At 42.2% G+C, this 144179-nt stretch overlaps 5 protein-coding genes and 4 non-coding genes across 12 annotated transcripts in view; 5 read left to right on the plus strand and 4 right to left on the minus strand.

The window, feature by feature from the left end:
* Positions 1–23973: 23973 nt before the first annotated feature.
* On the minus strand, positions 23974–27126 carry LOC141766873 (uncharacterized). Its single transcript, XM_074634048.1, has 3 exons — positions 26762–27126; positions 26222–26545; positions 23974–24099 (listed from the first exon to the last, which is right to left on the minus strand). The coding sequence occupies exons 1-3, from the start codon at positions 27107–27109 to the stop codon at positions 23974–23976; spliced, it is 798 nt and encodes a 265-aa protein (XP_074490149.1). The 5' UTR covers positions 27110–27126.
* A 7088-nt stretch (positions 27127–34214) lies between these two features.
* Positions 34215–38152, plus strand: LOC141765545 (serine/threonine-protein kinase pim-1-like). Its single transcript, XM_074631598.1, has 8 exons — positions 34215–34354; positions 34932–35003; positions 35727–35821; positions 35929–35976; positions 36097–36315; positions 36528–36708; positions 36825–36998; positions 37114–38152. The coding sequence occupies exons 1-8, from the start codon at positions 34237–34239 to the stop codon at positions 37203–37205; spliced, it is 999 nt and encodes a 332-aa protein (XP_074487699.1). The 5' UTR covers positions 34215–34236; the 3' UTR covers positions 37206–38152.
* A 2307-nt stretch (positions 38153–40459) lies between these two features.
* Positions 40460–52756, minus strand: gal (galanin/GMAP prepropeptide). 2 transcript variants are annotated; one of them, XM_074631603.1, is made up of 7 exons: positions 52612–52756; positions 52361–52441; positions 51161–51215; positions 46875–46946; positions 42684–42770; positions 41339–41410; positions 40460–40806 (listed from the first exon to the last, which is right to left on the minus strand). In XM_074631603.1, the coding sequence occupies exons 2-7, from the start codon at positions 52439–52441 to the stop codon at positions 40745–40747; spliced, it is 429 nt and encodes a 142-aa protein (XP_074487704.1). In that variant the 5' UTR covers positions 52612–52756; the 3' UTR covers positions 40460–40744. The 2 variants fall into 2 exon arrangements, with proteins under 2 accessions (XP_074487704.1, XP_074487705.1); XM_074631604.1 differs by lacking the exon at positions 46875–46946 and having other exon boundaries at positions 52612–52747.
* Positions 52757–71537: 18781 nt separating this feature from the next.
* LOC141767130 (5S ribosomal RNA) lies at positions 71538–71656 on the minus strand. The gene has a single exon (XR_012593786.1). It is a non-coding gene; the product is annotated as a 5S ribosomal RNA (ribosomal RNA).
* Positions 71657–72249: 593 nt separating this feature from the next.
* On the plus strand, positions 72250–72368 carry LOC141767143 (5S ribosomal RNA). Its single transcript, XR_012593797.1, has one exon. It is a non-coding gene; the product is annotated as a 5S ribosomal RNA (ribosomal RNA).
* Positions 72369–73708: 1340 nt separating this feature from the next.
* Positions 73709–73827, minus strand: LOC141767162 (5S ribosomal RNA). The gene has a single exon (XR_012593815.1). It is a non-coding gene; the product is annotated as a 5S ribosomal RNA (ribosomal RNA).
* Positions 73828–74521: 694 nt separating this feature from the next.
* LOC141767155 (5S ribosomal RNA) lies at positions 74522–74640 on the plus strand. The gene has a single exon (XR_012593808.1). It is a non-coding gene; the product is annotated as a 5S ribosomal RNA (ribosomal RNA).
* A 3799-nt stretch (positions 74641–78439) lies between these two features.
* cfdp1 (craniofacial development protein 1) lies at positions 78440–101397 on the plus strand. 2 transcript variants are annotated; one of them, XM_074631600.1, is made up of 8 exons: positions 78440–78660; positions 78735–78825; positions 80732–80858; positions 82180–82408; positions 83602–83711; positions 88382–88513; positions 95096–95254; positions 98095–101397. In XM_074631600.1, exons 2-8 carry the CDS (start codon positions 78756–78758, stop codon positions 98183–98185), a joined length of 918 nt encoding a protein of 305 aa, XP_074487701.1. In that variant the 5' UTR covers positions 78440–78660; positions 78735–78755; the 3' UTR covers positions 98186–101397. The 2 variants fall into 2 exon arrangements, with proteins under 2 accessions (XP_074487701.1, XP_074487700.1); XM_074631599.1 differs by having other exon boundaries at positions 78440–78825.
* A 2351-nt stretch (positions 101398–103748) lies between these two features.
* bcar1 (BCAR1 scaffold protein, Cas family member) overlaps positions 103749–144179 on the plus strand; it is a 95460-nt gene continuing 55029 nt past the window's right edge. The window contains exon 1 of one of the 2 annotated variants that reach the window (XM_074631583.1): positions 103749–104248. In XM_074631583.1, coding sequence (XP_074487684.1) covers positions 104237–104248 — 12 coding nt within the window. In that variant the 5' untranslated portion in view covers positions 103749–104236. The remainder of the gene's footprint in view (positions 104249–144179) is intronic. The other variant, XM_074631585.1, reaches the window with a different exon arrangement.

A 144179-nucleotide genomic window follows, 5' to 3' on the forward strand; every position in this document is an offset into this window, starting at 1 on the left:
TTGTATTTTGTACTGCAACTACAATATGAACTATACTACAAGTGAACTTATAGGTATACTGTTAGTTATATACTTGTAGCCCACTTTTTAGTTTATGAAAGTACACTTTAAAGAATACTCTCAGTAAACTACTAGATTAGTAGTTTTTACTGCAGGTTCTTTAAGTAAACGTATAGTGCCAAGCCAATTATACTTAGACTTTTCTGTATACTTGCCAATGACACTTAGACTTCTCTGTATACTTTTCAGTATAAGCCAAGTATACTTGGACTTTTCTGTAAACTTGCCAAGTACACTTATATGTATATTTGTCGGTATAAGGCAAGTATACTTGGACTTTTCTGTATACTTGCCAAATACACTTAGACTTTTCTGTATACTTTTCAGTATAAGCCAAGTATATTTGGACTTTTCTGTATACTTTTCAGTATAAGCCAGGAATCCTTGGGCTTTTCTGTAAACCTGCCGAGTACATTTAGACTTTTCTGTGCACTTGTCGGTATAAGCAAAGTATACTGGGACTTTTCCGTATACTTTTCAGTATAAGCCAAGTATACTTGGACTTCTCTGTATGCTTGCCAAGTATACTTAGACTTTTCTGTATACTTGTTGGTATAAGTCAAGTATACTGAAGTATAATTCTGATAAGTACATAAAAAGTAATCTGAATGCATATTATGCATACATACGTTTTAAAAGAAGTATACTAATAGCATACTTGAATAAACTTCTTCTTTGTAAGGTAAAATCTGAGCCAGGACAGCAGCTCTCTGCTAAGCTTTAAGTCTGAAGGATGGTTGGTAAGACTGGAGGAGAACGTTACAGCTACTCTCCCATAGTTTCTACTTATTCTGCTCGACACTGTGTGCAGGACTCAGGAGCAACAACCAGATGGTGATGTTGTGCTCGTCTGCCTGAACTGAAATCTTACAGACTTGGTTTCACTGAAACTAAGCAGGCACTGACTCTTCTTCATTTGCTGTGCATCACTCATCTGCTGTGAGCTGCTCTCCAGAATCCCACCGATGGATTGGATTTCCTTTTAATTGTGGCTGCAGGCGCTCACTCTTTGTTGTATCAGACAGGCTAAACCGACTGTGGCAGTAAAACAGCCTTTTGTTTTCAATAAACCCATCAGACACGCCCCCCCCCCCCCCCCCCATTTTACTTTACTTTAATACAGACCACAATTACCATGCCCACCATGTTCTATCTAGAGACACCGACGAGCAGTTATCACCTCATTTCTCACCATTTGTTTTACCACTTTCATCTCCTTCGGATTTTAACAGACAAACCAGATTACAGGGAAAATGGAGGAGCATGGATGCCTTTAGTGACACCATTAGATAAAAGGTGTCTTATATCCATTGTATCTAAATGCAGTTAAACTGTACATGAAGAGTCTTATTAAACCTTATATGGCATTCAAGTCAGATGTTTTCCACAGACTCATGGGAAAGAACAGGAAAAAGCCGACATGGTCTCATTCACAGGGCGTTAAATACAACACAAGGCACGCTTTAGTTAATGTAACTACAATGTAAACCCATATGAGTCAATGTTAAACGCTCAGAGAAAGTGCTCCGGGAGTGTGTTGACATAGTTTAAAGACCGACAAAAAAATAAAGAAATATATATACGTATATACAGTATATAGTAGTGGCTAATGTAGCCTTGAGTTGCTAGACTTAAAGGGATAGTTTGAGTTTTTGTTTTGAAGTGGGGTTGAATGAGGTATTTTTCCATAGTAGGTGTATTACCTACAGTAGATGGTGGTCCACACCACTGTATTGCTTTGATCCGGTGTCGGTACTCCTGTCTGTTTCTCCAAGCTAAGGGCGTGTCGACCGTCATCTACTGTAGGTAATACACCTACTATGGATAAGCCCCCACTTCAAAACACTATCACAAGTATATCTTAGATGTGGAGCGGGCTACAGGTCTGGTAAACTCACTCCTCTCTAACTCCACACCTCCAGATTTTTTTCATTTTCAAACTTAGTGTTAGTTCGGGCTTAAAATAACTACAGTTATGGTTAAAAGAAATCAATGTAACCATCACCCTGTTACTTCCTGTATCCCTGCATATAGTCCCGGCCAGAAACTCCCTCTGGTCAGAGAGAAACTTCTGTCTCATCTGAACCAGCCACAGAATTGGACCTGACCTCAACGAGGTCCAACATTTGGCTCCGTGGCCTCCCAGCATGGCTCTTTAATCAGCTCATCAGCAGACCACACAAAGCAGCCAGCTACTGTATAGGATCAGCACTGTGCCCGTTAATTGCAGAATTAGTGTCTCGTTCCAAGAATATGCTGGTTAAGGGCAGTGACCTGTAAACTTTAGAAGCCACTGACATGCTCTCAGCTTGTTTACATCCCTTTGAGACGTGTAAACAGTTCACTGTAGGTTCAGTGTGGATACGATAACTGTCATGACAGATAACCATGGTGGCGTCAGGTTTTACATGCTGGGGACACACAATGAACCATCTCTTGTGGAGCATTACCCATCCGTGCATGATATTCTCTCTGTTTAGACCCCTATAGCGAGAGGAACATCTTCATTATTGATGACAGGATGCAGAATGTCAAGAATTCCTCATGGGCACCAAACTGGAACGTGACTGGAGCTGCCAGAGGAGGTATCAGCCTTGAACGCATGCACTCACACTCACCATCTCTATGCAGAAGATATGCTCTTTTTTTAGATTTAAAATACTAAAAGGGAATTGTTGAGGCTGTCTCTCTCTCTCTCTCTCTCTCTCTCTCTCTCTCTCTGAGCCAACTGAATTCAATCCCAGCATCCCTGTTGTCGTGGTGACAAAGTGTAGCATGTGCTTCAGTATTGTTCCAGAGACTAATTCTCCTCTTGGCAGCGGTGGAGGAAGTTAGTAATAACTTTATTGATACAGAACTTTTCGGCAGGACGACATCGTTTGTCAGTGACTTCCAAAACAAGTCACTGTTGGAAAATAAATGTGTTTAATGACAACACAGTCTCATGTCAGTTCATACCACAGTTATGAAATGTAATATATTTGATTCGTGAACATAGACACGAATTTCCCTTTTTTTCATGACGCTCAGCACGACTTTCAACAACGTATTTTTTGTGTGTTTTCCTACGAATGTCCAGCAACACATGATGCAATTTTAGCTCCAGTCTTTTTGAAATAAAACCACTTAGTTAGGTTTAGCTCATGCATTAGCCGAGGCCGCAATGACGGCAGTGGTTGTCCTTCCTTCATCCGTCAGCTTGGTTCTTGGGGTTCCCCACACAGAACAAAGTGTCAAAAGCTTTCACAGGGTCAGTTTCTGTAGTAGCAGACCATCACAAAGACGGTTTCCATTTGCAGTTCAGTCAGTCAACTCACTGGAATAGATTATTTATGTACAGCATTTATGGTTTGGTGTTCAGGTTCCCAACAGGGAAACATCAGGCTCAGCTCAGCTGGGAGCCACATTTTCTAACTCCCCCGCCCCTAGAAGGAAGCTAGACTGGGAGCCTACAGGTGGATGCTGGGTAGAGGGTGCTGACAGCAGCAGGCGGCAGCCAGCAGCAGCTTTCAGGAGGGATGGATGGGTAGATGGGTGGGTCAAACAAACACAGAACTTTCACCCAGGAGACCGCTGTTCATGTCCCGTGTGAAAGCAAAAGTCAACGTTGACTTATTTGACCTTACTTAAGTGGTGGGCACGCTACCAACGTCAGGAGCGCGTGGCGGCTGCGTCGCGTGGTGGCTGCGTGACGGCTGTGTTTCTGCTGCTGCTGTCAGCCCTTTCTTTCTGCATAGTTTGCCTTTTAATGGCCATTTAACTTCATGATAAATATAATTTATATTTATTTTAGACAGAGAAAGGTTCAGAAACGTGTGGTAATTAGTAAATAATAGTAATAATCCACAATTAAAACTCCGTACTATATTCATTCATTGAGCTCTCCAAGTCACTCTATGTTCTAGAACACTGTCCGGCACATATTTCAGAATAAAAGCCTTGTGTTAACAAATGAAGGAATTCTATACAAAGAAAAAACGCTTGAGGGCTTTTATTTCGAAATGAAAGCAGGAAGTGTTGATTTAAACCCCAAACCCCCAAACTTTATCAATTCATGAAGCTCTCAAAAATGCCTGAGGGCTTTTATTTTGAAATGAAAGCAGGAAGTGTTGATTTAAAAATAAGTCTTTACTTTTTTTCATCTCCGTAACATATTCTACAGATAGACATCAAAACTGTAGTAAAGTCTTGCTGGTATGAAGTTAATATACTGTCAATAGATCACCTTCTCTGTCTGTTGCAGCCGAGACGCGCGCGGCTCACGTGAAAAATAGGTGAGCCCTCTATCCTATAAAATAGACGCGCGTCTCATGCGGGCAGTGTGGCTGCTCTAACCTGTTAACATGGACGCCGAAATAAAAAACAACACGCCACGCAGCCGCCACGCGCTCCTGACGTTGGTAGTATGTCCACTACTTTATGGCTATATCTTACGAATGAGCATTCCGTAAGATATCATACGAACCCTTGTATGAGGCTACGTTGCACAGACAGAACTAATCTGGTCCATTAATACTCAATATGCCTCCCTTGAGAATAAACTAATTTTCAGTCATTTGTTGTATCGCTGATTGTGTTTATCTGCTGACGTCAAGCTGTGCACATTACTGTCATCGCTGGTTTCTCACAGCATGTTCCTCTTTATCAGAGTTTCTATGGGTTTTTCTGTAAATGGGTGACAAGGCGAGTTGAATTTTAATGGTTGACTGGGAGCATTGACTATATATCCTTCATGGTGTGTTGGTTCAAACCTGTTTTTATGTGCATGCAGGTCATGCATCTGCTGCTCTGGAAAGCACTTTGCGATGACCTCTTTTTTGAAAGTATTAATTAATGACAGAAAATACAAAAATTATACGGTCACAGCTGTAAATTAGAGCTAAAAATTGACCCATTTTCATTCTGAGTAGAGTCACGTCCAGAGTGACGCGTAGATGGTGGAACAGAAAACACAAAGGCACTTTCATAAACTTTATAGGGCACGTCTTTCCACAGAGAACAGAATATCTTGAGAGCTTCCAGCCAGGAAATACTAATTTGCTGTCAGGCAGCTGTGAGGGAGCATCATAATCGTAGAAAAAAAGATTATTTCATGTGTGACAGCGACAGTGAGTGGTGATGTTATCCTGAGGACGTCAGCTAGGCTTGAGTGTGTGTGTGTGTGTGTGTGTGTCATCTGAAGACATTTTGATTCTAACACGACATGACACAAGAATCCAGCCGCCCTGTTACAACATGGATTTCACATGTAGTGGTGAAATCCAGATAGTCGATTGAGTGTCGTCTGCCATACAGTTTTACACCCCCCTTCCGCAGTTAATATAGTCCTGTACACAGATCACTACACCAGTGGTTAAAGGAATAGTTTGAAATACAAAGCTAGCGGCTGCAGCTGTGTCAGAAGTTACTCCCTCGTGCACCCTATATACCACAAACTAACATGTTTACTGTATAAATAATAAGTGAATAAATAGTAAAATTGGATTTTGTCATTGCCAATTTAATGTTTGTATATAGTATTTCTGTCAATTGATTAAAAACGTTTTTTTTATCTGTTCGAAATGAACCTTAAAGGGAGATTTGTCAAGTATTTAATACTCTTATTAACATGGGAGTAGACAAATATGCTGCTTTATGCAAATGTATGTATATATTTATTATCTGATATCAATTAACAACACAAAACAATGACAAATATTGTCCAGAAACCCTCACAGGTACTGCATTTAGCATAAAACAATATGCTCAAATCATAACATGGCAAACTGCAGCCCAACAGGCAACAACAGCTGTCAGTGTGTCAGTGTGCTGACTTGACTATGACTTGCCCCAAACTGCATGTGATTATCATAAAGTGGGCATGTCTGTAAAGGGGAGACTCGTGGGTACCCATAGAACCCATTTACATTCACATATCTGGAGGTCAGAGGTCAAGGGACCCACTTGAAAATGTCCGTGCCAGTTTTTCCTTGCCAAAATTTAGCGAAAGCTAGTATGACATGGTTGGTACCAATGGATTCATTAGGTTTTCTAGTTGATATGATGCCTGTTTCTGCAATCTAGGCTTAAAACTGAGCCTACAGCCTAAAAATCACAATTAGTGGCGTTGAAAGGAATTTCCGTTAATGTGTTTAAGAAAATCTAAATATGAAATCAATAAGAATTGTTGACTTCTTAATCATTTTGTTGAAAAAGATTCATATACTCAAGTTTGTTTTTTTCTCTCTGTGATGTCAAATCCTTTGACACTATTTCAAAGTTCCACATGAAATATAATAATATTCAGAAATGCAAAGGTCTCCATGTAATTTTCAGTGCAGCTGAACCTTTCAACTTGATCATTTGAAATTCTGTTCAGGTTGCAAACGGCTGGCAGAGATCCTTGAAGAAAAGGACGTGTTGTGCTCATTTGTTGTCGAGTAAGAGCTCAACAAAAGCTCAGAAACAGGAAATCAATTTGAATTTCATTTGAATCGATGACGGTTCGGATGATTGACGGCGGCCCGATTGTTGCAGATTTACCACACATCTTGGCTTTTGTCGGCTGAGGCGGAGTGACAGCTCACCCTCCCGACGCCTCTGGTTGTTACCGTAATGCCGCGCTCCACCGATGACCCCTGAACCCCGGCGACGTCAAGCCTCCACCGACCACCACTCGCCCCACGCTGCGCTGTCAGTCTTATATCACCCGTTCCCCTCAGTTATACACACAAACACACGCCGTGGTGTCCCCTCACAGCTCTCTCAGACACAATCTCACCATATTCAAGTGACGGGTAGAGGACACATCAGAAAGAACAAATGAAGAAAAACAATCCGAGTGCTGTGCTCAAGGCTTGGACCCAAACACAGGTAAGGATGAGGCGACAGCCGGCAGAGTTCAATGATTTTATAACGAAAAACTTAGAATGCAGAACAAAAATGCAGCTGATCCGGCAGAAACGTCAGCAGAGTCAAACCAATTCATTAAAAGTTTGGTCACAAATGGATAAAATTAATAATCTTTATTGTCCACAAATGTGGAAATTAACCTTCGGCTTTACAGTTTGGTTAAAACACATCATAGTGAATCACAATAAATACAATAAATAGCAAGACATGCAAAGTGCTGACTACAATAATGTGTGAATGGTGTTTATGAATTTAGTAAAGTTATTGCATTTAGAAAGACTTTTTGTAAATGTTCTTGGTTGCTGCGGCGGATCTGTAGAGTCTTCCCGAGGGCAATTTTATAAACTCTTTAAAAAGAGGATGAACGGGATCAGACACAATTTGTCAGGCTTTTTGTCCCGCCTGTGTTTTATATCTACATCCCAGTTGTTTTTGTTCTTTCCCAATAATTTTACTGGCCATGTTTGTGATTCTGGATAGTCTAGTTTTGTTCTTAGCCCCCAGGTGCCCATACCATGTACACATATTAAAAGTTAAGACAATTTCAACAAGACTTTTGTAGACAGTCTCTAAAATGTTCTTGCTTATACAGAAAGAATAGACTTGAATGGGAGAAAAACTCAGACAAGAGTGAAAGACATGAGGAGAACGAACTCACACAGAGACAGGGAATCACACAGACTAAATATACTGAGGAGGTGAGGATAATTAGGACAGGTGAGGATAATTAGGGGCAGGTGAAACCAATCAGGGCGGAGTAGACAATCACAAAGGCGGGAAAATCCAAAGGCAGGAAGTAAAGCTAGACATGACACACATGGTGAGTATATAAAAATAAAACAGGAAACACTAAATGAAAGAAACAAGGGATATAACAGAAAACCCCAAAACCTACAAACCAAAATCCTCCGGACAAAATCAGAAGCCACAAAAAAGATAAACACAAGATAGTTTAAAGTCTTAAAGGTCCCATATTATGCTCATTTTCAGGTTCATACTTGTATTTTGTGTTTCTACTAGAACATGTTTACATGCTGTAATGTTCAAAAAAACTTTTATTTTCCTCATACTGTCTGCCTGAATATACTTGTATTCACCCTCTGTCTGAAACGCTCCGTTTTAGTGCATTTCACAGAATTGCAACGGAATTGCGTTGCTAGGCAACAGTTTGGGTTCATGTTTACTTCCTGTCAGCTGATGTTATTAACATACACTGCAACAGGAAACAAACTGGGACACATTTAGAACGTTTACATTTAAAATGTAAATTTACTTTCTCTCTGAACTTTGTCACAACACCTGCTTTTTTCCCGATCATTGAGGGCGCACCATCTGTACCAAGGCTGACAGCGCGGGATCAGTCCACTCCGACCCTGTCCAGGGCGCCGACGAGTGCGGTGAAAATATCAGCTGCTGTTGTGGTATCCGTCATTGGCACCAACTCCACGAACTCCTCGGTGACGGTCAAAGTGTCATCAACTCCGCGGATGAATATGGCCAGTTGCGCAACATCTGTAATGTCAGTGCTTTCGTCAATTGCAACTGAAAACGCAATAAATGACTTTACTTTGCGCTTCAATTGGCTGTCCAAATCCGCCGAAAGATCAGAAATCCTGTCTGCAACTGTGTTTCTTGTCAGGCTGATATTTGAAAAAGCCTGGCGCTTTTCAGGGCACACAATCTCTGCAGCCTTCAGCATGCATGTTTTCACAAATTCCCCCTCACTAAATGGCTTTGAAGCCACTGCAATTTCATTAGCAATAAGGTAGCTGGCTTTCACTGCAGCGTCACTGATTTCTCGGCTATGAGTAAACACAGACTGCTGTTTCTTCAGACCCGCCAACAATTCATTCACCTTCTCTCTTCTCTGTTGTCCTTGAAAGTTGTTGTATTTGTCGGCATGAAGAGTCTCATAGTGGCGACGAACGTTCTATTCTTTCAGCACTGAAACTTGCTGTAAACACAACAAACACACAGCTTTCCCATTCACTTCCGTGAAGAAATAGAAGGATGACCATTTTTCTTGGAACAGTCTGCACTCTGCGTCCACTTTTCTCTTTTTTGACAGAGACATTTTGGGGCAATGAGGGTGCCAAAGCACGTAATGTTCAAATTTGGGCAGGCAGAATGACAAGCTAGCTCCGGACTCGCTGTAGCCTACTTCCTTAGCCCCGGTATAAACAGTTTGCTTGCTTAACAGAATTGGGATAAAATTGGTTATTTGTCCCCCATAAAAAATTAACAAAAATCAAAATTAAAAGCTGTATTTATTCTTAATCAACTGAATTAAATCATAAAATGCATTTTTTTTAACTCTTTTTGAAATTAAATTCATCAATATATTCATCAACAAAATCGCTTATATTGGTTCCTCTACGCTTGGTCCATTTTTCAAGACATTCCATGTGCTTTCAATACTTTGTGTATGTACTTCTGGGTTGTTTGGATCTACAAAGTTTTTAGAGTGATTTATTGTCCTGTGTATGTACCCCATTTTTTTTAATATTGAAGTAAGATTTCCAGCAATCAGAAATGATTATTGAACCAGGAGCAATATGTTTCTCAATTAAATCCAACAAAGTTTGTTCTTTTCTATCAGGTACATGGACTAAAAATCTCTTTTTTGTTTCCCTGCAAACCCCACCAAACATCCACACTTTATCCTCTGTTATACTTTCTACGCGATATAACAGTTTCATCGATCTCGATCCTTGCTGCAGCGGCCCAGGGTTCGAATCCGACCTGTGGCCCTTTCTGCATTGTCATCCCCTCTATCCCCCCTTTCACCACTATCACTGTCAAAATGAAAAAGACCAAAAAAAATAATCTTAAAAAAAAAAAAATTTTTTTTTTTTTTTTTCCTTTTTATGCTTTGCAAAATCATCTCGCGGGCCGGATTAAACCCGTTCGCGGGCCTGATCCGGCCCGCGGGCCGTACGTTTGACACCCCTGATCTATACCCAAACAGATCATCAGGTACAAAGAGAGGTGGAGCAGAGAGGGAGGGAACTGATAACAGCAGTTTGAAGTTGGTACGGAAGTTTCTATTTGAAACAGTATGGTGGACCGCAATATTGACCACATGGTTTGAGGCAGACCAAGTCGTGGGCCTGTCATTTCAAACCCATACTAGCACTTTAATTTAAGTTCTAGTGACGAGTCAAAAGTTTCCAAAGATATAAAATATGCGAGGTTTATTTTTGGGACAGAATCTTAAAATTTAAAACAGAAACATCAATTTATGTTTCATATTTATATATTTAATAAATGCAAAAATAAATAAATACATTTCAAAGATAAAATAAAGCTATAAATAATGCTTTAAAGCTGCATTCACTTATTTTTTTTATAATATAAATATAAAACATAAATTGATGTTTCTGTTTTAAATTGCTTCTTTATTTATTTACTTTTGTAGTAATTCCCCTATATATACATAAGTAAATACATACAATTCAATTATGAATAAATACATTTAAAAATAAGATTTAAATAAATAAGAATAAATGCAAAAATAAGTAAATACATTTCAAAGTTAATATAAATAAATGTCAAAGTTAATATAAATGAATAAATAAAGGGGAAAATTAAATAGAAGAGAAGATAAATAGGGGAAGTAATACAAAGGTAAATAAATAAAGAAGCAAATTAAAACATAAATATCAATTTATGTCACATTTGATCAATTAATTAATGCCTACATTTATTTTTAATATTAATTTTTGTACATTTAATGGTGTATGTACTGTATATGTATTCATCTAGCAATTTACTTATATCTTTATTTGTTTATATTTTATTTTGGCAGGTCCCGTCCTCCATACTGTACATATGTTGTCAGATATTTTCAGAACAAATAAAATAGAGCTTCACTGCAGAAAATAACATTGTTGAAAATTATATACAAGGCAGGTTGAGGAAAAATGAATACATCAAAAAAACATACCATTTCTTGCAACACCTTTTCCGCATCCTTGATGTCTGCATTGACTGAGTTTTGCCCCAAAAGTCCCATTAGGCCGCCTTTGTGCCTCAGATGTGACGCTTTGAACAAAAAGTCTATGACACATAAGCTCTCACGCACACACACACACACACACACGGTGTATCAGTGTCGGTCCAGGTGGCACCAGGACCACATGGTTCGAGGCAGACAAAATAACAGAATTACTCATACGGACTATCTGTGTGTTTCACACAGCATGTCGGCCACATCAAAACGTTAACATTGGATGTAAATGTTTGAACTAAAACCTGGAGACACTGCCTTCAAAGGAGCGTCTTTAATGTCTTAACCCTTGTGTGGTGTTCGGGGTCAGTGGGACCCGTTTTCAATGTTTACTAAAAGAAAAATGATGTGATTCATTATTTTGTTCAACCTCAGACTCATTGGCCTTGGCTCATTTTCTATGAAGAACATTCAAAAGAACACATGTTTCAATGACTGCACACTGTACACCCCCCTACACAATTATATTACATATTTGATGTTCGGGTCCTCTGGACTCCCGAGGGAGATAAATGTGTGGAAATTGCAGGTGCTGTGTACAGTACAGTGTATGTGTGTGTGTGTGTGTGTGTGTGTGTGTGTGTGTGTGTGTGTGTGTGTGTGTGCGTGCGTGCGTGTGTTTGTGTGTGTGTTTGTTTCTATTTGTGTGTGAGTTTTGTCTTTCTGCTCCTGCTGTTCCCGCATGAGGTTGTTACATTTCAAGCACCGACACCTGTCTGCTCCCACTTTCCCGCACATTTTACCCTCTGTCTTACGGGAACTAGTCTATATTTTCTCACACTATATCCCAGCTGCGAATTGGCTGTGTGGCTCCTTATCACAATCGATCAAGATGGTGAAAAGACTCTCTGCTCAGAAGGCTTTAGACATGATTTTAGAAGAGAAAGAACTTTTGGAAGATGAAGAGGAAGAGTTTTCAGAATATTAGGATCACTTTTTTTTGTCAATTCAGAGTCTGACAATGAGTATGAAGAAGAGGATGAGACTGACCATCAGGCAGCTCCAAAAACGAGCCCCTCAGCAGCCAGCAAGTGGAGAAATATGGATGTCAAAAAATGCAACACACACACAGTAAAACTCTGCCCCTCATATATCGTATAAGCTGGCATGAATAGGCTATGTGTTCAATGGGGTTCGTGTTGTGTAGACCAGGGGTTCTCAACCTTTTGCAACTGAAGGCACACTTGTGATTGTCAAAACATTTCCGAGGCACACCTTTCGTGTTGACAGAGAGGGATATTGGTTCTCAACCAATGTTGAGAACCAGTGAATTTCTAATTAAGTTCAAAGAAATAAACATCAATAAAAACATTGTTTCATTTATATTTGTTCAAGATAAAGTTTTTTTTCACCCATATCTTCATTATAATTGATTTTTATTTTTTATTACATTTTATCACAAAAAACAAATAGCACTTTTGTTCATAAATAATATCCTACAGAAGTAAATGGCATATATTAACCATGTGCTGTCTATATTGCTTGTAATTGGGATAAAGTAAAGTAAACATCTGTTAAGTATTTTTACATAAATTGTTATGGCTGTATTGATTTGAAACCCCAATAATGGGGTGGGTCCAACCGACCGGCGGACATTGGCTGAGTAACAAAAACATGAACCCCACACAAGGGTTAATATTACCAGCCCATACCAGTACCCCACTGTTATATCTCTGCCTTACTCCTGAATTAAGCAGGGATATTCGAATTGAATCCAATAACAGGGACCACACGTCTGCTGCTTAGCGCGTTCTCTTTATTTTCCTTTCTTCTCCTCGTCTACCCATAATGCATTTCAACATTCTAACAGTGGCCTGTTAACCCTAGACATGACATCCCCCCTTTCCTTGGAATTAAACTCTTAGTTACAGAAAACAAAATCTAGGATTATATTAAGATCAATTTAGCTGCCACATCTTAAATCATATTTCAACAATATCCATTTTGCACTGTTCTGAAATTATCCCTTATAAAACATATTTTCCTTTTAAAGAAATCATTAATCACTACAGTATCTTCAAAAAACTTGAACTGTAACAAATTATTTTCTTTCTAGAAATTAAACAGTTCTATAACCTTCACTGGTTATAAACCACGAACAGTGTGAAATTCTTTTTTTTCTCTTTTCAGAATCAGGAACAATACGAAACTCTTTCTATTATGAAAACTCTTGAACAAGTTATTTACAACTTATTTACGAACATAATCAGACAATCTACTGGGTGTTCGCCTGACTCTTTGCGGCCTAGAGGGCATCTCGGTGTGCGCGTATGTGTCAGAGTCATTTTCTGCATTTGGAGTCTGAGCTACTGCAGTGTGTATATCTTCCTCTAACACTTTATCCATTTCTGTGTTCTCAGCCCCTTGTGTTTCCTCCTCTTCACGAAATGTCCCTTGTCCCAGTTCAACTCCTTTATATTTCTTAACAAAGGTAGTGTTTCTTGCATATCGTGCTCCTGTTGGTGATTCCACTACGACCTTGTTTCCTGTCCTGCTGATGATTTTGTGTGGAGTCGCATTAAACGTTGTGGAAAACTTGTCGGTTTTGTCTTGCCTCAAGAGTACAGTGTCACCGACACTGACTTCTGACTGCTGCGCTCCTCTGCGTGTGTCTGCATACAGTTTACTCTTAGCTTTTTGCTCTGTATCACGATCACACACTTCTTGATCAGTGTGCATCTCAATGAGTTCTGGCAACTTTCCTCTGATCTTTCTGTTGAACAGCAATTCAGCAGGGCTTTTACCTGTTGTTGCATGGTTGATGCTTCTGTATACAGTCACATATTTTCTCAGTTCTTTTTTCCAATCCAGTCCCTCTGACTGTGCAATCCTGATTCTCTTCGTCAGTGATGCATTCTGGCGCTCAACTTCTCCGTTGGCCTGAGCATATTTTGGTGTGGTTTTGATGTGAGTGATCCCACTGTCCTCACAGTATCGACTGAACTGTTCAGATCTGAACTGAGGTCCATTGTCAGACTTGCATGTGACTGGCAGTCCATGTCTGCTGAAGATTGACTCAAGACTGTCTATAATCTTGTCTGTCGTGGTGGTGGTGGTCATGATGTCATATTCATAGTACCGGCTGAAATAATCCACTACCACTAGAATGGAATGACCTGACGGGAGAGGTCCCAGTATGTCAACAGCTACATCCCGCCAGGGTCCATCAGGTAGCGGTGTGGGTCTCAGCGGCTCGGGTGGGTCAGGTCTAGCCACTATTTGACATCCGTGGCAAGCTTTACAATGTCTCTCAGCTGCACTGTCCATGCCAGGCCACCACACTTTTGTCCTGAGATGCTGCTTCGTTCCCACTATACCCAAGTGTCCCTCATGGGCTAGTGCAAGTGCCCGTGTTCGTAGGACCTGTGGCAACACTATGCGTGTACCTCTCAGAACAAGATATCCTATTGTGCATAGCTCATTTGCGATGATTGCATACTGTTTGCAATTCTCAAAATGTCCAGTTGCTATGGCTTTGCGTACCTCTCGCAGCTCTGGATCAGCTGCTGATGCTTCTTCCACTTCTCTGGTGGTGAGTGCTTTTGGCGTTGCATTCACTGCCACAAATCTCACATACTCATCAGCTCCATGCTTGTGTTCAACCTGTTTCACTGTGTTTGTCAGGAGTCGTGACAGTGGATCAGCAATGTTGTTCTTCCCCGCTATGTGGACTACTTTGTACTCATACGGCTGTAGCCGAAGAACCCACCGCTCTATCCGTGCGCATGGTTTAGAGCGGGGACCATAGATCACTTCCAATGGTTTATGATCTGTGACTAGGTCAAACTGTCTCCCATAAATGTATGGATGTAATCTCTCGCAGGCCCAAACTAGACCTAGAGCTTCTTTCTCTGTTTGAGAGTATTTACGCTCACAGTCGGTTAGGCTACGGCTCACATAGCATATCGGAACTTTAATACCTTTTTGGTTTTGCACTAGAACTGCGCCTAACCCCACAGGACTTGCATCCGCTATTACCTGTGTTGGCGCTTCTTTGTCAAAGTAGGCGAGGGTGGAAGCTCTAGCTAGCTCCGCCTTAAGGGCACTGAAAGCTTGTTTCTGTTCTGGCCCAAACCTGAAAGGCGTGTCCTTCCTTGTCAGGCTTCTCAGTGGTTCTGACAGGGTTGCAAACTGTGGGATAAATCTGCTGCTGTATCCAACCAGCCCAAGGAAACTCCGCACTTCTGTGTCGTTTTCTGGCTCCCTTGCTTCTGTCACAGCTCGCACTCTCTCCTCTGTCGGCCCGATACCTTTCTCCGACAGCAGAATCCCCATGAAAATCAGTTTATTCATGTTGAATTGGCACTTTTCTGGATTCAGTGTTAGTCCTGTCTCTCTGAGCCTGTCCATGACTGCGTGTAGCCGTCCGTCATGTGTCTGTTGGTCATGTGCGTGTATGATCACGTCATCAGAGATGTTCTCAACTCCTTCGATTCCAGCTAGGGCGTTGGCTATCTCGTGCTGATATTGTTCACTGGCCGATGATACACCAAAGAGCAGCCTCTTGTATCTGTACAATCCGTTGTGCACTGCAAATGTGGTGATCTCTCGTGAATCAGGGGTCAGCTCAAGCTGGTGATAGCCCCATTCCAGGTCTAACTTGCTGAATATGGTTGAGCCATTCATGCCCTGGAGCACCTCGTCCACAGTGGGGATTGGAAAGCGTTCCCTCACTATAGCCTCATTAGCACGTCTCATGTCCAGGCAAAGTCTAACATCACTTTTTGGTTTTGGGGCGACCACAACTGGATTCACCCACGGGGTCGGCCCATTTACAGGTTCAATAATGTCCAAGTCCATTAATTCCTTTATTCTGGATTCTACTGCCCCCCTGAGGTTGAATGGTATGCGCCTGATGGGCTGGGCTACTGGCCTCACCTCTGGGTTAATGTGCAGCTTTACCTGTCTTGTTTTCAGCTTTCCTACTCCGCTGAATACTTCTGGGTACTGCTGTTGGAGTGTTTGTTTAATGTCAGTTACAGCAGAAATGTTCTCACCTATTCTCAGAACCCCCAGTCATGTCGCTGTCTTTTTTCCCAGCAGTGGTTCGCCGTTTCCCTTGATAACAATGAACTCGGCATGTTCAGTTTTGTTTCCTATTAAAACGTCACATGTAAATGCACCCTTGACTGTTAATGGCTGGGTGGAGGAATATGCATACAGTTCCCTCTCAGTCTTAGGGATATATGAGTGACACTTTATGCGTTCTGATTTCAGTTTTTCCCATGCATTTTCTCCCATTACATTTCTTGTTGCACCAGAATCAATCAGCATTCTCATATTCACTCCCCCCACACAGAAGGTAAGTCTCTCTGGCATGTTGTCATCATTAATGGCAAAAGCAAAGTCATCATGTGTATCAACATTGTTTACTTTCTGTTTTGTTTTCGAACCTTTCGTGCGGCACATTTTTCCATAATGATCTTTTCCTTGGCACTTGTGACATGTCTGTCCGCGTGCTGGGCATTTCGGATCTCGGCCAAGATGATCAGTATTCCCACATCTGTAGCACTTTCCATCATTTTTATTTTCTCTGTTTGGTTTTCCTTTTGTATTCCAATTTCCGTACTTTCCCTTCATTTCTTTTTGAAGGACTCGATTCACTGTCTCTGTAGTCGCTTTCACAGATGTGCATGTCATGCTCTCCATTTGCTCCTCGATGCTCTCACAGCGCGAAGCTATCTCCAGTGCACGTGCTAGCGTCAGTCTGCGACCCTCTTCTAAAAGTTTTCTGCGTACATATTCAGATGTCCCTTTACTCAAAATGGCATCTCTGATCTGATTATCAGAATCTCCTCCATAATCACAGTCTCTTACAGCTTGTCGCAGGCGTGTTGCAAACTGCTGCACCGTCTCCTCTGGCTTCTGTTGCAACTTTAGAAATGCGTGCCTTGCTAATGCTGTGTTGACTTGAGGCACGAAGTAATCGTTCAGAGCGTCGACTGCCTCGTGGTAGTCCGTCGGCTCACCCGTGTCCGGTAATGTTGAGAAAACATCTTGTACGTCTGGTCCAGCTAGATGCAGTAGTAGTGCACGTCTCCTTTGCTTTGTAGCTGCTGTTGAATCTTCGGTTAGAATAAGTCCTTTACCGTCAGCATACAGCTCAAATGACGTTAGCCACCTCTTCCATCTGGAACCTAGCGTAGCCGGCTCGGCGTAGCATGCAAAGTTCTGAATTCCGGATTTCTCCATACTAACTAACTACCTAAACTTGTACGTTTAACTAGCTAAATAGCGTCCATCCTCGTCGCCAATGTTATATCTCTGCCTTACTCCTGAATTAAGCAGGGATATTCGAATTGAATCCAATAACAGGGACCACACGTCTGCTGCTTAGCGCGTTCTCTTTATTTTCCTTTCTTCTCCTCGTCTACCCATAATGCATTTCAACATTCTAACAGTGGCCTGTTAACCCTAGACATGACACCCACCTCCACCTTGCTGGCTTCTGATTCGAAGTGGAGCTCTGTGCCCGTTACTGATCAAGCCACGGGCCCATCGATCTGGTCCGTCAAGAGTCACTCTCATCTCATCAGTCCATACAACCTTTGAAAAATCTGTCTTCAGATATGTCTTGGCCCAGTCTTGACGTTTCAACTTATGTGTCTTGTTCAGTGGTGGTCGGGTTTCAGCCTTCCTTACCTTGGCCACATCTCTGAGCACTGAACACCTTGTACTTCTGGGCACTCCAGGTAGGTTGCAGTCCTGGAATATGACAGCACTGGAGGATAATGGGTTCCTGGTAGCTTCACGTTTGATTCTTCTCAAATCTTTGGCAGTTAATTTGCGTCTTTTTTTCTCAACATGTTTCTTGTGACCCTGTTGACTATTTGCAACAAAACGTTTGATGGTTCTGTGATCACGCCCCAATATCTTAGCAATTTCAAGATTGCTGCATCCCTCTGAACGACTTTTTACAATCTTTGACTTTTCAGAGTCAGTTAAATCTCTTTTTTGGCCCATTTTGCCTGAGGAAAAGAAGCTGCCTAATAATTATGCACACCTCGATATAGGGTGTTGATCTCCTTAGGCCACACCCTCCCTCATTACACAAATACACATCACCTGATATGCTTGAATCCAATAAGCATTCAAGTTAATACAGCTTGGAGTTGGAAAATATGCATAAAAATGATGATAGGGTCAAAATACTCACTTGCCTAATAATTGTGTACACAGTGTAATGAAATCATACAGTATGTAAAGTTACCACAACAGCCTGTTGTCCCTCCTGTCCTCTGGTAGGAGATACAGGACCCACAGGAGGACTCTCTCCAGCAGACTGAGGAACAGGTTTTCCCCCAGGCCATCAGACTTTTAAATAGATAATTCATACGACACCTTCTCACACAGATATATCTTATACTGTATTTACTGTATATGTTCTTAATATATATGTTCTTAATGTATATGTTCTTAATATGCCCTTGTACAAAGTATTACCTTTATACTTGTAGTGTAAATGTAACATAACTTATTATTTTAATGGAGCTTCCCAGCAAAAAGTATTTCACAGGATTGTACCTGTATAACTGGCGTGACAATAAACATCTTCAATCTTGAATCTAATAAATTATACTGTAATTTCAGATCCTCCAAATCCCTCATTGTTTAACTAATGTTAAGCATAATTAAAGCCACAATCCTACATCTTTATTTTCTCTAACACATATTGTGATTTTTCTCTTGAAGTGGCCGCTAACTATATCAGCTAACTAACTAGCTAGCATTTCGCTATTAGCCGACTATCTAGTTAACTAGTGTAATTAAGTTCACATTTAGGTTAGCTAACGTAAACTAAAGTATTAACGTGAGTCACATGTCTCAGCTGACACAGACTGGCTCATTGATGAATTACTGAATCAATTCAAACGTATTACCTGTAACTAAGAGACGGTCTCATTACGTCACCAGCAGTAACCGTTAACGGTAGCTAACGTTAGTTGATATAACGGTAGCTAACAGATGAGACGTTCTAATAACCGGTTAACAATAACTGCGGTTTCACCTTTTTCAGTTATGCCGCGCTCGCTTTGGTTCACATGTAAAATAAGAGGACGTAGCAGTGAGAAGTCCTTTCAGAAGTCTAATAAACTAAAACATTAACGTTTCACTAGCTAACCAGCTAACTGACCTGTGTGCACGTCACTGGTCTTGTCTCGCGCTGCTTGCCAGCGGTGAAGGACAGACGGACCAACGGACGGTGCCTTCATGGACTCATCAGAATTGTCGAAATTACCAGACCTACTTATTAGTGAAGCGAGAAGGTTAAAATAGGCATTGGCCTTGAAGTTTTATGTCTACAGGCTAGCAGTGTGGGTGAAATGGTGATGGCATTTATAGTGGTTTTGTGTGGCTGGTGTTTATTTATGTAACTAAGTAGCAAAGGCCTATATATTAGGCATTTGTGTCCATAGGTAATTACTGTATGTAAATATGCTGTATTTGCATGAAATAAAAGTTTTCAATTTGTAGGCATTTTATGTGGTTGTTGGTTGTCTGGTGGTGGTTCATTTTGAGTGTGTGTATATTTGGGAAGTTAAAGTGGCAGTAGGCAGTATATTTTTGGCATCATTGGGCTAAAATTCCATAATAACCTTTCAGCATATTGTAATTCAAGTGTTCTGAGAGAGAACTAGACTTCTGCTCCTCCTCATGGCTCTGTTTTCAGGCTTTAGAAAATCTAGCCTATGACGGGAGACTTTGACCAATCACAGGTCATTTCATTGAGAGAGTGTGTTCCTGTTGGCTGTGCTCCGGTCATGTGACCAGAACTTGGCATTCCTTCACCAGATTTCACAATGGCAGCGGCGTCACAAACTTTCTCATTTTACAGCTAAACCGTGCACTACAAGATGATTCTGAAAACATTTGAGGAGAGAAATAGGCAGTAACGTAACAGAATATTGATTCATATTTGATCAGCGTTTGATCCTCTTACTGCTTGTTTTCCTCCGGTCTGTGAAATCTTGCAGACGCCGTTAGGAGCACCGGAGGACACAGAGGCACATGATTTTTTTCAGGTTACCTGTTTCATGTACTACTGTCACCATATAGCGACTATTTTATAAAAACAACTTTTTTTAATCATATTTGCTCCAATCTCGCCTACTGATGCTTTAAGGGAGGGAAAATGATAGTTTTTGCACACTTAAAATATTGTAAATAAGAGATTGATTTCTTCCCAAAGCCAGCATCATATGTCCAGAACTCCTCAAACCTCAAACATGAGATTGTTTTTGTACATCTTCAGAAATTTCAGCAAATATACAGTAGCCTAGTGCTTTTGGCTGCAAGAGTCAGACAGTTGCACAGAAAACACAGCATACAAGCAGTCAGAAATTGTGACCACATCATGTATTTTTGCCTCCATGTATATTGAGTTAATACAACAGTCACTCTGTCAGTTTGGTACAACAGTCAGATGTGTCATGTTGGCTTTAATTTAGTTAGAAATGTAATCCATGGACCACGTTTATGAGCACCTACACACATTTTGCTAGTTCAAGTTGAATTTTTGAGTGTGTGATGCGTATGCATTAAGAACATTTGATGTTAGCTATAAAATCAAGAAGTATTTGGTTTGAATTTAGCAGTCATGACCATAATAAGCTTATCAATGTTTAAAAGTAACCTTATTCCATTGAGACCAGTGTTTAAAGATGACACATTTCATTAAAAAAAAACATTCAGAACACAACAAAAATGCAAGCAGGAAATATTATGATATGCATACCAAACGCTGTTGTGCAGACATAGCCAATGTGATTTTGTCAGGAGGATGATTAGCATTTTGGTCATTATGGATATTTTGAAACTGCAAGTATGTTTAAATAAAGGCTGATCCAAAATACAGGTCAGTAGAGAAGGAAGAAGTGAATAAAGTCTTGGTGCCTATTAAATAATGTGGATACCTATACAACATGAGGTATATTTGTATCTTTTAATTTAATATTTTCAACAATGTAATCATGCTTTTAAGACTTGTTTGATTATATGTAGTCTGCGATATCTTCTTGGTGTACATTTGTAAGCTTGAGTATTTGTAGTGTGTGTAATGTTGTTCCAAGGCCGAGGTTAGCTTTCTAGTTTTATTACGAGCCGCAACAGCGACGCTGGCATTGTTTTCACCTTGTGAGTCTGTGTGTGTGCGTTTATTTTGATCTTATTTTTTTACGTATTTGTTTTCACCTTGAGTGTTCATATTTCTGTCTGTGGACAGATTCAATGGATGGGCAGATCAGCAGGTAAAGCAATGTATGATGTTGGTTTTTCAGTGTATAGACTAAGCTGTGATATCAAGACAATCTCTCAGCTACAGGAACTCGGCTGGCTGTGAAGAACTCTGGCTCTTGACTCGCACTGCTGAAGCAGTATGTGGTCAGGAGGAACGGGAGCAGCAGCAGTCTGACGCCAACGCCTCCTCAGCTGCCGTCTCCATCCCTGCAGCCACATGGTTCCGGGGGGATCACAAGGACTCATCCCCTCGGACTATGGCTAGTTTTATGTCTCGTGATAGTTTCAGGCTCTATAGTATCAGTTAAGTAAAGCAACTTCAAAGAATGGACGACGGCGACAATAACAACAACAATAACAAAGCCCCCAGGATCAGTTACAACAGAGAGACTCTTCTGAACATCAGAGAGAGGAGCATTCACCACAGCCGGGACCTCCTCACTCCGGATCTAACTCTCTTTCCTGAACTGAGGAGGACAGACAGGCGAGCCGGGGTCCGACCGAAGTCCGGGTCCCAACAGAGAAGGAGAGGCCGGCGAGCCGGGGTCCTGGTTCGACTGAGACGGCGCGCTCATCGCCCCCCACTCCCCACCATGTTACTGGCAAATGTGCAGTCGCTCGACAACAAACTGTGCGAGCTGCGGGCGCGGATATGTTTCCAGCCGGACATCAGAAACTGTAACATTATCTGCCTCACGGAGACCTGGCTATCAGCTGAGGTACCGGACCACGCCATCGAGCCCCCGGGTTTCACCGTCCATCGGACGGACAGAGACCAGGAGCTCTCCGGGAAAACAAGGGGCGGAGGGGTATGTCTGATGGTTAACCGGACTTGGTGTGTCCAACAGAACATCAGGACCATCGGCACCTTCTGCTCCCCTGACTTGGAGTACCTCATGCTGCAGTGTCGGCCTTTTTGGCTCCCAAGGGAGTTTACATCGGTTACCATCGCCGGTGTTTATATCCCCCCCCAGGCCGACACGGACAGAGCGCTCCGGGAGTTACACAGGGCAGTTAACGTGCAGGAGACCGCGCACCCGAGGACCGCACTCATTGTTGCGGGGGACTTCAACCGGGCCAATCTGAAGAACATTTCCCCAAAACTGTACCAACACATTCACTTCAACACACGGGGGGACAACACACTGGACCACTGCTACACACCCTTCCGCAACGGCTATAAAGCCCTCCCGCGCCCACCTTTCGGCAAATCGGATCACTCCTCCTTCCTCCTTCTCCCCGCCTATAGGCAGAGACTGAAACGTGAAGCCCCCGCCTACAGGACCGTTCACTGTTGGTCAGACCAATCAGACGCCATCCTTCAGGATTGTTTTGATCACGTGGACTGGGAGATGTTCAGGACTGCAAACGACAGCATCAGTGGCTTCACAGACACAGTCACCAGCTTCATCAGGACATGCACGGAGGAAGTAGTCCCCACAAAAACCATAAAGACAAAGACAAATCAAAAGCCCTGGATAAACTGTGATGTCCGTGCAGCCCTCAATGCACGGAACACAGCCTTCACCTCAGGCTCACCAGACGACTACAAACATTCACGTTACTCTTTAAGGACAGTAATCAAACAGGCAAAGAGAGACTACAGACAACGGGTGGAGTCCAAACTCACTTCCAACAACCCAAGGCACTTGTGGCAAGCACTCCAAACCATGACAGACTTTAAAGGACCCACACAACAGATCACAGACACAGCACCCAACCTCCCAGACAAACTCAATCATTTTTATGCCAGGTTTGACTCCTCTGTCAGACCCTGTGTCATGTCCTGCCCACCCCCACCCCTGCAGACAATCAGAACCCCCCCTTACAACCACTACCATCCAACACTGACAACCCCCTTCCCTCTACCCCCACCTCAGCTGAAAACCTGGATTGCCCACCACCTCCACACCCCTCCCCCATGACTGTTGCAGAACAGGACCGTCCCCTCTCCATCACAGAGGCTGATGTTCGCCGGACCCTCCTGCGTATCAACCCACGCAAAGCGGCCGGCCCAGACGGCATTCCTGGACGCGTCCTGAAGTCCTGCGCACACCAGTTGGCGGGGGTTTTCACAACAATTTTCAACCTGTCACTATCTCTCCGGACTGTCCCCACCTGCTTCAAATCCACCACCATCATCCCCATCCCCAAACAACAAAAAGTAACCAGCTTAAACGACTGGCGCCCCATAGCCCTCACCCCCATAATCAGCAAGTGTTTTGAGAAACTGGTTAAATCCCTAATCTGCCCCATGCTTCCCCCCACACTCGACCCCCTACAATTTGCATACCGCCCAAACAGAGGCACAGAGGACGCCATCGCCCATGTACTACACACCGCCCTCTCCCACCTGGAAGGAAGGGACACCTATGTGAGGATGCTGTTCGTGGATTACAGCTCAGCGTTCAACACCATAGTGCCCTCCAGGCTCGTCAGTAAGCTCAAGGATCTGGGCCTGAACACACCACTATGAATTTTAAATCCCAGTTTGTGGTTTTACCTATGATACACTTTCTCTTTCTCTGAATCAATCATATCATTAAAATCGTTCTTTTTAAAATCTCACTTTCTTAATAATTTCATTTAGAATATATCTAAAGATATAGTCTGTATGAACTTGGATCCTGGACTTTCTGACGGGACGCCCCCAGGTGGTGAGAATCAACAACCTCACCTCGACTTCACTGACTCTAAGCACAGGAGCGCCTCAGGGCTGTGTTCTCAGCCCCCTCCTGTACTCCCTCTACACCCACGACTGTGTGGCAACAAGAGCTTCAAACACCATCGTGAAGTTTGCGGACGACACAGCAGTTGTGGGGTTGATCTCCCATGGCGACGAGATGGCTTACAGGGAGGAGGTGACCACCCTGGAACAGTGGTGTCAGAACAACCACCTCTCCCTGAACATCTCAAAGACCAAGGAGGTCATCGTGGATTACAGGAGGGGGGGTTGCACTCACCCCCCAGTCACCATCAACGGCACAGCGGTGGAGAGGGTGGACACCTTTAAATACCTGGGTGTCAACATCCATAAGGACTTGACATGGGCCACCCACACCACCGCTGTAGTCAGGAAGACCCAGCAGAGACTGTACGCTCTGAGGCGACTCAAGACTTTCAGACTGAAACCGCAAATCCTCAGGGACTTCTACCGGGGCACCATAGAGAGCCTCCTGACAGGCTGCTTCACCACCTGGTTCGGCAGCTGCACCAACGTGGACCGTAAGGCGCTGGAAAGGGTGGTGCGCTCGGCCCAACACATCACCGGGTGCGAGCTGCCCAGCCTGCAGGAGCTTTACACCCAGCGGTGCCTCAGGAAGTCCCTGAGGGTCATTAAGGACACGACACCCCCCCACAACAGCCTGTTCTCCCTCCTGCCCTCTGGTATGTCGTGTGGTGAGTTTTCTATATGACCCAAACGCAGAGTAACCAGCAGGAACGGAAGTTCTTTAAACAAAAGCGAGCTTTAATTCAGCTGACAAAATCCAGAAATCACAAAACGAGGAGGGGAACAAAGTACAAATGAAAACACACCAAAACCAAACTGAGAACAAAAACAAAACTACAAACCAGAGGGTGCGAGAGTCACGGGCAGGAGGAACACTAGGAACACTAGGAACACGGAGGACAAGGGACTGGGAAGACAAGTACGAACCAACAAGGACAGAGGGGAAACACACAGGCTTAAATAACAGACAAGATTACACACAGGTGAAACAAATCAGGGCGGGGCAGACAATCAACCAAAAGGCGGGAAAACAGACAAAGGAAGGAAGTAAACCCAGACAAGACACAGGAGGAGTGAATCACCAAAATAAAACAGGAAACACCAGAAATACATACAAATAAACCACATCCAAAACCACAACAGTTCACAACAACAAGCTGGCACAGCCAGAACACAACATAGCCCCCCCCTCAAGGGACGGATCCCAGACGTTCCACAACCAGAACCGGGTGGGCGGAGGGGGGCCCGGAGGAGGGACTCCAGGAACCCTGGGCACCGACCATCTCAGGCGGACGGCCCGAGGGCAAAACCGGGACAGAGCCTGGGAACTCGGGCGGACGGCCCGAGGGCAGGGCAGAGTCCGAACCGAGAAACTCCGGCAGACAACCCGGGGGCAAGGCAGAGTCAGATCCGGGAAACTCAGGCGGACGGCCCGGGGACAGAACCGGGACAGAGTCTGGGAACTCGGGCGGACGGCCCGGAGGCAGGGCAGAGTCCGAACCGAGAAACTCCGGCAGATGACCCGGGGGCAAGGCAGAGCCAGAGCCGGGAAACTCGGGCGGACGGCCCGGGGGCAAGGCAGAGCCAGAGCCGGGGAACCCGGGGTCCCGGAACCGCGGCCCAGCAGTCACAGGAACCAGGTTTTTGGGCTGAAACCCAGGCGAAACAGGAGGTGACGGTTGCGACCCAACCGGCGAACCAGACGGAACAGCAGGTGGCGGTTGCGGACCAACCGGCGAATCAGCCGGTGGCGGTTGCGGACCAACCGGCGAATCAGACGGTGGAGGTTGCGGCCCAACCGGAACAGCAGGTGACGGTTGCGGCCCAACCGGAACAGCAGGTGACGGTTGCGGCCCAACCGGAACAGCAGGTGGAGGTTGTGGCCCAACCGGAACAGCAGGTGGAGGTTGCGACCCAACCGGAAAAGCAAGTGGAGGTTGCGGCCCAACCGGAAAAACAGGTGAAGGTTGCGGCCCAACCGGAACAACAGGTGGCGGGTGCGACCCAACCGGAACCGCAGGTGGCGGTTGCGACCCAACCGGAACAGCAGGTGGCGGTTGAGACCCAACCGGAACAGCAGGTGGCGGTTGCGGCCCAACCGGAGCAGCAGGTGGCGGTTGCGGCCCAACCGAAACGGAGGTCGACCCGACCCCCGACAGGAGACGTGGAACGGAGGTCAGCCGGACCCCCGACAGGACACTTGGAACAGAAGTCGGCCGGACCACCGACAGAAGACGTGGAGCGGAGGTCGACCGGACCGCCGACAGGACACGTGGAACAGAAGTCGACCGGACCACCGACAGGACACGTGGAACAGGAGTCGGCCGGAACGCCGACAGGACACGTGGAACCGGAGTCAGCCGGACCGCCGACAGGACACGTGGAACAGGAGTCGACCGGACCGCCGACAGGACACGTGGAACAGGAGTCGACCGGACCGCCGACAGGACACGTGGAACAGGAGTCGACCGGACCGCCGACAGGACACGTGGAGCAGGAGTCGGCCGAACCGCCGACAGGACACGTGGAGCAGGAGTCGGCCGGACCGCCGACAGGACACGTGGAGCAGGAGTCGGCCGGACCTCCGACAGGACGCTTGGAGCAGAGGTCTGCCGGACCTCCGACAGGACGCTTGGAGCAGAGGTCGACCGGACCTCTGACAGGACGCGTGGAGCAGAGGTCGACCTGACCTCCGACAGGAAACTTGGAGCAGCGGTCGACCAGACCTCCGACAAGACGCTTGGAGCAGAGGTCTGCCGGACCTCCGACAGGACGCTTGGAGCAGAGGTCGACCTGACCTCCGACAGGAAACTTGGAGCAGAGGTCAGCCGGACCTCCGACACAGGAGTAGACTTGGATTTGGATGGAACACTGAGCAATTTAGGAGAACGCCGCCTCTGGGACCCACGCTTCCTTCTGTGAGATCCCACCCCTAGCATGACCTCTGGCTCGAAGCTAGTGTCCTGGATGCCAGCATGGCGAGGAGCAGACTGGAAACTCCGTGGGCCTCCCAGGGCAAGGCGGGTTCCCAAGAACCGATCCGGGGCTGATGCTAGCCTAGAGCTAGCTGACTGCTGGGGCATGGGCCGGAAGCTCAGGAAGCCAACAGGCCGGGGCTGAGGCTGATGCTCGGGCCGAATCCGGATGCCCAAATGGGCATAAAAGCTCTCTGCTGGGGTCATTATGGTAGGGTTGGTTGGTTCTGTCGTGTGGTGAGTTTTCTATATGACCCAAACGCAGAGTAACCAGCAGGAACGGAAGTTCTTTAAACAAAAGCGAGCTTTAATTCAGCTGACAAAATCCAGAAATCACAAAACGAGGAGGGGAACAAAGTACAAATGAAAACACACCAAAACCAAACTGAGAACAAAAACAAAACTACAAACCAGAGGGTGCGAGAGTCACGGGCAGGAGGAACACTAGGAACACTAGGAACACTAGGAACACTAGGAACACGGAGGACAAGGGACTGGGAAGACAAGTACGAACCAACAAGGACAGAGGGGAAACACACAGGCTTAAATAACAGACAAGATTACACACAGGTGAAACAAATCAGGGCGGGGCAGACAATCAACCAAAAGGCGGGAAAACAGACAAAGGAAGGAAGTAAACCCAGACAAGACACAGGAGGAGTGAATCACCAAAATAAAACAGGAAACACCAGAAATACATACAAATAAACCACATCCAAAACCACAACAGTTCACAACAACAAGCTGGCACAGCCAGAACACAACATGGTAGAAGATACAGGACCCCCAGGACTCTCACCAGCAGACTGAGGAACAGTTTTTTCCCCCAGGCCATCAGACTTTTAAATCTATAATTAATTTGACACATTCTTACACAAAAATATTTCTTATACTGTATATATTGTTAATACATATGTTCTTAATATGCCCTTGTATAAAGTATTTCCTTTTATAATTGTAATGTAAATGTAAATGTAATATAATTTATTATTTAATGGAGCTTCCTAGCGAAAAGTATTTCACACGTTTGTACCTGTACAACCGGCGTGACAATAAACATCTTGAATCTTGAATCTTGAATCTTGACTACATGGAAATCAGAGAGCTCTTTGAGCTAAATCAGAGGACCCTGTCCCAGTGGGAAGAGTTTAACATGAAGCTGTGCCAATGTGTTGTAATCTGTACTGTGATTTATCTTTTGATGAAAGCTCAAGAGCCTAAAAACAGCCTGCGTTTGTCTTCCAGGTTCTCTCAGCGTCAGAAAGAGGGGGCTGCTGCTGCAGGGAACTTGTGTTGTCCCTGCTCCAGCTGCTGTCCAGGCCCTCCTTCCAGCAAAAGGACTGTCCTCTGTACATTTGGGAAAATAAATTCTTTTGCATATATTGTTAAATAGGTGCACACTATGACTGGGGATGTGATCTAAAAGGGTTAAACAGGCATTTTTTTAAAAAACTTGACTTTAAAGGTCCCATACCATGCTCATTTTCAGGTTCATAGTAGTATTTTGTGTTTCTACTAAAAAAAGTTTTTAATTTGTATTTATTTGCACATATATAAAACTACACAAAATCCAATCAATGAAAAAAACACAAGAAATGTATCAAGAGAGGTCAAGAAGCCACATGCTTATACAAAGGACCTCCCCCCCAACCCCAGGAGAAAAAAAAACAATAACAAAAAAGCTGCATGCTGTAATGTAAAAAAAAACCTTTATTTTCCTCATACTGTCTGCTTGAATATACCTGTATTTACCCTCTGCCTGAAATGCTCCGTTTTAGTGCATTTCAACGGAATTGCAACAGAATTGCGTTGCCTGGCAACAGTTTGGGTCCATGTGTACTTCCTGTCAGCTGATGTCATTCACATACACTGCAACAGTAAATGAACTGGGACACATTTAGAATGTTATATATACATTCAAATATATACACATACACTATTTATTCTAAACACACTCATTTGCATATTCCGGAAAGAACTTGGCTGTGATGCCCTTATGACATCATGATGACATCATACCACCAAACCTCAGAAGTTTAGAACACACACACAGTGTTCAGATTCAGTCATATTGAGATTCAATCAATCAAAATCAGACTCAACATCTTGTTGCTCTGAAAGTGGTGTTAGAAACTTCTTAGAAATATTATCATTGACAAAGACTGCAGAGGACACTAACTCTCTCTCTTCTCCAGCTCTTGGAACAAGTTGAGGTACGTGAAAAATCCAGTCACTCATGTTAATATGACTTATTTAGGAGTAAGCAATAATTCAGAGTTAATACCTGGAAATACATTTTAAAAAATCACAATTTCAATTTGTTCCACAGTGTTTTTCTAATTTGTAGAGCTCCATAGCAGCACGTCAGAACTAAGTTCAGCGCCTGCAATGGATAGGACTAGGTCGACTAGGAGGCTTCAAAGGAGGACCTGTCCTTACACCTCTCAGGACGATGTCCGTGTGAGGCTATTGAAGAGGAGAGCCAGAGAAGACGAAGCAGCACTGTCCTCTTCAGTGGACGTTCACAGAGGTAAGTTGATCATGTGAAACTGCTGCTGGGAGTGTATACCATCATCATCTACTGAACACCAGGTTCAGACAGAGGTGGAAGTTGATAGATAGATAGATAGATAGATAGATAGATAGATAGATAGATAGAATATGTTAGAATACACTATAAATATGCCAGACTACTACAACTAGCTTAGAAAAAATTAAATACAAACATAGAATAATATCATACTATATACAATAGCAAAGTGTGAAAAGAAATGACGAGCTATTCCTTTAAAGGTCCCATATCGTGCTCATTTTCACGTTCATACTTTTGTGTTTCTACTAGAACATGTTTACATGCTGTAATGTTCAAAACACCCTTTATTTTCCTCATACTGTCGGCCTGAATATGCCTGTATTTACCCTCTGTCTGAAACGCTCCGTTTTAGTGCTTTTCAACAGAATTGCAACAGAATTGCGTTGCTAATCAACAGCTTGGGTCCATGTGTACTTCCTGCCAGCTGATGTCATTCACATACACTGTAACAGTAAATTAACTGGGACACATTTAGAATGGTTACTTTTAAAACCGTGAAATGGTCTAAATATTGTATATTTGTGACATCACAAATGGACAGAAATCCTAACGGCTTGTTTCAAACACAATTTCTGAATACGGGCTGTGTGTATTTTTTCGTATATTGAGCGTTTTGATAGTTTAACAGTATTTTATATAATACTTAAACCTACTTTATAATATAAAAGAAATGAAAATCACACTTTTTACAATATGGGACCTTTAACTAAGAGGCAGCAGAGCAGAAAAGACTTGTGTCATTTTGGAAGACTCCGAAAGACGGTCTGTGTTGTCATTTAGTTTGAAGGACTTATTTTCCACATTAGGTCCTGTGACTGTCAACAAGCTGATGTATCTCTGTTTTTTTTCTCATCTGTAGAAAACCTCATCTTATCTGCGGAGGATGAGAGCAAGAGAGGCGGTAAGAGAAAGAAGAAGAGGACGCCAGACCTGGACCTGACAGAGACCAAGGACGACAAACTGTGCACCCCACAAAATTTGCCCACACACGTTCAAAGAGGTCAGTAGATAGTGATACATGTCGGGTTTGGCTTTATGTTAAGTGTAAGCACTAATTCAGAGTTAATACCTTGAAATAAATAAAACAAAATTACAATTCAAATTTGTTCCACTGTGTTTTTCTAATTTGTAGAGCTCCATAGCAGCACGTCAGAACTAAGTTCAGCGCCTACAATGGATAGGACTAGGTCGACTAGGAGGCTTCAAAGGAGGACCTGTCCTTACACCTCTCAGGACGATGTCCGTGTGAGGCTATTGAAGAGGAGAGCCAGAGAAGACGAAGCAGCACTGTCCTCTTCAGTGGACGTTCACAGAGGTAAGTTGATCATGTGAAACTGCTGCTGGGAGTGTATACCATCATCATCTACTGAACACCAGGTTCAGACAGAGGTGGAAGTTGATAGATAGATAGATAGATAGATAGATAGAATATGTTAGAATACACTATAAATATGCCAGACTACTACAACTAGCTTAGAAAAAATTAAATACAAACATAGAATAACAATATCATACTATATACAATAGCAAAGTGTGAAAAGAAATGACGAGCTATTCCTTTAAAGGTCCCATATCGTGCTCATTTTCAGGTTCATACTTTTGTGTTTCTACTAGAACATGTTTACATGCTGTAATGTTCAAAACACCCTTTATTTTCCTCATACTGTCGGCCTGAATATGCCTGTATTTACCCTCTGTCTGAAACGCTCCGTTTTAGTGCTTTTCAACAGAATTGCAACAGAATTGCGTTGCTAGTCAACAGCTTGGGTCCATGTGTACTTCCTGCCAGCTGATGTCATTCACATACACTGCAACAGTAAATTAACTGGGACACATTTAGAATGGTTACTTTTAAAACCGTGAAATGGTCTAAATATTGTATATTTGTGACATCACAAATGGACAGAAATCCTAACGGCTTGTTTCAAACACACAATTTCTGAATACGGGCTGTGTGTATTTTTCCGTATATTGAGCGTTTTGATAGTTTAAAGGTCACCTATAATGCAAAATGCACTTTTCCATGTCTTTTAAACATCAATATCTGTCCCCAGTGTGTCTACAAGTCACCATAGTATCATAAAAGACCATCCTCTCTCTTTTTCTCCTGCTCCGTTTGTCCGGAAATGGGTGTCGAAACAACGCTGCGCAGCTTTTCTTTTCTTCTGACGTCGTTAGAGAATTAGCCATATAAGGGTTTCCTGGTCGAACCAGAGAGAACCTTCAGTAGCTGACCCCGCCCCACAGCGCGTCACTGTCTCTCCTCCTCAACCGAACTTGAGCAAAGTAGCTCCTACTGTTAGTCTGCAAGAACCAGCAGAACAGGCTTCATGTACTCCCATCATCTAAATATAACATGTTCTTTCACAAAGGCTTTATGTAATTACACTGTTTAAACAGATGATATTTATATATTATATATATTTGATGTCATGCATGTAGCAGATTACAGGTAGTAAATAGTGACTGTAAGCAACACAACACATTTCTGTTTCACAGTCAAACTTTATTTGAGTTGACAGATGACAATATTAATTATTCACAGCATTTGTAATCATCTCACCTGCAGTTATGTTAACATGGTACAGGAGAAAGTCTTCAGCTCTGGTAAACTATGGTAAGCTAAGCTCCGGTGGTCTGTAGTCATGGTAACACAGAGACAGCTACTACTGTAAATAATATACCATTACTCTGATCTTCCATACATTTATCTTTTAGCAGAAATAATGAACTGACTACTGTTTCACATTTTCTATTTTCCACCCTGATGGTCGCTGTGTTTACACACCGTGTCATAGCGGTAGCATGTAGCTAACCCGTTAGCATGTAGCTACATGCTAACGGGTTAGCTACATGCTACCGGGTTAGCTCTGTATCTCCATGTAAACAGAGCCATCTGCTCTCAGCTGTCTGCTCTCCTCTGGGATGATTCTGTCGGTCATTTCTCACAGATGGATCTGTAAAGACAGACGTAAAACAGAGTGTATGTTTACGGTTTACAGAGTTGATGCATGAGGTAAACACTGAGCTAACCAACAGAGATATAAACAGCATTATTTACCTGAGAGAAACCGTCAGGAAAACCTGGAGTCTGGACCGCAGATGTTCATCATGTGTCGCCGATTTCTGATCAGATTCCTCCGGTAACGTGCGCTGGGTGAAGTTTCTGGTTTATAAACTTTAAAGTGGTTTATAAACTTTATTCTAGCTGTATGATTGAATGTGTGTGTTATTAGAAATCCGTAAGTGTGGCAGCAAACGCTTCAGGGTGTCGGGTCAGGACACTATTTAGTGCTCAGGTGTGATTTCAGATGAATAAGAGATGCAGTCCAAGTGTATGGTAATGGCTGTTTATCAGCAGATAAAGTAAACAAAACAATGGTTTCTGTGTGGTACGAAAAAAGGAATGTCCAAAAGTCCAACTGTCCTCTCCTTAACTGTGTTTTACTCTGCCGTGCTGTATTGGGGAGCCTGTTCAGTGCAGGCACACTGGTGACACATGCCCAGCGCATGATCGGGCACAGGTGATTGGAGGAGGAGACATTCACACTGGTGACACTTGTACAGCGCATGCTCACGAACAGGAGATAGTGGGAGGAGGCATGCGCAGAGGCATGGCCTTTTTTACACTAGCTGCTATCTCTCCACTCGTCTCTCTCTCCAGAGCTTCTCCGGGAGGGAGGGGGAGATAGTGACGCTGTGTTGTTGAGGACGTTTGATTGACAGAAAACGCTGACCAATCAGAGCAGAGTGGGAGGAGACAGGCTGTGAATCAGGGGTTTTCAGACAGAGGCTGAATTAGGCTCTGAGGCAGGCAGACTCAGGCTGCAGTATGAGAAGAATAAAGGGTTTTTTGAACATTGCAGCATGTAAACATGTTCTAGTGCAACATTAAAATACATCTATGAACCTGGAAATGAGCATAATATGAGACCTACAGAGCTACAGACACAGAAATCAGCACTTTTGGAAATGGGCTGAAACAGAGGTTATAGAGACATGCTGGAATGCATGATCTGATTGTTTTTTTGAAAAAAAAACTTCAGAGACATGGTTTGGAGGTGTCTGAGACCTATAATAACTAGTTTAAATGGAGTATAATATGTGACCTTTAACAGTATTTTATATAATACTTAAACCTACTTTATAATATAAAAGAAATGAAAATCACACTTTTTACAATATGGGACCTTTAACTAAGAGGCAGCAGAGCAGAAAAGACTTGTGTCATTTTGGAAGACTCCGAATGACGGTCTGTGTTGTCATTTAGTTTGGAGGACTTATTTTCCACATTAGGTCCTATGACTGTCAACAAGCTGATGTATCTCTGTTTTTTTTCTCATCTGTAGAAAACCTCATCTTATCTGCGGAGGATGAGAGCAAGAGAGGCGGTAAGAGAGAGAAGAAGAGGAGGCCAGACCTGGACCTGACAGAGACCAAGGACGACAAACTGTGCACCCCACAAAATTTTCCCGCACACGTTCAAAGAGGTCAGTAGATAGTGATACATGTCGGGTTTGGCTTTATGTTAAGTGTAAGCACTAATTCAGAGTTAATACCTTGAAATAAATAAAACAAAATTACAATTCAAATTTGTTCCACTGTGTTTTTCTAATTCTTAGAGCTCCCTAGCACGTCTGAACTAAGTTCAGCGCCTACAATGGATAGGACTAGTTCGACTAGGAGGCTTAAAAGGAGGACCTGTCCTTGCAGCACAAAGACCGTCTTGCAGCACAGGACAATGGTCTCCGAAGGTGAACACTCAGACACCTCTGAAGAGGAGCTCCGTGTGAGACTGTTGAAGACGAAAGCCAGAGAAGACGGAGAAGGACCGTCCTCTTCAGTGGACGTTCACAGAGGTAAGCTGATCATGTGAAACTGCTGTTGGGAGTGTTTACCATCATCATTTACTGAACACCAGGTTCAGACAGAGGTGGAAGTTGTACTCAGATCTTTCACAGAAATACCCATCAATTGTGTTTTTGCTATATTGATCTAAATAGACTTCAGTTACAAAGAAAAACAAATCCTCACTTCCCTTTAGTGATTGATAGACAGATATACAGATAGATATACAGACAGATGGAAAGATAGATAAATGGATGGATGGATAGATAGATATAAAGAATATGTTGGAATACACTACAAATATGCCACACTACTACAACTAGCTTAGAAAATATTAAATATGAACATAGAAAAACAATATTTTACTATATACAATAGCAAAGTGTGAAAATAAATGATGAGTTATTCCTTTAACTGAGAGGCAGCATAGGCGAAATTGGAGCAGCAGAAAAGACTCATATGTGTCATTTTGGAAGTCACAGAGTGACGGTCTGTGTTGTCATTTAGTTTGGAGGACTTATTGTCCACGTTAGTGCCTGTGACTGTCAAAAAGCTGATGTTCCTCTGGGTTTTTTTTCTCATCTGTAGAAAACCTGACGGAGACCAAGGACAGGACCAAACTCTACTCTGCACAAAAGTTGCCCGTCCACATGCGAAGAGGTCAGTAGATAGTGATACATGTCGGGTTTGGCTTTATGTTAAGTGTAAAATTCATATCAGAGCTTAAGCATTGGCGGATTAAAGTGGTCAGCGGCCCCTGGGCTACTCTTTGTATGGGCCCCCGCAACCTTACTCATCATGCTTTAAACTTACCAAAAAAAAGTCATTTAGTGTCATGCATAAAAGCGTTCTAGGAATATTACACGTACACAGTCGGGGAACACTTACGTTTACAAACACATTGAGACAGCCTTTAATCTAAACCTTGAGATATCTAGTCAATTCAGGGGTTTTCTTTAGTAGATCCGGGTCACGGTGTTCTTTCAGACGTTGTGCTGTTCGTTTTTGTGGCTCCGTGATCATATTTTCTTTTTGACATTTTGCCACTATTCTGTCCAGTGAGTGACGTGTTACTTTAAAAAAAAAATTGACCTCATGAACCTGGTCACATCATCGGGCCAGGCTCATAAGGTCAGCTGATTGGGTAGATGTGTCCCTCTTCATTTTTTTTTATGTTTCTTGTGGGCCAACAGGGGTAACGTTTTTTTTTTCCCCTCTGAAGTACATTTAAGTAATTAAAGATAATCTGGCCAATATGGGGCCCCTGAAAATAGGCCGCAGCCTATAGGCCAGTCTGTGCATTAATCCACCCCAGAGCTTAAGTAAAATGTAATTAGTGCTCCTCACAACTGTATTAAATCTAAATGTTGTTTGTCTTTTTAGCTGCATTCGAGGCCAAATACAAACAACAGAAGAAGCTCGGCGAAGGAGGGTGTGGATCTGTGTTTGCTGGCTATCGCAAAGCAGATCATTTGCCTGTAAGTATTACACACACATTTTTGCACACACACATGCATACACACACACACGCATATACACACACACAGTACGGACAGGAAGTGCTAACAAAGTTTGTGTCTCGTAGGTTGCCATCAAACACGTTCCAAGCGAGACTCAGTTCATCAAACACGTGGTGAGTTAAGATCTGCTGTATTCAACACGGCACTCTCTTATTGGATGTATTATGGATGAATCCTGCTTCTCTTCTTTGGAGCTTCTCTCACTCATCCTCCACTTTGTTGTGATGTTTCAGTACAAGAACGGGAATACGGTCTCCGTGGAGGTCGCCGCCATGTTGAAACTCGCCGCCAATACAAGTGGCTCAGCGGCCTCCTCGGCACCTGTGTCCCTACTGGACTGGTATGATCTGGAACAGGAGCTGATCCTGGTGCTGGAGAGACCAGTCCCCTGCGTGGACTTGGCCACGTACATCTGCTCAAAGGGAGGCTCCTTAAAAGAGGAAGAGGCCAAGGTGAGCTACTGGAGGCTATTATTTTTTGCAATTTAGGGCTTATTTTGACCATCATTTCTATTCATTATTTTACATTGTACTCACCAAAGTAATTACACTTCCACGTTGGCGTCACTTCTCAGACCCGGAGGTAGCCCACTGAGTAACAGCCATGAAGAAATGTCAAAGCACCCTCCTCTCCGATCCCTCATCTCTCTCTTATTGTTTGTCAGATCATCCTGAAACAGCTGCTTGATGCAGCAATTGAGCTTCAGGATAAGGGCATCTTTCACCGGGACATCAAGGTGCAAAATATCTTGATCGAGACTGGCTCGGACGTCCCGCGAGTTCGCCTCATTGACTTTGGTCTGAGCTGCTTTGTCAAGAGCTGCTCCACTTACCAACACTTCTACGGTAAGATGTCTAGCTTCTACTCCTGCTCTTCACTAACTTACTCATCTGTGACTTTTACGTTTAAAGAAAGCTCCTCCTCCTCCTCACCGTCTTATCATTATGTCTGTATATTCTAGGTACCGCTAATCACATCCCTCCGGAGTTGTACATTAATCAACGCTACAGGGCCGGCCCCACCACAGCGTGGCAGATGGGAGTGGTCCTGTTTGAAGCGCTCCACAAGAACACATGTTTTGAGACCCTCGCGTTCCTCCAAAACAGTCTGAGAATCAGGAAGACGCTGTCCAAAGGTAACAAAAACATACACAAACATGTCAACAGACACTAATCTGTTCATTTCAGTTCACGTTCTGATGGATCTCTGTAGTCATCACCTTCATCTTTCTTCTCCTTCTTTCTCTACAGATTGCAAGGATTTCTTGCAAAAGTGTCTGATTGAAGACCCCAAACAGCGCCTGACCCTGGAGCAGCTCAAGCATCACCCATGGCTCAGTTAAACCAACCCGGAAACACACACGTCCTCGCCAAACTATACTGAAGTCATCCAAGTACTAATGCTGCTCTCTCTTTACGCTCTTTCTTTCTCTCTTTGACAGGAAAAACTTGAGGAACCGGGGTGGCCAGCTTGTGATAGGCTGGCGGAAGAAGAATGTGATGAACCGAGGCGACCAACCTGTGACCTGGCCTGGCGACCCGGTCACCACCCTGTGATGGCCTGGCGACCCGGTCGCCACCCTGTGATGGCCTGGCGACCCGGTCGCCAGCCTGTGATGGCCTGGCGACCCGGTCGCCAGCCTGTGATGGCCTGGCGACCCGGTCCCTACCCTGTGATGGCCTGGCGACCCGGTCGCCAGCCTGTGATGGCCTGGCGACCCGGTCGCCACCCTGTCATGGCCTGGCGACCCGGTCGCCACCCTGTCATGGCCTGGCGACCCGGTTGCCACCCTGTCATGGCCTGGCGACCCGGTCGCCACCCTGTGATGGCCTGGCGACCCGGTCGCCACCCTGTCATGGCCTGGCGACCCGGTCGCCACCCTGTGATGGCCTGGCGACCCGGTCACCACCCTGTGATGGCCTGGCGACCCTGAACAGGTCACCAGCGTGTGTGCCCTGCATTTGCCCTATGTCAGCAGGGATTGGCTCCAGCCCCCCCCTGTGATAGGATAAGCGGTTACAGATGATGGATGTATAATATTCATTGTTTGCCCTTTTTTTTTGCAGATCCTGTAGCAACCCCAGCCGTTCAAGGAGAGGGGATCTCTCTTTGAATTGCCTTTCCCGAGGTTTCTTCCCATTTTCCATCTGGCCTCAGGATATTGGAGGAGTTTTTCCTTGCCTTCTTAGAGAGCTTGGGCTGGGCAGGTTCTGCTCATATTCCAATTAGCCGTTATTTAATGTGATATTTAATACTGAGCCATGAAAATAAACTTGAATTAAATTTAAACCCAATTAATTCCTCTTTTCTTTAGCCCACAGAGAATCTGTTTTTTTCTAAATGCATTTTGAGTTAAATAAATATATGTCAAAAAAGTCAAAGTGTAGTATGTCATGAAAAACTCATAGTCATAATATGTAGTAGCATAGTATGTCATAACAAATGTCATGGAAAAGTCATAGTATAGTATGCCATAAAAGGTCATGGACAGACTGGTTATGCCTGTATACAGGAGTCCAATAGATTACATTTATGGTCAGAGACAAGGTCTATCAATGAGAGGGAGTTTATATTCAGGCCCAGAGTAAATACGAGGTCAAGGGCGTGGCCTCGGTTATGAGTTGAACCAGAGACGTGCTACACCAGGTTGAAAGAATCAGTAATGTTTAGTAATTCAGTGGCATAATGGTTTGACGGGTCATCAACATGGATATTAGAATCCCCTATAATAAAAATGATATCATGATTGAGGACAATGGAAGAAAGAAATTCAGAAAATTCAGATAAAAAGGTGTTGTTTGGTTTCGGGGGGGCTGTAAATTGAGATACAGCGGACAACGTTTTGATCTCAAAACTCTGAAAGTTGTCAATAGTGATTTGTTTACAGTTAAATGGTTGCTGTAGGCAACAGCAAGGCCTCCACCACGGTCCGTGCACCTCGGGGCACGGCTGGTTTAAGGCATATAGGCCTTATAGGCGGGTGCCTAGGGTACCACCTTCTGGGGGGCGCTGGTCACCCTCTAAAAAACAAAATGAAATTAAAAAAATCATATCATATATCATACAAAGGTAATTAATAATACATAGAGTATGTATTGAAGGGGTTGATAATCCTAACTATTGTTTTTTCTGAGGATTTACAGTACACAAAACACAAAATTTATCAAAAACTGTGTGGGTTTTCCCCGAAATGGCATGTGAATATCATAAAGTGGGCATGACTGTAAAGGGGAGAGTCGTGGGTACCCTTAGAACCCATTTTCATTCACATGAAGGTCAAGGGATCCCTTTGAAGATGGCCATGCCAGTTTTTTGTCGCCAAAATTTTGCCTAACTTTGGAACGTTTTTTAGCCTCCTTCCCTCCTTCCTCCCCTTTCCTCACACTGTCTGCTCGAATATACCTGTATTTACCCTCTGTCTGAAATGCTCCGTTTTAGTGCATTTCAATGGAATTGCAACGGAATTGCGTTGCCTGGCAACAGTTTAGGTCCATGTTTACTTCTTGTCAGCGGATGTTATTAACATACACTGCAACCAGGAATAAACTGGGACACATTTAGAATGTTTACGTTTATAACCATGTAATGGTCTAAATATTGTATAGTTGTGACATCACAAATGGACAGAAATCCTAACGGCTTGTTTCAAACGCACAATTTCTGAATACGGGCTGTGTGTGTTTCTCTGTATATTGAGCGCTTCGATTCTTTCACAGTATTTATAAAGCACTTAAACCTGCTTTATAATATAAAAGACTCTCACTTTTTACAATATGGGACCTTTAAGGGAGGGGAAATTATAGAGAGGGAGGGTGAAAGAGTGTGTGCAAAAACTAAGTATTGTAAATAATAAAAATATATCAGATTTATAGTATACTGCGCTTTTCAAAGTTCTCAAGGACGCTTTACATACTGTCGGATAAAATAACAAATTAAAAAATAACTGGCAGTAAGCTGTAAACTCTTTAATATAGACAGAAAAAAATATATGAATAAAATGAAAGAAAAGATCAGAATAAAATGGTGTTGACTAGGTTTGTCCATTCTGAGCTACTGTAGAAACATGGTGAAACATGGGGATCTGCTCAATATGGCTCATTCTAAGGTAACGAAAACACAATGATTCTAATTTGCAGGTGATTATATACTAAAGAAAACATACTTATTAAAAATGATATTCCATTTCTGCCAATAGATCTCCCTGGGTTACACACTGGTCCTTTATTTCGTACGTTTACATCAGACACACTGATTAGTCATGGAAAATGAAAACTGCGCGAGTTTTCCTTTAGTATCAAGCAGCAAAGAAGTTGTAGCATGACATGTTTGAATTCATTTGCCTTACTTGACATCACACGTCCTGCAATGCGACTATAGCACATTCGCACATCGCAATGTCGATGCTGAAACGATATATCGTGCAGCCCTGCAGAGGGACTGAGAGACATAGTATTTTTCATTTATTCATAACATTTGACTGTGGCTGATGGAAAGAAATAAATTCAAGTTGTCCATTGAGTCCAGTGCCATTTGTTTATTTATCTCACTCCATTCTCATACATCAGATGATGGTATTTTAAGATGATAATGCAGCGTTGGGTTGTGAACAGAGGTCCCTATTACCTAGATCAACCTACAGTCAGCAGACACTCACTGACCTTCAGTGGATATAAAGTTTTATTTACACAGGAGCAGAAAGATCTGATATTTGTATTTGGGGGGGGGGCAATCAATCAAGAGTTAAGGTATCAGCTCTCTGGTACCAGGACTAATCAGAGTGTGAATGGAGCTACAGGAAGGTGACAGTTAGGGCAGTGGGAGCCCACACAGCAGAAACATAGACTTGGGGAGATGGAGATGAGCTGCAGAGAGGCAGACACGTTATGGATTGGCCAGTTCGTCTGATGTCACAGAGGAAGACAGGCTGTCCAACGCTCCCATATCTGTAACACACACACACACACACACAAACACACGGATTTGTTAGTGTTCAGAAACATTACTATAAAATTATTAATCAGACCGAATGCAAAAACGTCGACATTCAACGTATCTGTAGTTTGCTGAAACGTACAACGGCAAAAAAAAAAAAGATTCTCGGCGACTGGGCTGGGTATTTTTGCATATTTAATATAATTTAAACATATTGATTATAGCAATTGACACTATTAATAACTCTAAACCTGATAGTGAATTGGGTGTTTAGTTTGTTTTGTTATGTGGTAGTGGGGTTAGTCTGTGTGGTAAATGCAGTTGAAAGTGTAAAAAAAAAAGTCCCCTTCTAAATATCCTATTTAATTAATTATTAATTATTTCCACAACATCCATCTCTGCTTGTTGTCTGTTTTTAGAGTTTGATTTTGCATCAACATACTGTAGCTTTCGGCAGCAAACTCTTTGGTCTTGAACAGTCCCACAGACTTCTGACAACAATCCTCACGTTGAGGTTAGTTAAAACAGAAATGATGAGAATACCTTTGAGCTTTAGGTACGACAGGAAGTCAATGACAGTGTGGATGATATCTCCATCTGCTATTCTCAGGGAACCTGCGGAGGCAAAGCAACAAAATGCAGCCAGCTATCATGTCGTCTGAAGTTCATAGTATACGCTGTAAGGTTCGACAGGAGCTCAGGTAACAACAACATATGGGAAAATAATTATCACCAGATACCAAGATATCTTGACACAAGAAGGAATCTTAATGCATCCTTTAAAAATGATTCAACATGACAGAAATGAGAATTACAGAGAAAAACTGAACCAAACACTTTTACATGCACAAAAATATTCAGTTTTTTGCCTTTATTCTGAAAAAGACAATATTCCTACTAAGCTGTTTACATGGCTAATGAAAATAAATATTCCCGTTTATGCAGCCGTGCATGCTCCTATTAACGTAAATCCCCACCATGATGTACGCCCTATGGCTATACCCTTTAAATAACTTAAATTTCCCTCCTTTTCCAACTGCAGTCATGTTGCTCCGCAAACTGCGGTAAAAACCCCAATTGAGACGCGGATGTGCTGTATTGTGTCCAAACAATGCTCCCAAACCTGTTTATCGGCATATCCCACATGTCCTAATCGTAGAATGATACATTTGGAATAAGGCCTAATTCGGAATACCCAAATAGAATATCGTCTCTGTCGGGCGGAAACCTTGTATCTCCATTTTTCGCCATTTTAATGTTTTTTTTGTCATAAATCAATGCTATAGGTCACCCTTTATGTCTGTCTGTGTGTTTTACAAATATTTAACCAATGAAAAGCATTAAAAAGAGCTCTAAGTCGGCTTGGAAAGGCCCGGGGTAAATGTGGCTCGCGGATCAGACCGTGAGCTTTACAGCACCCATCGCCCGAACATCACTGCTCAGTTCAAATCCAGTTTACACGATACCAACTTTGACAACGCAGTGTTCAATTATTTTAAAAACACAGGTTTTGTTTTTTTTCCTTTCCTGAAAAGTAACGGTTTTGGACATACAAGTTTTCCGCACGACACCATCGATATGCTGGATACATGACCCGTTTCAAATTCAGAATATTGTCATATTCAGAATAATTAGTGTATATGGAAACGTAGTAAATGATATAAAGTAAACCAGCGTTCTGGGAAAGTCCAGGGAACTATAACTTTAAGCAGAATGAAACATGAAAGCTTATGAAGATGGCTTGCCATCATTGCTAAGGTTGCTAGGGTGTCACTAAGGGGTTGCACAAGAAAATCAAAAAGTTTATCTTCAAAGTAGATCCTTTTTCTTTGTGTGTGTGTGTGTGTGTGTGTGTGTGTGTGTGTGTGAGAGAGACAGACAGACAGACCTGTTCTGAAGTCCTCCTCCTGGCCCATGTCCCTCTTGCCAGCCAGACCCGGCTTGTCCCCTAGTGTCCTGTGTCCATCTATTCCATCTGGACAATGAGGAGTGATCACAATCGACACAGTCATACAAACAGCAGAAGGGTCAGCAGCTTGATAAAAGTATTACAGTGATTTAGTTCAAGCTGTTTTTACAGCTGCTCTACAGTAGGTTTCTCTGTATTTTAACTGTGAATGAAATTCTTTTGTATTTGCTTGAACTGGTAATATCCTTCGACAAAAGACAAATGATTTGACTTTACCAAGCTTGAACTGTTGTGTGCTATACATTAACATAATAACAACTGAAAACACACACACACTTCCTAAATATCCCACTGTTTCAGTGGCAACATACATTAGACACACATACATACACAGTACAGACACCCTCTACCTAATTCTCCTAAGAAGATCTAAAGGACATTGTTTTGCACTTGGTTATTTCAGCATGGTATTGGGTTTGTAATTGTTTGGTTTCAATTTCCAAACTGTTACGGACCACCTGCAGGGCTTGGCTCATGGAATTGCAGTAAAACAGAGATTTGACCAACAGAAGAAATAAAACAAGCACACGTCTATAATGGGATGGACTGCAGTTTTAACACACATTGCATAGAAATGCACTGGAATAAGAATGATGACAAAATGAAAAAAATAATGGACAAGCAAAGTAATTTGCTGAGCTATGGTGGTGGTATGTGCTTCATTAGCTCTCGGTGTATTCCTACGGGCTTACAGGTCATAGCGAGATGTCTTTGACGCCCGGGCCACACTGCCTATACGAGAGCAGCGTGTGACAGCTGCCTCGCTAAACTGCTGCGTCTCTCACGTGTGTGGTGTCCACACAGGCCAGTGCTGGACCCTGGCAACCCCTCTATGAGCACAGAACCACTGCATCCAGAGGAGTTGGTCAAGACATTGCTTGAAGGCTAACTGCTTTTACAACTACAGTGTCTCATTTAGCATTACCATTATGTTCGGATCACAGAGTTAATTATCTGTTTTTCTGAGAAATATACCCAGCGAGCTCTAAAGACGGTCACTTACAAACACTTCCTACTGTTCTGAAGCAAGAACAAATAAGGAGTAAGTAGGCCTATTTGTCTGTTTGCTGAGGATGAAGTTAATGAAAATGAATATTCAATAAAACTACAGAAAATATCTGTTTCCTTTGACTTTGCAGCATTACTCACCAGTCTTTTTCAAGTATGTGTCTTTATCACATTTAAAGTTCACATACTCGGCACACAACTTTACATTATGAGTGGCCATGATGATGTGATCGAAGAGGAGGGACGTTAAGTGGCTGGAAGTGTTTGACTCATCCTCGGGCCTTCCTCATTAGCCAAAGTAGTGCTTGAGCTGCTACTCCCTGCACTGCTTGTGTGTGTGTGTGTGTGTTGAACTACAAGTCCAATTAAAATATATGACATTGGAGTGACCACAAGGAGGGAAATGATGTATTTTAATGGTTTTGTTTTGGTCTTTACATTTAAAGGGGACCTACTCTGCTTTTCCTTATTTTCTGTCATAATTACAATGTCGGTTTTTCTACTTTGGCTACAAGCTTATGTCAGTTTGTGCCAGATTTATTTATATGGTCATCTACTCCAGGCCCTTATCCCGCATATTAGTGACACTGTCAAATACACATTTGTCCATGTATTTATCCAAAATAATGTTTCAAGCAAATAATTGGTAAAATCCTCCGAGACAATGAGAAAAGGATGATGCATGCACATCTTTACAACAAAATTTCAAGTAATGAGCAATCGACTGTCGGCTTTTAATAACAGTTTGGCTACACTGAAGGCGGAGCGGGCGTGCCACGGAATGTACACACTGCGTAGAGTTGTGTGAGTCACAGGCAAAACAAGACGGTGAAACAGGCACGGCACCACGATTTAAATTTTGGATAGGCCGAAGTAATGTTGGCTGGGCCTTTTAATTACACAATAATACTGTTTGCCCTTTGACGGTTTCCACCTTGTAGTAAAAATGACTGATATCCGGCGACTTCTGCATCTGGTTGACTATGACACGTTTTGAATCTTTTTCTAAAACATTTTAAATGCCGAGATAGCTTGTTATTTATCCGTGAACAGTTTGTATTATAAGCGGCACACGCAGCTATATTGCTAAAAATCGTCAGGTCAGAGCTGACCTGGGATCTGCCGTCCAGCTGCTGTCTATGAGAGCCGGCTGTCAATCACTCGCAAACTCCGACCAAACGGTCAAACTAGGCAGCGCTGATCAAATATGAATCAATATTCTGTTACGTTAATGCCTATTTCTCTCCTCAAATGTTTTCAGAATCATCTTGTAGTGTAGTGTTTAGCTGTAAAATGAGAAAGTTTGTGAGATTTTTTTAAGCCTGAAAACAGAGCCATGAGGAGGAGCAGAAGTCTAGCTTTCTCTCAGAACACTTGATTTACAATATGCTGAAAAGTTATTATGGAATTTTTGCCCAATGATGTCAAAAATATACTGCCTACTGCAGCTTTAAACTCTTCCATGGAGAAAATGCTCCCCATTTTGCATTCCAAGTCTGTTTCTGTGTAGTGGTGAAGAATTTGTATTATTTGGTAGCCATTTTGAAAAAGCTAAATCCAGTATTAAGTTGTCTTAACTTCCTAGATAAGTGGTTTCTAACATTAAAATGAACAAACAGAAGCTGATGAACACACCACACATTAGTGAGGGCAGGTAAAAAATACATGTATGTGGAGTGTAGCCTACTGTAAGAGGCCTTAAATTAAAAAGAAAAAGAAATGTAAAATCATGACATGAAGGTTTATGTTAGTAAATGACTAGCTAACATTATATAATATCATAAGACGGCAAAACTGGTGGAAGGCATATTTCTTTTACTAATAATGCAGTTAAACTAAGCGAGGATATGACAGTATCTCTGTACTGGACACACAAAGTAGAAACTCAGGGAGGTTTTCACATCAGGGACCCAAGCCCGGATCTGAGTACACTTAGTCCCCATAGTCCAATTCATTTGATTAGTGTGAAGGCTCCGTACCGTACTCCTTTTCAAGTGGACTCTGCTCATGTGTACTTGGGTACGGTTCGCATCAGGTGTGAAAGCCAACCGTACGGAAACACAGAAGTGGGCCGCTATTTAACGTGCAACGTGTACAGTCGGCATATTTTCACATCAACCTCAGTGAAATAAGAGTTTATTTCACCCAAACCAGAGTTTGTGATTGTTGGAAAGACTAACGACGACCGTTTTGGTGAGTTTTATTGTGTTTCTGTCCCGTTTGAATGAAGTTTTACGCGGAGCGGAGAGGGGGGGCAATCGTACTCAGGTACGGTACGGATCAATCATACCTAATATAAAAACGCCTTTAATAGGAGTTGTTTTAAATAGCGTCTTGGTCATTTTTTTTTTTGTTTAGGCATTTTCAAAACACTGCAAGATCTGATTTACACCGTGGGCCTGTTGATGCCATATCATACAGTACGTAACGTAACGTACGCAACCCGATGGCCAAAAAACGTTCACGTTTGCCAGAATTATCAGAATTTCTGTAAAGTGACAAACCTGCTACAAAAAGAACTACAGGCGTTTCAACAATCTGTGACAAAATGGCTGCAAAGTCACCTTCACTGGCAGTTTCATTTAAAATAAATTCCATCATTATAATTATATTATAATAGAATCACCTCAGCTAGCAAGTATTAGTTCATATATTCGGGCAATATGCCCTGGTGACAGACTGACAGGCTGGAGGTTGGGAGGGTTTTAATTTTTGTGGTGTGTAAAAATGTTGAAATTGAGAAGTTACGACTTATTTTTATTTTATCTTACTTTATTATTTTTATACCTGAACTGAAATTAAATTTTTGTTATTACAGAGAGAGGTTTTCCTGTTCCGTGTTGCATAAATGCAGTGTAGTCCTACCGCGCTACACCTTTCCCTACCCGACAGACACTCATGGGAGATCAACATGAATGTCTTTTGCTCATAGCACACAGAGAAAAGGCAATGTGTGGATGCACAAGCACAGACAGCCAGTGGGATGACAGCCGTCCTCCCCCTGATGAGTGACAGAAGCAGCTAAGAGGTGGGGATGTTTGGACAGAGCAATTCCTGGCCTGACACCAAGGCCCTGCAGCGGCCGTATAGCTTCTATCTTACATTGAGTGACCAGCTCGTCTCTGCCTCTGGCACTGGGAGAATCCTTTATCTGAATTAGGTGATCAATACGACCTGAAACACAGGATGAGGCAGGAGGAACCTTTACCTGGGCTTCTCACACACACACACACACACTCACATGCACGCACAAAGGGACAACATTCCTTTTGTGGACTGATTTGGACCCCACAAATTGGTAAGAACACTCACACACGCACACACACACGTGCATCTGGATACCCAATGTTCACAGTAATGAGGCTATCTTCAAATTAGACCTAATTAGTTGACACAGTGGAGACAGTGGACAAGGACAAAGAAACAGAGCAGCATTGATTCACAGAAGATGAGCTCGACCTTTTCTGTTATTACATACGCAGCATGTTCAAACAATACAGGTGAGCTCAGGGGTCAGTAAAAAACCCAGCGAGCATTTCAAAGACATTAGATGATTATTATGTATTTGGTTCATGTAAGGTAATTATTTAACAATAAACAGCTTTACTAAGGGTCTGGAACAAAAACTCTTATCCACCCTCATTTTTGGTTAAAGCTACACTAATCAATATATTTATACTAGGGAAGCATCGATACCACTTTTTTTCCGACCGAGTACAAGTACAAGTACTTACATTTGGGTACTCGCCGATACCGAGTACCGATACTCGGTGCCAAATCACCCTCGTTAACAGCCAGCTGGAGGGCATGAGCGACACATGGCAGGCTGGGGAGTCCCGCATACGAGGCGGTGCGCCGCGACCGGCTCTAGGTTGGCTTGGAAAGGCCGGGGTGAAGGTGGCTCGCGGTCGAAGCTTTACAGCGCTCCCCGCCCGGACCTCGCCGCACCATGACAGGGCTCCCTGCTCCCGGTGCAACTGTCGACCGGGACGGACTGTCCTCAGTGCGCCCCAACCGCGTTGTGCCGCGGCCCATGTAAAAAGTGCCAGAGGTCTGTGGCGATGTCGGCAACCCACCCGACCCGTCTTGAAACACGGACCAAGGAGTCTAACGCACGCGCGAGTCAGAGGGTGCAAGCAAAACCCCGCGGCGCAATGAAAGTCAGGGCTGGCGTGAGCCGGCTGAGGTGGAATCCCGGCCCAGCGGGGTCGGGCGCACTACCGGCTCGTCTCGCCCACACCGTCGGGGAGGTGGAGCGCGAGGACCCGAAAGATAGTAACGAGAGGTCGCGCTGCTGTAAAGATTTTGCGAGTACGAGTACGAGTACATGAGCACAGTATCGGACCTGCTACTGGTATCAGTATCGCTGCATCCCTAATTTATATCAAAACAGAGTTTGTCATTTTGGGAAATAGACTCATTCACTTTCTTGCTGAGAGTTAGATGAGCAGATCGATACCTCCCTCTTAACTGTCCATTAAATATGAAGCTACAGCCAGCAGTCCGTTAGCTTAGCTTAGCACAGAGACTGGAAACAGCTAGCCTGGCTCTGTCCAATCCACCAAGCAGCACCTCTAAAGCTCACCGATTAACACGTTATATCTCATTTGTTTAATCTGTAAACATGTCATTTGTATACTTTGTACGGACGGAACAGAGAGAATGAATATTGGATTCATTGCATTCATCAGGTGGAAACAAACATGACTTCAAAACGGATGCCCGTATTGCTCTGTGTGTGCTGGATGTGTTAATAGGCAACAGTTTGGAAACACATTCACCATATCGGCTTTATGAAGTGATAATATGTACATTTTGGTGTTTTCAACTTGTTCATGCTGCAAAGCAAAGTGAGCCAGAAAATATCAACTAATGCAGTTTTAAACTTACAGAGAGTGTCATTAATGGTATTAATTCCACCTCTGCTTTTACCGCTTTGATAAAACAAGCTGTCTGCGTGAAAAGGGTCTGTTGTCCAAATATGTGTGGGCTTCACATTCTTCCTCTCCTGCATGATCTGCTGCAACTTTGACTCTGCTAAAGGTAATATTACCCAACAAACTGGCCTCTCTTTTATACAATTTCTATGTTTTTCAGTCTGAAAACACAGGTTTTCTCAGCCTTCCAAGCTCCCTTTATTTTATATGTTTCTCTTTTTTAAAAGGAGAATGCATCCCTCCTGGCTCTTCTCTTGGCTCAGCCTTTAGTAAAGATTATTTTATTCCTAAATTGTGGTAAAATTTTCTTGAAAAATCTCCAAACCTTCTTCCATCCACTAATTTAGTGGACATAAACGGGTTTGGTTTTAGGTGCTTTATGGTAAATTAGCTACTGACTCTTGACCACGGCCTGGGTTTTAAGTCCTGTGATGCTTTTGTGTTGGCACAAATCTTAAAGACGCAACAAGACAAACCAGATGCCGTCTAAGCACACAGAGGCAGAATGACGCAGAGATAGAAAGATTACAGTCTAACAGCAGCACAGGCATGGACGTGAATGTTGAAAATCAGGTGATGGGTTACTTTTTAGCTAGAACATATAGTTAAAATGTTCACATTTCAACCGTTCTGGAAGTGAAATTTAATACAAACACTGTTCAAGCAACCCATTATCACTCCCATCTCATTAGATACCGCTGCTTGCTCAGTGGCCCTATACACTTCAAACTCTGACGCTCTAGCGTCAGTTTTGGACATGTAAGGGACGGTGTGTCAGTTTCCGCTTGTTACATGCGCAGTAAAAACCCATCTATTTAGTCTGGCTTTTATGTAGTGTTTTATAATTTTATACTTAACTTTATACTTATTTTATTTATCATCATCATTATAGTGTTTATTTTACTCTATTTTGTTTAATCAACATTTTATTGCTGATCATTATTATCTCTTTTATTCTATTTCATTTTAATAAAATGTTATTAGTTTAATACAATCTGCTTATTTTCTGTAGTATCACAATTTTTTTTTATTGTTATTTTTATTTACTTGTATTTTACCCATCTTTTATTGCTTTCTTATTCAATGAACTTTTATATTGGTTGTTTTGGTGTGCATAAATCTCTAAATCCATTTTTAACATTTTACATTTTCGTCAATCGTCTGTACAGCACTTGCATTTGACGTGTTTGAAAACTTTCATTGATTGATTGATTGATTGATTGATTGATAGTGTCTTTTCAAAATAAACTTCCAAAAGATCGTGGTTTGGGTTAAAATAAGTTTGTTTCTTACGTAAAATTCTTACGCTTGTTATGTAACTACCGTTAGTAAAGTACAGAAGTTACGAAGCAGAACTACGCTAAACAGGTCACTGTTAAAGGCGATCTATTATGCTATTGTGCTTTATTCGCTTTCCTTTAGTGTGATACTCTGATATATATTTTTTTGTGCATGTAAAAGGTCTGCAAAGTTATAAAGCCCAAAGTCCAGGCCAAAGGGAGTTACTCTCCCCCACAGAAACGCTGCTCCTGAACTGCCTGAAACGCCTTGATTGAAGTCCCGCCTTTTCTTCCGTAACATGGTGATGTCACCAAGATTAGCATAATAGGTCCTCTTTCACTTGGTTTCACACGGGACACGAATAACATCCTTAAAAGCCTTTAAAGTTTGTTTGACTCATCCAACCTTCAATCCCACCCAACCTATAAGAGTATTTTCCCGCTCTTTATACTACATCGCTCTGACCGTCTAACAGTGACGCAGATGGGTTTATGTTGGAGTTAGTTGAAAGCCTGGTGCGTCTCATACAGAAACTAAATGGTGCCTCGGTGCGTCGCTATCGGACGCAGAGGTCCACTGACCAAGCGGCGGTATTTGATGAGTTGGGAGAGAGACTTGGTTGATTCAAGAGGTCATCTTCTGTTATTGTACTGTTACTACTGCTACTGACAGCCAGGACAGTCATTTAAAGACTGTATTGTGTGGTCCAGGTTATTCTCTTCTCATAGCAGGTTAGTATATATATAATCAATCACACTACACCGTGCCAATATGAGCGGACACTAGTACCGGCCTGATGTCCGATACAACGGTCTGACCCAAACTTTTCTAATTACATGAAAATAAACGTCTCAAAATTTGCAGACCAGGACCAAACATTCCCTAATATTAACCAAAATAATGCAAGATTAAGTTAATAATTTAACAAAGTAGGTGTGGTAGGAATGCTGTTAATTTGCAAAATATGTTTTCATACAGTATGACAAAGAAAGGTTTTGGACAGCACAGGTAATTACTGTGAGAGCACATGATGATTTTTAAAATGTGTCGTCCCACACTACATTTCCAGATGTGTTGAGGTGCATGTGTGTGTGTGTGTGTGTGTGTGTGTGTGTGTGTGTGTGTGTGTGTGTGTGTGTGTGTGTGTGTGTGTGTGCAGTCAGTACTTACGGGGACCTAACAGGTAGCCAGCACTGTTCAGTGTCCAGCCACGTTTCTCCTTTGCCTGCAGGGTCCACAGACACACGATGATCAGGTCACAGACAAAGACACACATGTCAACTGTTCAATGTGTTTCTGATGTCTTTTCTTTCATCAAGTGTGTCTTAAGTCTCTTAAAATATAAAATATGTTCATATTCGGTATACATTTGAATTAGTAAAGTAATAAATAAACTCCTCCTCTACCATTGTTTTTCCCATTTTTTAGTGTGTATTATTTATATCAACTCAACTCCCATATTAACCACACCACCCGACAAAGATATTCAGATTTAATCTACTTTTATTGTCTTAGGTTTTTGGTGTATTCTTTTGTCTATTTCGGACATCTTTGCACCAAGTAAACCTCAATAAAAGCAAACTCCAAAAAGCTTTGGTGTGTCATGGTAAAATAGAATAGGAACAAATTACGAATTCCATGCCATTTATCACGAGTCCACCAGGTCCAAATCACTAAATAAAAGCTCCACTATACACTGCCAGCATCTCTAAATGAATTCTGTGGGCCCCAAACATGTGACAGACTGACACCTGGCTGATAACTGTACTGGCATTATACTAATTGTGTGGATATATCACATAAACAACACTCCCACACCTATTTTTACTACCGTACCTACTGTACAACCAACTATCTAACCAACCTACAGCATTATTGACCTCTTCTTATCCCTCTCTTGTCAAATTTATTATTATACATTTTAAGAGTCATACCTTTATATGATCTTTTTTATTATTTTATATTAGGTGTTTTTAAATTGATATTCTATATTCTTATATAGTCTATGTGTCTCGTTTACATAGTTATTTTATATATAATATAGCCTACGTTTGTATCTCTGAATGATTTGTCACCTGATTGGAAATGCAACACACGCCTATTTGCACTATCTGTTTATATTATGTTTATTTTTTTGTTTATAGCTTATATTGTATATTATATATTGGTAGAATTTCATTCTTTTTTTATTCTTATTTTATTCTAACGTTTTTAACTATTCTATTGTTATTTTACTGTTTATTTGCACCAACAAAACCAAAGCAAATTCCTAGTGTATACCTGATACACCTGGCAATAAACAAGATTCTGATTCTGATTCTGAAGCGATAACAATGAAGCTGTGTTGAATGTTGAATGTGAACAACTCACCGCAATGACCAAGCCGATGGTCTCAGACAGAGTTGCGCAAAAGATGAGCGACACGCAAAAAATCCCAAAGCCCCTCTGCATCTAAAGAAAGAGACCAAAGGAAAATATGAATATCAACAGAGAAGTATTTGAAAATACTGAAGATGAATATCACCAGAGAACATTCAGCACAACTTTCTCCGTCATGGTGCACATTCTGGTGGAACTTTCCCAGAGAATCAAAAGAAGTAAAAGGAGTAGTTAGTAATTACCTTTGATGTGACTTTCTTTCTTTTTCTTCTGTGAAGTGAGCAGCACAAGTTGCTTGGTGTGTGTTCGGATGAAATGAGGACTCCATCCACCTTTTTATTCCCTCCAGCTGGACCTGCTGCTGTCAGCTCAGCGCGTCATCACCCCCCCTCCTGCAGACAGGATGGACAGTCACGAACAACAACGCACATAATGAAATTCAATAATATCATCAGATTTTTCTATGTCGCCCTCGGAGACATGGGATTGGATTTAAAAAGGGAGAAAAAAAACCCCCACATCTGCGCTTTTCTTCTTTCCTAATCTGATATGTGACTTTAACAAACATGTTCCAGCTCCATAGAGCCTCTGAAGGAGCAGCTGCTCAATAAAACATCTTCTTCTCAATGATCATCATCGACTGCCTTAATTTCTTGCTTTTGTATTTCTTTCATTGTGTTCATTGTCTTTTACTGCGGAGGGCCACATCGAGGAAAAATAATAACTCTGGGATTTCGAGAATAAACTCGTAATATTACGAGAAAAGAAGTTGTAATATTATGAGAATAAAGTCATAATGTTAAGAGAAAACAAGTTGGAATGTTATGAGAATAAATTCATAAGTTTATGAGAAAAAAAGTCGTAGTATTATGAGAATAAAGTCATAAGTTTAAGAGCAAAAAAAAGTCTTAATAATAAAGTCTTCTTTATAAAGTTTTACGTGTTATTTTAGAGGGAAAATAGAGCAGCGTGCCGCCTGTGTGAAAATGAGGAACGTGGAGCATCTTTTGAAGTTATACTTTAGTTTAGGTTTCACTAATAACAAAATACTTCATCTTTTGGCACATCAGCACCACATTATCATCAGTATCAGGACCTGGAAGAGATTGTGCAAGAAACTGTGTTTATTCCGAAGAAAGAACCACATGGACCTGATGGGGAAATTAACTCTTTTGTGGAGGAGGAAATTACTTTTTTCCCTCATAAAGTTATGACTTTATTCTTGTAAATATTACAACTTTTATTCTCATTAAATTATGACTTTATTCTCAAAATCCATTAATATACCATCAACAACTACTTGTCTATGTAAAGATATAGAGGAGTAATGTCTACCTGAGCAGAGAACGAAGTCTCTCTCCCTCTGTGTGTGTTGGAATCAGAGCTTCTCTGTGCTTTGTTTACGCTGCCAAACTTGCAGCACGTGCCTTTTAGTGCATGTCAGCACTTCTGCCGTTGTTTGCACTGTTAGCGGCGTTAGCCGCTATAGATGCCGACTCAGCCAGCGGCATGTTGAGAGCCGTGTCGGGGCAATGCCTCAACCACGGATGCTCTGAATTTCGAATTTAGCACCTTTAAAAAGTCTCTCTTTTTTTAAAGGACGATCCAACTACATGGAAGTGATCCATGTAGCCAATGGTTCAGTACCATTGACAGAGCAGAAGGTATTGAAGGAGCCCAGTTAAAGGTATAGTATGGATAATGTCGGGCCTGATAGTCCACGGTTCAGAACCACCGACAGAGTCAAAGCTATTTTCCACAAAAGGGGCCTAAAGTCATTCACTGTACACTACATAATAAACACTCAGTGTACTCTATAGTGAACAGTACATTTTATCAATCATCAGGTGTAGTGTCTGATAATGTTCCTGTTCACAGCTATAAAATCCAAGCCATTGCATTGTGGGATTGTTAGCAGAAAGTAGTGTACATCTCATGAACGCTAAATTTTTGGTTTCATCGTAGGAGTTTTTGAGGGGCAGTATGTAGAGCACGAATTTCACACTCACAATATGAGCCCACTGAATGGTTCGTGACATGGACAGAGCCAGGTCTCATGGTCCATGATAGGAGCCAGCGTGGACCGAGACAAAGTTTACAGTTTACAGACCAGAGAAAAGGAAAGCTGGGCACGCTGTGGGCAGGAAAAGGTGCATTGCTTGCAAAACCAAAACCTTCTTTGAAGGATGTGACCCTTGGATCTGAGTGCAGTTGGAGATGCAGCCTTGATTTGCTCTGTATAGCTACATTAGAGTACGCTGTAACAAAACGTGGTGTGGGAACCGTGTCCTTTCTGTAAACCCAGTCCATTTAAAAATCCACCAAATGCAGTGCCCACACTATCATGTAAGACAGGCAGACAATAACACAGATTATATAAAGATCCAGTAATACACTTTGCTGCAGTTGTTCACAATATGTTTCTGGAAGAAAGATCACAGCACCTTGGACTTGTTTTTTTATTTAAGTTACTTGTTTTAAACCCATTAAATCTTTACTTAAATACACATGAGGATGAAAAGTAAGAGAGGACTAGCCCGTCAGTCACATATATGAGTCATCAATTCAAAGTTCTATAACAAGAGCAATCCTTCAGCCCAACAACTGTTTTTCTTTTTCAATTTTAGCACTACTGTAGCTCTTTTCCCCCTTTATAAATCAGGGTTATAGAGATGTATACCTGCTAATCATGTTGAAAAAGGGCTGCCTAAATCACTAAATGTACATATTTAATGTATAAGAGCATGTTAACTGTGGACAGACAAGGTTTCTGTTAAAAAAAGAAGAAGAAAAAAACAACGATGGTTAACAAATCCAGAGATTTCTCCCCAGAGATCCTTATCGCCTCAGTGTACAAGATCATGAACATCTCCAAACCATCAAGAATAATTGTGTTATTTGAAATTCATGTGCATTGGGTTCACAGCCCTTGTAACTGCTATTTGATTCGATTGTCCTCTAAATACCTGTGAGAAGATTTCTGTTGGGATTTTAATTTGGTATGATTTAATCCTCCTTTTATATTTGTAATGAAAGTGAAATATACAACAACATCTTTCTCTTCCTCTAACAGGACTGAAAAACATCATTACATTGCGGCCCATGTTACAGACTGAAATTAAACAATGTTTCATCTCAGTGGAACCTACCGGTGAAGCTTTAAGATTCCCCGGACGCCACTGAGAGCTAATCTTACCGTGATACTAATAATCAATTCTAATAACATTCTGCTATTCTCAGTCCTCAGGCACATCTCTGCAAAGCAAAACACATAAAACATCTTCACACACAATTACCAAGCTCTTGAAATGAAGCCCAGTAAGCAGAATCATCTGGATAAACAGGAAGGTGGTCCAAAAACCTTACAACAAGTAACAGCAAGGAAAGAAATATTAAAAAGCCTTTATTTTGGTTGATAAATCATTAAAAAAGCCAACATGTCTGGACCCCTGTAGGTCTTCGTCGGGGTGCTGTTACTTGTTCTAGTGCCTGGTTTGCCTTCCTGTTCATCCTGTTTTTTCCCATTTTCCAGGTGCACCCGACACGTTTTTGATCCAGGGTTAAGAGCAACCATTTCTCTCTCTCTCTCTCCAAAGCACAATCAGTTGTTTCAGGCTTTTCTCATACACAGTCTCACGGCAGTTTGTGAAAGTCACGAAATTTGATCTATTTGACCTGTACATAGACACAAAAAAAAATTCCGTAACAGTCAGCACGACTTTCAAATTTTTCACGCGTTTTTCTACAAATGTACATACTGTATTATAGTGCATTACTTTTCATATGTATAGCCTATAAGTCTACCTATAATTCGTATATAACCCATGTAATCAATTCGTATGTAATCATGATTCTTTAGTAACAGCATTTATTCTACTAAACCCAAGTTTTTATACAGTCAAATTACCAAATGCAGGGACGTTCACAATCATTTCATTAGAACAGTTGGTGATGGCCAAATCAGGTTACCTCACCCAATGGCATCATTGGGAAAAAATTCCATAATAACCTTTCATCATATTGTAATTCAAGTGTTCTGAGAGATAACTAGACTTCTGCTCCTCCTCATGGCTCTGTTTTCAGGCTTTAGAAAATCTAGTCCGTGACGGGAGACTTTGACGAATCACAGGTCATTTCATTGAGAGAGAGCGTTCCTATTGGCTGTGCTCCGTTCATGTGACCGGAACTTGGCGTTCCTTCAACAGATTTCACAATGGCAGCGGCGTCACAAACTTTCTCATTTTACAGCTAAGCTGTGCACTACAAGATGATTCTGAAAACATTTGAGGAGAGAAATAGGCATTAACGTAACAGAATATTGATTCATATTTGATCAGCGCTGCCTAGTTTGACCGTTTGGTCGGAGTTTGCGAGTGATTGACAGCCGGCTCTCATAGACGGCAGATGGACAGCAGACCTCAGATCAGCTCTGACTGCTTGTTTTCCTCCAGTCTGTGAAATCTTGCAGATGCCATTAGGAGCACCGGAGGACACAGAGGCACATGATTTTTTTCAGGTTACCTATTTCATGTACTACTGTCACGATATAGAGACCGTTTTATAAAAATAACTTTTTTTAATCATATTTGCTCCAATCTCGCCTACTTGATGCTTTAATGGTGTTTTCACACCTGAAGTTCGTTTGCTCTGTTGAAACCGTGTGAAACCAAGTCAACGCCGACTTATTTTATCTTAGTTTTGTTACGTAACTTGTGTAGCCTACTTAACTAACGCGAGTTACGTAGTAAATGTAGCCTACTTATTTTATGTAACAAATGTACTTGTTTTAACCCAAATCACGATCTCCTCCTGAGACTAACCCAGTTCTTTGGTTGTGTTCGGGTACCTAGAGCGTCATAGTTTGAAGCGTATGTCGGTATTTGACGAGTTGGGGGTGAGAACCCGATATATATATATATATCACCATGCTGAATGATACTGCTCTGTATCTATCCAGGCTGGTCCTTAGCTCGTACAGAGGGATATCATGCAGGAACGGTGGATCGAAGCCCCCGAGACATAACAGCCTTCAGTAACAGTAATATGGATTTGTTTTATCATTATCATAGTTATAGTTGAAGGTTATTAGAACCCATTCAGAAGCCCAGAGAAAGAGAAACATGCTAATGAAATTCATCCAAAATGTTTGTGAGGGGAAAACATACAAAATATATTGGATATATTTTACATCTTCCCTGCGGTCGTCCAAATAAACACTGTGTGATGGTTTAATAGCCAGGTGAAAAGTACAGCAGAGAGGTAGGAAGCCATTTCAGGCTCTCTCTCTCTTAAACTCTCCACCCTCACTCTGTGATAACACACATCACACACTGACCTGTGATGGGGCCTTAACCCACCTGAGGATTTACTGTTACGGACTGTAATGATGGTCACTGGTATATCAGACATGATGGTGGGCATTAACACTGAGTCAGGGCACCTGATGATGATGGGAGCAGAGACACAGTGAGACATGATACAAGGAGAAATAGAAGGGAATGTAACATGTCAAATATGAAAAGGGAGGAACACAGAGAACAAAGAAGAGAGGGCAGAGTAGGTGGTAGAGAGAGGAGAGGGTGAACAAAAGGAAGGAGATAAGAGGAAAGAGGAGAATGAGCTTGCCAAGCACGTCATGCAGGCCAGTTTCCTCGAAATGATGTCCATACTGGAAAATTCTGCACTCCACAATTTTCATCTATAGTGCCAATGTTCAGTGCCAAACAGGAAGTAGTGTGTCCTTTATGTAGAGAGCTGGAACGTAAGGCTGTGGAGGTCAGGGAGGTGGATGAATGGGTGTCTAGTACATCTGGCTTTCATGCAGGATCAGGTCGTGTCTCAATGCAGAATTAATGTTTCCCTATTTATCAACCCTAACTGTGGCCATTCCCTATCCTTAACCATACTGTGGTGGTGGTTGGAAGATAAAATACTGCAAAACACATCCAGCAGAGACAGAGCAACATTTGCATTCATTTGTCGTGTCTGTGTCCACCTGGGAAATTCACTCTCTTTTAGCTCTGTTTTAGTCTCCACCAACCCGTTCCAGCTCGGGAATTTTACATCCCCGGCATGGGCCAGCCTGGCCCTCACAGACTGGTTTTAGTTTAAAAAAATATTTTCTGTCTAATAATTACAGGTACATGCATGTCATTCTGCTCTGTAGGCCCACAAAAGACAGGCAAGTGAATTGGTGCTAGTACAAGGTAAATCCCCCCCATCAGAGCAGTTGGTTGAGGCTGCTGAGGCTGTGCAGGTCATTGGAGTAAACAGAAATCTCCATCATGTTCCTGGAAGCGTATTGAGACAGTGAGTGCCGTGGGGTGCACCTGTTCAGACACAACGCCAAGGTACTCCGTCGCCATTTGACTGATGCTTCGTTGAAGTGGTGAGTGCGTGCCAAGAAGCTACTCTCCACACCATTGCAGTCAGCAGCCTGTAGCTCTAACACTCCTCTGTGAATCCCTGGAATCCCACTGTGCACAGATTCTGACTCAATCATCCTCGACTTGTCACAAGAGAAATCTGTATTTGTCATACCAGATAATGTATTTCCTCTTTTCAGTCATCTTGTAGTGGTGGTGATGTGTCTATCTATACCTCATCACCGCAGTTGAACCTGTCCAGAAAGCATTTTGAAGATAAAAAGATAAAAGGCGAAATTCAGTTGTGAAGTCTAGACTACACAACCGTTGTTTCAACAGTATTTCTTTCAGACTTTCTTTACATTGAAATACAGTAATTGATATGTCAATCAAATCATAATTTTAATTTAGACCAGTGGCTCCCACTAAATCTGAGGGGAGTCATTTATTTACAGTGGTGTGCAGCAGAGGTGGAGTTGAGGAGGAAAGAAGCTGTTCTGTAGTCTGGTAGCAGCAGGGTGAACAGGCTGTGGTTGGGGTGTGTATTGTCTTTTGGTATCATTTGCACTCCGCGCAGGCACCTCACCTCACTGACATCACTGATGCTCGGTACATGGGTACCAAAGATGTTGGAGTGGTTTAGATCACCCGCTGCAGAGCCCTCCTGTCCTGGGCCATACACATGCCAGTTTGTAATGTTTCCAATCAGGATGCTTTCTGTTGCTCCTCTGTAAAAGTTAACGGCCGTTTCTGAGCTTTGCTCCACTTCAGCTCCATTGATGTAGACACAGGTGTGTGTCTTCGCCTCCTTCTTTTTAAAAATCAACAATCAGCTTCTTGGTTTTGCTGCCCTTGAGCAGTAGATTGTTCTTCAAGCACCACTCTGCAAGATTGTTGATTTCCTCCCGATTCAAAGTCAGTAATGCTTCCTCAATCTGCGATGGCAGTGAACAACAGCTCAAACCTAAGAAATATGACCTAAAATGATTTCCACACTGCATGGACTGTCTTACCAACAGTTAGCGTTGGGTTTGTTTTTCCCTGACCAAGACCTCTCCCTAACCACACAGCCCTCTTATACAAGACACTACACAATGCAAATTCAAACCACTTTGGACCCATTCATATGAGACAGCTGTCACGGGTTAATAATATCGAGTTGTCACTGGCAGCAGAGACTCCAGTCTGCATTGTTGATCCATGCATGTATTACATGGACTTACACATTGAGTAATTAGCAAATAAAAATATGTCCATATGCATGCTCTCTCTCTCTCGTGCACGCCTGCATGTGCATTTCTTTTTCTCTCTCCTTTCAGTATGATAATTATTTTCCATCTGTGATAGCAATGCCAGTTCACCTATAAGCCGGGCAGCTTCCAACTCTGGCTAACTCACTGTGTTGGTCTGAAAGGCGTATTAGTTTCCTAAACTTAAAGCTGAAGTAGACGAGATTGGAGCAAATATGATTAAAAAAAGTTATTTTTATAAAACGGTTGCTATATCCTGACAGTAGTACATGAAACAGGTAACCTGAAAAAAATATTTTGTTCCTCTGTGTCCTCCGGTGCTCCTAACGGCATCTGCAAGATTTCACAGACCGGAGGAAAACAAGCAGTAAGAGCTGATCTGAGGTCTGCTGTCCATCTGCCGTCTATGAGAGTCGTCTGTCAATCACTCGCGAACTCCGACCAAACGGTCAGACTAGGCAGCGCTGATCAAATATGAATCAATATTATGTTACGTTAATGCCTATTTCTCTCCTCAGATGTTTTCAGAATCATCTTGTAGTGTACGGTTTAGCTGTAAAATGAGAAAGTTTGTGAAATCTGGTGAAGGAACGCCAAGTTCTGATCACATGACCGGAGCACAGCCAATAGGAACGCTCTCTCAATGAAATGACCTGTGATTGGTCAAAGTCTCCCGTCACAGGCTAGATTTTCTAAAGCCTGAAAACAGAGCCATGAGGAGGAGTAGAAGTCTAGTTATCTCTCAGAACAGGATTTTAGAAACAGGAATTACAGCTGAAGCTGAAAGGTTATTATGGAATTTTTGCCCAATTATGCCAAAAACATACTGCCTACTGCCACTTTAACCAAACCTTAACCATGGAGGTGGCAGTCTAAAAAAAAAACATATAAGTTCATATAAGGTTTTTTTTTGGATGGTCATATGTAAAAATGACATTTTGTGGTGCAAGGCTTGTTAGTTATTGTTTACCTGAATAATTCTGCAAGAGATGTACAGAAATCAAAGGAGCAATTGTAACCCCCCACCAAACACCAAACCTGACATCACTTACACCGTGTGTCGTGCCAGTTCTAATGTTTAGTCAAACACTAAGTGAACCTCTTGACTCTTGTCTGCATGATTTATAATGTTGAGCCTTCGGCGGCATGATTCACAGTTTGGCGTATAGCTGCCTTCTCATTGGCCACTGAGTGTGCATCATAGCTGCAATAGGAAATGTCACAATTAGGGCTGTCAAAGTTAACGCGATAACGTGTTAACGCAAATTTATTTTAAAGGTCCCATATTATAAAAAGTGAGATTTTCATGTCTTTTATATTATAAAGCAGGTTTAAGTGCTATATAAATACTGTTAAACTATCAAAACGTTCAATATACGGAGTAATACACACAGCCCGTATTCAGAAATTGTGCGTTTGAAACAAGCCGTTTGTGATGTCACAAATATACAATATATAGATTATTACACGGATTCAAACATAAACATTCTAAATGTATCCCAGTTTGTTTCCTGTTGCAGTGTATGTTAATAATATCAGCTGACAGGAAGTAAACATGGATCCAAACTGTTGCCTAGCAACGCAATTCTGTTGCAATTCCGTTGAAATGCACTAAAACGGAGTGTTTCAAACAGAGGGTAAATACAGGTATATACAGGCAGACAGTATGAGGAAAATAAAGTTTTTTTTAACATTACAGCATGTAAACATGTTCTAGTAGAAACACAAAATACAAGTATGAACCTGAAAATGAGCACGATATGGGACCTTTGATGCCACTAATTTCATAAACACATTAACTTAACTGCGTGAAATTATTCGGATTGCATCAAACGACTGAATTTTTTTGAATTGCCTTCATGAGCCACCGCCGTATCGAAGATACACGCCTGTATGAAAACCAGAGAGCAAAAGTAGCGGCAAAGTTGGGATAGACACTACAATGGTTGTGCTCGCCACACCACAGTTACCTCGGGGGGTGACAGTACATTATTTTGACCAGCAGTGGGAACTTCGGTCGCACGCATTGACTTTTATGAAGACAGAGGAGAGGCATTTTGCTAAATCATGCACTGAGCACTTTATGCAAGTTGCAAAACAGTGGAACATTGACCCGAGGCTGTATCAAATAGGTCGAAGCTTCATTCATAACGTTGACATTCAAATTATTATTATTAATAACTTACAGAAACATTGCGGGCAAAGTCCACGCCTTTTCTCTCTCTCTCACATACACACACGCGCGGCACTCAATCTGTCTCTGTAACGTTAGTTGTCTCAGTCTTCAGTCCAAAAGTCAAAATGTATTAAAAAAAGATAGATGTAATCATTTCCAAAATTCACAACTTGTTTTCATCTCATGAAAAATTCTGCTTCAATCCATATTTGTTGACGTTCATCCTCTCAAAAACAACATTTTCACTGTGGTCAAAAAACACATAAGGGAGGCACGCATCTGTATTAATGGGAGGTCTTGCGGCAATCTAACAGCACCATAAATTATATTTATACAACCACAATAAGACAAAATCATATTTCTCCCATTTTTTAGGGAAATGACATCATACAATATGACATCAGATATTCAAAGCTTCATTGGAAAACCTCAATAGAAGCTTTGAATGTAAAAAAATGATTTTTTTTATATGTTTATTTCAGTCTATACATTGTTTTTTTTAGGAAAATGCTGCATATTTTACCTTTAATAATAACTTTTGGTTTATATTTCAATCACTGATTTGGCCTTTTAATTCTTTATTCAGCTGTACTGAGAACTACTGTACCACATCTTCCGGTTGATGTTGGTGGATTTGAAGATACTGTATCTATCTATCTGCCTGGATGCCACATCATCTGGAGCTGGATGGATTAGGTTACAATCGGTCCGAGTGTTGCGTTCGTCCTCTGAACCTGATCATCCTGCTCTGCTTTGCCTCAATCTTGTTCTACTGCTGTCAATACAGACCACTGTGGCGGTCTGAATTAGGTTAGAGTGACAGTTATGAATACATCTTGTACGCTGTAAACTATTGACCTGTCTGGATCCATGTCTTCAAATAAGGTTTGGTTTTACTTAGCGTGTGAGAAATTAATCTTCCAGATGAGGAATCAGGACCTCCAGGTCCTGGTAACATCAGTAAAGGTCTGTTAAAGCTTTCTGACAACCAGCGGTCAGTTAGTTCTTAAGCTATAGACATCGGGCTGTGGTACTCCAGCCTCGAGTCAAAGTCTTTCTGTTGTTTCAATGTGTCTTGCTCTCATTTTAGCCAAACAAAACTGAAAGCTGAATTTTACACAAAATAGTATTTTCTGACCCTACACAATATTTACCTCTTCTCTTCTAACCCCAGGCTGTGAAATATGACATGAAGTACCACCAATTAAGTACCGGTATGTCATATGTGTTTGTAACTTACAGAGGTGGAGTACATTATACGCTTCTGATGACTTTTTTTCCTTGTAAACATATGTTTATTTATTTTATACAAAAAGTAAATAAATAACTAAACATGGGGTTTAAAGGCGAAACTTTACAGTCAACAGTTAAAGGGACTGTTTGTTAGAATCAGAAATGCTTGTTAACAGCGACACCTGTGGCCGTTAAGTCAACGAAAGTCAGCGTCCTGTTAGTAATGTTAGCTGACTAGATGAAGGTCTCTTCATGAATCACTGCTGATTCTAGTGTTGGCTTTTCCTGCTTCAGCCTACCGACCGCAGTCAGAGGGAACAGGGGAGACACCGGAGTTTAGGTCAGAGACGATAATGTTTCTCTCTGCGGAGCCCCGTCACTTCACAAGACACGGGAAACCTCTGTTGGTCCGGAGGAGCTGCAGCAGATATTCTCAGAGCTAAACTAACTCTTCTGCAGTGAGTAGTGTGCGCGCATGCACGTGATAGTGGAGCGAAAGAGCGAGTGAAGGCAAGCAGGAAGGCAGAGGAGTAGAGTACAGCAGAGACTCCGGCCCTGGAGACCAAAGCTACGGTCTCCCCCACATCCTCTGGCCGCGGCCAACACTGTTTAACAGACGAGCTTCACTAGATAGAACTTTGCGGTTTTGGTGCTTCTGTGTAGTTTGTGTTGGTGTCTCTGTTGGGACACCGAACCGGATTGATTTATACGTGTAAGAAGTTACAAACAGTCCCATTAAATGAAAAATAAAATATTATAAAAATACAGTCACACATAAAGTATGGCACACATTCCTCTGGGCTTAAAAAAATAAGTATGTAAAGAAAGTAAAATGCAAACAGAGAAAACATCAGTATGGAAAACATCACAAATGTCACTAACGGAACTTACAAAACAAAGCACCAGTCTCCTGGCTGCAGTTCCTGTGTTTGATGGACCCATCCACCTCCCCTCCCACCCGTAAGTCGGTCTTTCTTCTTTTTTATTCTACGTCACTAGCTCAGAGCATAGCATATTCACGTAGATGCATTTACATTGCAGTCAGTACAGACTACATGGCATGAAAATGACAGGCCAAAAGCATGTACGTCGTTCTTATTACACGCTTTTACCTTCATCGTGTCATTCACAAACCTTTTCGTGCGACCGGGCTGGCCAGGTTTACAGAGGCTCAGTTTAGGTTTGATCTTGCCGCCTTCGTTAATGCACACATATTTATATTGAGAATTTAGAGGAATACAAGAAAAAATGACACAGTCAGGCAAATGACCCATGGTTAGGAAGGGTCTGGAGTTTGAGATGAAGGGCACTTTATCGACATGTAGTAGATTAAATTCAACCTAATATTTAAGTTCAGGCAGAAGGATACTGAGGAAAAGCCTATTTTTTCCCTCGAATTCCCAATTACCAAGTTGTGAGAGTTTGAGGGTGGGGGGCATCATGGCCCCAGTTTCATCTGCTTTCTTATCTGCCTGTGCTGTCCTCAGCATCAAAGGAGACACAGCAGCAGCGGAGCAGAACAGACCTCTTGTTCTTTGAGAAGGAACAGAGGTCTTGCTGGGAAGAGAGAGAAAAGGATGTGACTAGGGAGCTATTTCAGCGTCGACGGATCCAGGAAAACGTAGGTGGAGAGATGGCCACAATAGGACAGCCTCAGCAGGACACAAAGACACACACCACAAAGCATGTCAGTCTTGAAATGAGCTTTCATCCCGCATTCGGATATCTTTGGAGTTATTTAAGGGGAAATGACATTACAGCACTGACAGACAGGTACGCTAGAATAAGAAAATCTCTTTTGTAAGGAGTCAAATGTTTTAAATACAGCAGTTTAATAGTGCAATGTCTAAGATCTGGCCAGAATTTTCGGCTGCTTGTCAGCTGTGTCTCTTCTAGAGCCTATTTTTTCTGCGTGCCACGTGGTTCGCACCAACAACAGGCAGTGAAAATGATCTTTTGACTGAATATTGACATCACACCAGCTACATTACTACAGTTCCAATGTCTGTATCATGTCACAGACATGAAAAAATATATATTTTTAAATCAACACTTCCTGCTTCCGTTTCAAAATAAAAGCCTTCAAGGATTTTTTTGTGTGGACAGAATTCCTTCATTTGTCAACACAAGGCTTTTATTCCGAAATATTTACAGGACAGTGTTGTAGAAGATGCAGTGACTTGCAGGGCTTCATGAATGAATAAAGTACTGTTTTTTAATTGTGATTTATTACTATTATTACTACTGGAATAGAAAGGCAGACAAGCGCTACGCGAGTAGATGCCAGGCACTGTATGCATGGTAACCATGGAAACAGCTTCTGTGCACTACTGTATATGGTATCATATATCCCAGGTCAATTTTTTGACAAATAGTAGCAAACTTACTCTTTGATGCCAACCACAGACTGTTATTGTTGATAGCTAAGGTAAGTTAAATTATTATGGTCGTAATATTATAGCCTAGCTTAAGTTAATAACTATACATAATGTTAGGGCTGGGCGATATGGTTTATAAATATTATTTCAATATTTTTAGGCTGTATCAGCTGTATCACAAGTTATGATGAACAGTTCACTACTTATCTTACAAAAAGGACGTGAACATTATATCGATAAATTACAGCACCCTCGTTCTCCCGTGGAAGACTCCGCTGACGCACAATGAGTGCACGGGCAGAGTGCACACAGTTAGGAAGGTAGGTAGACAGGCCGAATGAAATGATCAGACGGGTGTATTACAGTCCTGCGAAAGCCACAGATACCAGATTATTTTCTTTTTTTTGTCAGAGTATTTAACTTATTGACTTATATAAGACACACACAGGAAAGGTCTCCTCAGGTAATACTGCTCCTAAATCTGAAGCTAAAATTTGACCTCTTGCTTGGTCATTGTGGATAATTTGCCGTGAATGAGGAAGCCTGAGTAGCTGTAATGTCGATTATATTCCCTGTGCTTCCCTGCTGGTCTAAAGCATGGCTCTCTAGATCACTCACCTACACACATCATTAGCATTTAGAGAGGCTGGGATCATCCTGGGATCCACAGCAACACACACCCACTTCAAATCCATCAGTGGTCTTAAGACTCTCACAGTCGCACACAAAAGCAGAAACATGACAAACAGCAGAAATTTCTGATTAAAAAAATTCTATTTCTGTTGGATGACGAGCATCCATCGCTGAGCAGGTTCATCCTCAGTGTGACCGAAGGCCAGATGAGGACTGCTTATTGTAGAAGTTCTTCATTCATCTTCATCTTTGTGTCCTCTAAACTAACTTCTCTCCCTTCCATCTAATGCAGAGCTGCAACAAAAGGAAAAAACTGTTAAAAAAACTGAGATATTTTGTCTCTACAAATACAATGTGAAATGTTTTTGATAAGGTTCAGTCTTCATGTTGCAGTAAACTTCTCTCTCCAGTCCTTGTTCCCTCATCCATCTCTCGGCTCCGTATTCCATTTGCTACTTCTTTCCTTTCTTATGGAAAGTGTCATTAAGAATAAGGATTTAGGGGTTAACGGAAGTCCAGCTGTGAACACCTACAGTGAAGGTTTTGATTTATACTTGTGTTGAGATTTCACCTGTTGACATCACCCCTGCAAAGCTAGATGTATTGTACATGATCAGGCCGTAAAATATTTTAATTATATTCCCCACAGTAACTGCTCTTGATTCTTGCTACGCACTGACCCACAGGTGACAACACCACTCCTCACAGGTTTTACAGTTGAATATGCACAGTGGTTATGCGTCTGAATTCTGAGTCCATCGATCAGACCTGCAGTTGTTTCAGTGACATTGTTACTTTTGTAGCTTCCTCCTTTTCATCCATCACGTAGGAACAATCTGATTATTCAAGTGGTTGTTTGACAGGCACTCCTTCACGGCCCCGCAGCACCTGGTAATACGTCATATGAGCGATGCAGAGATTAGTGGACCACTTGCGTAGGGAGAGGGCAGAGTATGATGGAGCAGAGGAAAATAAAGCACACTTCCCCTAATTGTTCATAAATTCATTTTAAACTGTATTACTTTCATAACTCCTTAAAACATTAGTGTTTCTTACAGTTATATCACTTGATATTCCAACACAGAATAGAGGGTTGATACAGAGTTAGGGTTAGTGTAGTGTATTCTGGGTCATTAATTACTCCGGTCCTCTGGGCTCAAAGGATCAATCGCCTAAACCCTCTTGAGTTGTCAGTCTACTTTAATATCATTAAAGACGGGGATTCTTCTCCTGAAGGAAAGTCAGCAAGGGCCTGTGGAGTGCTATGTGAACCTACCAACGGGCTGTCACCTTTCACTAATGCTTCTCCCCAACCCTCTCCTTTCCTTTTTGGAAACCAATCAGTGATGCCATCTTACAGGCCTCCTCCATGTTGAAGTATAGAAATATTCTTTCAGGACATATTTTTGAATGATGGTAATTCTGAATAATAATTTTATTTTAACCCTTTCAGTTTTTCTCAAAATAGGTAGCTGGGCATCTTGTCTGTCCAATATTCATGGACTTTCTATCCTGGTTGTAATTAGTTCTTACTTAAAAATAACTTACTAAACCTTCACATTCACACACACTAAGTATGTATAGCTGACTGAACTCTTTGCTATGTAAAGATATAGAGGAGTAATGTCTACCTGAGCAGAGAATGAAGGCTCTCTCCCTCTGTGTGTGTGTGTGTGTGTTGGAATCAGAGCTTCTCCGTGCTTTGTTGACATAGTCGGCCGTGCGTGCTTTTAGTGCATGTTAGTGCACGTGAGCGTGCCCCACTGGCCAGCTCACGGCCGCTGCGCTGCTCTCATATGGCGATTACAGCTGATAACGACGTCCTGACCGACAGCGTCGTCGCCGAAGCGTAGCGCCCACCCACCGGTCCCCCCCCCCAGGTAAACACTGTTAGCTCTGTCAGCACTGTCGTCCTTATAAGCGCTGTTAGCACTCTTAGCACTGTTAGCACTGTTAGCACTGTTAGCTGCGAGCCACAGGCTCTTTATAGTTTATAGCTGTTTATAGCAGTATAAGCTGCTTAAATTGTTTGCTCTCTCTATTCTTCTGTTTTGTCATTACTCTGAATGCAAAGCACATCGAGCTGCATTTGTGTATATGAAAGATACCATTTAAATAAATTGTATTTATATTATTATTATTATTATTAAATATTATATATATATACAGTATTTAATCATTAAAAAATCTCAGCATTACTACTGGTAACATTGTTATAGAAAGTATCAGATTATTTGGAGAGGAGGAAACACAGAGTTTGGTCACTGAGCGCTCTTTTAGCTGACGGTAATCACAATCAAACTAAACTAAACATCAAGTAATTTTACTTGGTTTGTACACTATTTGATCACAGAGCTAATCGGCCGTCCTCAACCCGGCAGATGACGAGCACCACTCTGACACCTCCCGCCATTAATAATATGTGCAAATTACACTTAATCACTCGTCATTTAGGTCATCTTCAAATAGAGCACGCTCGCCAGCCATCTAAACACATTACATCGTGACACGGCAATTATGTGTTATTTGGAAAGAGAAGGTATAATGGCTGTGTCTCTTTGTGCATCTCTCTTTGCTTCTTATGATCTTTACTGTCTAATACACTGTCTGTGTTCTTCCTCCAAACCAAAATAGGCAGTGACTGTCATTTCCAAAAACTTTTGTTTGGGAGATAAATTAAAATTTTGTTACTAACCCACATGATATCTACTTTTGCAACAACTAAACGTATGTAATCCTAAAAATACTAATCTGGGATATTTGGAGTATTAAGTGGTATTCCCCTTTTAACCCCTATTGGCTCTTTGTCCCCCATCGTTAGTCATTTTTTGTGCTGGACTGATCAACATTAGTCACGACCAGTAATTTAGTCCTGTATAACAACCAACAACATTCATTAGGTGACTCATATGCAGACACATACACACACACACACACACACACACTCAAATGAGGGTGCTTACTCTATATGGTCAGTCACCTTGTCTTATTCAAGGTGTCCTTGATTCATTCTACTTTAACAGACACATTATCCCGTCATTTATCTTATCTTACCTTCATCACGTCTGCTGCTTGCATGTGTCCCGACATCAACACCTTACAGTTTATTTCTGCCAGCCTTGTGCTTTTATACATGTTAGTACTTTAAAGCCCATTTCCCACTGGACCAAAAACCCACTAACATCTGGCTTTTCTCTTTTAGTGGGAAAGGTTACAATCGGCATTCATTCCTGGGACAAATGACTCTGCAGTAGTCTAGTAGTAGTGACACACGTTGAAGTGAATATGTAATAAATAAAAACAACAGGGATTTGGACAATTATAATAATTTATTAATGCACAAAACATACAATTAATATGCTCTCCTCAAAGGCACCAGACAACAGTCATTTTACCTCGCTGATCATCCAAACACACTTCATTCAAACTCGACAGAAACAAAATTAAACTCATCCAAACCGTCTTTGTTAGTCTTTCCACTGTTTCAACAATCACCAACTCTGGTTTGGTCAAAATAAACTCTCAACTGATCGAGTTAGATGTGAAAAGAAACAGCCATTATGTACACTCCTCAAAGCCACCAGACTCCATTGACAGAAACAGTAATTTTAGATAGCTGATCATTGTAAAACACACTTCATTCAAATTCAGAAATAAAACTCATCGCATACTGGTCTATGTGAAAGGAGTCTCTATCGTCTATTTTTAGTGGGTTTCCCGTGTTTAAAAACCTGCATATATACGCGCTAATTTTGGCGACAATGTCGGCTGTTGTAATTAAAGCCTTATGGACCAGTTGTTGAATAGAACCTGTACTGTGTGCACGCTGTTTTGTTGAGAATAGAGGTGTCACAATCGGTATTTACAATAACTGTGATATTTTAAAAATTAAATATTGATATCATATTAAAATTACACATTTGACATTATGTAACGCGATTCTCGAGATTAGGAGCAGTTCTCTTTTATGTTATCTCTGCATCATTCAACTCAGTGGAGTAAAGCCTCTGATGGGGATGACTAGAAGTCTTTCTGGAACTATTTGACACAGAGACAACAGCCTCATAGGCATATTACAAACTGTTCATTTAACCTTTATCTCAGAGTTGCCAACATGTAGTTGAGTTATAGCTCTTCTGTTTTGTTCTGTTACAGATTAAAATGCTCGACAAAATACAGTTTTGAATGTGATTAAGTCTGTAAAGGGTTAAATTAATGAGTGTTACCAGTAAGTGTTATCCTCAAACTGATGTGGTTGTTCACGCTGACTGTTTATATTTAGTATTCTTTCCTTTGAGTTTATTAAATACATGTAGTCATCACGCAGCAGCAGGACCGGAATGTGCGTCTCCACACTGAAAAGAGGTGCATGTGTGCATTTTACGCACGTGGTACAGCGTCTGAAACATTCATTCATTAATGAGGCCTATTTAAATCTCCTGACAGGACAACAGGATCAGTGAGGATCTAACGGTGAGTGACCTTCAGAGATTTCTACATATCACTCAGTTTTGCTGTTTCACTCAGATTCCGGGTTGATTCAGTAAAAACATCTGGAACATAACAGCTGGATGAGTCCAGCTCCATCCGAGCTGTGGGGACATTTTTATTAGAACAAAATATCCAAACTACATTTCCTCTAGAGGATCAAAAATATTTCCTTCTGTCTTGTCGAGTTTATTATTATATTGAGTTTCTAATTTTGTTTCTTAAATGCAAAGTATCGCAATATTTGCAGCACAGTAGCATCAGAACAAAGCGTTGAAAATGTGGGAAAAAGGCCACGTAGTTCAGCGTAAGAACTGGGTATGCAAGCTGTGAAATAAAGTATTCCCCCCTTCATCCTTTTTCACTGTAATTGCAGTGCAGTTATAGGGCTATTTTCTCAAAGTAAATATTGGGTAAGCGGACTGCAATATGTAGCTTTATTTCAATATGCACACCGTCAGCTTCTAGATAATAGAGGTAGATATGGTTTCCTTGTGAATGTTTTTCTCTTCTTGAAAAATGAAGCGATTTTTGTAGGAGCGAAAAATGCTGAAATTCAACATCCAGAGACAAGCAGCTCTGATTTTCAAAGTCTCCACCGGACAAGCAGCAGCGCCCTCTGCTGTTTGTAAAGAGAAGTGAAAAAGCTTACAGCACCTGGTATTCCCAGGCGGTCTCCCATCCAAGTACTGACCAGGCCCGACCCTGCTTAGCTTCCGAGATCAGACGAGATCGGGCGTGTTCAGGGTGGTATGGCCGTAAGCAACAGCTCTGGTGACCAAACGGCCCTTTATAGATGTCGATCACTGCCACCGTGAACGCCTGTGTGCATTTCTGTCCATAAGGACATTAGCATATTTCTAGAAGTTCTGGGCAAGGAGCTCTGATTACAGTGACACAGTTTCCCCACATGAATGATAAATACTATCTATGACAGAGGTGAGATTGTATAAGCTGCTTGAATGCAGGTTTGTTGTGCTTTTTTCAATTTTATGCTACTTTATACTTTATTTTACAGGGATAGATTGTAGTTTTTACTCCACTACGTTTGTGATTGTTATTGCGACTTTGTACATTTAGATTTGACATTTAAAACGGGATTGTTTCATAAAATATGGCGCAGTATGATACTTGAAAATGCTGCTTACACATCAATACATCAGTGATAATAATCCAATAATAGTTTTAGCCTGTAACAATGTAACACTGACAGAGTTTGTTACAAATGCCATTTTTGTCATTATAGTGAGAATATTTGTTTGTGTTCCTGACAATCTGCAGCTGCTACCTGTATAGACAGAATACGAAAACGTTGTGTTACAGCATCTTTAAATGGCCTTTTGTAGCTATAACTGTTGCTTACGGCCATACCACCCTGAACACGCCCGATCTCGTCTGATCTCGGAAGCTAAGCAGGGTCGGGCCTGGTCAGTACTTGGATGGGAGACCGCCTGGGAATACCAGGTGCTGTAAGCTTTTTCACTTCTCTTTACAAACAGCAGAGGGCGCTGCTGCTTCTTCATTGGACACTGGCAGGCACTGATGCAAATCAATAGAATGGTGTACACACAATGTCAATGCTTTTCAAATATTTTTTAAAGAGCAGATCAGGAGTTACAGGTGTAGATATGGCAGATAGAAGTCCAATTAGATGAATGCTTTCTGCACTCCTAAACTCACTGATCATTTCTTTGCAAACATTTACTTATATCTGTTGCTGTAAATGTGAAATGCTGGAAGGCCAAGCAATTTTCCTGGACCTCTGTCCTCATGTCCATACAAGTGCAAGACATCTGGCTGGGGTATAGTCGTGCTGTTACTGGGTAACAAGGCAGGGAAAATAAGGGGTAACAGTGTCGATATTGCAATGAAATTAGCTATGGTATCATTTATTCTTTTCAAATGATGATGTGCTTACAAAAAAAAAATACTTTGGGAAATGACATTGTGAGAAGTTCCCAAATATAGAGTACGTATTGTTAGGAATATACAGTAGTGTACATTATTAGTGCTTGGGAACAAAACACGAAGGGTGTTCCTTTACAGCTGTAGCTGTAGAAGTATGTGTACAGTATGTTTTAACAATTCCAATAAAATACTGGGGAAAAGTGAGGCAGTTTTGGGATCTGACGTAGCATCCATCTGACGATCAATACTGATTTCAAAGAAGAACCTAAGCCACCTTTCGCGTCCTTTCATATCATTGTATCATAAACTAATTAGAAGCTGATCAATTTCACTGAGAAAAAAAACAAACCTTTATTGAAGTTTATTGGACAGCATACAGCGTAAAGAATAGTGCAGCAAGATATTCATCACTCAAAAACGACACGTCAGTTTTCAACTTTTTTTGAAAAGCATGCAGAAGTGATTCAAACTGAAGTAATGGCCGTTACTCTTTGGTGACTAGCATCAGGACAAAGCGTTGAAAATGTGGGAGAAAGGCCACGTAGTTCAGCGTAAGAACTGAGTATGCAAGCTGTGAAATAAAGTATTCCCCCCTTTATCCTTTTTCACTGTATCTGCAGTGCAGTTATAGGGCTATTTGCTCACTTTCAATGGCTAAACACAAAGTAAATATTGGGTAAGCGTACTGCAATATGTAGCTTCATTTCAATATGCACACCGTCAGCTTCTAGATAATAGAGGTAGATATGGTTTCCTTGTGAATGTTTTTCTCTTCTTGAAAAAGGAAGTGATTTTTGTAGGAGCGAAAAATGCTGAAATTCAACATCCAGAGAGAAGCAGCTCTGATTTTCAAAGTCTCCACCGGACAAGCAGCAGCGCCCTCTGCTGTTTGTAAAGAGAAGTGAAAAAGCTTACAGCACCTGGTATTCCCAGGCGGTCTCCCATCCAAGTACTGACCAGGCCCGACCCTGCTTAGCTTCCGAGATCAGACGAGATCGGGCGTGTTCAGGGTAGTATGGCCGTAAGCAACAGCTCTGGTGACCAAACGGCCCTTTATAGATGTCGATCACTGCCACCGTGAACGCCTGTGTGCATTTCTGTCCGTAAGGACATTAGCATATTTCTAGAAGTTCTGGGCAAGGAGCTCTGATTACAGTGACACAGTTTCCCCACATGAATGATAAACACTATCTATGACAGAGGTGAGATTGTATAAGCTGCTTGAATGCAGGTTTGTTGTGCTTTTTTCAATTTTATGCTACTTTATACTTTATTTTACAGGGATAGATTGTAGTTTTTACTCCACTACGTTTGTGATTGTTATTGCGACTTTGTACATTTAGATTTGACATTTAAAACGGGATTGTTTCATAAAATATGGCGCAGTATGATACTTGAAAATGCTGCTTACACATCAATACTGCAGTGATAATAATCCAATATCAATAATTCAATATCTTTAAATGGCCTTTTTGTTGATGCAAATGTTGCTTACGGCCATACCACCCTGAACACGCCCGATCAAGCAGCTTAGTTACAATCTCACCTCTGTCATAGATAGTGTTTATCATTCATGTGGAGAAACTGTGTCACTGTAATCAGAGCTCCTTGCCCAGAACTTCTAGGAATATGCTAATGTCCTTATGGACAGAAATGCACACAGGCGTTCACGGTGGCAGTGATCGACATCTATAAACAGCCGTTTTGTCACCAGTACTGTTGCTTACGGCCATACCACCCTGAACACGCCCGATCTCGTCTGATCTCGGAAGCTAAGCAGGGTCGGGCCTGGTCAGTACTTGGATGGGAGACCGCCTGGGAATACCAGGTGCTGTAAGCTTTTTCACGTAGTTCAGCGTAAGAACTGGGTATGCAACCTGTGAAATAAAGTATTCCCCCCTTCATCCTTTTTCGCTGTAACTGCAGTGCAGTTATAGGGCTATTTTCTCACTTTCAATGGGGAAACACAAAGTAAATATTGGGTGGTGCAGTGGAAGCACCACTCTCTATATTCACTGAATCAATATACGTAACCTACTCTCTCTCATCACACAAACAACACGTTATAAACACAGAAATAATGAAAGTAGCCTACATGTTATTTTAGGATAAGAGGGACAGTAGGCTGACTGTAGTGGTCTCATTATGTAGACAAGACGGATCATTACGCACAGACAGGAATTTTCCTGAAACACTGAAATTCATAATTAAATTCAATTGAAATTCTAAAACAAAATTAAGTCAACACACACAAGTGTCAACAAAAAAAAATAACATTCATTACAGGGCTGTTGTATTGCATTTCATTGCATTTCATTGCATCATGTTTCTCTTTCTTTCTTTTTTCAACAGATGGGTAGGGGAAATTTGGCCCCCAACGGGGGTCTTCACTGTTCCAGGCTACCAGGTCTGCTGCAAGGACCTCTGACAGGTGAGATCTGAGAACGAGCTGTAAAGAGAGGCTTTACTTAGTCACTGTAGTCTGCTTTATTTTAATTGCTGGAATTTCGTGATATTTTTGAAGTAAGTGGCAGAGCATCTTGTGTAAGTGCTGGAAAAAAAACAACTAACAGAAAGCAAATACAGTTCCTCTGTAGTCTGTCCTCAGATCGACCAGTGTTCCTCATCATATCCCCAGTCAGGAGGCTTCATGTAGCATGGCGCCCCCTGGTGGCAGTATACTGCTACATCTTTCAGATCCAGCCTGAACCTCCACCAGCCAAACCAGTCGATCCATCTGGAGCACATGGGCTGGATAGGAAGGGTATACAGAGAGTCTGCAGGTATGGAGGGGGAACATATTCAGCTATCTCCTCAGTGAGGAGAGGAGAGGCTCAGGACAGCAAAAAACAAAAAAAACACGGAATAGCCTAGTTGAAGAATAGAAAGAATAGATGTTGCTAAACAGAACAATACAAAAATACATTAACACTACAGTGACATTTTTCTCAGTTGTCCAGTCTCTTCAACCTCAAACTGGAGGAACCACTAATAAATAATCAAGAATCAGCCCAGGTGACTTACTTAACATGCTTATCTGTAAATAAAGATTTAGATTATTACATGTAATAACACAGGCCTGTTTTAGCATTAGATATACTGAATGGTATATCGAATGAATCTAGCAGCAGACCAACCACAGAGGTGTCAGTACTGTTCTTTTAGATTAAACTTGAACACACGGATGTTATTTTTCTATGGGGCATTCACACATTTTTTTTTTACTGTTTTTCCCCACAAGTCTCTATTCTGAGACCTCACCTCTGAGAATATTTAGTTACATACAATTTAACTGAACTTCCATCCAGTTTTAGAAAAGTTTTGCTATACCTCTGAGCCACAGCCTCCCAAATTGTACTGTTTACCTTTACCGTGTCCCATTATTACAACAAAGAAAAGAGGTGGGAACACATAATATCTTTTAAATTATAGTTTAATCTTTGAATATTACATTTTCAAGTATTAAAGTAACTTCATGAGGACACTTGCTGACTCTGAGTTAATTCCCAATGGCTGTATACTAGGTTGTAAACACCCTAACGAACCTTCCAGTCATGTAGGTGGCAGTAATGCTTGGCTGCTTGGTCACACAAGGAGATTAGCGCAATAGGTGAACAGTTTGAACCTTCACCCGTTAATTGAAGCGGGCGAGACTACATTGGAGTTAAGAAGAGAGAAATTAGCTCTTGCATATTGGGTCAGATTAAAAGGAAGCGGGGAAGATAATCCTCCAAAGGAAACGATTCAAAACTGTTGGGAATATTCTAAATTGCAAGGGTATGGATTTGGATGGACATGGGAAGAAAGAGTGAGGACATATGGATCGCAGGCCTTAGAGTTCACCAGGTCCACACCAGTTAGCAGCGTACCCCCCTGGCTGCTCCCAGGAGCTAAAATAGACATGAGTATCATGGAAAAGAAAAGGGAATGGCAAGTAAATGAAGTGGGGGTTAAAACAAGTGTGTACCTCAGGAACAGCTATAATAATTATCTCAAAATATATACAGATGGTTCCAAGAATAAACAGAAGTGTGTGGGAGTTGGTGTATATATTCCCGAGTTTAAAATATCTATCTCCAAAAGAATTTCAGACCAGGTGTCAGTATATACAGCAGAAATAGTGGCAATCATTATTGCATTACAGCGGGTTGAAGAGGTCAGACCTGATATAGTGGTGCTGTGCACAGACTCAATAGCGGCTCTGCCGATAAACTAGCAAAATGTTCGTTGCAAAAGGAAATAACAGTACCGGTTCTACTTGGGAAAGGAGAAGGAAAAGGGGTGATTTAAGAGGAAAGGAGTGGAGATATGGCAGAAAAGATGGGAGGAGGACCAGAAAGGGAAGGGGATATTTCAGAATACAAAAGTCGGTCATAACAAAGAAATATAAAGAAAAGAACGGAAGAGAGGAAACCATCATAACAAGACTCAGAAGGGATCGCACAGGTCTTAATAGCACTTTGGCTTTAATGGGGAAAAGGAACAGTAACAAGTGTGGGGATTGTGGTGATAAAGAAAATGTGCAGCATATCCTAATTCGTGGTAAAAAGTATGAGGCTGAAAGATAAAGATTACAGGACCAAGTCAGAGAGGAGGGCAGTGGGAACAGAGGGTGAGGGGGTTGAAGGCACCAGGAAGGCACTATTAATGTTCTTAAAGGGGACATATCATGCTCATTTTCAGGTTCATGCTTGTATTTTGGGTTTCTACTAGAACATGTTTACATGCTTTAATGTTCAAAAAACACATTATTTTTCTCATACTGTCTGTCTGAATATACCTGTATTCATGCTCTGTCAATGGCAACATAATTGCATTGCTAAGAAACAGCTTGGGTCCATGTTTACATCCTGTCATCTGATGTCATTTACATACACTGCAACAGGAAATAAACTGGGACACATTTAGAATGTTTACGTTTAAAACTGTGAAATGGTCTAAATATTGTAGATTTGTGACATCACAAACGGACAGAAATCCTAACGGCTTGTTTCAGATGCATCATTTCTGAATACGGGCTGTGTGTATTTCTCCATGGATTGAGTGTTTTGATTCTTTCACAGTATTTATATATCACTTGAAACCTGCTTTATAATATAAAAGACATGAAAATCTCACTTTTTTACCATATGGGACCTTTAAGAGACACAGGATTGGTGGGTAGAATTTAAGAGTAGCAGTAATGTAAGATAAGATAAGATAAGATAAGATATTCCTTTATTAGTCCCGCAGTCAGGAAATTTGCAGTGTACATCAGCAAAGGGGATAGTGCAAAAAACAAGCATCAGCTAACACAGTAAAAAAAAAGAGCTAAACAAAGTGTAACAAAATATGAACCATTTAAATAGAAGGAAGTATAAAAATAGGAGCAGTATATACAGTATTGACAATAAACATACTATTAACAAAATTGCACAAGTGGAAAATGATATTGCACCGTGAGAATGACACCTGAGTAGTAATAATGATAATGATATTGCACAGTCATTATACAGTATAGTGCAGTTATTGTCAGTTTCTGGTGTGTAAGTGTAAGTGGTCTACTATGTGTAAAATGACATGATGTAATACACACTCTTGTACAGTAGGTGGCGGTATGCACCTTTAAAGTTGTTCGCGATCCGCCAGTAAACGGAGAGAAGAAGAAGAAGTTTGAACCTCTGAGCTTGCCGTCGTCGTCACATTGTGTTGCTAATATCTCTAGAAACGCCGCAAAAGGCACCGACTAGCACCTCTTTTAATACATCCATGAATAGCTGTGTTTCATACACTACGCACTGAATGTATTTATATCTACCTACAGAAGTGAAAGAGCAACATTTGAGCTGTATTTCTGTCAGTAAGGAGCCATTTGAAGCCAGTAAGGGATAGTAAGGGCAGTAACACACTGTAGCGCCTCTTCATTTACATTAACGTTTCTTCACTACCTGACAGTCTGAAGCCTTCTCCTCCACAATGATGAACTACTCTGACTACGACTCGGATGGATACTCGTCTAATGAAGACGTGGACTACGTCCCATCAGGTGAGGGCGGTAATGAACACCTGGCGGTGTTTAATGCAGCGGTGGAGTCATGTTGTGATGTATTAACGGAGACACCGCATGGACGGTAATAGTGGGTTTGAGTGTTGTAGTGTTGAAGTCCATCAAGAAAACCAACATTTCTTGGTGAATTGCTTCTCAGTAAATGTACACACTCCTCTATGATCAGGATTTTACACCCATCACAAAACAACGAGTCTGCTACTACTATAATTTAAGTGATATATAAATACTGTGAAAGTATCAAAACACTCAATCCATGGAGAAATACACACAGCCCGTATTCAGAAACTGTTTGAAACAAGCCGTTAGGATTTCTGTCCATTTGTGATGTCACAAATCTACAATATTCACACCATTTCACAGTTTTAAATGTAAACATTCTAAATGTGTCCCAGTTTGTTTCCTTTTGCAGTGTATGTGAATGACATCAGCTGACAGGAAGTAAACATGGACCCAAACTGTTTCCTAGCAATGCAATTCCATTGCCATTCTGTTGAAATGCACTAAAACGGAGCGTTTCAGACAGAGGGTGAATACAGGCATATTCAGACAGACAGTATGAGGAAAATAATGTGTTTTTTTGAACATTAAAGCATGTAAACATGTTCTAGTAGAAACCCAAAATACAAGCATGAACCTGAAAATGAGCACAATATGTCCCCTTTAAGTGAGGTGATGGCTGATCACTGATGAGATGATATTTGTCTAATGTGATCAATTAGATTAGATTAGAAATTGGAACACTGGCAATGTATGATTGTTTAGTTACTCAGTGGCCACTTTATTAGGTACACCTCTACAATCAACGGCAATTGCAATTCCATACATCAGCTTTGCCATAAATTCTACCTTTACCAAATGTATAATGCTCAGCTTTTGTTGACATGGTGGGAAATGTGTAAATTCAATAATTCAATGTTTATTGCTGAGGTCACAGTTAAAAGTGGTGTTGTACTGGAATGCATTGTATTGAGAGATGTTTCTATTTAGTTGTCCTCCCTATTTACAGACATACACGATGGGGGGGTGAATACTAGAAACGCCTCTGAATATAATATAGTCCTGTACATCACATCACTAACTACCACCTCTATGCTAAAATATGTAATTATGGGTTAGCACACATGCACATATACAGTACATATGCCTGGAGGTGACCTTACATGTGAAGGCGGACACATGTGTGTGCCCATGTAAATTATATTGCTATATGCTAATTGTTAATGATATCACCCCCTTTTTTTTTGTTTTCTATTAACTTATTTGTTTATTTAATTTATTATTAGTTTTTTCTCTTTGTATTATTATTATTATTATACATTTTTTATTTGTATTTTATTCTATTCTTTTTTTATTTTAATTTAATTTTGAATGCTGATGTTGTTTTCTCTAGTGTACTTATTGTGTTCGTCTCTAAGCTCAACTACTTAAAAATTGGTTTATAAACTATTGTAATTACGAACTGTAAATTGCATATACGAAAACAACCTTAAAGAAAGGGGTAAAAATGAAGTATATAAAAAAAAGATATGTAATTAAATGAACAGAGATACTTCCCCACTATTGATATACAGTATGGTAAATGTATGCACAATCTCAAGTAATCAAACTGATGTTGAATAAAATGAACGACGTTCCACTGCATTACATGAGATCAGAATTTATGTTTCAAACAAAAACTTCAATGACTATTCCTGTTAGCTTTTAATGACAGGTTGCTCAGAAGCATTCATTTGAACGACAGACATTTGTAGAACGATAACATGATTAAATCATGCCCTCAATATGATTTTGCTGAAATTCAGTAAATTGATTTATCCACCCTATCTGTCAATTAGTTGATTTCTGTGTATTCACACCCTAACCTTCTCATTCTCATCCTCAGACGATAACCTCAGCGAGGATGACATTAATGAGTGTGAAAAGGAAGAGCCTCTTAACGAGGGTGACAGTGTGCCACATCCTAACGATGTCAGCAAGAAGAAGAGGAAGCAAAAGGACATCGGTGTGAGGTGAGAGGCTTGAAAGAACATTATTATAATATCATTACATCTATATAATCACTTTGGAGCCTGACTGAACCAAGTTGCCTGACTTTAAAAACAGATCACAGCTGTGAGGTGGTCGGCTTATTATTAACACGGTGTGTTTCTGTCTAACGTATCGGCGGATGCCTCTCTCATTCAGCAGCCTTGTTATGTCTGTATAACGTTACACTACGTTGTCTCTCATCCCGTCATCTACTGCTTTTTTCTTTCTCACCGTGGACGGCCAGCAGCTCCCGCACACACATCCACACACGTATCTCTCTGCTCGAAGAAGGAGGCGGGGTCATGCGTCGTCAAAGCGTCATCAGTTACACTGCACATGTGTTATACCCCGAGGTCTTAATGCTCAGGTTGATGGTAATCCTTAAAAAAATTCCTGAATCCGGATCATGATCAGGATCGCCACCAAAATCTAATGGATTGTTCATTGTGCCACACCCCTCCCCTCCAAAAAAAATTTCATTCAAATCCATCGTGAACTTTTGGAGTAATCCTGCTAACAGAAGGACAGACAGACAGACAAACAAACCAACACCTGTGAAAACAAAACCTCGGGCTTTGAAGGAGGTAATCAGGTACTGGGCAGGGCAAGGTTGTGCATCGCTGATGTAGAACCATAAAACATTAAACCTCTCCTCTGGAACACTGTTTAATTATAAGAATAAAATATGTACATGCATTGTTGTTTTGATTACAGTCATAATATCACATTGATTTGAGATAAAGGGCGTGGCTTGGTATATATATATATACATTTTAATAAATGGCCAATATGGGTCAGATACCAGTCTAGTAATAAATGAATGAAACATTTTTATAGTATTGTTGAGATCAAATGCCGATTCCAGCACTGAAATGCCTCCCGTTTCCCCAGTATGACTTGAAACTGCAATACATATTGGGCCCGGGTTTTCCCATTTTGTTCCGATGAAGACCTGAAACAAAACTTTGCTCCAACGTCTCGGATAAAAAGCAGTTTATCAGCAGGCATGTTCAGCAGGGCGGTGTATTGGCAAGAATCTGGAGCTATGATACGTATCATGATACAGGGGATATGATTCAATATATTGCGATATTGTAAGCAAGATTTTTTAAACCCAAATTTTAGTAAAACTGTCATAATATAAAGAACACACTGCAATATACATAAAATCTGAATAAAAGAAGATGCGTTTTATTTTTAATCAAAGACACATCAGAGAAGTCTAATCTTAATACCTTAATCCTGTTTCTTAATAAAAGAAAATGATGACCTTTATTCACTGGTGTCCTTGAAAACCTACAGAAAGAGGAAGAAAGGAGTACTGAAACTAGACAAGGAGGATAAGGATGGAGATGGAGCAGAAGAGGCGCAGCCGCCACAGGAAGAGGTGGAAAAATGCACTGTGGTACGGGAGGATAACGAGGACAAACAGAAGAAAAAATCAGACGACCTCTGGGCGAGTTTCCTGTCTGACGTCGGAACCAGACCCAAAGACTCCGCACCTGCCTCACAGTCGAGTACCACACAAAAGGTAAATATGTTCTAAAAACAAACAAATGTACAACGAAGATGGTACCATGTTTTGAAATGTAAACACTTGGAGGGTCCCAAATTCTAAACCAAACTTTTTAATGGTGATTAACCCGTAAAGTCAAAGGACATTCACAGAGCTCCATGTTCTAAACCCAGATATACACCGATCAGCCATAACATTTTGAACTTTGAACTTTGTGTTGGAAGCAGAAAAAATGGGTAAGAGTAAGGATGTGAGTGACTTTGACAAGGACCAAATAGTGCTGGCTAGAGGACTGGGTCAGAGCATCTCCAAAACTGCAGCTCTTGTGGGATGTCCCCAGTCTGCAGTGGTCAGGACCTAACAAAAGTGGTCCAAGGAAGGAAAACCGGTGAACCGGCGACAGGGTCATGGGGGGCCAAGGCTAATTGATGCACGTGGGGAGCGAAGGCTGGCCCGTGTTGTCCGATCCAATAAAATAGCTACTGGAGCTCAAATTGCTGAAAAGTTAATGCTGGTTCTGATAGAAAGGTGTCAGAACGCAGTGCATCGTAGTTTGTTGCGTATGGGGCTGAGTAGCCACAGACCGGTCAGGGTGCCCGTGCTGACCCGTGTTCACTGCCAAAAGCGCCTACAATGGGCACGTGAGCATCAGAACTGGACCACGGAGCAATGGAAGAAGGTGGCCCGGTCTGATGAATCACGTTTTCTTTTACATCATGTGGATGGCGACGAGTTGGAGGTGTTGACTCAGTCTCCAATTTCTCCAGATCTCAATCCGATGGAGCATCTGTGGGATGTGCTGGACGAACAAGTCCGATCTACGGAGGCACCACCTCGCAACTTCCAGGACTTAAAGGATCTGCTACTGATGGCTTGGTGCCAGATACCACAGCAGACCTTCAGAGGTCTAGTGGAGTCCATGCCTCGACGGGTCAGGGCTGTTTTGGCGGCAAAAGGGGGACCTACTCAATATTAGGCAGGTGGTCATAATGTTATGGCTGATCAGTGTATATACTGTAGAGGGTTGTTTGTTTGTTTGTTAGACCCACGTTCCTCTGGCCCTTGACTTGGGATACAACTTCCAATATATCAATTGGATTAACAATCTAGCATATAAAGTATTAATTATCAAACCTACGGCACAGTCTTTTATGTTTGTCCGTCATCTTGTCTCTCCCTTACACTGATTCTTTTGTTTTTATCCTCAGGATGACTCCTCAGTATTGAAGGTTACTCCTTTGAGGACAGAAACAAAAGCATCAGAACCTGCTAAAGTCACCATCACTCAAGTGTTTGACTTCGCTGGAGAAGAAGTTAGGTATGCCTCTGAACCATCACCAACATCTTGACAACAGTTTGATTGTAAAAGTATATATTTTTTATAAAACACAAAGAGGTTTTTAGTCTCTGAAGTCTAGAAATGATGTTGATGATCTCAAATTAGTTGTCACATTGACCAGTAGGTGGTGCCACACACACACACACACACACACACACACACACACACACACACACACGCAGACGCGGCAAAACAGGCTCTCCCTTCCCCAAAAACACCCTTGTCCGCTAACGTGGACAACCCTCTTCTCTTACATCTCCCTTGCGTTTCTTATCGGCCACATTGACACCATAATGCCCAGCGATTTGCAATTAACTGGTCCGTAATACAGGTATCGACAAAAAACTCAGACACGGACGCCTTAAGAGCATGTGAACTGGACCAAACAGAAAATACAGCGCCAACCTCGACAAACTCTTCGGTTCTAAGAACAGCAAAATCACCAGCATGTTGTTCATTCTGTCTGTTCATAGAGTGTAACGGACATTTTCAGATTTACGGTACCGAAGACGGGAAAACCTGTTTGAACCAGACTTTTACAACCGACTGTACAATGTAAGCAGTAATAACTTTAATTACATGTAGCTGACAATGTGAACAGTTTAATTAGGCCCCTGGAACAGACTCAGTTTGCAGTCATGTCTAAAAGTACCCGAGTTATTATCACAGCTCATGACATTTCTTCAATAGGAGCCACACAAACAGCCGTTGAGTGTTTCCCATAAAACCAGTGTAATCATTACTGTGTAAGATGAACATACCGTATATCACACAGACAGCCACCGCGCCCCTGCAGCCTGGAAGGATGCTCGTGTGGAGACAATATTAGCAATGTCCCGTCCTATATGTTTACGTTTGAGTAAACCAGAAACCAGATATGATCCTGGGTATAATTCATCTGATTGATTATGCATGAAGCGATGTGCTCTGTAATTACAGAAGCATAAGATTAGTACATGATGTAACCCATCCCCAGAGCCAAAATCAAATGCTGCTGGCTCTAATGTGTGATGTGAACATTGTAGACAGCTTCTGTCTGAACATTGACTTTTCAATGAAGTTGGCTTTTGGCTCCAAATACTACGCTATTTGTTGCTGTATTATCTGTTGCCCTCCCGTCTTTTCAGTTCATTCTCCTTGGCACACCCGATATCTTTCTCTTGCCTGAGATGAGACTCGCCCTCGCTGTGTGCTCTGTGTAATTATGGCTGCATATAATTAGCATAGCTAACAGGGAAAGCCTTTCAGTGCTGCCATGATGGATGCAAGTGGTTGTGGAGTCTGTGCAGTCCTCATGTTCCCAGAGGATGCAGTGGTTGTTCCTCATATAGCTTCCATATCTAGCCCCATACTGAGACAAGGACAGATGTGTGTTTCTTACTGTGTGTGTGTGTGCGTGTGTGCGTACGTGTCCACACAGTATAGCATATGTATAGAGGTAGAAGCTAGCCTACATTCAGTTTTATTATTTACTTTTTAACACATGGTTTAGGTTCAGTTTAGCAGCCGTGTAGATTACATATGTGTTGATGGATCTTGGATGTATATACACATATTAGGGATGCACCGATACCGATACCAGTATCGGGTCCGATACTGTGCTCATGTACTCGTACTCGCAAAACGGCTCCGATACAACTGCACACCGATACCACATTCTACACTACTCTCGTCACCATCTTTCGGGTCATATCGCACGCGCTCAAGCTCCACCTCCACGACGGTGCGGGCGAGACGGGCTGTTGGATCCCACCTCAGGTGGCGCGCCAGCCGGCCCTCACTTCCATTGTGCCACGGGGTTTTGCTTGCACCCTCTGACTCGCGCGTGCGCTAGACTCCTTGGTCTGTGTTTCAAGACTGGTCGGGTGGGTTGCAGACATCGCCGCAGACCCCTGGAGCCTTTTACGTGTTCCGAGCCACGCCTTGGGGTCAAGACGCGGTTGGGGCGCATTAAGGACAGTCCGCCCCGTTGAGATTTCCTCTCATTGCTCATAATGAGATGCACTTAAACATACCCACTGTGATTTGGGGGATTTTTAGTGTCTTGAATGTCTGACGTGTCAGTATGCCGTGTAAGTTGTGAATGGGTGTCAGATGTCAATAATAAAGGTACAAAGTGCCTAGATTCCAACAAGCAAGTTTTTCGCATTTGCCGCTCAGCAGCCTTAGGCACCTGGGACCGGTTGCACAAAACACCTAAACTTTTCTCCTTAAATATGACACTTGCGGCTTAGTTTCTCCTTAGCTGAGGGACTTACTTAAGGGTGTTGCACAGAATCCCTTAAACGGTTTCCTTAATTAAGGGAAAACGCTAAGGCATTTACTGCACTTAAAGAGATTTTACAGTGGTAAAAATTCTACTGTTTCCATGGAGACCGTTTCTTTGCTTGCACTCGCGCTTGTGATAACTGTCATCGCCTCACCTGTTATCATATCGGAGGAAGTACAATAAAAGAAAGCACATACTTAACAGTAAATTTGAGCCGTAAATAACAGCAAACAGAAAACAACGAATGTGGGAGGACATTGCAGAGGTCACCCCAAGAGGTCGAGAGAAAAAAAAAAAATACAACAACTTGTCTGTTCTGGCCAACATAGAGGTCACTAATTACCAGCTGCAATCCAGCAAATCTGGTAACAATAACTTAACATTCAACTTAAAGGGGAACTATGCCCTTTTTCAAAATGTATACATGTTATTCCTATGGTCTAAGACAGTCTAGAAAATATTAGCAAACAACTCTCTCCCAAATCCAAAAACCAGAGGGCTAAAACTCAACTTTGTGATGTCATCGAGTATTTAGTGTGGAGCTCCTCCATAGACAATGAATTGGGAGAGATGTTGTAAATGACACTGAGAGCACCCAGAGAAATGTTCTGAGCATATAGGAACATTTTCTGTTTCACACCTGAGAACACTACAATAGAATAAAGAAGGACAAAACGTTCTGTGGGTCTCTCATTCGTCGTCTGTGGAGCAGCTCTACACATTTATGACATCACAAGTTTGAGACTTACTTCTCTGGTTTCTGGCTTTGAGAGAGAGGAGCTCACGTTTACAAATACTGATCTCCTAGGCCATGGAAATAACAAAATGGAATTCTTAATTTAGGTGGTGTTCCCCTTTAAAATGAATTGATTATTAATTAACTGTCAGCCTACGTATATGGCTGACAGTGAAATCTCTGTACAGAAGTCGTTCATAATAAAGATGGCATCTTTTTCTAACGAGTTATTTATTTATCGTTGAAATCAATTGTTCATCGTCTCGTAAGAGTATTCATTGGGTTCTCCGAGCCGTGGGACACTCTTCTTGGGATGTGTTGCGGTTAAGATAGAATCAGAGGCTCCTTAAGATAATTTCTTTACTTTGGTTGCTAAGGTCTTATGTGCAACGGTTTAACTAACTTTAAAGAATCCCTTAAGGGGACTCTATGTAAGAATCAGAAATGTCTTGTTAACAGCGACACCTGTGGCCGTTAAGTCAACGAAAGTCAGCGTTGCTCGTGCTTGTGATCGCTCTACATAGACATGAACGAGCATCGCTCAACACAGTGAGGCGACACACGTCAGCTAAAAGCACAATATCACTCTATATTTCAGCTGCTTGGCAGTAATGTTAGCTGACCAGACGAAGGTCTCTCCATGAATCAATGCTGATCCTGTGTTGTCCTGCTTCAGCCTCCTGACCGCGGTCAGAAGGAACAGGGGAGACACCGGAGTTTGGGTCGGAGACGATAACGTTACTCGCTCCGGTGCACAGTCTATTCACTCAGCAGCAAGAAACGACACGTGAAATCTCTGTTGGTCTGGAGGAGTAGCAGCTTTTATTTTGACCAAAAACTTCCACTGTACATTCACTAGATATTCTCAGAGCTAAACTAACTCTTGTGTCGTAACTCAATGTGTAGTGTGCGCGCATGCACGTGAGAACGAGCGCGGTGTGTGTGAGTGAAGGCAAGCAGGCAGGCAGAGAAGCAAAGACTCCGGCCCTGGAGACCAGGGTTACGGTCTCCCCTGTGTCTTCTGGCTGCGGTCGGGGAGGCTGGAGCAGGAAGAGTTGACACTGTTTTGCAAGACGGGCTTCACTAGATATAACTTTGTGGTTTTGGTGCTTCCGTGTAGTTTGTGTTGGAACAGCGTAGCCACACGCGAGCGCGCATGGGACACCGACCCGCATGATTTATAAGAGTGTAAGTGTAAGAAGTTATAAACAGTATCTTTAACTATAAGACAAGATAAGGAAGTGAACATTAAGTGAACATTTTAAGGAAACCTTAAGGAGAAGTCAGATTTAACCTTATGGGTGTTTTTGCAACTGATTTTGTTCTAAAGAAACCTTAACTCTGACTTTAAGGAAAATCTTAACTTAAGGTGTTTTGTGCATCGGGCCCTAGGCCACTATCAGGCAGCCTTGTAGGTCCATCTAAAGATATGGTAGCTGGACTGAGTCATGGCATCCTTTCAAATGTTTTAATTTACAGAGAGGTTCTCAGTGTTTCCAGGTGGTGAAAAGCTCGTATCACCACCATATACCAGCTGTTTCCAACTGCTCCATAGACATACTGTATACTGTAGCAATTCCTATCCATCTGCTGTTATTTTAGATACAGAGTTTAGCACATTTTGTGTCTGTCTCCGACTGTCAGGGTGAATAAAGTGGTATCGGCAGACTCCAAAGAAGCTAAGAATTACCTGAAGAGCCAGAACACCAAACAGGAGGAGAGCGGAGACGACGAGGAGGACTCATCACCCGAACAACCACATCTTCCTGGCCCCAGGTACGCACACATCTTTACACAGAACATTCAACCACCCCCCCCCACACACACACACACACACCAACACACCAACATGTACAAATTAGGATTTTGTGCACATGTGTGTGTGTATATATTATGGCAGTTTACAGGGGAATTCATTTTGTTCTTGAGCTTCCATTCAGACATTCAATGTAAGGGAATTTCCCTAGTGTGTGCGTGTGTGCATGTGGGAATGTGTGCGTGCGCGTGTTTTCCCTACCTCCTATAATACCTTGCGTTTCCATGGCAATTCAGATCATTTGGGGATGTGCACATCTTCCCTCCAAAACTCCAGACAGGAAACAGGAAATCATCTTTCAACAGACAGGAAGTACAGTGTGTCCACAAGCTATTTCCTATTTATCTCAGCCCACCGTGTGTGTGTGTGTGTGTGTGTGTGTGTGTGTGTGTGTGTGTGTGTGTGTGTGTGTGTGTGTGTGTGTGTGTGTGTGTGTGTGTGTGTGTGTGTGTGTGTGTGTGTGTGTGTGTGTGTGTGTGTGTGTGTGTGTGTGTGTGTGTGTGTGTGTGTGTGTGTGTGTGTGTGTGAGGGACACCCAGCACAACAGGAAAGAGCCATCAGCACCACTCCTTCATTAACCTTGTGCGCACACACACACACAGACATATACACACACACACACACAGATATATCTTGTGAAGTTAGTGTTTGTTTGTTGCAGATGATTCTGTTCTGCAGCGTCACAGTGGTAAAATAAAATATTTAAAGTTGCAATGCAGAATTGCTAGATAGTCAGCCTCTACCTTATAAAGACTTAAATTCAATATTGTAAATTCAGTTGTTAAATTAAATTCATAATTAAATTTTCTTTTCAAATTTTCGTTTGAAATGTTTTGATATATCTTGTGAATCCCAACGTTAAAGGAATAGTACAATGGACAAAGGAAATACTTTCTTTCTTATGGATATCAATCTCATGTCAGTGTTTTAATTATGGAGCTGGAGTGGGGGTATTGTTAGCCTAGCTTAGCCTAAAGAATGGAAATAGGGGAAACAGCCAGCCTGGCTCTGTTCTACCAACGCCTACGCCTCTAAAGCTCACCGATTAACACTTATCGCTTTTGTTTAACACAAGCAGAAATGTTAAAAAATGTCAAGTTGTGGTTTTAGAGGGAGTTACATTGTGTAACTGTACCAGTGCACACCGACCGTAACTGGCAACCCGCGCTATAGTTGGAGATAGTGCACAGATGTACTGGGCTGATGGATCAACTGCTGATGCTGTGCATCAAAAACTGCCCCTAATATCATAACATTTTGAGATTTCTGTTTATGTACGGGTCATACACATTATAAACTAGAATGGCACTCGGAGAGTGCAGACCTCCGCCCATGTGCCCGAGTACGATTGTTCATTGTGCCACACCCCACCCCTCCAAAAAATTTCATTCAAATCCATCACGAACTGTTGGAGTAATCCTGCAAACAGACAAACCAACAAACTAACGGCGGTGAAAATATAAACTCCTTCCTAGGCCTTCGGCCTTGGTGGAGGTAATAAAACAGCTTTAGAGATGTTGGTAGGTGTATTTTTGAGCGTTAGACAGAGCCAGGCTAGCAGTTTCCCCCTGCTTTCTATATTTATACTAAGCTAGGCTAACCACATCCCGACTCCAATTCCAAACTTAAAGGGCAACACCAGTAAAATTAAGAATTCCAATATGTTATTTCCAAGGCCTAGGAAAGTTCAATCAATATTTGTGAACATGAACTCGCTGCTCCATAGACGATGAATGGGAGACTGATTTTGTGGACAAACAATGTGTAGTTGCTGCGCACATCCTAAACCTTTGAAGGCAGGTGCCGGACCAATAGAAGACAGCAATGAAAACATAAATAAAGGTCCCCACACTGTAGCTCCCTCAAGTGCAATTTATAAGCACATTCGCTAGTGACGTTTTGAGCTGATGCTCTTCTTCAGACTTGACCAGGCTGATTTTGTGGACCCACAGAATGTGCTCTCACTGTCATCTACAACACCTCTCCCAATTCATTGTCTATGGAGCAGCTCCACACTTTAATACTTGATGACATCACAAATTTGAGTCTTAGCACTTTAGTTTTTGGATATGGGAGAGAGTAGTTCATGTTGGGACTGTTTTCGACAATAGGACTAACATGTATGAATTTTGAAAATGGGTGTATTTCCCCTTTAACACACTGAAATGAGACAGATATCCATCAACTTTTCATCTTACTCTCAGAAAGAAAGGGAATAATGTTTAGCTCTGTGTTGGACTCAATGCATTAAATCTTAATACCTCCCTGCTGCTGTATTATGTACTTTACATTTACATTGTTTGGTTTTACAGTGTTCAAAAAGTTACAAACCAGAATGTCCGTTTTGTGTCCGATTTTAATCAAAAATTTATGACCACAAGATTTCCCGGCAATGAATGAAAATGTTTTTTGTTGTTTTTGACTGAAGGTGTCAGTTTGTCAGTAATATGTCTCGGTGCAGTTTGGTGCACGGTGGCTTTAGCAGCACTGCTGATTATTCAGTCATGCACGTGCCATGAGGAACACACACACATAACATGGATAAGAATCACAAACAAGACAGCAAAATGGGTCCAATACATTCTAATGTATGAATATATTAAAAGTTCAGATGAAAAGATTCAGCTGTGGTTGGAATAGAAGCACGCACATGAAGTTATTGGTCTATTCATGGACAGGAAGGAAGTCTCCGCCTGCACAATGACACGGGATAGGACACACACTCCAACAGCTGGCTTGGCTGTGTGTGGTGACGAACTTAGGATAGATGGATAGATGGATAGATAGATAGATAGATAGATAGATAGATAGATACTGTTTACAACAGAGTTAAAATTAGATCATTTCTGAGCAGCAAACAGATTTTTACCAAGCTAAATTCAAAAATTATTTTTGTATTTTATTTTGTTATTTTCTTTAATTGAAGACGGCACTGTGTGTGTGTGCTAAACAGACCCATTCCTTATTGTTGTGACATTTAAACCCCATCTCATTAAATCAATCCAGTATGTGAAAGGGCAGCGAGTCTTCTAAATTAGCCCACCTGACTGATTGCATTCACGTGTGTGTGTGTGTGTGTGTGTGTGTGTGTGTGTGTGTGTGTGTGTGTGTGTGTGTGTGTGTGTGTGTGTGTGTGTGTGTGTGTGTGTGTGTGTGTGTGTGTGTGTGTGTGTGTGTGTGTGTGTGTGTGTGTGTGTGTGTGTGTGTGTGTGTGTGTGTGTGTGTGTGTGTGTGTGTGTGTGTGTGTGTGTGTGTGTGTGTGTGTTATTGCTGTCTTTGTGAGGACCAATGTAGTGACCTTTCTGTATTTTGAGGACATGTTGGCTGGTCCTCGCTACTTCAAAGGACTGTTTGAAGGTTAAGGCTTGGATTTAAGGTGCAGGTTAGAGTTAGGTTAGGGTCAGGGGGTTAAGATTAGGTATTTCGTTGGGATGGTTAGGGTTTAGGCTGCATTCACACCAAATCATGTGTTGCGGCGATTAATGCAGGGCTGTGCGGCGGTGTTGGAGTGTCACTTTATGGCCCATTAACGTCTTTTGTTCCCTCATGCTTGAGTTGTACAGCTCTGGCACCTCAGCGTGACGTGGGGATGTGTTTCTCTGGGATAAGGAAAGCAACAAGACTGCCGATGTGATCAGGAAAGGACTGCCGTTTATTGTTTAGCATGGTTTTAACACAAATAGTACAGAATTATGAGCGCTGCTGCTCCAACGAAGTTAAGTGAGGCGTGTAACAAAAAGTGCGGGTGGCGTCCAACCATAAAACAAACAAAACCAAACATGCATCCTAACCCAGCATTAATCCCTCTACTAAACTCTACTAATATACCTCTACTAAAGAGAACAAGGGTGCTGTCATTTATCAATACAGTGTTCACGTCCTTTTTGTAAAATAATTAGTGAACTGTTCGTCATAACTTTTTTTTTATTTGTGAACAAATATCATTAATGAACCATTATTTATGATTTTTCTGAATCTGCTCTTCTGATTTATAGAATATGATTTTACAGGGTAAACATTTTTAGAAGAATTAAATGTTCAGACGAAGGCTGTGATAAATAATAAAAAATAATCATTTAACTAGTATTAATAATGATCCAAAATGATGTCAAATGCGTAGTTTTAAGTCAAAAAGCTTCACATTTTCTTGGGGGAGGACCCCCAAACCCAATACCTGCTAGTGTCTTTTATTCACTGTATAAATTCAGAATGTGTCTGTGTATAATATGTAGGAGCATCCTGACTGGGACGCTGCTCCTAAAACCTGAATGAATTGATCACACACCTCAGCTCTGCATCTATACCTGCCTGTCTGTCTGGCTGCTGTTGATTTCAGCCTATAGACATCCTATAATATATTATAGAGTGATGCTGTAGGCTACAAATAACACAGAAAGCACTTTAAGTATTAACACTCAAACACACCACCTTAACCGTATAATGTTCCAGTTAGAATATTATTGGAGTATTACAGGCCTTCTATAGAAGAGGCATAGCCCAAGTATATATATAGCAATAAAACCACAACTGACACAGTTTAACATGCTTAAAGAAATGATGAATAAATAGGAATAAGTCGCAAGAGATTGCGGATACCGGCCGATACACACGCCAACGTGAATAAGGGGAGTACCAGCACTTATTTTTTTCCACTTCAGGCAGTGGTTTGACGATGTTAAAACCAAGGACAATACAGTCCATTTCATAAACTGACGCTGAAACGGAGATCAGTAAGTTACTGTAGCGCTGGCTGTAGTGGCACTGACGGAGCCTCCGACAGGCACATCTCGTCTCCCCATCTCCCGTCCTCTCCTCTCTCTCTCTGATCACCTGTTTCTCCTCTTCTACTGTCTCATTCACACTGTTCAAACTCATCTTTACATCCAGGAGCAATACAATAGTGTTCCCCCTTTTGTTTCATTCTGGCCCGTGTCTCCTCTGTCCTCGTCTTTCACGGTTTCTACCGTCATTTCCGTGCGACCCGGCCGAGCCGACCAACCAACCGAGTGACGTCACAGGCTAGAGTACTGCGACATTGCGGCGCTCTTGTCCCTGAAAGCTGCAGGAAAGATGACACAGATCTTCTTTTTTTCTCGTAAATGCTGACATTTGTCATGTTTGTTTTAAAATGGTTCATTAGAGTGTAAATCCCTTTTAGTAAACCGGCTTAACTTTGTTGAACGTTTCATTTCCACTTTAAGTGTGGGTCAGTGCGTGCTGACGGTCAGTGAATAGAGTGATGCATTGTGAAGTATTAAATGCTTCTGATTAAGTCTCTGCCTGTTGATCTCACTCATTAAGATTAGTTTGAACATTTCTGACTTCCATGACTGGAATCGTGGCCATGTAGCTCTCTAGTAATAGTATTTCAAACAGACTAGCTGAAAACAGCCAACAAAATATCTTGTTAATAATAGAGTGTTACTTTATAATCTCGTTCTTCAGGCTTCAGCACCAGTTCAACACACTCTGATGAAGTTAACAGACGTCCTTAAGAGAGATCTAGTGCGGTCTCAGTGGAGTGGCTTTGAGTCGAGCTCGTACATTTTCATCAACTCCTCTCTCTGTTTTTAGCTGAACTTGCAGTCTCTGCCTGCTCTACACAGTCTTTCATGGCTGCATGACAAAGTTGTTTGTTCTAGAAATAGCTGATACTAAAATACGTCTCTGTCATACACACATAAGTGTGACTCCATGTTTTTCATACCTGTTCATAATGCCAACTGTGATGAACACATCACGGTTGGCATTAGCGATGTGCTTCTGTTGGTATGCTTTGGAATAATTCCTGCTTTGTTCATGTGATATTTAAAGGAGCTATAATATTATGTTCTCTATTCGGAGTCTGGGCGGGGATTGCCTCCACGCGGCTCTCACCTCTGACAAGCAAACGTGGAGGTGGCTAAGCCGAAATAGCGGCGGCTAGCGGCGCTAGCTAACGGTGCCAACAGCTGTCAGTCCTAACAACGGCAACAGTGCTGACAGAATTAACAAGGTTTAACTCACACTCACCGGGGCTACCTGGCGTCCACGACAACGCCAACCTGCCACCGTGGGGTTGTGACGGCATTATCAACGGTCACCGCCGTATGAGCAACACCATATGAGCACGCCCGACCAGGGTAGTGTACAGTGCAGAACGGCAGCGATTGGCTAGCCAGTGGGACATGAACCCGAAGGGAGGGAGGCTAAGGAACAGGGAGGGCTAATGCACTAACATGCATGTGCGGCCGGCCGGCTACCAAAACAAAGCAGAGATGAGCTCTGATTCCAACACACACACAGAGGGAGAGAGACTTCATTCTCTGCTCAGGTAGACATTACAACTCTATATCTTCACATAGAAAATAGTTGTTTGCTGCTATATTAATGCTCTGAATGTTGGGACTGAATTGTACGGACTTCGAACAGAAACAGTACCAATATGCTTCATCATAAAGTTTCTGCCATGTGTAGCAGAAAAGTGCTTCAGCTACCATAGCGTGTGTGCGTGTGTGTCTTTAAGTGTGTATTATCTAAGGTTCACCCTGTTGTGTTTGCAGCGCCAAGCGGCCGGCGGGCGTGTCGGGCATCTTGGGTCGTATCGGAGGAAAGAAACTGAAGATGAGTACGCTGGAAAAGTCTAAGATGGACTGGGACGCTTTTAAATCGGAGGAGGGCATCACCGATGAGCTGGCCATCCACAACCGGGGCAGAGAGGGGTAAGAGCCTGTCGGACCGCCGGCTGCTAGTTTGATGCCAGAAATGACAACATTTTTAGTCTAATGTTATCTTTAATTTAGACCATCGATGTTCTCAATATTTTGCAGGAATACGCGTGTAGTTTTTAAAACACAGTAGTTTTAAATAACGTTACTACATATTATACTCAAATTGAACAAAAGATGAAATATGATATGTGATGTTTTTAACAACTGATATCAGTCACGAATTTTTGTTTATCACAGATAATCAGTATCCGTTTATATTTTTGGTTGCTAAGTAACAAGAAACTGCAGTTGTAATAGATAATGGTTGGAAGAGGCTTTTTGTAGTTTGCTTCACATAGATAGAAACAAAAGAGTATTACATCCAAACTGCTGGAGGTAGAGTGGGCCAAGGTTGAACCAGGAATATCTCTGAGCAATACAGCTCAACAATAACAACAGATTAATCTCTAATCTACTTCAGTACCTGAGTTTCTACAGACCTCCATGAGTTTGAGACGGAGGATGTTGATATATGCAGATATAAATCAATATAATGTTTATAATGTGAAGATTCCATATCATCTTCGATTCAATAAATGTACATCTAGTATGTAATGACAATGTAATGATGAGATGCAGTGCATGTCTGGTCACACCAGAATCTGGCATGTGCAGAATTAATGAGTGAGTACTTACAGGGCTAGATGGCAAGCTACTGTAGCTGATGGGCTAACCACAAACATGCTAGCCAGCCAGGAGCATGCCAGTGTTGGCCAGTCACGATAGCCAGGCGAGCTAGCTGCCAGTTAGCAGCATTTACCTGTGTAGCAGCAACATTTCCAGCTTGTGAACGAGCTAGATAGCCTGATAACAGCCTGATGTCTGTCACTAACTGGAAATGTGACTGTTCTAAATGCTGCTGTGACTGAGCCTTATGTATTAAATGTTGTATTTCCCAGCGCTGTGTCACAGTGAAGCAACGGGATGTTTTGCTTCAGAAATGTATTTAGCTGATTCGACGGAACCATTCTTATTTGTTACTCATTAGAGACACACCGATTGCAATTTTCTGCAATTCTTTCTGGGGGGGGCAGTTTGGCTTGAACCATCGTGCAACACATGCACGTGAATTTGACCGGCACAGAATCGGCTACGTCTGAGACCGATCGGCCGATGAAGCTGAATATCGTCTGATTCCAGTCACCAGACAACCGATTGGTGCAGTTCTAGTCATCATATTCACTTTACAAATATTTTTTTCTAAAGCAACAACAGTGATCCCCACGTTATATATCGGTATGGGTGGTATCAAGGCATTCGTTTGAAAAAGTCACAATATTAGAGTCTGTCAGTATGGCCTAGTGCTAATTCTTATCCGATTATTTTATGTATAAATGGTTTCTCAGTTTCCATAAAATGTCCTGTATCACAGTATACATACAGGAGATCATTTACTAGTCAGTATATTATACATTTTATACAAGGTGAAAAGGTATTAGCATGACCTACAGTATGCAAGGTTAAAAGTATTTCATTTTTTATTAAAGCATGTGTATCAAAAGCATTCATCATATAAGTGGTGTGTAACAATATATACTGTACATACTTCGCGAGAGTTTATCAGCGTTGAGATTCTCCCGCTGTCATCACTGACGTTGTTGCCTGCCGTGTTTATTCCTAGATGGAACGTTGATGGAGCAGCTACAATGTTGAATCTACAGTTGTTACTGTGCTCTTGGTGGGATCTCTTGTTGGGTCTCTAAACTATAGAGGACGGTCTTGACCTGCTCAATATAAAAAGGGTCTCGAGATAACTTCTGTTATGATTTGACGCTATATAAAAATAAATTGAATTGAATTGAATCAACGCGTCATCAGTTACACTGTGCATGTGTTCTACCCAGAGGTCTTAATGTTCTGGCTGATCGGAGTTCTTAAAAATATTCCTGAAGCCGTAGGGTAATGGATTGTTCATTGTGCCACACCCCACACCTCAAAAATATTTCTTTCAAATCCAAAGCAGAGTTTTGGAGTATTCCTGCTAACAGACAAACCAACAAACCAACGCCGGGGAAAACATAACCTCCTTCCTAGGCATTCGGCCTTGGCGGAGATAAGGAGTCAACATAGTCATATGGCCTACTAATTAACGTTGCAAATTGGTGACGATTCCGTCCTACATTCCAGCTTTTTAAAGTCAGACATGGCTCATCCGCAGTGAACAGGCCCAATGGAAACCACAGAGTTCTTAATTATGAAGTAGCAGCTGGAAAGTAGTGAGTTTAAATGGAGGGAAACGTTGTTCCATATGAGCAGGAATCTCTCTTTAGTCTGGATGGATGGAGGGAGGGAGGGAGGAAGCTAGTGGAAGACTTGCATGCGCTCCCCCAAGGACAGAACATGAGTCTGTGCTGTGTGCACTTTGATAGCTCCTTCATTATCATTGCCTTACACACACACACACACACACACACACACACACACACGCACACACAGGCTCAGATACCATATTTAACATGTACTGACTTCCAACCAAGCAGAAGGACGGGGGCTAATTTAGAAACACTTAGACACAACAGGGACTCAAATCACTCCACACACACACACACTGCAGGAAAAGTTGTGTAACTGCTTCCTGTGCTGAAGTGGAAGAAGTGGAAAGAGCTGTGGTTTAGCGGTGGGAAAATGTGTGCGTGCGTGCGTGCGTGCGTGATGAGCACATTGCTTCTATACTCTGTGTTTGTGCTTGTTATGGTAAAAGTAGGTCTCATGTTCTCTTTCTCTCTCTCTCTCTCTCTCTCTCTCTCTGTGTGTGTGTGTGTGTGTGTGTGTGTGTATATGTGTGTGTTTAGGTATGTGGAGCGGAAGAACTTCTTGGAGCGCGTCGACCACCGCCAGTTCGAGTTAGAAAAAGCAGTGCGACAGAGCAACATGAAGCAATGACACAGACTGACAGCACACACGCAGAGTGGAACAGATGTTTGGAGTTCCTGTATCTTGCTTTCTTTCCCTCTAATGACAAAGTCGCTATCCCCCCGGCCCCCCCTCAGTGAAGTGAGCTCAAACTGGTGCCGCGGCTCCGGTCTATTTCAGGACGGGGGATATTAATAGGCAGAGTTTGTGGAATGACGGGGTGTTGAGCGTTCCTGTATACTTCCATCCTTGTGAGAACCAATTAGAGTTTCAAACCTTCACGCTAAGGTCATTTTTTTGGGGAAGTGAGGTCATTCTCGCCTGTCCTACTTCCTTCCTTACAGGGTAGATTTAGAACTAGGACTTTGTTTACGGATTAAAGGATTATTCCGGTTTATACAACTTTTGTTTTATTTTTGTAGTTTTGTCCATTGTTTTTATTCATCTTTTTATTTATTTTCACCATCGTTCACCGTTGAAGTAAACCAGAGTTATACTTCAATTGGTATCTGGTTAAGTTAGGAAGGAAGAATTGTTTTTTTTAGTACTGTATGAAACTTTTCGGCCTCGTTTCCACTTGGCATTAACATGTGACCTGTATCTGGATACCTTACCTGGATCAAAGAAAACACATGTTAATACAGGTGTTAATGCACCTTGCAATCAGAATGTATCAGCTCTGAGCCATTTGTAGATGATCACATCATCATACAGTCCACATGTGACCACATCTGAAGGAAACCCCGCCCCCCCCCAACAAGTTGAAAGGTCTCCTATAACTCCACCTATTCTCAGGACTCTCGAGTGACCACTACGACGTTCAAGGCAAAGGGTGTATACTGGCTATGATTACCTTCTTACTATCAGTAACATTAGCCCAGCTGGCAAGGCTGCCAAAGAGTACATGTTGTAGCAGTCACTCGCCCTGAACCTGAGACACTCAAGTCTGCCAGCTCCGCCTACCTAATTATGCATATTGAGATCCAATCACAGCGAGGGCAGAATGAAGATAACGAGAACAGTCGTTAGTTGCCAGAAAATAATGTTGGCATTATACGTTTCTGTAAACCACCGGATACTTTGAATTTCAATGTTTCATAAATATTAATATAAATAGCTTCGTATCACACTTGCAGAAACGCACAATGCCACACGGTTAACGCTGTGAAACATTCGGTTTAGGTTTAGAAAAATGATCAAAACGACCTTTAGCGTTACGTAACATAACGTATAAAGTCAACTTTTACTTTTGGTTTCACACGGGACACGACAGCAGCCTTCTGGGTGAAAGTTTACCCGCCCTTAGTGGACTTTTCTTGCTCGTTATACTCGTTATTATACCACATAACTTTCAGTAACGGTTCAATATACTACGTCTCTTGCTCTGACCAAATTCAAAAACGTCAACAGAAAACGTACAATGCCACCATTCGTCCCTGGCGACCGGGCTGAAATGCAAAGGCCTGTGATCAGATGTTGTTATCCAGATGCAGATGGTATGTTAACACCAGGTAGAAATGGATCGTCTTCAGGATAACTCCACAATGTTCTTCAACACAGAAGCTGAATGATAATGTTGCGTTATAGCTACTGCTTGTGAATTATTTAACTTTTTACTCTGAATGTCTGAAAGAGAGACTCCAGTCAGAGTTCTAGCATATCGTGAACACTTTGTTGCTGCAAACGAACAGGGCACCGCACCACAGCTGCTGATTTGATCCAAAAATGTTAAAAGTGAATTGATTAAAATTTCAAAATTTATCTAGGAATGCACCGATACCGTACTTACATTTGGGTACTCGCCGATACCGAGTACCGATACGAGTACTTCTCTGTGCCAAAAGACCCTCGTTAACAGCCAGCTGGTGGGTGTGAGCGACACACGGCAGGCTGGGGAGTCCAGCATACGAGGCAGTGCGCCCACGTAAAAGGCACCAGAGGTCTGCGGCATTGTCGGCAACCCACCCGACCCGTCTTGAAACACGGACCAAGGTGTTTAAAGTGTGAGACAGAGGGTGCAAGCAAAACCACGTGGCGCAATGAAAGTGAGTGCCGGTGCGCGCCGGCTGAGGTGGGATCCCGGCCCAGCGGGGTCGGGTGTACCACCGTAAAGTTGTATCGGAGCCGTTTTGCGAGTACAAGTACATGAGCACAGTATCGGACCCGATACCCGATACTGGTATCGTATCGGTGCATCCCTAAATTTATCCAATGAGTTCTACACAAGTTCAACTTGCAACTTCGACCCCGCCATTATTCGAGGCTCCCTGATTAGATGTTTGTTACCTCAGTGCTCCCTGGCACTCATATCTGGTGTTTTTTTTCAATGAAAAAAAACTCTTTCAGCGGCGTCCTATTTTTTTGTAGTATCGATCATATCGGGAGCATTTCATGTCCATCAAAGTTTTGGTAATACTCATGACGGAGTATGCAGTGAGGACATGATGTAGTGCTGCTGTTTAAAGCCCCCATGTGTGCATTTTGAAAATGTCTGACTTCCCCAGTTGTACTATCCAAAAAGATACTGCTGACAACATCATGGCACACTACCCTGCACTGGGACATCTCATTTTTCTGAGAAAAAATGAAAACGTATCCCATCGGAATAATTAGAGAAATTGAAATTGCATTGAAATTCTACACTCGGGGGCTTTAATAGGCTGATGAAGAATAGATGTTGTGAGGTTTAATGTGGTCTTTTGTGTTAAAGCTTTGGTTAGATTCATGCCATTGTTGAGAAGATTTTTCATTGTTTCTCAACCAATATTGTTTTTTAGGCCATTAATGATGTTTTTGGGGTTGGAAATAGTTGATGTAATGCCTATACATTTGAACATTCTCAGACTTTTGAAACCATCATGGGGACACTGAAACACCTCGCTGACCACTGAAATTACGATGACATGTATATTTGTGCAATCAGGTGAAAAACTTTCTGGGAACACTACAGAGGACTGTGATGCTGATTAATACCACAATAGAAGTGTAATCGATCAAAACTGTGTCTTATCCATCATATCAGAGGAGGACCACACCGACTGCCTGTCTGTCCCTCAGGGGCTGTTTGTTTTGTCCCGGTTGTGAACAAACACGAGGACATTCACAGGATGAGTGGTGAGAGGAGGATTGATGTGAAAGAGGGAGATTTTGATATCTCGTCAGTTTGACTGGAGTCTTGATGCAGCTCTCTGTTTATTCATGTAAATATTAGATATTAAATAAACACAAACAGATCATTTTAAGATGCTGGTCGATTTATTTTTGTTTGCTGAGGTGTCAAACTGTTTGTTCTGTAAAGTGAGTAATGAAGAGCCTCTGCATCGATCATCCTTCTTCATCACCTCTGTTGTAATTTTACTGCTGACCGCACGGATCAACTATAGATCCTAAAATGATCATTAAGTTACATCCGTAGTTTAAATAACGTAACAAACGTAGTCGTTTTAAGTCAAACCATGATGTTTTACTAAACACAACAAAGTAGTTTTGTTGCCTAAAGCTAATGAAGTAGTTTTTTGTTTTGTTTAGCCTCAGTTAGCTTCAACACGAAAGTTAACCAAGTGTTTAAAACTTCCCTCCGTAAATGTTTTAATTCAACAGCGTTATAGCTATGGGTCGCCGCTATGCGTCGCCGCAAAATTTCCGCTCATTTTACAGCTAAACCGTGCACTACAAGATGATTCTAAGAATATCTGAGGAGAGAAATAGGCATTAACGTAACAGAATATTGATTCATATTTGATCAGCGCTGCCTAGTTTGACCGTTTGGTCGGAGTTCGTGAGTGATTGACAGCCGGCTCTCATAGACAGCAGCTGGACAGCAGATCTCAGATCAGCTCTTACTGCTTGTTTTCTTCCGGTTTGTGAAATCTTGCAGATGCCGTTAGGAGCACCGGAGGACACAGAGACACATGTTTTTTTTTCAGGTTACCTGTTTCATGTACTACTGTCACTATACAGCGACCGGTTTATAAAAATAACTTTTTTTAATCATATTTGCTCCAATCGCGCCTACTTCAGCTATAAGTCTAATTTTTCGGACAAATAGGACAGGATTTGGGATTCAGGACAACTGCTCGTAATTCGGGACTGTCCCGATTTACCAATTATTTTCTAGTATTTACCAGCAGTACTTCTACAGCAGGTTCCTCTGGTGGCTGAAGAGGATGGTCAAATACTGTGTATGTTGAATAAAGCTGCTCTGTTGTAGTTTAAAGACCAAAGTGCTCCTGACAGTTGCCTAAAAACAGCTTGTGATTCACTACTAACCCTTTCCTCACACACACACACACACACACACACACACACACACACGCACACACACACACGCACACGCACACACACACACACAGATAGTGTGATTTATACGGTGTATAGGGCTGACAGGAGATTATCCTCGCACATGTTCACATGCATCTTATCAAGGTGGAAGGTGTCTATGGGAGTGTGCTGCCGTAATTATATTCTTGTCCAGGATAGTGGAGTCTGAAACAGCATTTTCATCATCATTCTCTCAGACAACCAGTGCAGTTTGAGATAATCTCTAATGACGATAGAAGCAATCAATCAGATGCAATATGTTAGAGGTGGACCACATTATAGGAATTCACTAAAAGGAAAAGGAGCACTGATGTTTGTAGCCCCAGCCTCTCCTTTCATGTTTTATTTTATTTACATATAGCCTGAGGGTTGATCATTTCAACATGAAGCTGGTTCTGTAATTATTTATACACACGTGACGTCCTCACTGAATCTCTTATATGTGCACAATGTTGCAGTGCAATGGAACTGGATTTGGGTCTAGTTAAGACCATCTCTATGTAATAATGCCTGAAAGTGTAATAAAATGTCCTGACTGACATTGTAATACAATTTGTACCGATCATGTAATGCCTTTCATGCGGGTCTTTTTTTTCAATGTAATAATATAAAAAAAATAAAATGTTTTTTTTCTCAGAAATGTAGTGTGTACAAGTATACAACATGTATAATACTGTTGATTCCATTTTTATTTTCAAATTCAAATCATAGGGACCACAGAACTCGTTATTATTACATGTCAGCAGAATCCCATTTGTTCACCTTTTGTTTTTGTGCTAAAAGTGTAAATTAGGGTTATTTTCACACCTGTGGTTGGGTTCATTTAGTCCAGACCGAGTGAAAAAAAAAAAAAGATACATTTTTGCATTTTAGTTCTGGTCTGGTTCCTGTTCACACTGACTTTATACAAATAAACCAAGAGGAGTAAACAGGAAGTTCTACAGACTGACAGGTAACTCACTGATTGTCATCATCAGGACCCATCAGGTGAGGAAATGAAATTCTTTCAAATATTTCAGTTCAGCTGCCTCCCACTAACAGTGTACTAGTGTATAATGTGCAAACCATTTTAAATTTGCAAAACAGTTGTCTGCAAGCTGATGTCAATGTAGTAAAAATGGTCATGTTAAACCAGCGGTGGTCTGGTCCTTTAAAGGCTTGTTCCACATACTGCCCGGGAGGGTTGTGTGTGTTTTACAGAGCCTTGTGAACTGGAGGAATGAGCAGCAGTCTCTCGTAGTGAGGCGGTCTCTTTAAGGCTGGACCGGATCATCATCCCTGTGGAAGTCCGTCCTTCCAGCAGCACCCAGCGACAGAAGAGGCGGATCTCTCCTCTCCCACCGTTCATTAACGGTACCGACCTGTCAACGGAAACGGTGGACGTCGCTTTGACCTCCCGGTATCATCTCCTTCGTCGTTTACTAGCTTTTATTGAAGCGTTTCTATAAAAGGGCTCAGTGAAGGAATCCGGAGCGGCGGAAGGAAGGAGAGGAGGAGAGGCGGGGGGTCGGAGGAGAGACAGAGACAGAGACAGCCCGGCTCTGCTGGACATTCAGGCGGCCGCACCACCACCACCACCGCTGCTGCTGCTGCTGCTGCAAACCCGGACCAGCCTCTCCAGCTGGATGTCTGCCCGTCTCACAGAGAGCACCACGGTATGGACGCTGGAGGACTGACTCTTGGGGAGCCGTGAACGAACCCACCACCGTGTGTTTTACAACCAGGAGCCGAGGAGACAAGGAGAGTGACAGCACCAGCAACATGTCTGTCCCTGTAAGTATGCTAGCCCTGAGGGCTCACCACATTCTCTCACAGCGTGTCTGCTTTTTTCCCCTGTCCTTCGGTGTCTCTTATTAGCTGTGTGGAGACACAGTAGAGCAGCAAGACTCAACACGTCCAACCAGCTCACAGCTCCTCTCCTTCAATGCAACACACACCCAGCTGCACACCCAGTTATACACCCAGTTATTCACCCAGCTGCACACCCAGTTATTCACCCAGTTATACCCCAGTTATACCCCCAGTTATACACCCAGTTATACACCCAGCTGCACACCCAGTTATACACCCAGTTATTCACCCAGCTGCACACCCAGTTATACACCCAGTTATACACCCAGCTGCACACCCAGTTATTCACCCAGTTATACACCCAGTTATTCACCCAGTTATACACCCAGTTATTCACCCAGTTATACCCCAGTTATACCCCCAGTTATACACCCAGTTATACACCCAGCTGCACACCCAGTTATTCACCCAGTTATACACCCAGTTATTCACCCAGTTATACACCCAGTTATTCACCCAGTTATACACCCAGTTATTCACCCAGTTATACACCCAGTTATACCCCAGTTATTCACCCAGTTATTCACCCAGTTATACCCCCAGTTATACCCCCAGTTATACACCCAGTTATACACCCAGTTATACACCCAGTTATACACCCAGTTATACACCCAGTTATTCACCCAGTTATACACCCAGTTATACACACAGTTATTCACCCAGTTATACACCCAGTTATACCCCAGTTATTCACCCAGTTATACACCCAGTTATACACCCAGTTATACACCCAGTTATTCACCCAGTTATACACCCAGCTGCACACCCAGTTATACACCCAGTTATACACCCAGTTATTCACCCAGTTATTCACCCAGTTACACACCCAGTTACACACCCAGTTATACACCCAGTTACTCACCCAGTTATTCACCCAGTTATACACCCAGTTATACACCCAGTTATTCACCCAGTTATACACCCAGTTATTCACCCAGTTATACACCCAGTTATACACCCAGTTATTCACCCAGTTATACACCCAGTTATACACCCAGTTATACATCCAGTTATACATCCAGTTATACACCCAGTTATTCACCCAGTTATACATCCAGTTATACACCCAGTTATTCACCCAGTTATACACCCAGTTATTCACCCAGTTATACACCCAGTTATACACCCAGTTATACACCCAGTTATTCACCCAGTTATACACCCAGTTATACCCCAGTTATTCACCCAGTTATTCACCCAGTTATACACCCAGTTATACATCCAGTTATACACCCAGTTATTCACCCAGTTATACACCCAGTTATTCACCCAGCTGCACACCCAGTTATACACCCAGTTATTCACCCAGTTATTCACGAGCAGCGCTTCAGCTAGTCAAATGTCAACTTTCAGCTATCAGTCTGCTGTCATTGAACTAGCTAGCTAATAAACCAATTCTACAAATGTACATTATTGTGTTAAAGCTACTTTTGGTTTGTCATAAGCCGAATTTGCTGGAAGAGCCACTTGGCTGATATGGTGAAGTGTAATGCTAGCAAGCTAACGTTACTGTTTGCTAATTAGTAAGAGAGGCATTAAAGTGCCACTTCTGTGAGTGCTCTCTGGTTTACGGCCACACACACACACACACACACACACACACACACACACACACACACACACACACACACTGGGTCAGCACCGCCAGAGCTATTCTCGGCAGGCCTGGCCTGTCAACACATTAAGACAGCTGATATCACTGCGCGTGTGTGTTGTGTCGGGATGGATTGATATTATGATGCTTTTAAACACACACACAATCTCACATGATTTAGTGCAGGCTGCTGCTGGTGGAGATGGTGGAGATGGTGGAGATGGTCTTTGTAGAGCTGGTTGTTGCGTTGTGCAGTATCACATTCCTGAGGAGAGGATGTGTCTCACTAAACTGAGCCTGGAGGGTCTGATGTGTGTTAGTGTGTGTGTGAGGGTGTGTCAGTGTGTGTGTTATGTTAATTGGAGTGTGCACGGCTGCATATAAACAGGGATATTAGTGGAATACTCATGTTCATTAGCCTTGTAAACAGCTTAGTAGGAATATTGTCTTTTTCGGAATAAGGAGCAAAACAATGTTTTTTGTGTGCATGTAAACGTCGTCACTGTTAGCTTTGTTGCCGTTGTCTACATTGTTAGCACTGTTAGCACCGTTAGCTGCGAACCGCCGGCTCACCCGTTGCCATGTGGAGGCAATAGATATGACCCTAATTTAAAATTTAGCACCTTTAACATTTATCACAACTATTACAACTGTATCACACATGCAGTATTCTATCCTTTGATCGTGTTGGCCTACTGAGCATCAGCCCCACGACTAGTAGCAGGGAAGCCAGAGCTTGTATTTTTCAAGTTGTAGTTCCAATCATGGCCAATAAGCTCTGGGAGAACTAATATATTAAGATAGTAAGGCTTAAACAGGTATGTTTTGATGTGTTTGCTTGATTGACAGTTGTCTCAGCCTATCACAACCAGCTGTGGTGGTTGCTGCCCTCTTATTTGTCTGTAGGCAAGAACACACATAATTTGTCACAGCTGCAACGACCAGAGTTGAATGGTCACGGGAAAGATGGCGACTGAGTGTTTCTGGGTTTAGTCTTCTTCAAACTACAAAAGCAGTTTACCACATGATTTTATTCAACTGCCAGTCTGCCACCACCACCGGCATTATATCATCTCCATTCAGCCCACTGATGTGTCGGCACCGTGGTTATAACGGTAGCCTACTAACGGAGCCACTAACATAGTGTCTGACAGGCCGTGCCCAATTTACTGCCGAGCTGAGGCCACATGAAGGAGAAGAGGGGGGGTGATGGCTCACGCTGCATGTTGTGTTCGTTTACTAGAAAGTTCTTGTGTTTTCTGGGGTGACGAGACGAGAGCGAGCGGGGGCGAGTGAGTATGACGTTATCGTTATAGCTGTGAATGTAGCAGTGTGGCCTGCTTGCTACCTGCTGATCAAAGTGAAGGTTGTTAGACCCAGAGTTAACGACAACTTCGGCTCAGGCAGGTGGGTTGGCTCTTAATGTGTACCAGATCATTTAGTGACAAGCTGCTCCTCTGAGTTTAGCTCACCACTTCTGCCGGAGATGGGGCCGTCATATACTGTCATATATCATCGTATACTGTCATATACCGTATACCCCAGTGGAATGTCAGGTAGTTACGAAGGTATGAAAAAACAGATGCTGCCCAAGCGTATCTCCTAAACAGCTCAGGGCTCCAGATTGGTTGCACTGGTGCACCTAACTTTTTCATTTAGGTGCACACAAATCTTTCACCGCGCCTTTTGGCACCGCAATAATACATTTTAAGCGTTTTGTCAGTTACTATAGGCCTGCAGGAGGGATGTCAATCGCAACAATAGCAGAAATGTAATAGTCGATACCAATACCAGGATTCTCGATACCAATTCAATACCATCAAAAAACAAAAGTGAAATAATAAATCCCATGCACTTCATCATCCACTCCTTTATTAACCGTTTGCGTACTGGTTTTTGTTAGGAAGTTCAACAGCTCATAATTCTCTCTATTATCCATTTGATATTGCTGTGAAAACATCTCCTTCAAACAACTGGATTTATTCAAGTTTCTTACCAAAAACAACATTTTACAAGATTACATTTGAACACATCATGATAACGTTAGAATTTACCATAGCCCAATACTCATCTTAAAGCCTGAACGCATCATAACATTAATTCAATGGTTAAGCTCTCGTCCTGCCGATATCAACACTTGATTTGTTGTTCACAATGTACCATTATCCGGGGGGAAATAGGATAGGTCACCTGGACGCGTCGATAGTGAGTTTAACAGTCTACCTACGGTACCGTCATGTATCCACGTGTTTACATATTACGTTGGTATAAGAGCAGCGTGATGTAACGTGTGCGTAGCGAGTGAGTGGTCAAGTGACAGAGAGAGAGAGAGAGAGAGATGTGCTACGAGCAGATCAGCTGTTTGGCGATCGTCGGAGCAGAGAAGAAATTAGCGGTAATGCTGCCTCGTGTTATCGCATATGCAACCAAAAATAGTGGCACTCTGGAGCGCTGCAGCTCTGTGGTTATTTGTGAAAAGAGAGCAGTTCTGTGGAGGACTTATACATGTGGTTCCTCTGCACGGCTGTCATCTCTACTAACGTGTATTAGTTGCAGCGTGGAAAGGTGTTTCCACCCACTGAGGTGCAGAGGCGGCGGCTGCCGATCACCTACTCAGTGTGGCAGGATGTGTTCTGATTTGCTAAACTTGGCATTCACACATGGACCCGCTGCCTCCTGCTATTTGATGAGACATGCTGGAGATGTGTGTGCGTGTCAAGCATGTGTGTTCCTGCCACAGAGGGGGAGATTGTGTAACACAAAGGCAGAAACTGTGATGATGAAAGTGATGCACTCAAAGTGTATTGGACGCATCTAGTGTGTGTGTGTGTGTGTGTGTGTGTGTGTGTGTGTGTGTGTGTGTGGATGTTTTCACTAAAAAAGACAGTGGATTCGTCTTCAAACATCTCCCATCTCCTCTGACAGCAGAGTGAGACAGACAGGCAGCAGGTGGTACCCTCTCCTCAGCAGGGAGGACGTTAAGTAGGTCTGCATTCTCCAAAGTTTGTCTGCTCACAGCAGTTTGAAAGTACACATGGTACCAAATGTTCAACTGGGTGCTTCTGTGAAATCTCCATAGAAAAATGCACTTTTCAGTATAACCTCAAGAACTGCAGAACTCCAGGCTTGTGCCCATTTCAGGCACTGGGACCTATCTCCGTCGCCAGGACCCATGGTGGAAAATCACATGTGTTATCAAATTTGTTGAGGTGGAAAATCAATGTGCATTTCTTAGGGCTGCATTATTAATCTAATCGCAATCGTGATCTGTGCGATTGTATGATTTATTATGACCAAATACCTGCAAAACTAATGACATTCCCATCAGCCTCAGCTGTACTTTGTATTTACTGCTAATTAGGAAATAAGTTAGCATGCTAAAATGCTAAACTAAGCTGGGGAACATGGTCAACGTCATGTTAGCATGCTGATGTCGGCATTTAGCCTCAAAACATCTCTGTGTCTAAAGACCCCCTATCATGTCATTTGTAGGGTTGTCTGTTGGCAAGAACCTGGCGATATGATACAGGGGTTTCCATTCAATATATTGCGATACTGTACGCAAGGCAATATATTGCAGTTTTTTTAATCAAATTTACCAAATAGTATAAAGAACAAACCACCATATGCATAAAATCAACTACTTCCTGTCTCAGTTGACCTTACGTTGGAATGGAAGAGTCAAATTACAACACTGCTATCTAGCGATCAGGGGGTTTAAACACAATACAAAATGAACCACCGTCTGCCACGAATCTTTGCATTTAATCTATTAATTAAAATCTATGCAGTGTTTTTGAGAATAAATACAGTATCACAAAACATCACTCAAGTGTATTGCTATTTTCTTACAGCCCTAGTCATTTGTACTGAATATCAGCTAATAGTATTTGCCAATAAATTAAATTAAAGTGCCTTCAATTTTGCCTTAAATTCTCATGACAAAAAATAGTTGTCAGTCTCGTCCAGATGCAAAATCCTTTACTTAAAACTAAAGTAACCTTTGATCATTTGAAGTGAAATACTACCTAAAATCTACTGTGTATATCATAATGAATTGTTGCAAATAATCGATCATCAAAATTGTTGCTGATTGATACTCTGTTGATCAACTCTCAGTTCTACTTTGATAATACTATAATAATAATCCTTTCTTGTGTTGGCTAAGTAGTAGGACCAGTCAAACACAAACAGGACTTCACAGTTGTGATAGTGCTGGTTCAGCTCCATGTTGCCATGGTTACAGAGGAATAATACAGTAGTGTTTACCTACCGTGGTGATACTGGGGTCACTGCTGGTGTGTGCATATGTGTGCACAATAATGCACACGTACACTGTGTATTTGCTCAATGAGTTGGAGAAAATGAAGTGCAACGTGCGATCTGTTTGCCGTATGTCTACTCCAGATGTGCTGCTCCGTTATTACGTCAACTTGTTCTATCGCTTTTATTGACACTAGTGACATCATCACACCTGCAGTATCAGCCGGTGAAATCCTGGTTACCACAGCAACCGTTCCCATGATTCCACCTCACCTGGTCACATCTCTCTGTGCTGACTCTCCTCTCACACACATGCACACACTTGTCATTTTGTAGGAGACAGGGTTGCACGCACACACTTTCCATGACGTACACATGGTACATGGCAGGTTTGTTGGAACTGAGTGTGTGTTTGGAGTGTTTGGAGCATGCTCAACAGAGCGTGGTTTGATTTGCTGATCACACAGGGGAAACAAATAGGATGAGTTTGAATTTCAGACTGGGATGTTTCTTTGTTTGATTTGTTCTGTCTCTATGCGGAGCAAGTCCTACCAGACTGTGGCTAGAGGAGCTTCTAGTGTGTATTATTCTTCACACACAGCCTAACGTCTACTGTAGCAGCAGGGAGCAGGGATGGGTCAGATATATATAGAATTGGAAGAGAGTAGCCTGGTTTTCACAAGCTCAGAGTGGGACACAGGGTGTTTGTACATCATACATGCACACAAACACATTAATACATGTGCATGGTCACAATTCACATTGAACTTTGGAAGGTTTGACACCCGAAGCTCACTATTATCTTATCTTGTCATCTCCATTTTACATTAATTCACTATAGTGACTATACTCAAGTTATCACAGAAATATCAATACCATAATTCATGTTTTATTGACCGCATCTGTCAATTATTTCCTCAATTAATTGTTTAGTCTTTACAGTAGAACGTCACAATTTCTTTAAAGGAATACGTCGCCCCCAAAAAGATCATTTGTATATCAGTTACTCACCCCGTGTAAACCTTGAATTTGTGAAGAAAACGTTGTTTTGTTTTTCCTCGCACGCCTCCAAGGTGAACTCGAGAATCCAAACACAGAGAAAAGTCTGGATGAACTGGAATAATTAAATGGGGGCCATGTTTAACAACAACAAAACATTTACAAACTCTTTACACAACTCCTGCCAAGTGTCAAATATCCAGTCGTATGCTCACTGCTTCCCAAATACATACATCTTCGCTAAAACCTCACTGTCTAACACTTCTGCGTAAACAGTCTCACGCTTGCACAGGTGCGCTACTTGTCCGTGCGAGTCCAGACAAGTCTGAAGTGTTTTAAATAGTAAGTATGCACTAGTGTGGTCACCATACCAAATTTCTGACTTCGATACGATACCCTGCCTAAACAACTTGATACCAATACTGAATCGATATGATAGCAAAAACCTAGAACATCAGGAAAAGTGATTTAAAAAAAAAAAAAAATTAAATATGTTAAAATTTATGAATCAATTATTAGTATGGTTTGCAGTTATCTGATGTCCCCTATACTTGACTTTATGTTATTCCTTTGATAGTTGACTTTATATTTGCAACAACATATCACTTGTTAATAAGGCTTTTTTTTTGTAAAACAGCGTCCTCGCTGGCAGTTCAGGTGGAAAGTGGTACTGCAGCACGGAGGACGAGGAGAGGCCAAAACAAAAACCAACAAAATGGTAATAAATTCCAATGAAGTTCTTTGAGAAGTTGACGAGAGAAAAGCTGCTAAAATCAGGAATACACCACAGTAACTGTAGAAAGCTCTGTTTTGTGTCAAAGTGTTTTTTGTGAAGAGAACGTCACTGTCACCGCCGCACAGCTTTTCATCTCCGTCCATTTCACGTTACCGAGACACACGGTAAAATAATACTTAAACACGTGCTCTTTGGTGGATTATGTGTTTGCTGAATTACAAGAGATGCTTGGACAGATTCAGAAACGGTGGTGAATCAAATTTGATCGGTAATTAGAGCCACGCTGTTATTTTCCTTATTTTTTTTTAAGGGAGTTCTGCTGATACAGACACCAGCTCAGAGCAGACCTGTGCAGCCGGCAAGTAGTTCATGACCTGCTTTAATCTTCTTTTCAACTTCATTTATTGACTCCATACTTCTGGTCATCACTAGGGATGGGCCGATCCAATACTCAGTATCGGTATTGGTCTGACACTGGCCAAAATCACTGGATCAGATATCGGAGGAAAAAAAAGTATAATCCGATCTGATCCATTAGCTTAACCATTAGCTTAACCTATCTGTCAACAATTGCCATAAGCTAGACTGAGTGTTGAGTTATTTCCAGTATTTTATAATTCCTTTGTTATACTTATGGGTTAAATTGTAGCTTGCTTTTACCCTGTATTGTAAAATAGGTCACTCAAGTAAAAGTATTAGCATCAACATATACTTAAAGTACCAAAAGTAAAAGTGTTCATTATGCAGAATAATATATATCATATTATCGTATTCTAATTATTGATGCATTAATGTGTTCATTATATTAATGTTGCAGCTGGTAAAGGTAGAGGTCATTTTAATGACTTTATATACTGCTGGGTAGTGTAATCTATAATAATACATCATCATTTATAAGTTCATTATATTTTGTATTAATAACCTGAATCTGCAAAGTAGCTACTTACTAAATAGTAACTTATTAAATTTATTAAACTTAGTTGTTTATGAGAGGGAAAAAGACAGTATCGGATTGGTATCAGCAGATACTCAAGCTTGCGGTATCAGTATTGGACATTAAAAAGTGGCATCGAGCCATCCCTAGTTATCACTACAATTGTTTTGACTGCTTGTTTACCAGCAGCAAAGTTAGAACCGTCTGCTCCCGCGGGATCACAATCCTAATGGCGTCCTCTAGCAGAGCACTGCACCCACACGCCGCTGCACTGTCGCACATCGACGCAACTCGCAGCTCTAAAGTACTAATAAAAACGGGGTATGGTATCGATTTTAACGTCAGGGTATTGCGATACCTTTGTAGTATCGGTATACAGTGCAACACTAGTACACACTAAGTGTATAGTGTGTATACACACACACACACAAACCACTACCACCCTGCAGTAGGATAGATGGGGTTTCCTGAGGAGATGTGCAGGGACTGCGTGGCCAGTGTAGTACTACTAATGGTGTTTGTGTGTATTTGTGTGCTTGCAATTGTAAAGCTTTTCACTTCAATATTAATCATTGCTGCTTTGAGATAGAAGCCCTACCTCCCATCTTAATGCGCACACACACACACACACACACCTTGCATCTCAATTTCCCGCAGCTCTCCACGTCGGTGGAGAGTTGCTAGGGGCAACAGGAGGGTCCGCTCAGTGTGTCTGTCACATACTGTAAAGGGGAGCAGTGTGTTTTTGAATGTGTGTTGTGATATAAGGACAGGTAGAAATCCTTAAGCTAGCGAAGAGAGTTCCTGCAGTGAAATGCTGTCATTAGATAGATTCGTGCTTCTATGGGTCCAATAGCTCTGTCCAGGCAAATGGCCCCTATACGACCTTCTGGCTCAGTAGAAGCAGTAGGGGTGTGTCCGACTACGAATATTCAAATCTGATTGGTCAAGTCTTGCCTATCGTCGACTGATGGTTGAATCATATTTTGTTTTTTGTTTTTTTTTGCTCATTGACCCATATTCCCATTTGTGACATTGGCTTCCATTTTTTTCCCACAACAGACAAAAGAGCTGAAACACCCAATTAAATAATTTGTCTTCTTGACATGGCATGATAATTCATTTTATAATAGGACGTGTTCCATCCATTTTCTCCTGGCCCAGCGCCACGAAGGGGCAGCGTTGTTTGTTGTGCGTAGAGGTCCAGATTACTGAAACGGAGCGGAGGAGAACGATAGACAGAGAGACACATATAAGACCCAAGTTGTAATAAAGCAGACTTATGTCTGGACTGAGACAGGATTTGACCCGTCTCAGTCTGAGGCTACAGCAGCCTGTTTTTTTTTTAACTTACTGCCTTTGGAACTTGCTGAGTTTGCATGATCAGCCAGGTGACATCACAGAAGGTTATTCTCACTGTTTGATATTGTCCCCCACGTTGCTTGTGCTCAGTTGTGTTTGCCTTAGATTTAGACGGTATGTTAACATCAACTGCAAATGTGATGTACAAAATTCTCTTCTTTCCTTGTCATCCCGATCCCCGAGTGAACTGATTTCTGGCAAAGACAGCGATGTGGCTCTAAATAGATAGCATATGATTGGTTGACACTATGAAAGCTTCTTATTTTGACAGCTGTCACCAGCAGATTGGACCCGCTGGAGCTAATTATCATAAATTCAGTGAGTGGGCCAAACTACTAAATTAAATTATTGGCTTTTGTCTGGTGCCTGTGTGTGTGTGTGTGTGTGTGTGTGTGTGTGTGTGTGTGTGTGTGTGTGTGTGTGTGTGTGTGTGTGTGTGTGTGTGTGTGTGTGTGTGTGTGTGTGTGTGTGTGTGTGTGAGACTAAAATAAAGAGTGTTTCTTAGAAAATGATAGCACCGCTGTGAATCATTTTGATATATGAAAAGATAGAAAGTGGACTGTATCATATCAACATGTCAGAAAATTCTAATAATAATCGTTATATATGATACATAATCATTTTGATATTTTGTAGATTATGTGTGAAAGACTTGGTGGTTTAGTTAACTTCATTTGACATTGTTTGACATTTAAAATGATCTTCATGGATGTGACCCGTTCTGCTTACATGCATAAAACACATTTAAACTAATCATAAAAACAGATGGAATATGTAATCATACTATAAGAGGATTGCATGCAACAGTCGCGCCCCTCCTCCCCAACCCCACTAGTTTAGTGTCTTAAAGAAGTACTTCACTGCTGGACACAACAACGTTTTTTAAAAAAAAAGTAACTTTATTTATATCACAGTGTATTACAGTGACAAACTCAACGCTGTAATTTACAATTCAAGCAAGGATTCCTGTCCAAACCAATATCACACCTCCTAAAGAAAGTGTTTACAATTTATCCATGATGCACAATTAAACATCAATTACTTATAAATAGAATGAAATAAGTTGTTACAATCTATTATTGTTAAACATAGAGCAAGGGGCTAAAACTAATTATATTCAGATAGAAGTGTAGAGAGTTTCCTGGCATGGGCGCTTTTTACCTTTTTATACATTTGTTAGATAGAGATAATTCATTTTTACTGCATCATACAAAGTATATTATATTCAGTTATAAAATCGACATTTCAGAAACAAAAACACACTGTAACTATTGCACTCTATGCTCGGAAGTCTTTTTTCCCCGCTGGCTTTGTTTGTTTTTTTCCAGTTTCTTTTGGGGATCCTGAAATATGTCTCCAGCACTCCCCCTATCCATATGTGGCCCAAAGCTGGGTGTAACGTTACACATGCTCCTTCAACTGTAAGGTTGGATTCAGCAACTTCATTTAAAAGAAACTGGCCTCTGTGAAATTCGCTGTTCTCAGCACAGCGACTCCACTTCAGTTTCCATTGGTGCACATTTACCGCAGCGGCACCACGAGGTGTCCCCGGCACGGTGCAGCTCTGCGCCGCTATCCTCACCGGCTGGCGGTGCGTGACACTTGGCTTTGGCGACTTCTTCCTCCTCCATACACGTTTAATTCCTACGCGACGTATTCTGGCTCATTTAGCCCCGAATGTCCAATTCCAGCATTACAGTATTAAAATCGAGGGCTGTAACCGACCAAATAGTTTGAAGCTGACTCATAATGCTGACATTCAAATTATTATTATTAATAACTTACAGAAACATTACGTGCCATAGTCCACCCACTCTCTCTCACACAGCGAGCAAGGGGTGCTCAGTATGTATTAAATAAAGATATATGTAATCATTTCCCTTTTTTTATATAAGGAAATATTCTGCTTCAATCCATATTTGTTGGAGTTTAGCCTTTCAAAAACAACATTTTCACTGCAGCCAAAAACTGTTTACTCTCCCGCAGGCACCTGTATTAACACAGTCTAGCAGCAATCTAACAGCATCATAAATTACATTTATATAACCACAATAACACAAAATTATGCCACGGTCTTCCAGTGGTTGTTTTGATTCTGAAGTGGTGGCGAGCATACAAAAACGCAGAAGTACAATCCGTAGTTCGAACATACATTCCAGAGGCGGCAAAAGTCTGCAGGGTGACGCGTTTTGCGTCATTCGGTGGATTTTTGAAGGTAATGAATGGGGGTCTTTGAGTGCTGGCAACACTTGCAAATACTACCCACATTGTAATGATACAAAGCTGGTTGAAAATCGGTACCACTTTTAATGTGTTAAACATTTGATATTCCACTGAGCAGCTGTACTGATGAGCTCATGCCGTCTACGATTCCCCGGTAGTTCCGCTAAACAGAAGCAGTGGAATATATGCAGAGCAAGAGCAGGATAGCAGAGGGAGAGTGTATAAACAGAGATATGGAGGTGCAGGTGCAGAGCTGTCAGTGCTATCAGCACATTTCACACATTGTTGCATCTGTGTAAACTGTCTCTGTTAAAAACAGTGGCAGGTACAGCTGCAGTGTGTGAGCTGACTGTTGCAGTTAGCTTAGCGTGCCTCAGCGTTTGACTGCAGTCAGCACAACAGAACACATGCTGTACACCCTAACAGTGCTTTTAGGTTTTATTCATGTTGATAATATTAACCGATGCCTAGTGTGTTTGTGTTTACGTGAGGTTGATATGCAAGTTTTCTCCTTGATAATCAGTGTCTGGACTCTTCAAAACATTATCACCGGCAACTAGGGATGTCAAGATACCAGAAATTTAGTAGTTGAAACCACTACCAGTGAAATTCCACGATTCTCAATACCCAATTCGATACCATGGTTAAAAAAAAATAGAAACAAAACACTAAACACTTTGGATACATTGTTAATGGAATCTAGATGTCTGTCTTTGAGGTGCTTCGCTATGTCAAAAATTCATTATTAGTATTCGCATAAAAAAACCTTATCCATTAGGCTCTAATTTGAATTATGGTCTGAGCCTCCAAACCCACAGTAGAAACCTTGCTCGTACTGTATATAATACAGTGTGCTTGCTTGTTGTGATGTGTCCTCATCCGTGCCTCCATTAGCCATAAATGGTTTAGTATTGATTAGCCAGTATGCCGGGTACAGAGATTTATTGATTGACAGACATGTAGGCTATATCTACAGTTCAAATGTACTGAACCAAATAACAGTCTACTGTCTCTGAAAGATATAATCCTCAACACAGGAGACACCGTCTTCCATCAGTCTCTTCCACTGCAGTCTATAGGGCTGTAACGGTTGCTGTATTCGTGCTGAACCGTCACAATACAGGGGTCACGGTCCGGTCCGGTCCGGTCCGGTGCAGAAAACACGGTATGAAGATTGCAATGCAAAACCAAATTTCACAACCGCTGTTAGCAACATGCACTGAGGTTAGAGCATTACAGATTGGCGCGTGAGTCAGTCACTCTATGGCGAGCGCAAATTAAACGGCGGAGCTGGAAGTCCCGCCTGCGTCACGATGGGGTCTAATCCAATCCTTGTAATAAATTATTGTTCACTCTAAATGAAGTCTCTCTTGATTGCGATATTCTCGTTACCATGAAGTGGTACTACTGCAGTTTTGCATATGAAGGATCCGTCTAAAGGTTGACAGACAGTGGCCATGAGATACTGAAGTATGCTCATACTTACTGAGCTTGTTCTGTCAAAGGGATAATTCAACATTTTTTGGGGGAAAAAAACAGCTTGTGGTTATGGTCTTATCCAGATAAGAATATTGATATCAGCTTCATCTCTGTGTGTCCACGTACAACAATATCTTTAGCCTAGCTTAGCACAAAGACTAGAGGCAGGGGGAAACTGCTAGCCCAGCTCAGGCATAGTGAACTGGCATTGATCAACAACCCTTGCAAAACCCTGCTGGCAAATAACGATCGTTTTGTGCAATGAGGCAGTTTATAATATATAGTGTTCCATTAAATGCAGCTTTAGTGTGTGTGTGTGTGTGTGTGTGTGTTTTTGTGTGTGTGTGTGTATGCTTTGCTGACATTCATTTAAAGACTTTTCTTGTGGATTAACATTTTTAATAGCATCTCCTCTGGCTGTTGGGAGGAATCTATCATTTTTTTATTTAAATCGAAAAGCTTCTTGAATCATATATTTTACGGTGTAATTATTTCTGAAAGCAAATACTGCATACTTTAATGTAAGAGACTTGTTTCTAATACTCAGTATAATTAATAGAAAATGTGTTAATGAATCCTTTCATAAATGAGGAACTTTAAACAAATCAAAAATATATTTATTTGGTGCTTTCACCAGAAGTGCATTACCTGAAACCTCTTGTGATATTACTGATTATGAAAAACAAAGAGGTAGCATTGTGATCTCTGCTCCCTCTGCCTGACCTTCTGTCTGCCCTTCACCCCTTCATCACCCCTTCATCACCCCTCTGCTGCCTTCTCTCCATCTGTGTGTGTCCCTTAACCTCCGCTATATTATATCCGCTATATTTGTCCCTCCTCTCTCCTCCTCCAGTGCAGCCCTTCAGCATCCACATATACACAGAAAAAAAGCTGAAACAATATAACACATCATGGCGTGGCATTTGTGCCAATATCAGAAATTCAAGTAATCAGAAAAATCAAATCAACAGCCTAAGCATCGATAATGAAAACAACAGTTTTTCATGAATCTCATCTTGGAAGTGCGGAGCCCCGTCTCTACCCCACTCTTGTCTCATTTTCTCCTTGAATCACTAAGTGAATACCTCCATTTATCCAGCCATTTTCCCCTTCCTCCATCCATCCTCCCAGTCGGCCACGCCTCGTCCCAGTTTGTCTGCGCTTGACCTCTAGCCTCTGTCATGATGGGGTCTATGTCAGGCCTGATTGGATGATTTACACACTGTGGAGAGGCGGCGGAGGAGGAAGAAGAAGGAGAGAGGGGAGGGGCAGGAGGAAGGATTGGAAGGTGGGAATGAGAGGGGATAATGAAATGGTAAATGGATGGAGGAGAAAGGGAAAGACGGAGAGAGATTAATGATGTGAAGAGATAGATATTACTGTGCGCAGACTGAAAGATGGAGGGCTTGATGTAATTTCCCCCTGCAGATACTTTTTCACTCACCTCTCACTAGTTCCCTTTCACCTCACCGCCTTGCTACGCGTTCCCATCTTTCTGTTCAATCATCTCTCTCTTCATGCCCGCACTCTTCCTTCTTCTTAGTACCTCACACAGCAATCAACATCACATTTCAAAATCAAATGATTTGCAATTTTCTGTTTGTGAAAATGGTGGAACTCATAATTACCTCCGCATAGGAAGGAGGTTATTTTTTCACCGGCGTTGGTTTGTTGGTTTGTTTATTTGTTTGTTTGTCTGTTAGCAGGATTACTCCAAAAGTCTGTGATGGATTTGAATGAAATGTTTTGGAGGGGGGGGAGGTCTGCGCTCTGTGCAGTTAGCAGTTAGCATTGTTGTCCACCTTTGTCTTCCTCAGTATGGCCATGGAAATGCAGAAAACACAAAACATCCACCTCCTTTGAAAGTTCTCTATACGATATCCAGAGCAAAGCAGCAAACAGCTATTGTCTACGTAAAGATATAGAGGAGTAATGTCTACCTGAGCAGAGAATGAAGTATCTCTCTCTCTCCCTCTGTGTGTGTTTTAATCCAAGCTTCTCCTTGCGTTGTTGACATAGCCGACCGGCTGCGCGTGCCTTTTCAGTGCATGTGCCCCACTGGCTAGCTCTTGGCCACCACTCGGCACTGCACTCATACACCGTCCCGACCGACGGCGTCGTGGAAGCGTATAGTGCCCACCCTCCAGGGCCGTGTCTTAATGGTCCCCCGATAGAGAGCTGTGTTGACACAATAGATATGCTCTTAATTCCATATTGAGCACCTTTAAATGTCCCCAAGTTTCAAAAAACACATTTTCTCTCTTACCTGTAGTGTTAACTTATATTGGTATCGTAGTTGTTGCTTGTAGGAATATGGTTCGAGGCGTTAGGGGTTTAGGTCTCTGGATAATCCCAAGCCCTCTTTCAAAGATTCTAAATAGGTCTGGTGTGCCTGTTGACGCCGATTCTGCAGAGTGAAGAAACAATGGACCAATCAGAACTTTGCAGGCAGGATTAAGAATGGGGATTTCATTTTATTACAGACCGGAGCTTGTTACCAAGCTACACCCACGACAAACAGTGACAGAAAAAAACGGTGTGAAATTCTTTTGTCGCTGTGAAAAACTGCTCCCAGCAACTGCTACCACAGTTCAACGAGTGCCTTTTATTGGAGGCACTCACATGCAAAACTGAGCATTATCCTCAGGTGTTTCGGTCATTAATATTCAATATTATATAATTACAAACATCACATACTGACTCCCTAGATACTAGACATACCGTGTGTTGTACATGGAAATCACCATAACTGCAGTGGGACTTTAACATCATTCATTTGTTGATGGATGTTGTGAACAGTGATTAATTACATCAGCCCTGGTTGTACACCTGGTTTGTGTCTTGCACCCATCTTTTACTTTACCTTTGTTGGGGGGGTGCTGCCCTTATATTACCATCCCTTTTTACCTTTTCTGTTTTTGTCCTTGAACATGCTTTGTTTCTTTGTCTATTTACAAAACATAAAATAATAAGTTTAATGTGCATTCCACTATTTTTTACCTTGAGATACTTCTTAGTACTAGCTTTTAGGGAACCTAAGCGACTTGCCAGGGGCGGAGGTCTCCCTGCAGAATGAAGACCGACCTCTCTAAAAGTGCAAAATAAACACACACCCATTAAAAACAATTAAAGGGGCCTGAGGCAAGGAGTGTGCACTTTGAAATACATTTAAAAGCATAATTTTTAGCCACCAAAAATAGCACTTTGTAATGCATTTTAATGTTAAATGTTTTTGTTCTGCATTATGAAGCACTCTGGGTAGTTTGTGAGGAGGCTGTTTAAAGCAAGCAGGGTCACGTCTTAGTGAGTTTGGAAATGATTAGTGTCATTTGATGAGGACTTAAACCTGTTATAGATAGAAGCTGCTGCTGCTGCTGTTCAACCTTCTGGTTTAAAGTGGACCCGCTCTGAGCTACAGACTCACACAGACGTGCCTGCAAATCCACACACCAAAAAACAACTGCACCCAGCCTGCAGACGTGATGGATTATTAGGGTTTGGCAATCACCCAGGCTGAACCTGCACAGCATCCGACACCTAGTGTAGAACCAGACTCCTGCTATGGTGACATCTCCACCACAGTTTCTCTGCACTTTGAGATGCAGCTGTCGTAGTATAAAGAGCCATAAAGTCTGTGTAGGGAGGAGGTCGGGGTGGATGGATGGGTCAAACCAACACATGCCTTTCACCACAGAGGCCGCTGTTCATGTCTTGTGTGAAACCAAGTCACTATTGACGTATTTTACCGTATTTATTATGTAACTGGCGTACTTAACTAACAGCACCTAAGTAAGTTACGTAACAAACATACTTATTTGAACCCAAACCACGATCTTTTCCTAAAGCTAACCAAGTAGTTTTGATTCCTAAACACTGGTCACTCGTCTTGATGGAGATTGTTGGAGAATGCACGGAAAGTGAGAAAAATAATTTTTCGTAAGATACAGTGTGAACCGTTGTATGAGGAAACGTCACATTGCTACATTTAAAGGCCTCGGTCAGCTCTGCGCTACAGTCGGCGAGGCAGGTGGCAAACAGAAGCTGCTCCTATGGGACAAACCGCCACACGGCTCTGAGCTCCCAGCTGACTGTGTGTGAGTGTGTCAGAGAGGCAGAGAGTGGACTGAACCAGTCAGTCTGCCTGTGAGTTTCAGTACAAGAAGGCCTGCAGGAACTAGTAAGGATTGGGTTTCTAATGATTTATGATTATGATAATGATTTATTTTGATTACATTTCTATTGTAGGATTCGCCGGGAGTGGACTACACAGGTAGTCTGTGACAAGCCCTGAACCTAAATGATTGTAATTCTGATACTACAGTGTCCATGAAGATGTTTTTTTGTATTGTTTTCCTGTGTTCCCTTTCCTCAATGGTAGGAATTACCTCTGTAGGAGACAAACCCTGCACCATGTAGTATACTGTGTATGCCGTGGCCATGTTGATTTGAAAGCAGCTCAGTTTTTCATTGGTCTATAAATCAAAATAGTGCTGAAATGATGAATCCATCACTTGATCGACAGAAGGTTTATCGGCAACCATTTTGAAAACAGATTAAAGTGACAGTAGGCAGTATATATTTGGCATCATTTGGCAAAAATTCCATAATAACCTTTCAGCATATTGTAATTCAAGTGTTCTGAGAGAAAACTAGACTTCTGCTCCTCCTCATGGCAAACGCACAGTTTCTGAACAAAGGCTGTGCGTATTGGATTGAACGTTTTGATACTTTCACAGTATTTATATATCACTTAAACCTGCTTTATGATATAAAGAACATGACAATCTCACTGTTTACAATATGGGACCTTTAAGGTAGCTGAGGTGCCTGTACAAGTAGAATAAATGTCCCTCTTATTACAGTTGAGAATGGAGTCCAAAACATCTAACACCAGGAGGTAGAACTAATGATGATGTCATCATTTGGAGTCAGTCCCAATCACATCTAATTTATCTAACAGTGTGTGTTGTCCTCACAGAGAGGAGTGTAGCATCGGACCAGAGCTAAACACCTCCCCATCCCCCCATCTTTATCTCTCTGTCCATCCAATCTGTCCATCTCTCTTCACCTACTGTAAATAGTGCCTCCACTTCCTTCCTCTCATTTCCCCTCCCTCAATTCCCAGCATCCCTCTCTCATTTGCTCTCATCCTTCCAGTCCTCTCTGTATCCCCATCATCTATCAGTCCTCTACATCCCTCTGCTATAACACTCTTTATCCTACACATATTCCATCTATTCCTCCCCTCCCACCCCGTCTCAATTCCATCATACGTCTACACTCACACACACACATACACACACACACATGCACGCACAGCTCAGTGGTGTGGAATGGCCTTTGTGAGGAGTAAATTGCTTGCCCTCTCAGTTCACAACCAATTCACAGGATGGCAGCTGGGCAGATTAAACTCCCAGCTCCCATTGTGCGCGTGTGTGTGTGTGTGTGTGTGTGTGTGTGTGCGTGTGTGTGCGTGTGCATGACTGACCACCCAAGCTGCAGTCACCTTAATGTCTGTTTGTGTCTGTCTGTCTGTCTGTCTGTGTATGTACAGTTGTTTCAGCTCAGAATATACTTCCATGATTAGAAAGTGAGTAGAAACACGGAGGAAATGAGCGGCTGATTATTCTGCTGATCAGCTGCAGTCCCTCCAAGTCATTAAAAACTAACAAACAAAAAGAAAGACTGTAATTTGTGAAACTATAGAATGCTTGCACCGCAACAACTTATGGTCACCCAGATTGTTGCATTATTTATTGTTCCATCTTCTGGTTTACTACAATTAGGCTTTTATTTTTTGTAGTTTTGGCCATAGTTTCTACCATTAAAGCTGAAGTAGGTGAGATTGGAGCAAATATGATTAAAAAAAAGATATTTTTATAAAACGGTCGCTATATCATGACAGTAGTACATGAAACAGGTAACCTGAATAAAATCATGTTCCTCTGTGTCCTCCGGTGCAATCTGCAAGATTTCACAGACCAGAGGAAAACAAGCAGTAAGAGCTGATCTGAGGTCTGCTGTCCAGCTGCTGTCTATGAGCAGCTGTCAATCACTCGGAAACGCTGACCAAACGGTCAAACTAGGCAGAGCTGATCAAATATGAATCAATGTTCTGTTACGTTAATGACTATTTTTCTCCTCAAATGATTTCAGAATCATCTTGTAGCTATAAAATGAGAAAGTTTGTGACCCGGGAGCCATGTTGAGATCAGGTTGAGATGGCTTGAAGGAACGCCAAGTACCGGTCAGACTGACTGTCAAAGTCTTCCGTCATGGGCTAGATTTTCTAAAGCCTGAAAACAGAGCTATGAGGAGGTGCAGAAGTCTAGTTTTCTCTCAGAACACTTGAATTACAATATGCTGAAAGGTTATTTCATTGGGTTATTATTGCCCAATGATGCCAAAAATATACTGCCTACTGCCACTTTAATAGTACTCCATTAATGCAGTGCAAATTGAATGAAATTTTAAGTTTACATTTATTTTATATATACCAAAAAACACACAGGCAGCAGTGTAACATAATTGTGATTGGCCCCAAAACACACACGCACAGACACACAAAACCACTCCAGACAATTGCTATGGCACCATGGAGAGGCTCACCATGCAACTCCCCATCCTGCAAACCGGTCGTAGATCAGCACCACGGACAGCAGCCGGAGCGCCAAATTCATCAACGCTAACTTTACAGCCTGCCCTGAACTCAGCGGCTCACGTTATCGCTTGTGCTCAGCAAAGTCATTAACAACAGTTATCTATACTGGGGATGCACCAATCCGACTTTTCTAGTTCCGATACCGACAGCGATACCTGGGTTTTGGGTATCGGCCAGTACCGAGAAACGATCCGATACCAGTGTTTAATTAATCAGCTGAACGCCTCGCTGTGTGGAAGAGACGGGGATCATTCTGTTATATGTAAGGAAACATCAGGTTTGAATGAAACATTGCTTTCCTAACTTTGTAAAACAAAACGTGACCAATAAATACATAGATATAATTATAATTATGATTTAATTGTTGTTTATTATTAAAATAATAAATCATACACCAGCAACTTGGTCAAAAATCTTAAAAATTAACAGGAATTACAAATCAAGTGTAAACCTTTTATATGCAGCATCAGATTGGTCAAAACTTAAAATTCCAGCATATAAGGTATATAGTATATAAACATAGAATTGAGTTGAATAGATCGGCCCCATTTTCACTGATATCCGATCCGGTATCGGTATTGGTGCATCCCTAATCTATACGACACCTCCTCATTTACCTACACAAACATGAATAAGGTGGCAGCTGGCTGCAGGGATATCGCCTGAAAGTTTCCTACCTGCTGTTGGCCATATTGTAATTCATTTTCAGTAAATATCACAATATTAAACACGTGTTTTCTGTTTAAAAAGAACAAATGTAGGATGATAAGCGGTTACATCTCCAGTCTGATCTTGAGCCCACAGCTGATAGGTCGCCTACGTGGTTTGTTTACATGATGTAACAGAAGTTCATAGTAAGTTAACGGATTCATTGTTGACTTGCTTGCTGTTGGTCCATATTTGTGTCATTGCACACAGAAAGGTGTCTCATTTGTTGTGGCGGATTAGACTTCTGCTCAGGTCCTGAAGCTGTGGCTTTTGGCTTTTTCTGTTTTTATCTCATTTCATGGGAATGTTCACATTATTCTGTAGAGGACTATATGTATAATAATTCATGTAAACTTCAGGCACTACGCACGTAGACACTCTTTGCACTCTTGTACGTGTCGAAGTTCATAACTCTTTGACTTTGGGCTTAGACGGCTTCTGAAATACAAATACTGGGCTTTGCACCACATACTGAACATAACTCCTACCAATGAGAGCTCAGGGCTATAAACAGAGGGATATTCCTATAAAGTATCTCACACTATGCTGTGAAATAGGGTTGAGTAATTTAATGATATAGGCTAGTGTGGTGAGAGGATTTTGCAATACTGTTTATATCAAGGTAATTCTCCCTTTAATGTCTCTGGGTGTATTGGGTCATTGTGGGCAATGTTATAATCAGCTAGCAGGACTGTTTTATTGTCAGTATTTGATTTTTATATTTATATTTTGGTCCTCATTGTGATGATGTACTATGATCAGGTATTGAAGTGCTGGATTCGCCAAAAACTGACATTCCCATTTGGTTATTTTATCTATAAACAGTTGATTTACATAAAATGAACTAAACCATGACGTATATATCGATATTGCGAGATAAAATGACATATACGTGATAGATGATCGCTCACTGTGTTTGGACTGGTGGTTATATGACACCTTTTTTGAGCCACACTGTGGTTTGAAGACGAGGAGAGCAGTGGAGACGACAGCAGTGGAGGAGTTTCTGCTGAGTGAAGCCTTTAACACACAGATTTTCTGCTGACTGCTCCAGTAATAGCACTGCACATCAGCTTCAGATGTTACATTCATTAGGACGTGTCCGTGTGTGTGTGTGTGTGTGTGTGTGTGTGTGTGTGTGTGTGTGTGTGTGTGTGTGTGTGTGTGTGTGTGTGTGTGTGTGTGTGTGTGTGTGTGTGTGTGTGTGTGTGTGTGTGTGTGTGTGTGTGTGTGTGTGTGTGTGTGTGTGTGTGTGTGTGTCCTGTATGCTGGCACTCTGCTAATGTGCGCAACAATGGACAGTGAGAGAGAGAGAGAGAGGAAGACATAAAAAAGAGGGCGTTTGTGTCTGTGCTGATAGAATGATGACTTATACCCCTTTCACACCAATGACCAGGGTTGGACCAGGGTTGGACCAGGGTTGGACCAGGGTTGGACCAGGGTCATCTGTGTGCCGTCACGTTATTATTCTGGTCCCAGTCTGTAGTGTCCGTTGTAACGTCAGTTCTTTGCAAAACTCATGTAATTCTATCCTAAAACCACTTTATGAAAAATCAATGACAGTGTCGAAAGCCCAAATGATACTTTCTGCATCTTTCTGCATTTATGACTGCGCAAACTGTCCAGACTGTCCAATAATACAGTATAAACAGAAACTGTGTCTGGCCCTTTACTCCGCGCCTGCGAAGATCAAGGCAACGTCACATTCACTCTGATGTCTTTGCAGTCTGGAGAGTTCTGTTTCATTCTTCCTGTCTGCCACAGACAGTGGTATTACATCCTGTCTCTGGCTGTCATCCAGAATTCATAGAACCGTGCTTACATACATTTATTGTTTCCAATTTGAAAAAGAGAGCTGAGTTGCAGTTATCTGTATGTGTGAATGTGATTTGATATGTGAAGGAGAAGTGGTCAAGCTAAAATATGGTGTTATTTTGCTCTTTAAGATTTAAAAATCACATCACTGTGTCTTGATATTCAGTAGCCTGCACAGACAGAAGTACTAGAAATGTTTCGCTATTACCGGTCGACCAAAAGGTCAGCGTGTAGCAGCAGTGTATTTCTGCATTGAGGCTGTCTTTTGTCTACCACACTTAGCGCTGTACTGGCTAATAAAATCTGACCCCTTGCTATTTTTACAGAGGTATAACAACTGTTCTATTTTTAACCACAACTACCGCTCCCATGAGACATGTTTTAGTTGCTGGAGATGTGAAAGAGCCTTTGGTTGGTACTGAAATAAAGAAGAAATCTGTCTGAATGACTTCCTCACCATTATGAACTTAAAGCTTGAACCAGCATCAAATATCTCCCAAATTCACTTTGAATTAATTCACTGTGAGGTAGAACCCAATGGGTGTAGGCCAAGTAGTTTTTACTGTTCCACTTTTATTTAGCTGTGGAAGCTTGTGTCACATCCTGCGTTTATATGTCATCAGTTACTGGAGCTCTGGGAAAAGTACACTTGAAAAATGTTAACAGCACAGCAGGATTGTGTGAAAATGGCTCAAAGTTGGAATGCAGGGCTCAACAACAAGGATTGCCCACGTGCCTGGGGCAAGTAAAAAGTCACGCCGGGCTAGTAAATGTTGCAACTCACTTGCCCTGATAGAACAACTGGTACAAAAGAATTAAACACGTCGTTTTTTTCCAGAGCTGCTGATGGAAGTAGCTGAGGATTGAGCCATCTCGCTTCCTTTTCATCTCTGTTGAGAGCATGGATGTATAAAGAGTAACTGGATGCAGCGTTGGAGGCGGGGCCCCGTTCATTCCTATGAAAGTTGCTCAGTGGCGCATGAAGCCAAAATGGCTCGACTTCCGTCTGGAAAAGTACCCGGATCTTCCGGCGATCTTTTGTGCCCTTTGGAATATCGCAGTAGCGTCCGCTCGGTCACATGGCTCGGTCACGGGGTCACAACGTCATCACGGCTTGCGCTGTCGTCACGTTCTGGGTCTCATTCACATGAACGGAGGAAGGGAAATAACTCTGGATTCAGCTATTAGTGCATTTCACAACTTTTAGGACCTAATGATTTAAATCAGGGCTATTAGAGTGTTCGCACTGAAGAGTTGATTCACCTAAAAAAAAAATGATCTGCTGAGTTACAGACGTCCTTTTCCCAATGTAAGTCTATGGGAAAAAGTCTATTTGGGGCCCAATGGCATCACGTGACGGACACAGAAGTTGTAGTACCGCTGTTTGGCCACTACGAAAATTGGGATCAACGACCGGCGCTCTTCCTGGGGGCTTGGTTTAGAGTTGCACATGTACTGATCGGGCACTTGGTGGCGGGTAAAGGCAGAGTTTATGAACTGAAGCATAAGCTGGCATTTCAATTATTCTGGAAATAGGAGTCCAGTCGGGTGACGTTAGAAGATGTGGGAAAAACTCCAGATTAATTTACTTTAAATAAAGATGATAATTAACTTTAGTTAAAACAGTTTGCATAGGGGCAAGTAAAAATTGATTTCAGGCAAGTAGATTTCTGTGAGAAAAATAGTGTAGTGATTTCAGTAGCTGTTGTGTGTACTACCAGAGAGGGCTATTTCCTTATCAAGCTGCTGGGATCGGTTAGGAGGCCCGCTGGGATGCAGTCAGCGTGCACTGATCACAACACACAGGAAACGGAGCATTCCTTTGGCCAGACAGAGAGGGAAGTGGGACATAAGCCAGGCTACACCATGTGTGTGTGTGTGGCGAGAGGTGAAGAGAAGTAGTAAGACAGGCTATGCACCACTTCTGCTGTGTGTATGTGTGTATGTGTGTATGTGTGTGTGTGTGTTTGGTTCTGTGTATTTGTACATCTCTCAAACACATTCTTGACCTCGCGAGGAGTGTAGCAGTGAAATTAGGTCAGGATTATTCCAGCTCGCGTTACAGTAGTCTCCCACCAGGCCTTATGTAAGAAAAGGCTGGTTTCCTCAAACTGTTGTAACTTCAAAATAGGTCTTTTGTCCTCATTTATACAACAGTTTCAGATTATGCTCACTGCATGGTGTATCCTTTCTGCTTCACTTGATACACAGTGGTGGAGGGCTGAAGCAAAGATCTCAAAGGATCTTATCAAACCAGATGTCATGACATTTAGTACATATGTTGATGTTCCCCAGAGGATGAATCCTAATGCTTTTCACGACCCTGACCTTTTCCTCTGAAACCACTAACGTCAAAATGTCAATTTTGCACACAAACTGGATGGCCATCATAATTGCAGTGGATGTTCATGGCACCCAGAGAATGAAGACTATTGATTTTTGATGATCATGCAGCCTTGGAGACAAAATATCTTTTAATGTAAAGGGACTGTTTGTAAGAATCCGAAATTGCTTGTTAACAGCGACACCTGTGGCCGTTAAGTCAACGAAAGTCAGCGCCCTGTTGCTTGCGCTCGCGCTTGTGCTCGCTCTACAGAGACATGAACGAGCATCGGTCAAAACTAGTGAGACGACACACGTCAGCTAAAACCACAATATCACTCTATATTTCAGCTGCTTGGCAGTAATGTTAGCTGACCAGACGAAGATCTCTCCGTGAATCACTGCTGATGCTATGTTTTCCTGCCTCAGCCTCCCGACCGCGGCCGAAGGGAACAAGGGAGACACTGGAGTTTTGGTCGGAGACGATAACGTTTCTCTCTGCGGAGCCCCGTCACTTCACAAGACACTGGAAACCTCTGTTGGTCTGGAGGAGCTGCAGCAGTTATTTCTGCACAAACGTCCACGTTCACTAGATATTCTCAGAGCTAAAACTACGGTCTCCCCTGTGTCTTCTGGCCACGGTCAGGAGGCCGAAGCAGGACGAGGTAACTTCTTTGTGGTTTTGGTGCTTCCGTGTAGTTTGTATTGGAGTCTGAGTCTGAACAGCGTAGCCACACGCGAGCGAGCATGGGACACCGACCCACAATGATTTATACGTGTAAGAAGTTACAAACAGTCCCTTTAATAGACAGATTAGAAAGAATTCTGCTTATCTCATTCATGTCTCCAGGGGGATAAGCAGGACCAACGGTGGGGCTGTGTGGTGCGGATTTGTGTATGTCACTAGAAGCCTGTCAGCCCAACGAGGGGTGATGCGGCAGCACCTAGAAGGCCTACGTTACAGTGGGAACATCCTCCAAGCCGTGCAGCAGTCAGTCCCCCATACCAGGATCCAGTCCTGGGTGAGCAGCAGAGTGCAGCAGCACGTCAGAACGCCGCATCGTAGTTCCGCAGCTCCGCCGTGGGTCCGTCCAGACCGAGGCTGCACCAGCAGAGCAGAGCTCTTCATTCGCTATCCGGCAGCGTTCTGCCTCTACTAGTCTACTAGTTAATAGATTGCGGATGGCATCATTCTCTCGGACGGATAAAAAAATTAAAATGAAAAGTGCTAAAAAGTGAAGTCTGTGTGTGAGAAACACTGCTTGTTTCTAATCACTTTTATAATTAAATTTTACATTACATGTTTCACAAAACTAATATTTTTATTGGGCTATGTTAGCACTGAAACATTCCTCCCATTGAGTAGGTAGTTGTATTGCAGCTTAAAAGGCTTTTGAAGCAAGAACAATCTTTTTCATGTTAAAGGAGGTCATATTAAAGGTTATTTCATACATTTGTATGATTGAATTTGTGCTCATTCAAAGACAGTGTAATGAAATGCTGAATGACTTTGAAAACCATACAAACCCAAGCGCCCCCGGTACCGGTAATCACCTAGTTACAGAAAATACGAATGTCATTCCATTTTGAAAACCTGGGGTCTTCAGCTTTCAGAATCCGTAAACCAAGTTTATGTAGTTCAAACTATCTTGTCTTATTACTTATTAAGTATTTTAACAATAGCGTCGTACAGAAATAAACTTTGTAAATACTGTATAACAACAAGTTGTGATCAAAAGATCTGCGATCATTTTTATCGTAAATATACTCTTTCATGCTTGGTATTGTGGAACCTAGAAATTCCGAGCTATCCAACGGACCTTAAACGCACCTTGTATCTCACACACAGCCACGGACACAGCGGGTGAAAAGTAGCCATAAAACTTCACATTTACGGTCACACTTTGTTCACATCGAAACAAATCTATGTTCTTGTCAAAATATTTCACACAGATGGCAGTGCAGGGTGCTGAAAAAGGCAGTAGGCAGAGGGACGGGCTGCAGCTGCCTTTAGATGAAGGACGTTCTGTAGATGTCTGCCAGAATCTGCAGTTGGAGGTGGCAGATGCAGGTTGCTTGCAGAGGCTGTAGGTGGAGGTTTGACAGCAGCTGTCTGCGAGAAACAGCAGATGGAGACGGAGGTGCTTGTTGCTTGTAGAGGTTGTAGGTGGAGGTTCGGATGGCAGCCGTCTGCCAGAATCTGCAGGTGGAGGCGGCAGCTGCAGGTTGCTTGCAGAGGCTGTAGGTGGAGGTTCGGATGGCAGCTGTCTGCGAGAAACAGCAGATGGAGTCGGAGGTGCTTGTTGCTTGCAGAGGCTGGTGCAGTGGAGGGCTGGGGGTCACACTAGAAACCACTGGTAGGTCAGCAGGTGAGATGGTGGCCAGAGGCTCTGGAATATGGAGTCAGATCAGTCTCAATAAGGGATGTTAATACTTAACCGTTTACCGTTAACCGACGTTAATAATTTTGACCGATTAATCGATTAAACGGTTAAAAGAAATATTAAAAATTAAATAAAAAGCTGAGCAAAACTCAGAGGAGCGGCTCGTCACTTAAAGGAGAATAGCTGGTCCACCTTAACAGCCCACCTTAAGTCAGTCTGAGCCACTGTTGCAGATACAGGAAATGGCTCGGGTCTTGAGGAGTTGTAGCATTTATTCACCGACAAATAAACTGCACACAAACTGCGCTGCTACGTTCACAGCTACAACGGCACCGACAACCCCACAATCACCGCCGCCACACACACGCGGTCTGTCGGACAGTCGATAACGTTACGCTGCTGGACGAGAGCAGTTAACGTTAGCTGTCAGCAGCCGTTAAACAGCACAGTCCTGCATAGAGCTAACAGCTGACGTTAACTAGCTCTCGTCCTGCCGATTTTAGCACGGATTTGCTGTTCGTAATGTAGCATGAAAAAATAGGTTGTGTCCCCTGTTTGCTGTGTCCCAAACACATTTTCTATCGTCCCTGGGTCACTTTTAAAAGAACCTCCCCCCCTCCTCTTTTCTAGCTCCCTCTATTTCCTCTTTGATTCAGTTCACTTTCAGACGACTGAACCGGAACGAGAGGACAGAAACCTCCCAAAACCATCTAGTGTCAAATGAGGTGATATCATAGGCATTAACAGATTACTAGTTGTGGAAAAATGTAATTAAGCAGAAACAAATAAGTGTCATCAGCAGGAGCATTTAGCTAATAGCAGTTTAAATGAACTATACCCCTCAGTGAATCCCAATGGCTTCCTGGCTTCTAGCTTGAATGGCTATAAATGAATATATGTAAGATGAAGGATTACAGTTCTTCATTCGCTCTCCTCTCCCTCTGGTCCATTAGAATAATGTAGGTCAGTCATGTTACCATGTTCCTCATCCAAACTGACATGTTGTTTGCTTCTTCCTTCCTTCAATTCACTAATTCTACATCTCTGACTCTTCATTTCAGATAGTCGGTATGACAGAATTGTGAAAACAACAAAAGCAACAAATAACAATCCAATTAAAAGGGTATTATTTCTTTGCAATATAAAGTGCTTGTTGGACTGCATGCTGTTGTTTATCATAATGGAATACTCTAAAATTTAAATAAAAGATGGATTAATCAAATCTGGACGGTAGGGCTGCAACTAACGGTTATTTTTATTATAGATTAATCTGTAAATTATTGTCCAGATTAGTTGATAAAAATGTCTATAGCCTTACTGATGCTCCTCAAGCCAAGCCAAGTTCCTGTGTCTTGCTTGCCACAGTCTGTTTACTGAAGGGGTTAGCCCCGAAGTCAGCCACAACTTCGGTTCAGGCTCGCTTAAGGCGGGCTGTTAAGGTGGACCAGCGCTTTTGAATAAAGTCTTGTGGATTTAACACTCAGTCTTCAACTTTCTGAGCTCAGCTGCCTGTTACACCATGCTCTGGCACTGGCTCTATCTATTCGGCGTGAAGAGGAGGTCGTGTTGCTCTGGCTCTGGCTCTATCTATTCAGCGTGGAGAGGAGGTTGTGTTGCTCTGGTTCTACCTATCTGGCGTGGAGAGGAGGTTGTGTTGCTCTGGCTCTATCTATCTGGCGTGGAGAGGAGGTTGTGTTGCTCTGGCTCTACCTATCTGGCATGGAGAGGAGGTCGGGGTTGTGGTTTTGTGGCGTGGAGATGAGGTCGTGTTGCTCGGGCTCTATCTGGTTGCCGTGGAGAGGAGGTCGTGTTGCTCTGGCTCCATCTGGTTGGTGTGAAGTGGAGGTCGTGTTGCCCTGGCTCTTTCTTGTTGTGTTTGTTATAGCAATCCGCAAAAAAATGAATATCGTCCCATCCCCTATCTGTAGTACCGCTGACAAATTTCATCACAATCTTTTCTTTAGTCGTGAAAATATCTTGTTCTGTTCGGAGCAAAGTTTTAGGCAGCTGTTGGTGAAAGATAAAGAGAATATTATTTTGAGTGGTAGTAGTATTATGTAACAGCTTAAACACCTCAGGCAGGTTGTGTAGGAGCCCTGATGGTGAAAATCCATCTGTAATCCACGTAAATCTCTTCTAATCTACATATTACGTGGATTAAAGAGCAGCCAGTTGGAGCTGCTGATCAGGCTCCTGTGGGGACAAAAGGTCACTGATGCAGCTTGATGCTTTCAAACTCAACACTTGATTGTTAATATCAGCTCTAAAAAGCTAACAGGCACCCTGAGCCTGAGATGATCTTTTCTGTTGTGTTGTCTGAAAGACTCGAGGTATTCCAGCAGCAGCATGCAGCAGACCGTGGCCCAGTGTTCTGCTGCTCTATATTAAGGCCGAATGCTAATTAGCCTACTCCACTTCTGATGGCCTATAAAAAGAGAGTGTAGCCTCTGGAGGACTTTGAGGGACTGATCTGTCCTTCTGCTTTTCCTCTCCCGTGCAATGTGATGATGTAAATGGATCTGTGTATTTACAGGAGTTAGACTTCCAGTACAGCATATGTATAGGCCTGATGCTGGATTTCTATTCAGAGAATAGGATAATTAGTTTATCTGCATGGAGGAACAGGTTAGAGACCGCAACTCCTATGTAAACCCATTCACGTCGATGTTAGACATCAACTGAAGTAGAATATGGGTCAAAGTTACAAGTTACACAGCCTATGTAATAAATACTTATTTTTACCCAAACCACAATCTTTTGTTGGCTAAACCCGAGAGACGCCGAGGGATCCTGACCCAGCGTCCACATGTGGCCAGTTGGGAATGACAACATTCATACACTGATGACAGAGGCTGACACGCAAGGTGCCAACCTGCCCATCAGGGCATCTAATCTAAATACTCATTCACACACCGATGGCACAACCTTGTGAGGAGGAGCCGGGGATCGAACCGCCAACCTTCCAATTGGTGGGCGACCCGCTCTATCTCTGAGCCACAGCCGCCCTGTGTCAGTACGTGTCCACAGGCTCCGTCCTTTCCACGCATCCCATTCGTTGTCTATGTAAGCAGCTGTGCAATGCATTTTGGTAGCTTGGCGGCGCGATTCGAGAAACGGAGTGTCACGACACCCGCTGCTCATTTGAATAAAGTTGAGGGCGAGTCTACTTTATGCAAATCACGGGCGTCCGACGCGACTCGCCGCCTCTCAAAACTCCAGAGAATCTTTTAAAATAAATGTTGTCGATCCAAAATAAAGACAGATTCAGCAACTGGATGGATTATTTCTCGCCTCAAATGTTTTCAGAAACACATTTCGGTGAACTATTTTCGTGAAATAAGAGAAGAAAGTTTCCAAACGAGCCTCCATATTGTTTCCGGTTTGAAAGCTGGGAGCATCAGCCCACGGAGGGAAAGCGTTCGTCCAATCAGGTAGTGAGAGCCTTGTGTCTAGTGACAGCACACCAAGCGTCCAAAGCTGGGAAGCGGCGCGTCCCCTCGCGAAAAAAAAACGCCCCTGTGGACACGTACCATCAGTGTGTGTTTGTTTGTTGGCTCCTCTCTGGTTGCATATACTGTACCATCTGTGTGTGTTTGTTTGGACATGCAGGTGCAAGTGTGTGTTTGTGCTCATCCTGTGTTTTGTGTGTGTTTGTGTGTATGTGTGTGTAAAGTCCTGTATATGTGTTATCAGCAAATCTAGATCAGTCCAGACTGATTTACTGGCCCTTCCAGGCTCGGTTGCCATAGTAACCTCCCTACGTGTGTGTGTGTGTGTGTGTTGTGTGTGTGTGTGTGTGTGTGTGTGAGGAAGGTAGGGGCCAGACTTCAGATGATACACATACTGTATGATCTGAAGCTAAAGCTCACTTAAACTCTTATCTGTCAAGCTGATGGAGTGCTATAAAGAAGTCACCATGGAAGAATATATTTTCGAACATATAAACATTCACCTTTTAAGAAAAAGAATCTTTGCAACAAAACGTTTTCCTCGTCTGTTCCTATATATGCTCATGTATGTGCTGTACATTGTGTCGTCCCTTCCTGTCCTCCAGGTGCTCTGTAGAATGTTTGACTGCCTGCAGGCGGCACCACAGGTAGAGGTAGGTCTGACAGCATGGAGTGGAGCAGTAACACCTCATCTCTGCTAACCTAACGTCTGCTCTAATAAGTCATATGATGTGTTGATGTAGAACAGAGTCTGACAGAGAGCAGAGTTTAGTGACTCACAGGATTTATGTTGTACACAAGTGTCATGATTTTCAACACTGTGGTGTAGTGTGCCATATTTGAATACATTGTCATTTGATATTGATGATCTGTTGAGATTTTATCTTAAAAAATAAAGTATGCATTCATATCCCATTAGACATTAGAACTGAAAATATTTTACGCAGCTTTAGACTCATTTGAAGCCGTCGACCTACTGTAGCAGGAATGTCATGAGAACCCATACTTTGGTACCAAGTCAATGGCAAAATTCTGAAAACGTGACTAGAGACATTCACGGCTCAAGACTAATGCCGTCCTGTCGTCCCGGGGACAAGAGAAAATTTCCCCGATAATGCTATAATGTGAACAACATATCCTTGTTGAAACCGGCAGGAAGAGAGCTACTTAGCGTTAGCTACTTAACGTTAGCTGTTAGCAGCCGGTGGGCAGCACGGTCCTGCTTGGCTAAAAAAAGGAACTAATAGCTAATGCACAGAGGTTGCATTGAGTATTGAGTATTATGATGCATTCAAGCTCTATTCAGTAAAAATGAGTAATGGGAGAAAGTAAATTATAACATTATGTTCATATGTAATCTTGAAAAATTCAAATGGAATGCATATGGTAATAAAGGAGAGTATGTTGAAGTACATGAAGTAGTAAATAGTACATCCCTATACTGTAGATATTAGGTAGTCTTGATCTGCTTTATGACAATAAACACAAAGATGTAGTTTTACTCACAAGTTGACATAAAGGAACAGTGCAACATTTCTAAAAGTGCCACATGTTCACTCTTTTAGCCAGATGATAGATGTCAGTTTCTCACATGTAAAGCTGCGTGGAACTTTAAGAAGTCACTTTGTGGAAAGAACACGTTAAATATCTGCAATGTTAGTTTAAACGTGGATGCTGCTCACACATCTGATGAATGCGTGATTTTACTTGAAGAGTGATGTAACCACTGAATGAGACTGCATACTGTGTGGCTTGTTGCTGCATGTATCTGTTAAAATCTATATCTGTGTGAACTAATATGCAGGCTAGATTAATTTATTGAGCTGGTGTCTCTCACTTTATAATGACAGAGACTACGTCCATATTTTACACGGTCTGTGAGTGGAACATAGTGAGACTGAAAGAGCCCACACGAGAGTGTAGCAACTACAGTCCACTTGGAGGCGGTAATGCACCTGTAAGCTGGTTTGCCAACCACCAAATAAACACAAAATAAGAAGAAAAAGCAACCAATCAGCAGAACAACTTACACGTTAACTCGTCTATGTTCAAAGCAACAACAGACAGTGAAAGTGATCTATTGACAGTATATTTACATCATATCAGCAACATTACTATAGTTTCATTGTCTATCGGTAGAATATGTTACAGAGATGAAAAAAAGTAAACATTTATTTTTGAAAACAACACTTCCTGCTTCATTTAAAAATAAAAGCCCTCAAGCTTTTTTTCTGTGGACAGAATTCCTTCATTTGTTAACACAAAGCTTTTATTCTGAAATATGTGCCAAACAGTGTTGTAGAACATGCAGTGACTTGCATGGCTCCATGAATGAATATAGTACGGGGTTTTAATAGTGGATTATTACTATTATTTACAAATTACCACACATTTCTTAACCTTTCTCTGTCTAAATAAATATAAATGACCTTTATAATGAAATGAAATGGCCATTATGAAAGGCAAACTCTGAAACACAGCTGGTGTGAACACCCAACGCGTGAATCATGCAGCCGCAACCTGACGCAGCCGCCATATTGTTTATTACTAATGCAAAACAAGTTGGATTTTGCACCGTTTAACGCCGTCGGCACAGGTTGATGATGTAGGCTAATTTTTAATTTACCAGAATGTGTCACAATGACAAATACAGGTTCAGCCAGTTTACATAAAGTCAATGCGGTTTAAGCCTGTACACCGGACCGGACCGGCAACACCGGACATCGACCCAGCTCTAGTAACTATAGGTCACTGAGGTTTACAAATGTTGATAATGTGTTGTGTGGCTCTGCATTTCAAACAAGCTGATGGGTTGGTTCCAGCTTCCCGTGGGAAGGTCGGTTCAAATCAGATCACTGGACACAGTAACGTTATACCCTAAAGCAGTGTGTTGAAGAAATTATATAATATGAGACAGCTAGTTGTAGAAGTCATTGAAGTGGTGCAGAAGCAATATTTGTACGAGTAGTGGGGGTACTTTACTTTAATGTGCTGATTTAAATGTAGGAAGAGAGGCAGCTCACTACTGGACACAGAGAGAATGGTGTGTGACACAGAAAGGTGAACAGGTCCATGCTTAACACATCCCACAGGCTGTGTGTGTGATGTTCCCTACAGTGGCTGTCATTTTGCTTCACTGTCAAAGAGCTGATTGTCTGACACAGTAGAACAAAGTGTTGCCTCTGGCATGACTGATTCTCCACTGTGTCAGTCTGTGAGAATGTTTTCACCATAATCACTACTAGGGATGGCAAGGCTTTGACATTTTATTAAATTCATACTTTTTTGGGGAACTTTTGGGTACTTTGATTTGCTACAGACACAATTTCTACCAGTATACCAAAAAAAAGTATTGAGGTTTGATACCCTGCCCTAATCATTGCCTTGAAATGTTTAGCTCCAGTTACATACCTTAGTCACAAGTACAAGCTGTATGAGTCAAACTGCATCCCATCGGAGTAGGACTACTAACTGTCTGAAACACCACTGTAAAGACTGTGTGGATTCAGTGTGTATCTCTCTTCAATAGGTGTCCAGTATGCTTTGTCTTCTTTATGTTGCACTGACAGGGTGGCATTCATGCCACAGTTTTATGATAATGGCCCAGACAGCTCTGAATGGCTGTTACTGTGCAGTGAATAGGATGCATTCACACTGTGCTGTGCAGTCCCATATTGAAAGAGATTACAGCTGATAGAAACGAAAAACACTTGACCTCCAGGATGGAGGCATGAGAGATGCGTCTGCAGAAGCCCTTTTGTGCAAAAAAACTTCTTTTATGATTTCACTTGCATGTTCCATTCTGAATTTAGCTATTTGCTTTTTTTTTATTATTATAGTTCATTTCAGTTCTGCTGCGGGTCTTCTTATTGTCTGCTGAGAGAGTTGTGTGTGAGCATTCTGTCCAATCAACCAGTCCATAATTTTTTGTGCCTGACCCCTGAACTCGCCAAACTCTGACATCACACTCACAGAGGGACCGTTTGTGCCAAACCCCCCTTCACTCTCTCCCTCTCTCTGTTCATCCGTACATGCACGTGTGTGTGTGTGTGTGTGTGTGTGTGTGTGTGTGTGTGTGTGTGTGTGTGTGTTGTGTTTGTGGATGAGCCCTCACTCTGGACTTTTCCAACCAGGAAGTCTGTCTGAACACATTCTCATCTTCACTCTAAAAAGCCTTCAGTACCAAAGAACTCTTATTTCGCAGTTGAAAGGGATGAAGTCACGAATATTTGTTCTAAAAAAATACAAAGGTTCAAACTAGGGATGCACCGATACCACTTTTTTTTCAGACCGAGTACAAGTACTTACATTTGAGTACTCACTGATACCGAGTACCGATACGAGTACTTCTCTGTGCCAAAAGACCCTCGTTAACAGCCAGCTGGAGGGTGTGAGCGACACACGGCAGGCTGGGGAGTCCCGCATACGAGGCGGTGCGCCACGACCGGCTCTAGGTCGGCTTGGAAAGGCTCTGGGTGAAGGTGGCTCGCGGCCGCAACTTTACAGCGCTCCCCGTCTGGACCTCGCCGCACCGTGACGGGGCTCATGCTCCCGGTGCGACTGTCGACCAGGGCGAACTGTCCTCAGTGCGCCCCAACCGCGTCGTGCCGCGGCCCACGTAAAAGGCGCCAGGGGTCTGTGACGTTGTCAGCAACCCACCCGACCCGTCATGAAACACGGACCAAGGAGCCTAACGCACACACGAGTCAGAGGGTGCAAGCAAAACCCTGTCTCGCGATGAAAGTCAGGGCCAGCGCGCTTCGGCTGAGGTGGGATCCCGACCCAGCGGGGTCGGGCGCACCACCGGCCCGTCTCGCCCGCACCGTCGGGGAGGTGGAGCATGAGGACCCGTAAGATGGTGACGAGAGGTTAACGTTGCGCTGCTGTAAAGTGGTATTGGTGCCGTTGTATCTGAGCCGTTTTGCGAGTACGAGTACATGAGCACAGTATCGGACCCGATACCCGATAACCGTGCATCCCTAGTTGGAACTATTCGAACATCAGCGACCCTGATGAAGACCTACGTTGATCGCAACGCGTTGGTCATTTTAAACAATTTTTGCCATGTAAAAGAAAGGCATTTTAATTTTGTTCAAACACTACAGTGTGCCTTGGATTATTTTTGAGGCAGACTTGCATTTTGTACTTTTTTGAGACCATATTCCACCCATGCAATGAGCCCTTCACAAGACTGAATGAGCCCAGTACACCTGAAGGATCCAGAGAGCACCTGGACGGACGGTCGGGTGTCAATCCGCGCAAAGCAGCGGAACAAAAACACAGACACATCTCCGACAGTATGATAATAATGCACTTTGCGTGCCTAGTCAGATAGTCTGTAGATATGTAGCCTATAAAACAAGATGTATTTTAATAAAATACAGTTTAACCGACAGAATACAGTAGAGCACAGAGGCCGTTTCTATGCTGCAAGGCAGACGAGCACTCGCCTGTTTATTCACCTGATGAGCATGGTGATCCCGCGGATCCCAGCTGGACATCAGATGAGTAGGTGGTCCTTAATGTAGCCCAGGACACATTCACTACACACTGCTAAAAGAATGTGGTCATATGTGGCCCAGACCACCTCTGAATGTGGTCTCAATGCGTATTGAGTGTGTTCACACCTGTACTTAAAGCTGTCCACTTGTGATCGGCTCACTGAGGACGCATGTTAATAATACCAGGTCTGAACAGGGCCTATGATGAATCCTCATTTAGCCCTTTGGGATAATTTGTTCTGTGTGTGACTTCCTCGTCCCACGGTGATGTATTACAGTAGGATATGGAAGGAATTTTATTTCCACACAAGTCCAAAATCTGTTGTTTTTTCTCCGACTGCAGGAAAGAGTGATTCTTACGGTTTACAGCAGTTGGGCTCTAACATCAGCACTGCTCTGAGATGCATCTGCTTTTAGACAATGGAGAGAACAATGGAGAGAAAATCCAAATGATGCTGCTGATCACAAACTGTAGCAGCAGCTGCCCTCCCAGCCGTGATTACACACACACACACATACACACACACTGTCTGTCCGGTGTCCTGGGTGCTTTAGCTGGATTCCCAAACGGAACCCAACAATTGAATTCCAGTATTAAAAATCACTGACTCAACACACGCATCACAGGAAATTAATTTCATATTTACAATCCCATTCCGTTCTGTGTGTGTGCGTGCGTGCGTGCGTGCGTGTGCGTGTGCGTGTGCGTGCGTGTGCGGGTGCGGGTGTGGGTGTGTGTGTATGTGTATGTGTTATGCCAGTTTGTATCAATACAATGATCCTTTGGTCCCGTCACTGCTACTTGTGGTGAATTAAAAATAACTGTCCTAATGGTATTAGCACCAAATGTCACAGTCATCCCAGCTCTGCCTGCGTGTGATGAATGAGAAGCACTTCACGGTTGTCACGGTTGTCAGGTGGAAACCTTGTTCCTTCCAAAATGTCAGCTTGACAAGAAGAGCAGCCTTGTTTAATTTCCCTTGGTGGGAATTGTGTTTTAGGTGAGAACCAAAGGCTTATATGAGCATAGGTGTGTTGGAAATGGTCATCAGCCTGTGGAGACGTCAATAGTTCATAGAACAGCACAACAAAAATCGGACATACAGGGTTTCCACCCAAGAGCAGCCATTTGTATTTCGTGCTCGGGGCTGAGAGAGATCACTTGCTGTTATAATAAGTAGCCTAAATGATGAACACACAGTCCCTGTGCGCACACACACACACACACACACACACACACTCTCTCCAAGCTCATCAATTAGTGTGTGTCAGCCGCTGGACCAGAGCAGAGAGCTGACGGGTTAATGAAGTTATTAACCATGTGAATGGAACAGTGAACAGAGGAGAGGAGATGCTCATCCACACACACTGTCCTTCATCTGATTCTACTTTAAAATGGGATTTTAATCTACACTGGAGGGAAGTAGGGATGAACAATGACATCGTCATCGGTGTCTGCAGATGCACGCTTTGAATAGAAATATCTGCATCGGCCAGAGAAGAACATTTCCTCGGATATGACGATAACGTGTACGCACAGCATGTGTGATGCCAACCGTTGACGAGGCGGGTGCAAAAAGAAATATGTCTGTGTTGTGGAGTTTTAAAGTGTCTGAAACAAATAGCAGAGTTGTTATTTGCAATGCTTGCTCAGCGTCAGTCGTGGTCTCAATCACTACTTTCAAGTCTTCTTCAATACAGCATGATGTTCATTTAGTAAATTATGATCCCATTTAGAGTCAGATAGACCATAAAGCAGGGGATGCTTTAGGGCGGGGCTACCTTGTGATTGACAGGTCGCTACCACGGCGTTGTCCGGTCTGGGAGTTGTTCGTGTTTTTGTCTTATAACTTTAACCCTTCCACAGTGTGTTTTCAGTTCATGAAAGTTAATTGCAACATTTTGATCGCCTAAAAATGTCTTATTCAGCGTTTGGTTATACTTAGCTCCACCCTCTCGTGTCACTTCTGGTTGCAAACAACCAAGATGGCGACAGCCAAAATGCTGAACCCGAGGCTTCAAAACTGTAGTCCACAAACCAATGGGTGACATCACGGTGACTACGTCCACTTCTATACAGTACTATGATCCTGCTTCTTCATTGCTTGACCCGAACAAAGACCGTAGCCATGACATCATAGCTTCCTGGTTGTTAATTTTTCGTCTTTGTTTTGGTCCAGAAGCAAAGACGCACCTTGTGAACACAATTAAATTGTACTTCACCAGACACCAGAGGGAATACAATGGTTTTATGAGCACTTTGGACTTGGACCCCAGTATGGACGTCCATTACCTGATATGAGAGTGAAGACACAGAAACAGAGTGTTCATGAAGCCATTGCCCCAGCAGAGACCATTACCATATTCAGATTCACATTGACCTACATCGCTTAATCCTCAATGACTGCTTTCTGTTCTGTGTGTGTGTGTCTGTGTGATATGCACTTGTCATTTCGTAGGTCAGTGTGACAGAGGCTGTTGTTGTCGAGTGTGGCGGTCAGAGAGGGCAGTGCCCAGGTCACGGAGGATGAAGTGTGTGTGTAGGTGTGTGGAATGCTCTGCTGGATAGTTGGCAGCATCAGACACAATGTAACTACTGTTCTTCAAATATTAGAGGAGTGGAGGGCAAGGAGGACCAGAGGGTGCATGGCCGTATTTGGACATCCTGCATTTCATACAGGCAAAATAGGCTTTATTTCATAAATCTCATGTGTAGATCCAAACCGCGTGCGTGCGTGTGTGTGTACGTGTGTGTATCCATAGCCTGATACATCCTATTCCCCCTTGCTCTAGAGCTCCATTGTTGTCTAAAAACTATTAAAAGTCCATCTCCCGGTGTCGCCGTCCGCCCTCCTCCCGACAAAGTACTGTCTCTCCTGGAAGAAGTGAAAGTGATTGTTCGTTCCATTGCAACATCAGCGCCCAGCAACAGAGCTGTGCTTCCGCCATTTTGGACTAAAAACGACTACCGGACACCAGTAAAAAGTCCGCCTGAAAAAGTGCTGTACAAAAGTAAAACAATTATTTCTATACAGACCAAAACTGTGGCAGCGACTGTTGTAAAAAAAAAAAACACCGGAGTTTTGTCTCTTTGCTCCTGGTGGCCGGGAGGATGAACCAAAAATATAAGTTGTTTTCTTGTTTTTGCCATTTTGGATTTAATCAAAATGTACATGGACTCTGTAACTTCAGTGTTTCACTTTTTCTCCTGTTGGCTCACTTTTTTCCACTTTGTTTGTCTGAATATTAAAGTAGCAGTAGGCAGTATATTTTTGGCATCATTGGGCAAAAATTCCATAATAACCTTTCAGCATATTGTAATTCAAGTGTTCTGAGAGAAAACTAGACTTCTGCACCTCCTCATGGCTCTGTTTTCAGGCTTTAGAAAATCGAACCCGTGACGGGAGACTTTGACCAATCACA

This window comes from Sebastes fasciatus, chromosome 4, assembly GCF_043250625.1.
Source record: "Sebastes fasciatus isolate fSebFas1 chromosome 4, fSebFas1.pri, whole genome shotgun sequence".
Classification (NCBI taxonomy): domain Eukaryota; kingdom Metazoa; phylum Chordata; class Actinopteri; order Perciformes; family Sebastidae; genus Sebastes; species Sebastes fasciatus.

Coding starts and splice junctions, on each gene's coding strand:
- LOC141766873 (XM_074634048.1), bottom strand. CDS start 27,109: ATGACCCCAGCAGAGAGCTTTTATGCCCATTTGGGCATCCGGATTCGG. Junction 26,546..26,761: donor AGTCTACTCCTGTGTCGGAG/GTCCGGCTGACC, acceptor GTCCTGTCGGAG/GTCCGGCAGACCTCTGCTCC. Junction 24,100..26,221: donor TTCCACGTGTCCTGTCGGTG/GTCCGGTCGACT, acceptor TGAGATGTTCAG/GGAGAGGTGGTTGTTCTGAC.
- LOC141765545 (XM_074631598.1), top strand. CDS start 34,237: ATGGTCTCCGAAGGTGAACACTCAGACACCTCTGAAGAGGAGCTCCGT. Junction 34,355..34,931: donor TTCAGTGGACGTTCACAGAG/GTAAGCTGATCA, acceptor TCTCATCTGTAG/AAAACCTGACGGAGACCAAG. Junction 35,822..35,928: donor GCAAAGCAGATCATTTGCCT/GTAAGTATTACA, acceptor TGTGTCTCGTAG/GTTGCCATCAAACACGTTCC.
- gal (XM_074631603.1), bottom strand. CDS start 52,441: ATGCAGAGGGGCTTTGGGATTTTTTGCGTGTCGCTCATCTTTTGCGCA. Junction 41,411..42,683: donor GGAGGAGGACTTCAGAACAG/GTCTGTCTGTCT, acceptor TTGCCTCCGCAG/GTTCCCTGAGAATAGCAGAT. Junction 40,807..41,338: donor GTCGTACCTAAAGCTCAAAG/GTATTCTCATCA, acceptor TGTGTGTTACAG/ATATGGGAGCGTTGGACAGC.
- cfdp1 (XM_074631599.1), top strand. CDS start 78,756: ATGATGAACTACTCTGACTACGACTCGGATGGATACTCGTCTAATGAA. Junction 88,514..95,095: donor CCACATCTTCCTGGCCCCAG/GTACGCACACAT, acceptor TTGTGTTTGCAG/CGCCAAGCGGCCGGCGGGCG. Junction 95,255..98,094: donor CACAACCGGGGCAGAGAGGG/GTAAGAGCCTGT, acceptor GTGTGTGTTTAG/GTATGTGGAGCGGAAGAACT.